The sequence below is a fragment of the Rhinopithecus roxellana genome, chromosome 6, assembly GCF_007565055.1.
Source record: "Rhinopithecus roxellana isolate Shanxi Qingling chromosome 6, ASM756505v1, whole genome shotgun sequence".
Classification (NCBI taxonomy): Eukaryota; Metazoa; Chordata; class Mammalia; order Primates; family Cercopithecidae; genus Rhinopithecus; species Rhinopithecus roxellana.
Window position 1 is genome coordinate 143,194,408 of NC_044554.1, and position 144,179 is coordinate 143,338,586.

Here is a 144,179-nt window from a genome sequence, read left to right on the forward strand (position 1 = left end):
TTAGTCTTGGGAGAGTGTAAGTGTCCAGGAAATTATCCATTTCTTCTAGATTTTCTAGTTGATTTGCGTAGAGGTGTTTATAGTATTCTCTGATGGTAGTTTGTATTTCTGTGGGGTCGGTGGTGATATCCCCTTTATCATTTTTTATTGCGTCTATTTGATTCCTCTCTCTTTTCTTCTTTATTAGTCTTGCTAGCGGTCTGTCAATTTTGTTGATCTTTTCAAAAAACCAACTCCTGGATTCATTGATTTTTTGGAGGGTTTTTGTGTCTCTATCTCCTTCAGTTCTGCTCTGATCTTAGTCATTTCTTGCCTTCTGCTAGCTTTTGAATGTGTTTGCTCTTGCCTCTCTAGTTCTTTTAATTGTGATGTTAGAGTGTCAATTTTAGATCTTTCCTGCTTTCTCTTGTGGGCATTTAGTGCTATAAATTTCCCTCTACACACTGCTTTAAATGTGTCCCAGAGATTCTGGTATGTTGTATCTTTGTTCTCATTGGTTTCAAAGAACATCTTTATTTCTGCTTTCATTTTGTTATGTACCCAGTAGTCATTCAGGAGCAGGTTGTTCAGTTTCCATGTAGTTGAGCGGTTTTGATTGAGTTTCTTAGTCCTGAGTTCTAGTTTGATTGCACTGTGGTCTGAGAGACAGTTTGTTATAATTTCTGTTCTTGTACATTTGCTGAGGAGTGCTTTACTTCCAATTATGTGGTCAATTTTGGAATAAGTGCGATGTGGTGCTGAGAAGAATGTATATTCTGTTGATTTGGGGTGGAGAGTTCTATAGATGTCTATTAGGTCTGCTTGGTGCAGAGATGAGTTCAATTCCTGGATATCCTTGTTAACATTCTGTCTCGTTGATCTGTCTAATGTTGACAGTGGAGTGTTGAAGTCTCCCATTATTATTGTATGGGAGTCTAAGTCTCTTTGTAAGTCTCTAAGGACTTGCTTTATGAATCTGGGTGCTCCTGTATTGGGTGCATATATATTTAGGAGAGTTAGCTCTTCCTGTTGAATTGATCTCTTTACCATTATGTAATGGCCTTCTTTGTCTCTTTTGATCTTTGATGGTTTAAAATCTGTTTTATCAGAGACTAGGATTGCAACCCCTGCTTTTTTTTTGTTCTCCATTTGCTTGGTAGATCTTCCTCCATCCCTTTATTTTGAGCCTATGTATGTCTCTGCATGTGAGATGGGTCTCCTGAATACAGCAGACTGATGGGTCTTGACTCTTTATCCAGTTTGCCAGTCTGTGTCTTTTAATTGGAGCATTTAGTCCATTAACATTTAAGGTTAATATTGTTATGTGTGAACTTGATCCTGCCATTATGATATTAACTGGTTATTTTGCTCGTTAGTTGATGCAGTTTATTCCTAGCCTCGATGGCCTTTACATTTTGGCATGTTTTTGCAATGGCTGGTACCGGTTGTTCCTTTCCATGTTTAGGGCTTCCTTCAGGGTCTCTTGTAAGGCAGGCCTGGTGGTGACAAAATCTCTAAGCATTTGCTTATCTGTAAAGGATTTTATTTCTCCTTCACTTATGAAACTTAGTTTGGCTGGATATGAAATTCTGGGTTTAAAATTCTTTTCTTTAAGAACATTGAATATTGGCCCCCACTCTCTTCTGGCTTGGAGAGTTTCTGCCAAGAGATCTGCTGTTAGTCTGATGGGCTTCCCTTTGTGGGTAACCCGACCTTTCTCTCTGGCTGCCCTTAAGATTTTTTCCTTCATTTCAACTTTGGTGAATCTGGCAATTATGTGTCTTGGAGTTGCTCTTCTGGAGGAGTATCTTTGTGGCGTTCTCTGTATTTCCTGAATTTGAATGTGGCCTGCCCTACTAGGTTGGGGAAGTTCTCCTGGATGATATCCTGAAGAGTGTTTTCCAACTTGGTTCCATTTTCCCCCTCACTTTCAGGCACCCCAATCAGACGTAGATTTGGTCTTTTTACATAATCCCATACTTCTTGCAGGCTTTGTTCATTTCTTTTTCTTCTTTTTTCTTTTGGTTTCTCTTCTCACTTCATTTCATTCATTTGATCCTCAATCGCTGATACTCTTTCTTCCAGTTGATCGAGTTGGTTACTGAAGCTTGTGCATTTGTCACGTATTTCTCGTGTCATGGTTTTCATCTCTGTCATTTCATTTATGACCTTCTCTGCATTAATTATTCTAGCTATCAATTCTTCCACTCTTTTTTCAAGATTTTTAGTTTCTTTGCGCTGGGTACGTAATTCCTCCTTTAGCTCTGAGAAGTTTGATGGACTGAAGCCTTCTTCTCTCATCTCGTCAAAGTCATTCTCTGACCAGCTTTGATCCGTTGCTGGCGATGGGCTGCGCTCCTTTGCAGGGGGAGATGCGCTCTTATTTTTTGAATTTCCAGCTTTTCTACCCTGCTTTTTCCCCATCTTTGTGGTTTTATCTGTCTCTGGTCTTTGATGATGGTGACGTACTGATGGGGTTTTGGTATAGGTGTCCTTCCTGTTTGATAGTTTTCCTTCTGACAGTCAGGACCCTCAGCTATAGTTCTGTTGGAGATTGCTTGAGGTCCACTCCAGACCCTGTTTGCCTGGGTATCAGCAGCAGAGGTTTCAGAAGATAGAATATTGCTGAACAGGGAGTGTACCTGTCTGATTCTTAACTTTGGAAGCTTTCTCTCAGGGGTGTACTCCACCCTGTGAGGTGTGGGGTGTCAGACTGCCCCTAGTGGGGGATGACTCCCAGTTAGGCTACTCAGGGGTCAGGGACCCACTTGAGCAGGCAGTCTGTCCGTTCTCAGATCTCAACCTCCGTGTTGGGAGATCCACTGCTCTCTTCAAAGCTGTCAGACAGAGTCGGTCGCGTCTGCACAGGCCTCTGCTGCTTCCCCTGTTGTTTTTTAGCTGTGCCCTGTCCCCAGAGGTGGAGTCTACAGAGACAGGCAGGTTTCCTTGAGCTGCTGTGAGCTCCACCCAGTTCGAGCTTCCCAGAGGCTTTGTTTACCTACTTAGGCCTCAGCAATGGCAGGCGCCCCTCCCCCAGCCTCGCTGCTGCCTTGTGGTTAGATCGCCACAGACTGCTGTGTTAGCAATGAGGGAGGCTCCGTGGGCATGGGACCCTCCCGGCCAGGTGTGGGATATATTCTCCTGGTGTGCCAGTTTGCTTAAAGCGCAGTATTGGGGTGGGAGTTACCCGATTTTCCAGGTGTTGTGTGTCTCAGTTCCCCTGGCTAGGAAAAGGGATTCCCTTCCCCCTTGCACTTCCCAGGTGAGGCGATGCCTCGCCCTGCTTCAGTTCTCGCTGGTCTGGCTGCAGCAGCTGACCAGCACCGATTGTCCGGCACTCCCCAGTGAGATGACCCCAGTACCTCAGTTGAAAATGCAGAAATCACTGGTCTTCTGTGTCGCTCGCGCTGGGAGTTGGAGACTGGAGCTGTTCCTATTCGGCCATCTTGCTCCACCCCCTGATCCTTTCAATGTACTGTTAAATTCAGTTCACTAGTATTTTTCTAAGGATTTGTGCTTCAAAGTTCATAAAGAATACTGAACTAATAATTTCTGATAGTGTCCTTATCTGGTCTTATTATTAGGGTAAGGCTGGCCTCATAAAATGGTTTCAAAGTGTTTATTCATCTGCAATTTTTTATAATAGTTTCAGAAGAATTGGTGTTAATTCTTTTTTAAATATTTGGTAGATACTGCACATGTACTGCCTAAATCTAATACAGAAGTTGAAATTATTTTAAAAAACATTTTTTCTTAGATGTTTGGTAGAATTCTACAGTGAAACCATCTGTTCCTAGACTTTCCTTTTTGGGTCATATTGCTTACTTATTCAGTGTCCTTACTTGTTATTGGTATGTTCAGATTTTCTATTTTGTCATGATTCAATCTTCATGGGTAGTACATTTCTAAATATTTATCCACTTCTTCTCAGTTATCCAATTTGTTGACATAATTGTTCATAGTAGTCACTTATGATCCTTTGTATTTCTGTGGTATCAGTTGTCTGTCTCCTTTTTCATTTTTGATTTTCTTTTATTTCTTTCATTCGTTTCTCTTTTTTAATCCATCTAAAGGTTTTTGAATTTTTTATTTTCAAAAAATCAACTGTTTTGTTGATGTTTCTATTGTTTTTCTAGTCTCTATTTCATTTACTTCTGCTCTGATCTTCATTATATCCTTCCTTCAGTTAACTTTGGGTTTAGTTTGTTCTTCTTCTTGTAGTTCCATGGGGTGTAAAATTAGAATATTTGAGATATTTATTTGTCTTCATGTAGGTATTTATTGCTACAAATATCATCTTAAAAATGCTTTCGATGCATACCATAGCTTTGGTATGTTGTATTTCCATTTTCATTCATTCAGAAATTTTTTTTATATTTTCCCTTTTGATCTTCTTTGACCAATTGATTGTTTGGTAGTGTGTTGTTTAAATTCCACATAATTGTACATTTTCCAGTTTTTCTCCTATTATTGATTTCTACTTTCAAACCACTGCAGTCAGGAAAGATACTTGATATAATTCAATTTTCTCAAATTTGTTAAGACTTGTTTTGTAGCCTAATGTATGATTTATCCTGGAGAATGTTCTGTGGGCACTTGAGAAGAATGTGTGTTTGCTCCTGTTAGATAGAATGTTCTGTTTATGTATATTAGGTCCATTTTGTCTAAAGTATAGTTCAAAACCCAATGTTTCCTTATTGATTTTCTATCTAGATGATGTGTCCATTGTTGAAAATGAAGTACTGAAGTCTTCTACTATTATTGTATTGCTGTTTATTTCTCCCTTCAGATCTGCTAATATACATGATATGGTTTGGCTATGTCCCCACCCAAATCTCATCTTGAATTCCCATGTATTGTGGGATGGACCTGGTGGGAGGTAATTGAATCATGGGGGCAATTCTTTCCTGGGCTGTACTCATGAGAGTGAGTAAGTCTCACAAGATCTGATGGTTTTATAAAGAGGAGTTCCCCTGTACAAGCTCTTTCTCTTTGCCTGCTGCCATCCACATAAGTCATGACTTGCTCCTCCTTGCCTTCTGCCATGATTGTGAGGCCTCTCCAGCCATACGGAACTGTAAGTCAATTAAACATCTTTATTTTGTAAATTGCCCAGTCTCAGGTACGTCTTTATCAGAAGCATGAGAACAAATACAATGTGCTTTATATATTTAGATGCTCCAGTGTTAGATGCATATATATTTACAATTGTTATATTCTCTTAAAGAATTGACCTCTTTATCATTACATAAAGATACTCATTGTCTCTTGTAACAGTTTTTTACTTAAATTCTATTTTGCCTGAATAAATATAGCTTCCCTCTTCTCCTTTGGTTTCCATTTGCAAGGAATCTTTTTCCATCTCTTCGCTTTCAGCCTATAGATGTCTTTAAAGGTGAGGTAAGTCTCCTTAATCAGTATATAAATGGGTGTTATTTGTTAAAATTCATTAGACCACTCTTTTATTGGTTAACTTAATCTATTTATATTTAAAGTAATTTTTGACAGGTAAGAACTATTTAAATCTATTGGCATTTTGTTGTTTTTGGAATGTTTTGCAGATTTTGTCCTATTCCTCTTCTCTATGTTCCTTTGTGATTTTATAATGTTGTATGGTGGTATGCTTTGATTCTTTATTCTTTGTCCTTTGTGTATCTACCATAGATATTTTTCTTTGTGATTATCATGAGACTTATATAACACTTTTTATAGTAGTACCAGTCTATTGTAAGCTGACAATAACTTTGATTGCATGAAACAACCCTACCCTTTATTCCCCACCCTACCACATTTTATGTTTTCTGATATCACAGTTTACATATTTCTATACTGTGTATCCATTAACAAATTATTGTGTCATTATTACTTTGAATGCTTTTGTCTTTTAACCTTTATACTTAAAAGTGATTTACTCACCATCTTTACAGCATAAGAACATTCTGAATGTGACTATATATGCATCTTTGCCAGTAACTTTTATGCTTTCATATGATTTCATGTTATCATAATTAGCAGCATTTTATTTCAGTGTGAAGAACTCGCTATAGATTTTTTTGTAAGGCAGTTCTAGTGGTGATACACTCCCTCACTTTTGTTTGTCTGGGAGAGTCTTTATCCTTCATTCATTTCCATAGGACAGCTTCGCTGGATAAAGTATTCTAGGTTGGCAGGGTTTGTTTTTGTTTTTGTTTCTGTTTCCTTTTAGCACTTTGAATATATTATCCCACACTCTTATGGCCTGCTAGGTTTCTGCTGAGAAATGTGCTGACACTGTTAGATTCTTTTGTATGTCACAAGGTTGTTTTTTTCTCTTTCTGCTTTTGAAATTCTCTTTTATTTTTGACAGATTATGTGTCATTGAAGACCTCTTTGGTTTGAAACTGCTTATAAATTTTTGAGCTTTATATTCCTGGATATCCATATTTCTTACCAAATATGGGATGTTTTGAGCCATTATTTCTTTACAGAAGGTTTCTGCCCCTTTCTCATTTTCTCTTCTCCTTCTGCTACTCTCATAATGTGCATATCATGCCACTTGCTGGTGTCCTACAAATCCCTGAGGCTTTCTTCACATTTTACTTTTTATTCCTTCAATTGGATAATTTCAAATGACTGTCTTTGAGTTCGCAAATTCTCTCCTCTGCTTGATCAAGTTTGCTATTGACACTTTCTATTGCATTTTTCATTTCATTCATTGTATTATTCAGTTCCAGAATTTGTTTGATTCTTCTTCATGATTTCTATGTCTTTATTGACCTTTTAGTTTTGTTCATGTATTGTTTTTCTGATTTGTTCAGTTTTCTATCTGTTCTCTTGTAGCCCACCAAATTTTCTTAAAAATAATTATTTTGAATTATTTGGTAATTCATAGACATCCATTTCTTTGGGATCAGTTATTAGAAAATTATTGTATGCCTTTGTTGATGTCATGCTTCCTTGACTTTTTCATGTTTCTTGTTCCTTGCATTGATGTCTGCTCATTTGATGGAGCAGTCACCTCTTCTAGACTTTACAGACTGGTTTTGGTGAAAAACACCTTCATGTGGAGGTGGGTGCAAGAATGTCATGTAGGTGGGGTGTGACAATTCCAGGTTTGCTGAAGGCACAGTATCTGTGCAGGTCTGTCAGCTGCAGTGAGCATCAGCAAAGGTTGCAGTGGTCTTTAACAGCCAAAGTTCTGGATGTCTGCAGTGGTGGCAACGACGGTTGGGATCCTTGATGATAAAGGATGTTGTGGTCCACTTGATCTCTTTTTCTCCCCCAGATGAAGTTGTGGCCAAGAGAATCACTCTGGGTGCCAAGGGTGGCTCATGGATGCTCATGGGGCAGTGGTATCAGTATCTGATGCATGGCCGCTATGGAGTGTCACAGAGTTGGGGTCTAGAATGTAGGCATGCATGTAGGAACTGCAGCTCCAGAGTCTGTGATAGTTGGTGGCATGGGTTTCCAGGGCCCCTGCAGCAGCACTGGTAATACTGTGTGAGGCTTGGGTGTTTATGGAACAGCTAGGGAGCCAGGGTCAATAAAACAGGCATGTGCAGAACTACAGCAACTCTGGAGTTCAGAATGTGGATGCTCCTGCTTTGGCAGTGACTTGCTGTCCTTGGCACATGTGCTCATAAAGCTGCCACAGAGCTGGTTTCCAGAGAGTGGGCATGCACAGAGCAACCACAGCCCAAGGGTCTTGGGTACAAATAAACCTACTATGGTAGTGGTTCTGGTGTCCCTAGGAATAGGTGCTCAGTGTGGCCATGGAGTTGGGATCTGTAGCATCCCAGCTCCATGGATCCTTGTCTGGATCCATTCTGGATATGCAAGCAGACTGCAGACTGTTGTTTCAAGATATGGAACAATATACCTATGCACATACCTGCTCTAGCAGTGGCTGTGGTGTCTATGATGCAAGAACTCAGGGAGAAGCCATGGAGCCAGGGTATAGAGCAACAGTAGCTCTAAGGTCTGGAGTGCCAGCTGGCCCACAGCAGCAGTGGCTTTGGTGTGTGAAACATGTACATGTGTGATGCAGCCATAGAGTTAGGTTCTGTAATGAGGGTATGCACACAATGGCCACAGCTCTAGGGTTCAGGGTATGCATGGGGTTGGTAGGGCAGTGATAGCCCCAATCCTAGAGTAGCAGAAAAGTGGCTCCTTCTTGGCTAGAGGATTGGGGAAGCAGCTCCCTCTCCTGGGAGGTGCATGGTGTGAATGGTTATTGGTTACCTTAGTGGCAAAAGCTGAGGCATCCTCTGTGCAGCAGGCCACTGTGATCCATGCAGAGAAACACTAAGGGAACCTCCATTGCCAAAGCTATGGGGAATCCATGGCTGTGGCAGGGACTACTGAGGTCTTTAATGGCAAAAGCTTCCAGGTCCTCTGAAGAGCAGGCCACTGGGGACTGCAGTGGCACCTGATGCATGGCTGACATTGGTAGTCCCTGCTTTTCTTTGTTACTAGCCATCTTCAGATGTCTCAGGTATACTGCTCTCTCCAGCAATCCTTTCTGTGCTGTTATTATCTGTTTTTTACTTCACTATGTTCCTGCAGGTTTTTATTTGTACTATTAAGCCCTTCCAGGGCTATTTTTATTTGTGAATAGCTGTCTGTTGTTTCTGTGGGGGAACAAAAGCTGGTATCTCCTACTCCACCATCTTCCTGATATCACTCTTATTACTTCTGTTTTGAAGGATGCAGCAAACTATGATGAGACAGAAATTAAAGAAATCAAACTAACAGGCTGATTTCATATCCTGACCTGGTACAGAGAGAGCTTAAAAATATTGTCAGAAAGAAAAATCAGGAATGTGGTATTACTAAAGTTTGCTGAACAAGTTAATTACTTGGAATTGCCGAGTAGATTTATAATCAGAAATGATTTTTTTTAAAGATTAAATATTTTCTTTACAGACTGAGAAGTAGACACTATGACATGTGGCCTGAATCTAGACCTCATAACAATCCAATAAATCCAAAACTGGGTTAAAGAAACCACATCTAACATTATTCCCTTCCTTTCCAAGCCTTCTGCCTCTGTGCTGCTCATGCTTGTCATCCTCTTAGATCAGACAGTAAGAGCTATACCCTGGCCCCCAGTCTCTTACTCTTCTCACCAGCCCATCTCTAGCCATCAGTACTCTTTTCAGAAAACACAAATGTTATCTGATCTTTCCCCTGCTCAACATCCTTCAATTATCAACTGGCCCAAAAATAATAGCATGTAAACTCTTGTGGTTGGGATTCTCTAGTGTGTGGTTCCTACTTTGCTTCCCAGCCTTACCTCTTGTTTACAATGTGCCCCCACTGCCACTAACAACTTCACCTCCAATATACTCTAACTGCAAGTGTCCAAACATTTCTTGCATCCTGCTGCTTCCATACAAAATAGAACAAACTTGATATTTTTAACGGGAAATTCGGGGTTTAGTCCATCATTCACCAACTTTGACTTGGTACAAGTCACTTTCCCTCTCTCTTCCTTGATTTCATCATCTATAAATAGGAAACTAGGAAGCATATATACTTTACAGAGCAACAGTCAAGGTCAAAGGAGAATGATGGTGAAAGCGCATTTGAAGTTGTAAATTAGCTTCTGGATGATAGTTATTATAAATATGGCCATTCTCCTTCCCAGTTAGATACTTAGCTCCTGTAGACAGGTAAATGCCTTGTCTTCATTTTGATATCCCAAATCTCACAATAATATCCCCTCAAAAAATGTGTGCTGAATAGAATGAAAACATTCTGTATTTTAGGTCCTAACAATTACAACATGCATCATTAAAGGTTTACAAGACACAGGGCTATGGAGGACAGAATTCTCACACCCTCACAAATGAATTTTAAAGAAGCCTACAGATGAAAGAATCCATCTCAATAATATGCATTCTGTTTTCAAAAAGTAATTAGGTCAAAGGAATTAGCACTATTATGATAGGTCTTATTATTACTACTTTTCTTATGCTATTTCTAATAATAATAATATTTACAAGGATCCTGGGAGCTACATAATAGGTAAAGTATAGAAAAAGTCAATGACTATTTTGTAGAAATTTTCACACCTTTAGCATTCATAAGATCCATGAAGTATTAGCTTTCATAATTCATAAGATCCATGAAAAAGTTTTCAAGATGCATTAGTTTTAAACTAAAGGGTAAAATAATGAAGGAAAATGGAGAGAAAAAAGAAGACAAAAAGAAGAAAGAAGTTGCCTTTGTTCATTCTTAACTGTATAATTGCATTTTATATTACAGTTACCCTTTCTTTCTTTACAGGTAGTACCGTCTGAGAAGGAAAGAATCAGATAACACAGATTTTGAAAGCTAAAAGTTTCCTTATGGGTTATCAATTCTGCTGTAGTTTGGATATGGTTTGTTTGTCTCCCCAAAATCTCTTGTTGAAATTTGATTTCCAGTGTGGTGGTGTTGGGAGGTGGGGCCTGGTAGGAGGTGTTTGGGTCATGAATAGATTAATGCCGTCCCTCAGGGGTGAATAAATTCTCACTTTCTTAGTTCTTAGAGAGTTCTTAGTTCTTAGTTCTCACTTCTTAGTTCTTGGAGAGTTGGTTGTTAAAAAGAGCATGGTACCTCCCTTCTTCTCTTGTTTCCTCTCTCACCGTGTGATTTCTTGTGCTCAGGCTCCCCTTCACCTTCCACAATGAGTGGAGGTAATCTGAGGCCTGTACCAGATGCAGATGCCGGTGCCATGTTTCTAATACAGTATGTAGAACTATAAGGAAAATAATCCTCTTTTCTTTATACATTAGCTTCAGGTATTCCTTTATAGCAACATAGAATAGACTAACATAAACTCTAAACTCATTTTTCAAATGAAGAAATCGAGGCATAAAGATGAACCAGTGGCTTAAAATCTGATAAGAGCAGATTAACTTTCTGCAAATTGATTTGACAGTTATCTTTAAATACGTATTCCTTCTAGAAAAGCAGACACTGCCACTTCTGTCTCATATAATGGTATCTTTATTTCCTAGAGAGTCTCTCCAATGTGACAGGAAGTGGTTTTCCTAAAGCTATGATTAACAGCCTCTATGCTTTGTGAGGCACCACAACTACAATGCAGGGAACAATACTCTAGTGCCCTCACAGAGTTTCTGAGCCTCCCACGGCTACTAATTTACTATGAGGGAGTAGGTTAGAACTCAAGAAGATTAGATTCTTCTTTATTATATCAGTATCCTTTTATTTTGTTAACCTAATGCCCCTAACATTTCCCACCATTATACTTCTTTCCTTCCTTTTATACCCAAAGTCCTTAAAATAAGTAGTGTATGCTTACCACCTCCTTTAACTTTCTCACTGTTTAATCTGCTTTTTGGCTGCTTTCCATATGCCAATATTCTGCATGTCAGGGACTTTCCTTTTAGATGAATTCAAATGTCTTTTCTTAATATTCTCCCTCTTGATTCCTTGGTCATATTACATAAGTTTAACTAATGCCCTTCTTGAAACACTTCCATAATTTGGCTTTTATCATCCTGAACAACAAACTTTCCAACCAACACTGACCACTCCTCTAATTATAACTTATCCTCTTGTCTCTTTTCTGTGGGTATTTCTAAAGCTTACTGGTCTTATTGCTGTCTTCTCTTGGCAAATTTATCTATGCTGATGGCTTCAATGACCATGTCAATGTTAATGATCCCCAAATCTTGGTCTTTATTCCTGATCGTTCATGAACATTTTAATCTTATAACTCCACCATTCTCTTAGATCTTTGCCATATGCTAACTTATGTCTAAAGCCAAAGTCATAGTCATACTGACTAAATTGTACTCCTCTCCAATATACCATTTTAAAAAACGAACACTAGAAATTTCTCTTTTTTTATACGTCAAACATATAGTCATCTTTACTCCTACTTTAAAATGTATTTGAAGAAAGGAGTATTCAACTGTATTATTTATTCTTTGTTTTCTTGGTAAATGCCTTCATTTCTATATCTGTTGTCATTACCTGCATCCATTCACCCACCCACCCATCCATCCATCCATCCATCCATCCATCCATCCATCCATCCACTCACCATCATGCCCTGGTTAGTCTTCCTCCAGATAAACCTACTCATAAGTGATCTGTACAAAAAACCTGCAGTGCCAACTTTCACTTGATTAAGTATATTAAGTATTCCTGAATATATTAAGCAGTTCCATCTGATATAACTGTTAGTTCTCATCTGCTTCTAACTTGAATTCTCTCTAAATTAAGCATCATGTGCCCAAGGCTGTGCTCTGTTACAAAAGGGTGGTATCGGTACAGCCTATAGCAGCTGCACTATGTCTTTTGTTTGTTCCTATTTGGGTTGAGAGCAGTTCCGTGGGGAATAAAGAAGGTGAAGAGAAACATCCCACTGCAGTGACAGTTTATTTACTAATGTCCTCGTGGCAATGTCATCCTCACTCTTATGAAGTATTAATTCAAAATCTCTAGTTGTCATTTCTAGATTTTGCCAAAGAGTTACTTCCCTTCATGCAGCACAGCTTCCAACAATATAGAGCCCTTGGCTGCTGTACTTGGAGAGGCTGGCTTCTGTGCCAAAGACATGTATCATTCTGTGTACTTTCTAGCTGCAGTCTCTTTAAAAGCCAACTGTGGGTAATCATCTCAGGGAATAGGCATCTATGTTGTAACCCTTGAAGAATGTTAGCAATCTTTCATTTTTCTACATAATTTTTAAGTCCTGTTGTTTCATAAGCTTATTTATTCTCTGTCTTCATTTGGCAAATATTGTTTGACAAATATTCTTGAGCTACTACCATTGGATACCAGGTATTTTGTTTGGTTCTGAGAATAAAATGTTAAATCTAATAGACCCAGACTGTGCCTTAATAGAGTGGGGAGGACAGATACTGGACAAACAATTACAAAGAAGTTTGAGGAGTATAATGAGGGAAGTACAGAGTTCTGTAGAAGCACGTGGTATTAGCATTACTATCTCAGTTCCACTACTTGTTGGCAGTGAGATCATAATAAAGTTGCTTAATCTCTCAAAGGCTCATTTCCTCATACCTAAAATTGTGGCCAATAATAGCAGCTGCTTCATAGATTATTTTTATTAGGATTAAAAATTTTTAAATGCATTTAACGCAGAATTTGGCACATAGTAAGTACCCAATAAATGTTAACTGCAATAACAAAATAATACTAATTTTACATTTCAAATCATTTTATTTCATTAATTTATACTTCTAAAACTTTAAATTCTGTTTTTTAAATTCCTGGCAGCTATATGTTTTCACTTCTGACTCAATGCTTTTAAAAGTTCTGTATGTTTGTCCATTAATTCAGTTCCTCAGGCATTATTTTATTTAACAAATATTTATTGGGTGCCCACTATATACCAGACCCTGTGTCAGGCACTGATAATAAAATGCTGAGCACAACAAATAGTATCCTTTCCCTGAGGAGCATACAGTCTACTGAAACAGAGGGGCATTAAATAAACCATCACAGGAAGAAGTACAGGATCACAAATGGTATTAACATAGGTGTAAGTACATTTAAAGAAAAAAAAATGATCTTTAGCAGGGCAAAGGCAAACGAGATTCAAGCTATAAAATTAGAACTAGTCCTAATATCATGAAAATATTATACTTTCTTCTAAAGCCCCAATCCCAAAATTATAAGCATTAATCTTAAAGCCTAGAATATGTGTTTCCAATAAGCTGCTACTTCTTTGCTCTATAAGGTAGCTGAAAAAATCATACTATTTATTACAATTTTGCAACAGGCTACATTATTCAATTAATGACAGTTTAAACATGGTCATATTATTTAAAATGATAGCTACACTAAAACTCTGTTAACATTAGAAATATACTACTCTATTTCAATCTAACAGTGCCAGCCACAACATACACGTTTGTTTTGCCAGTGAAAACAAGCAGACACATTAATGAATACACTGATGTTTTATTTAATTTGTTTCCAGGCCCTAGCTCAAAGTGCTTTAAAATGTGGACTCTGGAATCTACCCTAACTGTGAAACCTGCGGCTAGTTACTTAGAATTTCAGTGCTCAGTTTCTTTATTTAGTAAAGTGGGGTTAACAATAGTATCTACCTGAAGTGTTAGAAGAGAATGTGACATGTGCCAGGTGTGGTGCCTCATGCCTGTAATCCTAGCTCTTAGGGAGGGAGAGGTAGGAAGACAGCTGGAGCCCAGGAGTTTGAGACTTGCCTGGACAATATAGCAAGATCCCATTCTCCAGAATAAGGAAACAAAAAAGACAAAGAATAGAAGAGAATGTGACATGTATTGAGAACCGAGTAATATTAGGGATGAAATGGTAGCTATAGACACTAAGCTTAATTTCTTTTTTTTTTTTTTTTTTTTTTTTGAGACAGAGTTTTGCTCTTGTTGCCCAGGCTGGAGTGCAATGGCGCGACCTGGGCTCACCACAACCTCTGCCTCCTGGGTTCAAGCGAGTCTTCTGAGTCAACCTCCCGAGTAGCTGAAATTACAGGCATACGCCAGCATGCCTGGCTAATTTTGTATTTTTAGTAGAGATGGGGTTTCTCCTGTTGGTCAGGCTGGTCTTGAACTCCCAACCTCAGGTGATCCCCCATCTCGGCCTCCCAAAGTGCTGGAATTACAGGCGTGAGCCACCGCGCCTGGACTCTAAGCTTACATTTTTAAAAATGAAGGATTTGAGGATATGATTTAGGGTGATCAGTCTCCCTAATTTGCTGGGGACTGTAGGGTTTCACCTGAGGAAGAACTTCCAGTGAGTCTCATGAACCAATGATGAAATGTATGATGAATCAAGAATCATAATAAATTTAATTTGGGATACTTGAGGGTCATGAATTGTAGTCCTTGAATTTTGATTGATTAACAATATTTTAGTGTTTGTCATATCCCAGAAGCAGAAAGCCAGGGAATAATAAATGGTGCCTCAAGCACACCTGGACTAGTCTACTACTTCCTAAAATAGGCAGAACTTAGCACCTGTCCTTTAACAAAGGCTTGAATAACCACAGCATTTAGAGAGAAGAGTTAAAGGTAAGAGAGAGACCACTGGTCTTCAGATATGTCCTAAGAGCATCACAATAGGTATAGAATGAATAATAATGCTAAATTAAATTCTGGCATTCTTGCTTTTTTCTTATTCTTCTCATGGAAGGTATATATATTATCTTGATGTATTGTTTCCCTTATAAACCTTGAACCTTAATATGGTGTCTAGCAAATGTTTGGTTTTTAACAAAAAATTGTAGAGTTGAATATTCTTAAGGCTGAAGAGATTAACTTTTTATATTCATTTTTTTTTTTCACTTTACAGATCAGTGCCTGTTGCAAACGTATATATCAATTTAAAGAGAATTGGAAAGTTCCAAGGTTTGTTGTCACACAGTTGACTTTGCAGGTTAGTATTTATTTTATCAAACATCACTTACGTGCCCTTTACAAATCTAGCTTTGGGAAATTACCATGGTTAGTTTTCTTAGCTCATGCTTCATGATGTACATAGTTTTGCCAATTGTTGTAATGTCAATATGGGACATATAATATGCTAAATACAGTTCTGTATTTAGCAACTGTTCCCGTAAAGCATTCTCCAGCTGTCTGGGAGTCACAATCCATGGTCTTAAATAGATGTATCTGTCATCAGTTTCATTAGCTTTGGATTATATGTGTCATTGTTGGTTTTGGGTGTAAACTGGAATGTGCAAATATTTTTCTCATTTTATATATATATATATATATATATATATATATATATATATATATATATATTTTTTGGTGAGATGGAGTCTCACTCTGTTGCCCAGGCCGGAGTGCAGTGGCCAGATCTCAGCTCACTGCAAGCTCCGCCTCCCAGGTTTACGCCATTCTCCTGCCTCAGCCTCCCGAAATATATATTTTTAAAAGGCACATAATTCCCTAGATATTCGTTTTATTCCACAAATTCAGAATCCATAAATTTATTCCACAAATTCAGAATCTACAAATAATTTTGCATTTTAATTGTATGTTATATTCTCATTTATTTGATCTATTATTTATAATTATCATCTATTTCATTTATTACATCCATTATATTTTCATTTCTGATGCCAGAATCCACCTGTGACTATTAAAGATGTAGAGAGGTTTGTTTGCCCTACATCATTCCCTAGTTCCCGCTGAGCATGTACTTAATGGAAAGCTGCAGCAGAGGACTGGGGAAAGCCTTAAATTGTTGGGTAAATGGTAAAGGAGTCTATTTTCATCAAATTGAGAGGCTGAGTGATTAATGTACATGTAATCAACTTAATCGATTTGAGGCAGTTTGCACTGTAAGCACAGATAGGCTAATGACATACAAAAGTAAAAGGAGAAAATCTTTATTAAAAGATCCTACGACACAGAAATATATAAGAAGACATAGACTTTAACTCTCAGTTTCCTCATTCACAAGGGTAAAAGAGAAAACAGGACAGTTACTTCACTTTGTTTAGAACAATGACTCCCAAATTAGTATTCCCTAAGGAAAGTTAAGACAAGTGATCAGGACCTGGGTATCTCCCATCCCTGAGTCAAACAAAGCAGCTCCATGTTCACCTGTTTTCCATATTAGACCAGTTGGTAAATGCTTAACAGCGCTGGAGAATGAGAGATGGGAAGGTTTAGTTTGTAGTACCTGAGACTTCAGGGGTGTAAATGTACATACTATGTCCAATTTCAAGCTATCAACATGACATAACCAATCACAATGTTGGGAAGAGATGCGCACAGTTGACTCTCATGAGGTAAATACTTATCTGGATGACCCATTGGCCTCTTTAGTGCATCTGCTGTGCAAATTACAATTAATTACCAGTGATATGTTGATCACTCCAAGTATATCTCTGGCTTCTCTTTCTCTCCCTAGCCTTTAGAGTCATTTTCTAAATACCTATTGGATACCTTTATTTTCAGGTTCAGCAGACAATTTGTACTCAGTTTGTCCAAAACCAAATTCACTCCCCCATATATATACATATACTTCTGAATTCCCTCTCTCTTAATGGCATCATTATCTGCCCAATCATTGACAAAGAAACATGGGAGGTATCTTAGAAAACTTTACCTTCCATATCAGTTGAGCATCAAAGACTATTTATTTTACCCACAAAATACGCGTCAAATCAATCCTATTCTCTCGTTCTTCATCTGTACTCCTTTAGTTCAGACCTTCATTTTTGTATTATAATAACCTCCTTACTGGTTTTACCTTTTCCCCTTCATTTCCACATTTTTATGAGTTATTTTACCAAATATCGTTTGTATAACAAAACACTCATTGAAAACTACTCAATGAAAATCCATGGACCTCACAGACACTAAGATGTTTTGCCACAGTTTGCTTCCAGACTATTTTTTCATTTTCATCTGCCAATGAATCCCCTACAATAAAGATGATAAAAAATAATTTCTGCTCCTTCTCAACCACAAGCTTAAGACAGATATCACAAATTAATCACAGCCAAGTTTTCACATGGAATAAGGATATAGCTTCAGAAAGCTCATCATTCAACCATGGCTTTCAAGCAGCTACCTACACACTCACAGGAATTTGTTCATGAAAGGCAGCATACTTGGCACCCATTTATCCACTCTTCCACTTTTTATACCATAACAATACTTGTCATTCAAAGGACATACCATGTGGAATTATGCCATCATGCCTTTGAACATGCTATTCCCTTTACCTGAATTATCTTCCCCGTTCATATTTTTCAGGTATATTTACATTTCATCTTTCAAATTTTCTCTCAGGTGTCACTTTTTCTTTGACATTTCCAAGACATCATCCGACCCCCCAAACTCCAAGGAAGCTAAACCCTTATCCTCTGTGCATTGCAATTATCTGTATGCTGACTCCTCAACTAGATTGAGTTTTTGTAGAAAAGGGAAGTATCTAATTCGTCTTTGTTTTCTTAATATCTAACATATTTCCCAGGACACAGTATGTTCATAATAGGTGATTGTACAATTATTGAAATATACAAGAACACACACACAAACCTGCCTCTAGCCTATTCCTCACCCCAATTAATCTCCCTAGACTAATTAGTTTTAGATGTTTATAAAGTGTAGAACAAATATCAGATTCACCTTCAGGCCCCATGATGACTTTACTACTAGTTAAAGTAAGATGAGTAATTTGGTACTTCCCTTAAAAGATTGAACTGGTTAATTCCAAAGCATTCTGGCTCAAAGAGATGAGGATAATCCAATAAGTCAATAAGAATAACCTTACTTCATCAACAGGAACTAGATAGAAATATAACTCTAAAGCTCTATATCCTTTCTTTGTATGTCTTTTAAAAAGAAGCAAAAACATTGAGGTTATAAAATATAGAAAACATTTTTAAATCAGAAAGAAAGAAATTTGTACATTTCAGGAAGATTTTTCTACCACTATATATAATGCTATAACTAAATAGGATTTTCTTACAAACTTCTGAGAATTAGAAAAAAATCATTCCCTGAGTATTCTTTGGAATTGCCATTTCAATGGTGATGAGAAACATGTATTTGAAAGACAATATGAATAACAATATGCTTTGACTAATGTCTACTCTCAGTATTTGACTGGTATACTTGGAGGAAATCCATGAAATATTTGACCGTGAAATTGTCAACACTGCAAGAGGATTTTCCTTGCCTGATGTAAGGTTGCCAGATATTTAGTTTGAACCCAGATTTATGGATAAATAAGAATCTCCATCCAAACGATGAACAATTATTGTCCTTGATTTTCTATTCCACATCACCAGCAATGATCCTAGGTTCTTAAACATTCACCACAGAAATAACCTAAGTTTATATATGTTGCAGTATAGACTTTTTTCCTTCTTCCAAGGCTCATTTTTTTTTTATTCATTATTTTCTCATTTCTTAAATCAGAGATTCTTAGGATGAGTTTATGGTGTCCGTGAACCCTTAACACTACATATAAAACATGCAAAATATATGTATATTTTCCTTGGGAATAGTATACTTTTAATATTTTTTACAAAGGTATGTGCATCAAAAAACCCATGAAAGACTGCTACATTAAAAATTGCTTTCTGTTCAATATTCCCTCTTCAATAATATTTTTCTTTTATTATTTGCTATGTGTTCAATCTCTACGACTGTGAGAGCTTCATTTCCCATTTAGATGATATCCTGATTATGGACAACAGCTACCACACACAGAATCGCTCTTAAGCTCTAGATCTGTATTTCTAAATGCTACTGGACTGACCCCTTAACCTCATTATGTCATTCCAAAATAATGACTGAAGGCCAATTCATTGGATTTAGCACTGGAAAGACAAAGCAGTCTGTCTCAAAGATGTTTTTATCCTTTACTGAGCACATAGTATGCTCTAGGAATTGTGCTACAGATTTTACCTTAAAAATCGCATCCCATTTAATTCTCCCAACAAATCTGTGAGATTTACAGATAAGGAAACTGAGATTCAGAGAAATTATATAACCTGCTTAAAATTATGTAATAATTTAGTTGGGAAGACCAAATTCGAATTGATTTTGTCTGTCTCTAGGGTCCAAGTTTTTATCACTATGTATTTCTTTTAATAGTTCATGGTTGGAAGCAGGTCATTGCAATAACATTTACACTATGGTAAGCACAGGATCACCTACTACTGAAAAATCCTCTACAATTACCAGTGGCCTCAATAACCAAGTCCATAGTCTTTGTCATCCTGTAGGCTGGAAATTCATTTGTCCCTCTTGTCTTCTTAGGATAATTATTTTATTTTCATAACCCTGTTCAAATGAGTGTCACCTTCTAAGTAATTCACTGAGGCAAAATTAGTGAATGTGCCTCCCTGTTCTCCTATAACACTTATGCCCTTACCATAGGGCTTGAATGTAATAATTTGTTTACTGATCTTTCTCCATTCCCAGATAAATCTCTTGGGGAGAGGAGCTATGTTATGTTTCTCTAGCACCAATGATGATAGTGCATTGCCTAGAACATATGGCAGGGTATTCAGTAAGTGTTTGTATAGTGAATAGTATTCAAGCTTTATCTGTCTTTGATGTTGAGCATCTTTACAGGACAGAAAACCTCAATATAACATATCTTTGATATGGCCATTTTCTGTATACATAAATATCATTTAAGTAATATTACATAAATGCTCCACAAAATATGGATAGCTTTTACATTTTTATGTATACATTTTACATTGTTTTCTAGAAGTTTGACTTTCACTCTTCAACTGTTTGACCAACTGTACATATATAGAGGGGAAACTATTATATGGGGCTATGAATAAGATGATATTTTCTAACTTGCTTGCTTGGTAAAAGAACTTTTTGTGTAAGAAATGAGATTTCAGAAAAGTCATAATAATTTTTTAAAAAAAGAAAATACTTGGAAGAGGTATGAGAAAACCCATGACAGTCTGTTCAAGAAGAAGATGGTATTGGAGAGGGGTACCAACGTAATTCAATGGGAGAAACAACAGTCTTTTCAGCAAAAGTGCTGGGACAACTGGATATCCACATGAAAAATAATGAAGTTGTACCCTTACCTCACAAAATTTACAAAAATTAACACAAAGTGGATGAAATATCTAAATGTAATAACCAGAACTTTGACAAAACTCTTAAAGACAATATAGAGACAAATTTTTATAACCTCAGATTTGACAACGGTCTCTTAAATAGGACATAAAATTGGTGAAAGAACAAACGATGATTTTAAAAAATTAGACAAACTGGATAAACAATGATAAAAGTACAAGCAGTGATAAAAAGCATAAGCAATTATAGAAATTACATAAATTAGACTTTATCAAAATAAAAACTTCTGTTCATCAAAGAACACTGTCGATATAAAGAATTACTCTCGAGTATAAAAAAAACCCACACAATGGGAGAAAATATTTGCAAATCACGTATCTAAGAGTCTAGTATCCAGAATATATAAATAACTCCTACAACTCAACAATAAAATAACTGAATTTAAAAATGAGCTAAGAGTTTGAATAAACATACCTCCAAAGACAATAAAAAATGGCCAATAAACACAGGAAAACATGCTCATATTATGGAAATCAAAACCAGAATGAAATATCACTTTATCCCCACTAAGGTGGCTACAATAAAAAGAACAACAATAACAAATGCTGGCAAAGATGTAGAAAAATTTGGACTTTCATATGTTGCTCATGGGAATGTAAAAAGGTACAGCCACTTGGAAAACAGTTTGGCAGTTCTTCAAAAAGTTAAACATATAGTTATCATATAACACAGTAATTTTTCTAGATATACACTTAAGAGAAATGAAAACATATGTTCTCATAAAAACTTGTATACAAATATTCATAGCAGCATTATTCAAAATAGCCCAAAATAGAAACAACCCAATTGCCCATTAACTGATGAAAGGAATAGACAAATGTGGTATATCTGCACAATGAAATATTATTCAGGCGTAAAAAATGCTATAACATAGATGAACCTTGAAAACATTATGGTAAGTGAATGAAGCTAATCAAAAAAGACCATATATTGTATAAGCCCCCCACCCCTGCCTTTTTTTTGAGATGGAGTCTCCCTCTGTCACCCAGGCTGGAGTGCAGTGGTGCAATCTTGGCTCACTGCAACCTCTGTCTCCCAGGTTCAAGCGATTCCCCTGCTTCAGCCTCCTGAGTAGCTGGGATTACAGGTGCCCACCACCATGCCCTGCTAATGTTTGTATTTTTAGTAGAGGCAGGGTTTCTTCCTGACCTCAAGTGATCTGCCCACCTTGGTCTCCCAAAGTGCTGGGATTACAGGCATGAGCCTATTTATATAAAATTTCCAGAATATGCAAATCCACAGAAGCAGAAAATAGATCAACATTTTCTAATAGCTGGCAGAAGGAGGAATGGGTAGTGACTGCTAATGAGTATGGAGCAGCTTTTTGGGATGATGAAAATGTTCTGAAATTAGTACTGATAGCTTCATAATCTTGTGAATATACTAAAAACCACTGAACTGAACACTAAAATGATAAATGTTATGGTACATAAATTTTATTTCAGTTTTTAAAAAAGTACTTTTTTACATAGCATTGTTGTAAGACTAAATTAAAGAAAGTATATAAAGTGTACAGGACCTGTTTTCGATAAATACTAATTCTTATTATTTTTTTAAAGGATTGAATGGTAAAGATGGCTTTCATTCATTTGGGGGAAATAAAAATAATTACAGTTTATATGAGATATGGAAAGAGGATACAAGTCTGTTAAAATATTGTTTTCAAAATACTTCATATAGGGTTAAAGAATCAACAGGACCACTTTATCCACATTTTCCTGACTAGTGAAATTTGCGCTAATGTAGGTACACCAAGCTGTGCTTCTTCTAAGTATCACTACAATAACAAACCCCTAGGGATGGACACAGCCCTCCATCCAATAACTGTGTGAACTCCTTACCAAATTATTATTATGACTAATATGTTGGTTGCTATATCACATAATAGATATGAAAAAATACAATGTAATCACAATAACAAAAATGTCAAGAGTTTCATATCATCATTAATAGAGCTACTGGCTGTAGCAAAAATATTTTACATTATCAAAGCTAACCTATAATGTTTTCATAGGTACAATATGTAGTGGTGAACATTTAACTTTAAATAGCACAGCACATTGTAAAAGTCACTCTATGTCATAAGAAGTGTATATAAATAACTGTTTATGATTCTACATCCCTGAAAAATGTGCATGCTGCACTAAATGTTTAATGTGTCCTTGTCCAAAGGGGAATACAATATTAATTTTGTTTTGAGGACAAGTTGACTCCAGACAAAAATAGGTAACAGGTAGGTACAACAATTTTAGAAAATTCTGTTCCTGAGGTTGTGGGATTTTTAGGGAACTTAGCTTTCTCAAGAATATAATTTCAAAAGACACTCTGTAAATTCATCAAAGTTTAATGATGAAGAGACACAATAAATGTTATGAAGTTTAGTGGGGGATACTTTGGAAGTAAATGCCAAAGATTAAAATTTAGAGAAGACCAAAACCACAAAACAGTTCACAAAGTTTTAGCTGAATGAAAAATTGTAAAAAAATCACATCCAATTTCTTCAAACAATTTGTTTCTTCTGAGATTTCGGGTTTAATTTTGGTTATCCCATGACATGTAGTTCACAACACTGGGAAAAGAAGGGAAAAAAAGAAAAAATATATTTTATTTGCATAGTTCATATTTTTAATATTAATGTACATATCTAAGAATGTTTTCTTCATAGAGCTTTCATTCTACTTTTGTTTTATGTGTAATTAAAATGCAAGAGGATTTGACATCCCAAATACTTTTTTTTTTAAATTATACTTTATGTTCTAAGGTACATGTGCACAACGTGCAGTTTGTTACATATGTATACATGTGCCATGTTGGTGTGCTGCACCCATTAACTCGTCATTTACATTAGGTATATCTCCTAATGCTATCCCTCCCCTCTCACCCCACCCCACAACCCCGGTGTGTGATGTTCCCCTTCCTGTGTCCAAGTGTTCTAATTGTTCAATTCCCACCTATGAGTGAGACCATGGAAACCATCATTCTCAGCAAACTATCGCAAGAACAGAAAACTAAATTATTTTTAAATGTTTTTCTGTATATGGTCAGCAGAAAACACAAAATAAAGTGATCCTTCCACCTCAGTCTCCCAAGTAGCTGGGACTACAGGCACGCGCCACCACACCTAGCTATTTATTTTTCATAGAGATAGAGTCTCACTATGTTGCACATTCTCTACCTATCATTTCTTTATTAATTCTAACCTTAATGAAATAGTTCCTGATTTTTAGATTTACCTCCAATTTCCCCATCCCATCTTAAATACTACCACAAACTGTTCTGAAAACTCTTTTCTAAATACACATAAGTTTCCTTCTCAAGAACCCATAATTTCTCCTTGTTCATCAAATCAATTTTAAGTATCAATCCTAAGATACCCCATTAACTAACCTAACTTTGCTTATCTAGTTGTATTTTCCCCATTCCCTAACACATACCTTCCACTTCAATCAGACTAATTTTCTTCATTTCCTCAATGTCAGACTCATACTTCTCACTTTATCATGTTTAATTATAAAACCTACTCATCACTTACTTAAATTGTTCCCATACTACAAGATCCATCTTGTGAAGTACTTGTTTGTGCCATATGTTCTTCACAATAACTTATATCTTGTATTGTTTATGACATTTAATCAATAAGCCATGTTTCTCATGTAACTGAAGAATAGGCTGGTGAAATCTTAAGTGCTCAACCAATGTGCATTGAACTGAACTAAATGTATAAGTTAACTTGAATTTATATACTTCAATATTGTACTGTTGAGGTTAAACATCTTAAAAATTACTTTCATATTATTTTATATTATTTATTTGGTCACTTCCAAGTTTTCTCAGTGACAGAGCTCATGAGGTTGAGACCACAGTGAGCTGTAGCTGTGCCACTGCACTCCAACCCAGGTGACAGGGCAAGACCCTGTCTCAAAAATAAATAAAAATAAATGACAGATGAAAACTTTATTCCATCATATGATGTAATTTTATACATGTGGAAGTGAATGAATAAGCTTTCATGCACAGAGCACTGGAAATTTTGATGGAGTTTATTCTGTCCAATATATAAAATTATCTAGGAAAGTAACGAGTACTTAGTGTAATTCTCCTGTTTTCTGAGTTCACCTGTTGAGGAAAAACTGAAGGGTGTTTTCGTAGTCAAGGTTCAAGTGAATTTAAGTCCTGAGGGATGAAAACTAAAATATATATACACATAAATATTTTAGTAAACTTTCTTAGGAGATACACACACACACACCCCTCCTAAGAAAGTCTCAAGGAAAAAAATATTAGTGGGATGAGCCCTTTTAGGAGAAGCAGAATAAAAGACTGATTACAAATCGAAAAGCCAAAGAAGAAGCCACAGACAGAAATGGAGACAAGATCCAGAAGCCAGGCTGAAACAGGAGGGCAATGAATCAAGCCAGGAAATAACTGATAAGAAGCCCACTGGTGCCTTAATAGGGGCTGAATATGTGGGCTACTTTAAAGGTGAAAAAGTCTCTTGACTCCATAGATACAACAACACATATTTCTAAAAAGAAATTCATTGAAAAGGGGGGAGGAGAATTATTTTATTCCTTTAGAAAGTATAAGATCAAAGCACAGAGCAACATTTTTCCAAATCTGCTCAAATCTTGCCAGATATCGCATTGTGTCAGTCCACTTCCACTTACAGAATTAGTCATAGTGCTTCTAATTATGACCACTGCAATAAAAGTAAAAATACTAGTAAAATGTAAATTGAAGTGAAAACTATTCATTTATAGGAAAGGTATCATAAAACTCACAGACATTCTTAGAACTGGAGATTTATAAAATCTAGATACCAACTGAATAGGCAATTGTTTCTTCTGCATTATTTGCCCAGGAGAACCAATACTTCACAAACTGTGTTTAGACTATATTAGCTGAGCAAAATTAATGACAAGAGAATGCCATGAGACAATTTTGATGGTGGCTTTTCATATCATGAATACTCATCTTTCAAAAGAGGAAGCAATATTAAATATGCTTAATATGGTTTAATCCTCTCAAAGACTTCGTAAGGTATGAATGAAATTCGAACATGTGTGTCAGTTAGGTTTTAGTACAGGAAACTGAGTAAGTTTCAGGTATTTTAAGTAAACAGGGATTTAAAAGAGGGAATAAAATGCTTACTAAATCTTTGAAAAGGCTAGAGAGAGAGGCTCTAGGCTGGGAATTCAGAAATGTTTCCAGAACACTGTAGAACTGACTTATCAGAGAAAAAATGACCTTTGCCTCAATCAGAAAAGTGGGGACTCCAGAAGTCACTACAAAATTTATTGACTTCAAAATCACACCACTGTAGCTACAATTAAGAGATCAGGGAGCCACTACTGCTCACACCCCTACAGCCTCTCAAATCCTAGAACTCAGATGCTGGAACCCATCACAGAAAAAATCATGTTTCCACATCTCACTTATTAGCAGAAAACAATGGAAGCAGCAGGAAGATGACCTCCACTTGACTTTTGCCTCCAAATTTCAACAAGTGCATCTAATTGGATGAAACTTATTTACATTTGGAAGTTTAATGGCACAGGAATCTGGGAGAATGCAGTTGTTAGCTTTCCAGCTGCTGTAGTATAGAAATACACAGTATGAAAAAGTGCAAATGGTTGCCAGTTGGCCATATCCACCATACTGAGATTCAAAGGTTTTACAAATTTCTTATCCAAGGTCACAGAACTTGTGAGTGCTAGAGCAACAAACTTGAATTCAAAGATTTTGGCCACTTGCCCAGTGCTCTTTCCACTACATCAGTCTACAGCACTGATTACTCTCTGAAGACATTTGCCAAAGGAGACATATTTTCAAATCTTGTGCTAATTATATTTTTCACTGAAGCATTAATTCAGGCATCTGTGAACATCGTTACCTTTTAGTCTTATGTCAAACCTAGTTCTTCATCCAAACTCAGACTTAATCTTATTTTACAGTAATTACAGTTAAACCAACACTGCTAGGGTTTAATACCTTTGAGTATTTTTCTCAGCAGGCTTGCTGCTTAATCCATTTAATGTCAGAACAACACAAACCTTCTTATTAAAATGGGGGAAAGGACATTATTAGAGACTGCATTAGTGTTTTTTTCTTCTTTGGGGTAAAACCTACCAATACGGCAATATTTGCACCTTATCTTTTATTTTGTTTTCTGTTGACCATATACAGAAAAACATTAAAAAAGGAAAGATTTCAGATGTTAAATCCTCTTGAATTCTAATTACACATAAAAGAAAAGTAGAATGAAAGCTCTCTGAAGCAAATATTCCCAGATTTGTACTTTAATATTAAAATTAAAAACAGGAACTATGCAAATAAAATATTTGGACAAAATGAAAAAATATAATGCCTCAGTAATATCTCATTAATATTCAGTTAAATCATCACTTTCATTTCAAATGCACTTTAAAGTAATTTGGGGAACATATTTTAAAATGCACATACAATGACCTAAGTACAAAAATTCCTAACATATATCGTAAGAGAAAAATATAAATTACTACCTAACACTTCTGATTAGACTTAAGCAACAATACTATGTTAAAATTAAAAAGATGATTACATTCATATAAATAAAAGGTAGATATCATTATCATAGTTAGAAGAGATTTGATTGTGCTCTTTAAACAAGGAAATAATTATTGTCCCAAAGTTGTTAGATCAAGTGGATCTAGTAGTTTTGTGCTAAGAGCATATAGAAAAAAATATAATAGGCTGGGCGCGGTGGCTCACGCCTGTAATCCCAGCACTTTAGGAGGCCGAGGCGGGCGGATCACGAGGTCAGGAGATCGAGACCATCCCGGCTAACATGGTGAAACCCCGTCTCTACTAAAAATACAAAAAATTAGCCGGGCGTGGTGGTGCGCGCCTGTAAGTCCCAGATACTTGGAGGCTGAGGCAGAAGAATGGCGTGAACCTGGGAGGCGGAGCTTGCAGTGAGCCGAGATTCCGCCACTGCACTCCAGCCTGAGTGACAGACTGAGATTACATATCAAAAAACAAAACAAAACAAAAACAAACAAAAAGAAATGACCAAAGACCATAAGTTGTGAACTACAGAAGCTGAAGGCACCTTTATAATGATTTTAGATATACATAATTATATATATTATTTAATATATACATATGTTTGTGTGTGTGTGTACTTTTTTTAAACACTTGCTTTTTAAACAGACTTATGTTGGACATATATTTCAATGTCAAAGATAGTGCTTTTCATTATTCTTTAGGTAAAATAATGAGGTGTACATGACTCTAGTAAGAGCTAATTGGAAAATAATAACATTTGACACTCCTTCACTGTTTTTGTTTTCTTATTTTTTGACTATTAATTGAAAGGATGTGTAGAAAATATGAAAAATTAAGTGTCAATTTCATGGTGACAGATATTTACCATCTATTTTTTCTGAGCATAACATATAGTAATATAGAACTCAGAAATTATTGTCTTAAATCAATGCTATTGTTTATTACCAAATTAACCATTATTATTCTAGTCATCTACTGAGCAGTATAGTTTCCAAATAAAACTTAAATTGCCACTTAGAGACCTGACCCTAAAGATGTAATGACATAAAGTGCTCAGTTTTGAGAAGTGTATTTCATTTTGTGTACTGATGTATTTTCCTCATCTTGTTCAGCAGATACTAAAAGGTAAGAAAAGGGCTATTAAGTTACAGCTATTAAGTACTATTTATTATTATTGAAAAAATATCACCTTTAGCTCAACTGATAATGACATTTCTTTTAGAAGGACTGAGTGTTTGTGTGTCTAAAACCATGACCTACTTCATAATTGGCTAATACCTTCAGTATGAACAAACTTTAAGAATAAACTGTTGTATGTGAGGCTATTTCTTTTATTAATATTTCATGTAGGGCATGTTTATAAAGATTTGAGAAAATTCTATCAGAATGTCAACCTTTTTATATCCTAAAATAGGCAAATATTAATTAAAACAAAATGGTCTGGGGGATTGAATTACCCCATACTGACCTCCATTTTTCTCATCATCTTGTTAATGCAGTTCTTACTGAAATTAACATTTGTCTGAACTGTTCAAGAATAACTAAAAAAAATCAAAGTTTGCATTTTATATCATTCATTTGCTTTACATATACAATCAAAGCACTCTAGCAGGATACAGATTGGTGTTTTTAGTAATACAGGTGTATGTCAACTTTCTTTTATAGGGGAGATTTACTTCAAAGAATTATACAAAAAGCTGGCATAAATATGACCACTCACAAAATGTGTTTAAATAATAATACGGAAAAATGCAACACAAATATGTAATGAATATTTGAAAACCCTAGTTTCTGAAGAGTTTAGATAGTGATTGTTTACATTATAATCTACTTGGTATTTCTTTAAATACCAATGTATCCCAAAATAATTATTCGATTCACATGCTTTTCTCTGAAACGTATTTACTTTATGTAATTCTTTATTTAAAGACTCAGATCACCAGAATGAATTCAACCAAAAGCCAGGATTAAAAGAATGTAAGAGATTTGTCCAAGATCTGGGAATAAATTGAATCCTTCCTACTCATTTTCATCAGAAGCCCTTACTTCTGTGAAGGCAGATGGGAGCTCCATCTACATTCAGGCAGGAAGACCACTCAACTAAAGTTTCAAGTTTTACAAGGAAAATTCCTACAGCTTGCTTTAGGAGGGAAGGGTGGAGACCATTCTGTTTTACATGACACTCCACCCTCAGCTATATCCCCTTGATTAATTATGTAACCAGATCTCCTTCATCAACTTACCAATCAGGTAATGGCAGGTATTTCTGATGCTTGGTATGGGATCTGAGTGAGGAGAGTCCTAAGAATATTACTTATAGCAGCTGTTTTGCATAGCATTAATGTGAAAATATTTAACTTGCAGTACAAGTTAACAGTTGTTCCAGAAGTTTTTTTTAAAAAATCTATTATTTTAGCATGTAAGTCTTATAAGTCCTGTCTACTGATACATTAGAAAGTCTTAGAAAAGTCAGCGATTATATACAGGGAAGTGGATGCATAAGAACAAGCAAAAAGGTATTAGTAAGGCTTTAGAAACTATTACCATCTTAGTAAAATAACTGGTGAATACAGCAAAATGAATAATTCATGGTTAGTATAAATCAGCTAAATTACTGAAATGCACAACTAACTACACATATTCTTCAGCCCACAGAGGCTGTACAATGGAGATCTGTACACTGTATAACTTTGTTTTTAAACTGGAGAAGTGCAGAAACTTTGAATCTTTTTAAATTTATCTTCCATCTGTTTCCTGTAATATCAAGATTTAGAGCAAGGTCTAAAGCTTTATCTTACGTAAAAGCTAGGTGCCTAATATGTCTCCGTCCTGACCTCCCATGGAAACAGTTATCAGGCTTCAGATATTTTTTTCTCTCAATTTTTTAACCTGGAAGTAAATGGCTATTTATTTTTGCACATATTTTCTTTCTATTGTGCAATTTTTCAACACATGGCAAAGTTGAAAGAATACCACAAATGTTTGTATACCTTTCACAATTGTGTGTGTGTGTGTGTGTGTGTGTGTGTATATATATGAATGTTGCAGCATGTATTTCCTGAGAATAAGGATCTTCTGTTACATAACCACAATACCTCTATCACCTGTAAAATCCCGATTCCAGGACACAACCTAGATAAATCAAATAAAAATTTTTGTGGTGGAGCCAAGGATCAGTAATTTTTACAGTTCTCAAGTGACTACAATACACAACAAATGTTGAGAACCACTGTCCACATATTAATTAAATTTGTTAAACATTTTCAGTAAAGAATACATTTTGTTTCTTAATATGAATAAGAATGATAGCCTTTTAAAGTTTAGCAAATCTAAATTATATATTTTAGGTCAGCGTTTTACAATAAGTTACTTTTCCTTAAGTTGTTCTTATCAAGTTAATAATTTTCTGTTAAATAAATGTATTTTATCTTAATTTCAGTTTCTTCTATATCATGATTTAAAATGCAGAAAGTATGTATTGTTATGTAGATTCCAAATATATTTATCTCCAAAGTTAAATGGATTTTAGTTAAAAATGATATTTATACATATATATTTTAATAAAATGTTTAATAAATTAGACATGAATCTTAGCACGTGAAACACAAAGCTTTTTTTATAACTTTCCCCATAATCAAATTTCAAATTAGTGAGAATTAAAGGGCTGGAAAGAAAAAAAAATCGAAATCCAAACTTACTGCATGTTAACATTTTAATAATGTACTTTCATGTGTTAAAAACCTAAATGTTTCTTACAACAAAGCATTATCCACAAGTGAATTAAAAAAATTCTGACTAATAACAAATTATTCCTATATTGTAGTTTCTTTGTCAGAATTAAGATTAGCATTATCTATTAATTACTTCTCTGTGGCTTCTATGACACTGTTGTATCCAAGCAACTAAAGAAGACATTAAGCATTTAGATGTCTATGTCTGTTCTTCAGTGTTAAGAGTAAAAGCAAGCAATGTGTAAACTGATTATTTTTAATAAACGAATCAGAACAGTTCAAAGTGAGATAAGTTATACATTTTAGACTGGAGTAGAAGTCACAAGACCCAGATTCTAGGCTATGATTAGCACGGCCCTTGATCTCTCTGGGCCTGAAGTTTCTCACCTGTTAAATGAAGGATTTAGTTATGCCAAAGGTCCCAAACTTTCTCAGTTCACAGCATTCCTAGTGTCTCAGTCAGTTTTTCATGGTGTTGCAAGCTAAAAGAAACACCTAACAGTTCCATTTATTAAACAGTTAAATCCAAACTTATGTTTGTCTATCCTAACAACTTAGTAGCTATTTAAAAAATAATATACCTTAACATTTTTCATCTTAATGGGATGTGCACATCTGTTGGGCACTTTATAACTTCTCAAACCTTGGAATAAACTTGGCATCCACCACCCTCATTCCTGTTCTACAGTAATTTTCCCATAGTCCTTGTGTTTTATTACAGCAATTTACAAAAACACAGCCTCACAAAGATATGATGATGTTGTCAAAAGGAATAAAGTACAATTTAATGTGTAGAAGTTCTGAACTACCTCAACAAAGTGGTTTGCATGGTGTCCAACTGATGTCACTGTGTTGGCCTTGAAAATTTAAAATATTCCATGATAGTGTCCCTGTAAGTTTGTTGTGTACTGAGGCTCCTGGGGTGCCTCAGTACATAGTTTAGGAAGCATAGACTACCCTCTGTAAAATACTTCATATAGTTACAATGTGTGCTGTAAACTGTAAAAGCAGGGTATGAGTGAAATAGATAATTCTGAGGGCCTGAAGTAAGGAGCTGCAGAATTGAAGAGGAGATTAAAAAGTGATACATGTTCAGTCTGCATGAAATACCCCTTCCTCCCCAGGTCACCTATAAAATGCCTACCCATGCCTCAAAACTCAGTTCAAGCTCCCTCAGGGTAACCTCCCCTTACCAAGTCAAATCCACCTATTATACAATCTCAGAGTATTCATTTCACAGTACTTGTTCCGGTTGTAATTATACATTCATTTGTGTAACTATCTGATTAATTCTTGTCTCTCTCATTAGAATGGAAGCTCTAAGAGGAAAGAACATGTCTGATATCGCTACCATAACCCACAGCGTCTGGTATATTACAGGGGCTAAAATCTTGCTTAGTGAAATGAACTGTGATAGAATAGGTTGAGCATTCATTTTGATTATTTTCCTTTATTCAAGAACAGCTAATATTTATAACAGCATTCCTAAAATATTTTTCTCATACTATTTCGCAGGAGAAAGAAACCCATATACATACAGCTGCATCTGAAACCTCAGAAAGTAAGCTCAACCCAATTTATTAAAAGGATGCTCTTTGAATAAGGTAATCAAATGTTCACTGACTCTTATAGCCAAAGTAATTGTTATGAGAAAAATATCATGTAACTACAAAAAAAAAAAAAAAAAAAAAAAACTGCTCACAAAAAAATTTTTAAATCTTAGCAGATGGCCACAAACCATACTTTGAGAACCATGTTCCACAGTGCCAGTACAGGAAGTTTCTAGATAATGGCAGCTCATTTTTTTTTAAATGGCATTACACTATACAAGTTTTATTCACATACTAGCAAAACAAAGTAAGTTCAGTTACTATCAAAATGAATTCTGGGAATTTTATTGATATTCAATTTTAATCTTAATTATGCAAATATCTGTTACTTAACTAAGACTGTGTAACATAACACAGCATATGACTTCTGGATAATGAAAATAACCCTAAAGTTAAACATAAAAAATAAGGGTATGAACGTTAAAATAAGGTGGAAAATGACTGTACCAAATAGCCAACAACCTTAAAAAGGGTAGAATTTTTTTAAATCACTAAATTAAGATTGGTTCATTGCATTTAGTACATCTTTTTTATAAAGAGGAGTTATAAGCTACAGAATTAATATATTATGTTTTGATATAAAATTTTCACCCTTCAAATTCCTAGCTAGGAGGAAATTATTCTTTTACATTTACACGTTTTGAGTAAGCACAGATAAATGAAGAAATGAAAGAGAAGGGAAAATAGAGATGATTAATTTTGCCTCTGCAATTGCTAACTCATCTAACTATCCCAGTGTACACTGTCTTCTTTGGGAATTTGCTCCATCTTTTTCCTCAAACTGAAAGCTGGCTTACTGAGGCTATCGCTTTCCTATAAGCTCTCCCAAATACTGCCTAATTATTTTCTCTTATCACGCATTCAGGATATAGGGTGGATGTCCACCTACTTCCTTGTTGTCACTTCCCAGATCACTTTTACTTTATGCTCTTCTAAAAAAGATCATCAACCACAAAACGCAGTTGCTCTTTTGTAGCTCATGCTAGAATACCCTCTTTGTTCCATCTCCTTCATCTTTCTGATCCAAAATTAGTAGCCTACTACATCTCACCCACCGTCCTTCTTTCCTCCAGCTGTGGTAGAGAACTGCTCCTCCAACTTTATGCACATTTGAATCACCTGGGAGTTCTTGTGAACTTCGGGTTCTGATTTAATAAGGACACCCAAAGAGTCTGCATTTCTTAATAACTCTCATAAGAAGCTGTGGAGTACTCTGAACAGCAAAGTACCGGAAGTGCTGTTTCTGTTAGTATCTAAACTATTAGTCCTAATCTCCCATTTATGCTTTGGCACTCATTCCCTCCTGCTTTTGCTATCTTAATATCTATCATTCCTTAACTGTTCCCTCAGGTTCCCTACATAGTTTATCTCCACCCCTCTAAGCTGCTCAGTATCGCCCATTAAAGAACTAAACCAAAACAAAACTAGAAAACCCTCATTGAACCCTTCACTCCCCCTACATACCATCTGATGTGTCTCTCATCCACAGTTAAACTTGGAAGAATTGTCTGCTTTGAGGATGTCATTTCATCATCTCCAGCAATCCTGTACCCACTTCAGTGTTATTTGCAGGCCTATTACCCCACCAACACAGCATTCACGAAAATTATCAATGACTGCACACTGAGAAGAATGACATTTTCAGTTCTAATTTGAATTTCTCAACAGCATTCAATACGGTTAACTACTCCCAATATTTTTCCACATTGTCCTCCATGACACAACACATAATAGTCCCCTTATTATCTATTTTCCTGTCTATTGTAAAGACTTCCCCCACCCCAATAAAGGTCAAGGAAACCCCTAGTCTTCAAGTTTCAACTCAAATCTGGCCTTCTGAAGCCTCCCCAATTAGGAAAATATACAGTCCCATTGGTTGTCTACCAGTTAATTGTAATTCTTAGCCACAAGTCAGCTGAACCACCGTCTCTCAAACAGGCGAAGTTAAGCTCTATATTTGGCATATCTTGATATACTTTGTATAGTCTAGCTACAATGAGTTTGCCTATGCACGAAGATGGCTACCGGCGGGGGGGCGTCGTTACGTCCTACGTCATCACGTGCCGGGATGAGGGTGGGGCCCTCAAGGAAGATGGAATGGAATCCAGATGGGCGGGGGCAAGCAGGACAGGGCGGGGCTACGCGGGATCTGGGCGGGGCGGGGCCGGTGAGGAGTCCGGGGTGCTTGTGCTATTCAGCCGGTGCGCGCGGCGGCGGGAGGCAGTGGCTGGGCAGTCCCCTCGACGCTCTGTTCCGAGAGCGTGCCCCGGACCGCCAGCTCAGACCAGGGGCAGCCGTGTAGCCGAACGGAAGCTAAGAGCAGCTGGGACTGGTGGCTGGCCCCCGAGCTCCGCAGGCGGGAAGCACCCAGGATTTGGGAAGTCCCGGGGGCAACGCAGCGGCGCCTCCCTCACCCGAGGGGCCGCGGCGACGGTCACGGAGCGCGGCGCCACCGTGAGCGACCCAGGCCAGGATTCTAAATAGACGGCCCAGGCTCCTCCTCTGCCCGCGCCGCCTCCGCCGGTGTAGACGGCACCTGCGCCGCCTCGCTCGCGGGTCTCCGCCCCTTGCCCCCCCTTACGGGGCCAGGCCCGGGCAGCTCACCTGGACTGGCGCGGGCTGCGGGAGCCTGCGGTAGCCGAGGCGCGGAGGCGCGGCGCCCACGCCACTGTCCGGAGAGGACGCAGGTGGAACGGGCGCGGCTTCGCGGAACCCGGCGCCTGCCGCCGCCGTCGTCCCTGCCGACACCGGGTCCCGGGGACCCGGCCGCCAGTGCCCGGGGAGTAGCCGCCGCCGTCGGCTGGGCACCATGAACAGCAGCAGCGCCAACATCACCTACGCCAGTCGCAAGCGGCGGAAGCCGGTGCAGAAAACGTGAGTGTCCCGAGCGCGTCCTCATCGCGGGGGCTGGGCGCACAGGCACGCGGGTGCGGGAGGCAGCCCCACCCCGCCCCCAAATCCCTGCGATCCTGGGGATTAGGTTCATTCCCGGCACTGCCAGTGGAATCGAGATTTGGAGGCCGGTCGGGAGACCGAGGACTTGAATTCTCGCGTTTTCAATGATTGCATTTTAAAAATTGTCCTTCCACCCATCCTCTTCCCCCTCACCGGTGCATACACACCCTCTCACATTTGTAAATTTGTTCTCTCTGATTTGGTCCTGATTTGTTGACAGCTCTGATCTGCCTTGGGCTAATGGATTAGTTAGTATAAACCTGTCTTGAAATCTCCTTCCACTTTTAATATCCGCATGGGTTAGGTTAGAGGACAGTCTTAATTCTCATTCTTGGTAGCTAAACACATGCTGACTTTTACGAAGGGGCTGAGTGCCTCTAAAGGTACTTTTTGGTCCCCACCTACTGGCTTTCTGTTGCGCTCTTATTTACTTATTTGGCAGCAATTTTGTAGCGCTCATCGTGACCATATCGGTAAAGTGGATAGACGTGGTAGCAGGTAGGAGTGGATGCAACGGACAGGATACGGTGGAGGATTTGTATTCTTCAGACGTCTTTTTCGGAAGCTTGCTTATCACTTTTGGGGTGGCTGTAGAGTCTGTATCATAAAAGATTTAGAACTGCATTTGAGAGAGGTTTTCATTCTTAACATTTACCTCTAATTCTTTTCCCCTTCAAAGTTTTGTTCTAATTGAGTGAGTACAAACTTGCTTTTGTCGTTGTCGGTTGATTTTGGTGGAATATTTGTGTGAGATGGCAAATACTTTATTTTCTTGTGTGTCAGAAAAAAGTATCCGTGCTGGAAACTTTTCCTGTTGTGTGGTGGTTGTATTCATGTGTTTGTTCCAATTTTTTTATTTCTAGTTTTATCTCTGAGTTACTTTACCTGCATGTTTTTCAAGTTTTCGTAAACAATTTTAAGAACTCTTAAACGTCCTCTCAGACCAAATCAGAAGTGTGCGTTTTGCTTAGACTCCAACCACCACTAATGGGAACCAGAAAAATAACACTTTAAGATTTACATTTAAAACCAGTTATTGGTTTAAAGTTTCATTCTAAAATTTTAGTTTCCTTTCAGAATTTCAGTTATCATAGTTCTTCAGAACTAGACTTATGAATTGGCATTAACAGAGAATAATCTATAAATAGACTGATTAAAATATGGAAGTTTTATGGTACAGTGTGTTTTAAGGGAATGTTGTCAAACCAGCAGTTTTCTACCTTGGCAGTTTGAGACATCGGTTTATAATACTTTTAATTTTGTAGAATGGTTTCTTATATTAAAGTATGTTTGTCTTATTTGGCATTGTCCTTCATGGTTAGTAGGAAGCATCCCAAATGTCTGTTCTATGTGTTTATTAATGCAATGATATACTTAGCATCATATATAATAGGGATGTCATAGGTTTTACGTGTATAGTGAGAAAACAGGAAGATGTCCCTGATGTGTTTTTAAGATACTGGATTTCAGTTAGGGTGTTATAAAAGGACCTGGGTGGCTTTGTAAACAAAAACAAATGCCATAATTTTGTATTCATTATACAGTTTAACATTTATGGATTTTAGTTATTTTGCGTAAAATGTACTTTTTATTAGATTATCCTAATACACTTTCTTAGTCTTTAATATGCTTGTGTTAATTTCTTATAACAAAAGTATTTTTCCCATTCACCCACATTTTATTTTGTTAGCATAGATGTTTATCAGATCTCTACCGAGCACCATATATTGCTTCTAATCATACAAATGCCTTAAATATCACCAGCTTCCTCTGTAAGAAAAGGCTAGTGCTGGTATTTTCTTTATCAAGTGAAAGTGTTTATATAAATTATTTTTACCTGAATGAAAAATTGTTAATTTTATAATGCAGTAAATCAAAGTTTATTTTAGAAATGAAGTCATTAAACCTGATATTAAATTTGAGTTTTAAAATTAAACTACTAGTCTGTGACCTAATGAGCCCTAAAACCTGCCAACATTGGGGAAAATAGATCTTGTTGAGCTGAAAATGCTATCCAGACCTACTTAACTTTGACTTCTTAAATGAGAGCCATTTTATGTTATTTACAGATAAAATGTGCTGTAGCATAATTATAGGACTGTTTAAAAAGACAACTATTTAAATATAAATTTTATGGAATATATATATTCCATAAAATTTTGGACTAAAGTAGTTGACAATTGTAACCTGAGGCTCTTTCAATCTTGAGATGAATTTATTAAGAAAAATCAACCCCCCCTAGTGGCGGCTCTCACATTGAAAATTATCTTTATTAGTAGGAAATACATTTTAAATGTGTTCAATTTAATCCCACTGAAGTATCTTGAACTTTCAATAAATGTTTCCTTTCTTTTTGGAGTAATGAAAGTTGGGAAATTAAAGGCTCTGAAGCAACTTTACATCTAATTCATGTTCCTACTTTAAAGAAGAAAATATCGAAGATGACCTTCATTATAGAATCTACTCTAACTTTCCTTAGACTGTTGCCCCATACTTAGTAACCCTATTCAGAAAAAGAGAACAAATCCTGTGTTTATTCTCTTTGGAAATGAAAGTGTTTGTTTATTTTGTCTCATGAAGATAGTCAAAAAGGCAATTATAGAATTAAATAGAATGTTTTTCCCTAGTGATAATTTTGGATATATTTTTGTATTTTTAAGGTTTTAATAATAAAGAATAAGTTGTAATGGATTTCAGCTTACGTATACATAGAAAGTTAGCACTGTATGTTGGCAAATAATAGGTGTTGAGAAAAGGGGATCTACACTTTAAAATGATACCAGCTGTAGTGGTGATTAAGCCATCATGAAGTGTCAGAACTAAAAGTCACTTCTGAGCCTTAGCTGATCCTTCTTTAAAATGCATACTGATAAAAACTTTTACTTCTATTAACATATTAATAATAATATATAAAAACATTTTCTGTCTTGCTATTCATTCTTTTTAAATGTCATGAATTTCATACATGTACTGAATTGTATTACTTACATAATATTCATTAAATGTTTTATATAAATTTATGGTGCCGTTTTTAAAATAGCATCTAAAATAAAAGAATGGGTCTTTTCAACCCGGGGGGCGGAGCTTGCAGTGAGCTGAGATCGGCCACTGCACTCCAGCCTGGGCGACAGAGCCAGACTCCGTCTGAAAAAAAAAAAAAAAAAAAAAGAATGGGTCTTTTCATTTACATAATTATTTATCCATCATTTTTCTTTCAAATAGCTTGATTTAGATGGCATATACATAGTAGTTATGGACACTTGCTTGTTAGGACTATGAAATGAAGTAAGTGAAAGTGTTTGGTTATAGGTGACACTAAATGGCAAAAAGAGGAAGCAGGTATAAATTGAAAGCACTGGATCTAAACTAAAAAATGAGGTCTAGTTTCTTCACTGTTATAGATCTGGGCAAGTTTCTCAACCAATAAAGCAGGACAGTCAGCACCTGTACTGCTACTCTCACAACTAAAACAGAACAAAAAATATATAAAAACTCTGAAGACTGCTAAAGATATAAATGAAACAGAAACATAAATTATATTCTTTTAGCTTACATTATCACAGAACAATCAATTCTCCCGTGAAACAGTAAGAGGCAGTATATGATTATGTTCTCAATTACGGCTACAGCTGAAATGTGCTACTTCACTGGTGAATAAATTTACATAGTACGTGCTTACTCATATATTTAATTAAGACAGTTACTTAGAAGTAAATACCATACAAATCTTTTACAATAGTACCTTTCTACTTCCACGCTTCTTTTAAAACTGATATTTTGCTAGTGGCTTAATATAACAAAAAATGACTGTTTATTAGCACTTATTCTGATAAAAGCGTGCCCAATTCTTTACATCATTTTCTTCATTTTTGTAATAGTACCAAAGAAAGGTAGTAGGATTTAAGTTTATACATAGGGAACTGAGATTCAAATTCAGAGTTGCTCAGGTAATGAAAAAGAGTTTGGATATTGGATCCCAGGTCTTTTGGCTTCAAAGCTTGTGTTCTTACTGACTTGCGTTCGTACTATCCAGGTGAACAGATTCAGTGATGCATGCAGTACAGCCATATCCTAGAGATTTTCACTGTTTCTGCTCGGATAGTGTTACAGCTGAAATAAATTATTTGTCATTTCCCATACATGATTTGTACTTGCCTATCTCCATACTTGTGTTTTACGTCCTTTCATATTAGAGTCTTTTCTCCTGTCTTAAGGATTTGCTACCTGCTTCCCTTCCCCTTTGAAACGTTGTTTGTTTTTAAAGATGGCATAATACTCTGTTGTGCTAATATTCTGTAATTTATTTAACTGTTTTTGTTTTGGGAGAAAATTTTATGCTCAACCATTTAATACTTTAATATTTCAGAGAATACCCTTGGGACATGTAAATTTTTATGCGAATTCATTTTTTTAGGAAAAAATTCCTGTAACGGAATTTTGGTATAGTAAAGTATGTGTTGTTTTAAGGTTGAACCAAAGTGTACACTCCAAGAGATAGTGTCAGATTAAGAAAAATTTGCTAATTACAATCCCATCATCAATCTGGGGATGTGACTATATCTTTGCATTTTTGCTTAAAAAATATTATTGTCAATTTCATAGGCAAAAGTGTGGTTGGTAATTAAAGTTATATGTTGGGATCGTGGTTGTGTATAGGAGAAGCACTTGTATTAGCAGATTTTCTACTTAGGTTGTCCTTTACATATTCGTTTGTTTTGTCTTACATTTTTCAGTCGTCTTTTAGTTTGTTCTTCTTACTTCTTTCTATTGAAATATTGTTTTAAAATGTATTCCTATTAAATAACACTGGCAGACTTCAGAAGTCAATTATATATGTGGCACATCTTAAGTATAGCATAGTAGGCCTTATCTTTTGACGTCTTACTGTGGTAGTTAGGGATTTTAGCCCTCTCTTGTCTCTCCTTAACCTTTTTCACCATCCCCCATCCTCCCAATATATTTTATCACAATTTTAGGTTATATACACATTAGCGTTGTATTATTTTTGACTGTATGGTGTTTACTGTTGAGCTAAGTAATATACTGTGATTACATTTTCCTTCCTGTTCTATACTATTATTGATTTCTTTTCTACCATCTTCCTGTTTATTTGCGTCTGGGTTTAGCTGTCTCTTAGGTTCATTGGAGACAGAGTTTGTGTTTCTGGCTCCTGCTTTTCTTGTTTTGGTGTGATTTTCTGGAAGAGAAGGGTAATTGCAGAAAGCTAGGTATTCTACCGTCACGGAAACAGAAGTGTCTTGCCTGTATTTAAGACCTGATTCAGATGCCACATCTCCATGAACTCCTTTACAGCACCTGTGTTACTGAGCAATATATTATGCTTGATTTTGCCATGTTATAAAATATATTTCCTCCTAGTAGGAAAAAGAGTGTCTTTAAAGATAAGACTATCATTTGTCTTTGAAGCAACGAGAGCTTCCCAGTATAGTACCGTGCACATAGTACATATTTGAGATGCGCTAATTTAACAATTATCTACCACTTAAAATTTTTTTGTAATGTTTTAGTGATTCTGGTAAGGTAGATACATTTTATGTGGGTTTAAGGGGAAATAAAAACGTGTATTTGCATAGAAGAAGGGGGAAGGGAAACAATGAGTTTTTCAGGATTATGGAACTTATATGGTTTCTAGGCCATATTTCATTTTCCTGATTTTCCCTGCTAATGTCTTGTGCTAGAAACTATGCTGTTTATATTTCATCATCTCTCCTCAGGTATAGCAAACAAAAGGGAAAGGAAAGAACTCATCACAATTATAGGGCAGCAGCAGGAGGGTGGCAGAAGACTTCTGACTCATTAAAAGTGGCTTCCAGCCAGAATTCTCAGAAGTTTTTGTAGATGTTTTTGACGCATATAGGGAAATAAAATATCCAGCTGTGTTCAGCCTAATAGTGAAGTTGGGATCTATTTGTGCTATGTGTCCCCTCCATTACGTTAAGTACATAGTTTATGATTGTAAATATTTGAAATTTATATTCAGAGATAAATATGGATGCACTGAAGCTGGGGGAAGGAAATGAAGAATGAATGGGGTTAAGAGTTGGGCTTTACTGGGTGTAAGTAGTATGGTAGGGGGATTTTATTGAGGAACACTTCAGATTTCCTAGCTGTTGGATGGAGAGTAACACCATAGTTAGTGCTGAGAAATGGGTGCCCAACTCCTGGGGAATGTGAATGGAAGGGCAGTCAGGTACAGGTACTGGAAATAAAGATAAACAAGTTATGGGTAAGTAGACCAAAGCAGTAAGAGTAGATTAAATCACGCTGAGGAAAAATCCGATAGAGCAAACTCAGTACTGTAAGAGGTAATCTCTTGTTAAAAAAATGTCACTTTAATCTCATAGGATTACTGAAACCATATCTTTGCATGTCATTTTGAGGTTTTATAACGAATATTATATAAAGTTATATATATACACATATATACATAAATATACAGTTATATTTATGATTAAACTTGGTTAATTTTTTCAGCATTACTTCAAACACTGGCTACAAATGATGAACCTTATAGACATTTTTGATGGAGATCTTAAAAGACTTTCAAGATAGCATTCAAACTGTCATTGGGCATACTGTTGGGCCTGTTACCACCAGCAGTTAAGGCTTGCAGGACTTCTAAACAGAAGTGTGGCATGCAGTCAGCTAGATTCTTGATTTCATAACAATTTTGATTACAGATTGGGACAAGATTTTTGAGGTAAAGGTTTCAAAAAATAATAAGTTGCTCCTTTGCCTGACCAACATCATATGGTCTATTTCAGGAGGTATTTGAACTCCAGAGCTCCCAAATCCAATCTTACAGGGATGTTTATTTATATTTCAAACAGCCTTTTCCTTAAATAATGGTTAGCAGTGTCCTTTGGTATTGATTCGAAGACAATACAAAAGTAAAAATATTAGCATAATCCAAGTCAAGTGTAGTTAATGTAAGATTACTCTCTATTTTTAATTGTTCTGTATATCTTCAAGATGTATGGATAGATATTAAATATTTTCACAAAATCTGTACATTTCTCACAAAATCAGTGAAAAAGTGGGTCAAATGAATTACCTTTGTTAGCTTTAACAATCTGACATTTTAAAAGCTTCAAATCCAGTACATTTGAATTGTTAAGTTCAGTGGGTACTTCTCAGCCCTGACCTTAATTCCTCTGTGTATTTGACTTTCTTCTATGACCTCCAAAATATTCTACCCTGGTTCTTTTCCTGTCTATCATTTCTCCTCTGTGTCTACACCTCTTCCATAGCCCTATACCTAAATGTTGGTATTGCTGAGGTCTATCCTCAAGCCACTTTTTTCCTTTTCTGGTACAGCTCTCATTAGGAAATGTAGTTGTTTTTCCAAGCTACAAGTCGCAGAACCATTTGCAACCTCTCCTCACTCAATGGTTTCCTCTTCCTTGCTTCCTATACCGAGTTAGTTTAGTTCAGTGAACATTTGAGTCTGGCTTAAATCTCTCTTCAAGCCAGTCCTTTCCTAACCTCACTGTCACTACCTTAGGTCAGGTTGTGATCATTTCTTTTCTTGGCACTTTTGGTCAGCAAACATTAATTGAGAATCCACTCTGTGTCAAACATTATGCTAGGCATTAAGGATACAAAAATGATTCAAGCTTATGTAGAAATAAGGGTGTTAGGCAAACAAGTATAAGCAATTAGGTTACTTGACAATGGAAATTTGCTCTCATATTAAATACTTTATGAGACACATAGTAATACATTAGAAGTGTAGACAATTTTGCATTATGAAAAGCAAGCCTCAGAAGCTAGTGTGAGGTTGAATATTGTAAGGAGCCAGCACAAGATAGGCAGCACATGAAGGGATACCCACATGAAGGGATACCTTTATGTTACTATTGGTTTTCCCTATATCGTAGCATCTTGCCTTGTTTCAGTGTTTGTGTTACTTTCTTCTCTCCAGTGTTTCATAATCATTACTGGAAAGCTACCAAGAGTGCAGGACTGGATTGTATACAGATTTTCTATTTATGTGAAGTTGTTTGTATGGAATATTCCTTAATGGAAGCATTGTATAAGGCATTTGTATAAGAAGTCAAATGGGGCAGAGTTGCTAATCCGTTGTGAGGTTGGTCAGGGAGGACTTCGTGAAAGTGATGTACTTGAGCGGGGACTTGAACCGGGTGGAACATAACAAGGAGGTTGTATGAAAGCACCAAACCACATGTTGTAACTGTAAGTAATTTCTTAGCTCTGGGGTAGAATAGACAAAAATGGCTTTGACTAGATTAAATGAAGCCAGAGGGGTAGATGAAGCTAGAAAGATCATGAAGGATTTTGCGTGCCAAGCTAAGGAACATGGACAGTTCAGAGCTACTGAAGGATTTTAATCAGAGGAGTGACATAGTCAGATTTATGTTTTAGAAAGAAGTTCCTGGCATCCCAGAATCCTAACTTCAGCGAACCCTGCCCTGCTTTCTGTATTCTCTATCACCAGAGTCAGCTTGGCAAAACACAGGCTGATCTTGTAAATCCCAGCTCAACACTTAAGAACAGATGCCTAAGTCCAATTTTCTACTGTTACTTTGCTATCTCCTCTATCTTGAACATTTTTGCATCAGACACCCACATGGCTCACTTCGTTTTACTCATGTCTGTGCTGAAACATCTCATCAGAGAGACATTCCTAGGCTATCCAAACCAGCATCACTTCTGTCACCCCTGAGTTTCTTACCTTGCTTTATTTTTCTTCTTAGCACTCACCCGCCCTAAAAGTTATATGTTTATTTGTTTATTTCTGCATCCTCCACCTAGGATGTAAGCTCCATAACAACAGGAACTTTTGTATATTTTGTTCACCTCTAAGTGTTTTGTTCTGGGCACTTGATAGGTGTTCAATATTTGTTGAAAGAATGTGGCCCCAACCACCTTTCTTCATTTCTCTCTTTCTCCCTGTGCTTCTCCCTTCAGATGGGGGAATTCTCACAGTTCACCAATGCTTAGTTATGCCTCCTCCTGAAATCCTGTCCCTCCCTCAAGACCCATCTCAGATACCACCTTTTCTGTAAAATCTTTTTTCAAGCAGTTGCTGCTTCTGCTTAGCTCCCATAGCACTTGTTGAATATTTAGAAGAAAAGTGTTTACCTGGGCTGTCCAGGATGTGATAGATATAAATAAATACTTGATAGTGGTTATTAATTAACCAGTAGAGAATTGCACAATGAGGTAGACAAGCATTATAGGCAAAGTTTGAAATTCAGTTGGTTAAGTGGAGAAATGCAGTAATTAGGTGTGACTTGAAAATTGTTTATAAATGCAGTATCATTAGGGGAAAATAGCTAGGGGAACCATCACCAATTTCTATTATATACACAGTTGTACAAACAATCTGGAGATGGTATCTGTCAATACATACATACACACACACACATCATTTTACCGATGTATTACCTTTTTTGTAGAAATATTTACTTTTCATCTTCTTTCTGCCTAAAGTGTTACTTCTCCACATACATCATTGAAAAGAAATTATCTAGAAATGTTTCGATTGGGTCATATTAATAGCACTATGCCCAGGCCAATTTCTCCTTTCTAAAAGCTAATATAATTCCATTTGAATTGTCAGAAATGTCTTTGTCATAAGAAAATGCTGGATAATAACTTTTCTGGCTAACAGGAAGGTATAGAGATATAAGGTATAAATTACTTTGGTTTTCCAATTCAGCATGGGTATCTGATGATCCTTAAATTCACTTTAAGTGATTAATGTCTGCTGTGAAATCCTGGCTAGGGTCTTTGTGTGAAGTTGTTCCACTTCCCATTTCTGAACTCATATTCCTCTTTGACCCATGAGTGTCTTTCTTCTCAGATGAATATCATGCTAAATTGTTTAGGGTTTCATTGAATTTTCTAATTGAGACACAAGCTATGAAAGCTAATAATTAAATAGAATTATTATCTGCATGTAAAAGCAAAAATTGCCAGTAATCACCATTAACCTCTAATATTTGCCAACAAGAAATGTAAATAGCAAAAGTCAATTTTATTCTTTTAATATTTGAGGACCACATTAGATGGCTAGAGGACCATCTGCAGGTGCCAGAGGGGCTTTGGGCCATTATCTCTAATGAGTTGAAAGTAAATAAATACAGGAAGCTGGTGATATGAAGATAAATACTTTATTTAGGGTTGTCCCTATTTATTGACAACATCAATGATGCTGAGATGCTTCCTGTGGAAGATAGCAAAAGGAGTATGGTTTTCATATAATTCATCACAAATATCTCTTTTTTTCCCACCAAACAATGGCTAATGCATTTGAGAGGGGGAAAAAAATCCCAGTAGATCTGTTAATTGGGAATCACTATACTACAAATCCATGAAGTATAAGCAAACATTTTCCTATGATGCGTTCATAAGCTTTTTAATGAAATATTAGGAAGAATTTAACCCATTCCCTTGTTTTTCTTAAGATGTGAAAGGAAGATTTTAGAAAGACTTATGTAAACTTTAAGTAGACTTTAAAAGTTTGTTGTGTTAGAGAAATATTTGAGATGTTATAATGCAATACAAATTTTTGCTTTATTTTTTTTAAAGGATTTTTTATGGTATTTTGTTTGTTTTTCAGAGTAAAGCCAATCCCGGCTGAAGGAATCAAGTCAAATCCTTCCAAGCGGCATAGAGACCGACTTAATACAGAGTTGGACCGTTTGGCTAGCCTGCTGCCTTTCCCACAAGATGTAATTAATAAGTTGGACAAACTTTCAGTTCTTAGGCTCAGTGTCAGTTACCTGAGAGCCAAGAGCTTCTTTGATGGTAAGACAGAAGATTTAATTTGTCTGTGATAACTTATAAAAAATACTTGTATTAAATATAGCTGTTTCTGTGTTAATAACTATAAAAATTAGCTATATTTGGAAAATTTATTGCTGTATAGTAAAACTTCAGTGGCAAAGCCAGATTTAGAAGTCTTTTTTTTTTTTTTTTTTTTTTTGAGACAGAGTCTCACTCTGTTGCCCAGGCTGGAGTGCAGTGGTGTGATCTCAGCTCGCTGCATACTCTGCCTTCCAGGTTCACACACATTCTCCTGCCTCAGCCTCCCAAGTAGCTGGGACTACAGGTGCCCGCCACCATGCCCAGCTATTTTTTTGTATTTTTAGTAGAGATGGGGTTTCACCGTGTTAGCCAGGATGGTCTCGATCTCCTGACCTTGTGATCTGCCCGCCTTGGCCTCCCAAAGTGCTGGAATTACAGGTGTGAGCCACCGCGCCCGGCTACCAGATTTATGAGTCTTAAAATCACTTTTCCAGTTCTATTCACCCAACAGATGCAGCCACTGAAATAATGCATGGTATCATTCTTTGAAAATCATGTATTTAGAAGTTACACTCAAATTGATTATGTCCAATTCCAGTTTCCCTTCTACTTCAATATTTAAAAGTCTGTCTTTTAAAAATAGAAATAAAAAAAGGATAAAACACCATCTTGCTAGATTTTCTGTGTTTTCATAGATATCTCATTTTATTTATCCCTCCAAAGTTATGTGTATTTCTAATCTTTTTTTTTTTTTTTTTTTTTTTTTTTTTTTTCTGAGGTAGACTTTCACTCTTGTTGCCCAGGCTGGAGTGCAATGGCACGATCTTGGCTCACTGCAACCTCCAACTCCCGGGTTCAAGCGATTCTCCTGCCTCAGCCTCCCGAGTAGCTGGGATTATAGGCACCCACCACCACGCCCGGCTAATTTTAAGTATTTTTGTTAGAGACGGGGGTTCGCTCTGTTGGCCAGGCTGCTCTCAAACTCCTGACCTCAGGTGATCTGCCCATCTCAGCCTCCCAAAGTGCTGGGATTACAGGCGTGAGCCACTGCGCCTGGCCTATTTCTAATCTTTTACATTAATTGTAGACTGACTGCAAGATATATAATTAAAACATGTTTTTCACTAGAAAGAATATTTGAAAGAGTCAATAGAATTTCATTCATTATCTATTGTGTCACTGAAAACTGTCATTAACCAAACCACGTAGCATCCCTATAGCTCAGTTTCCTCAGCAGTAAAGGTTAGGATTTTGAGCTAGGTGGCTGGATGATACTTGTTACCTTTAAATTGCAATGGAAGTTTTTGTTTGCAAATGATGTTTCAGTGTATTTTCTCATGTAAAATTTATTTATGATTTCTCTTTGTCTAGAAGGCAGAAATAGATTTTTTTAAGGAAATGGTCTTTTTAAAATGTTGTATAATTTTACTAACCATAGCAAGTTAATGGTAAAATCTCAGTGGGCTATGTCAGTTAGTGCTTCTCATACATTAGTGTGCTTACAAATCACATAGGAATCTTGTTAAGATGCAGATTCTTGTTCAGTAGCTTTAGGTGTGTCCCTAGATTTTGCTTGTCTAACAAGCTTCGAGATTATGCTGATCCTGCTAGTCTAGGTCACTAGGAAGTGCCTAGACAACACGTTTATTGATATTCAAATTGGTAATTTGTGTTTAGAATACTGCAGCAGTTAATTTCCCTTTAGATTTATGTTTACATAATGTGATGTGTTTAGTCTGAGCATCTTTTTATTTATTTGCTTGCTTGCTTGCTTGCCTGTCTGTGTGTTCTTTCTTTTGGACAAAAGCTATTTAGTTTAACAGTTGTGGTCTGGGCAATATACAGATTTGAGGATAGTGATTTCAGGAAAGATTATGTATTTCAAAGTTTCATAGTACACAAATTTTCTCTGACCTATATAAAAAGCGTTTGAATTTTCAGTTGCCTCTATACCAAACCCTTCATCTTGGGAGAAGAGTTACGAAGTATTCAGTGATGTGTCTGTAAGTATGTGTTTATTAGCTGTAGTCATTTAGCTGGTATAGTTGGAACTAGAACTCAGGTTTCTAGATTCCTTATGTTGTTTTTCCTGACCAAATAATACCTATATTTTTCTCTGGCAACTGTTGCATAGCAAAGCACTAAGGATTTTTTCCTAGATCTGTGGTTCTTAAAAGTGTGGTACCCAGATAGGCAGCAACAGCATCACTTGGGAACTTGCTAGAAATGCTAATTATTGGGTCCAACCGTAGACCTATGTAATCTAAGGTGGTAGGACCCTTGGTGGTAGGGCTAGATGCATGTTGAAGTTTAGGAGCCACTGCTGTAGATTGTAACTTCATGCCTCCTCCCAGCTTCACAGAATGCTGTCCTAATCCCTAGCATTTACTCACATGCTGTGCTTAGTGCTTGATCATGTGTTGGCGTTCTATGATGTATAAGACGTGGTTGCCACCCTTAGAGACTCTGGAGTCTAGAAGCCAAGGAGGCATTGTTCTCTGACTCTGATAAAGGTTTATTGACTTGAGTCATTTTACCTTTCCATTTCTTGTTCCTTTATAATGGGGAATCAAATTATATATGTTAAAAAGAAGAAAAAGTGTAGGTTTTTCTTCTGTTTAGAAGTAGTATGTGTGTATCTAGGCAGATACATACAAATGTATATATGAACAAACATACATAAACAGATATATTTCTATATTTAATGTCTATATTATGTATGTGTGTTCATGTATATATACACACAGACACATACATGATTGGATACGTGTCCTATTATTCAATGCCTCCAGTAAAGGAGATCTCAGAGTCTATCTTATAAAGAATGCTGTAGTTTCTTTAACACAGGGTTCATCATGGAATTGTTAAAAACTTTTTCTCAGTTCTTCATTAATGAGTTTGTCTATTTTTTATTCTGGTTGAGTGTATTTGACAGTAGGATCTTATCCTATTTGCATGATTCCTTCATCAACTACATTATCTTTAACGTTAATTTCTTTTCAAACTGCATTGTGCGTAAGAATTACCTAGAAAGTTTTGTAAAATGCAAATTCGAAGGCATGCCCCTGCTGATAACAAATAAGTTCTATGTAAAACCCAAGAATCAGTATTTTAACAAGCATGTTAGGGAGTCTGAGGCAGTGATTTAGCCTAGCCTTGAGTATGCCCTAAACAAGTTAATTTTTTTTTTCTTTACCTTCAAAATGACAAATGCAAACATACAAAATTTAAAGAAGTCTGTAAATATTTTTGCTTGGGTTTTAGTGGTGTACATTCAGCCTAAGCAGTTTCTTAGATTGTTTGATACAGAAACATACAGTTAGATGGAAAATGAAAATAATCAAGTTTTTTTTTAATGCCCAAATTTCCTCCAGACTACCAGTGGTCTGGAAAGGCAATTTAACATTTCAGAGCACACGGAGAATGAAATTATAAGGGTAACCCTTATGAACTGAAAAAATGGTAGATGCAAACGAAGAGACTTGAAACAGGCTAACAATGATTAGGATTTTTGTGTGCAGTTGGACCCACTCTCCCACTATTAGGGAAACAGTATAGCGAAACGAAGGGAAGCTCAAAGTGAATAACAGGATGCAAACAGGGGGTGTGTAAATTCCTGCGGAAAGAACAATATAAACGAGTAATCATACAATCTGGTTAGAAAGGAAACTCAAGTTTTACTGTAACAATAGATATTTTTCCAAGAAAATACATCTATTTATTGCAAGTTTAAATAATCCAACTTGGATGGATCTTCTTAAAGTTTGGAACCATGACTGTACTGCTGCTGCTGTCTGAAAAGCAACACTGAAGTTTTAAGTACTATATTAGTATTTATCCATTTCTAATTAATTAAAACATTTTGAAATATTTAAAAATACTTGAACAAGGCTTAGTAATTTTTCAGTTATTATAAAGTTGAAAATAGTTTCTTTGACATGATTTAAGCATTACATTTAAATATATTATCTCTGAGATGGAGGGTATTTTAAAAATTTAAGTAACTTAATGATTATAATATTAATAGAGACTAGGATTTGGGTGGTTACAATCTAATCTTTGAAACTGGTTGATGTGAAGAGAAAGGATTGTTTCCTCCCATGTCATGTCTCTCAAAATTGTTAAACAGTGTACACTGGGCTTGTTGACCAATCTAATCAGCATCGTAATGTTTCATTCTTAATTTCAACATATATTTAATACAGTTTTTAATGAGATTTCCTTACTATTTTTTTGAAATGCCCATTATTATGTAAATATTTTGTTCAAATTATTCTGTTTTTATACAGCTACCCCAAAATTAAGAATCTGAGAATGACTACTGTCTCTTTTCTGTTTACATGCAAACACCTAATGAGCCTGACAAAATGGAGCTTAGGGATCTGAGTTTCTGGTTTCAAAGTCTTGCATTTGCAGCTGTTATAGGAAATAGTATTCTTCTAGTTATTTTTAAAACAAGGTAATGTTAGGGAAAATCTAAGTCTTGAATCTTTATACATGCTTAAAATAATCACCATTTTATAAAATGTAGAATTATTTACATGTTAAAATATTTTACACTCATTAAGCCTAAAAATGCTGTGGGAAGAGAAGATGATAGTTATATTATGTGATGATCTAACATTTATTTGACCCCATTGTTTATCATGGATCTTTCTTGACTTTATTTTAAATTAAAAATTACAAGTGCTCTGTTCTTGGTCTTCCTTTTGCAGATGCTTTAACAGTTCATTCCCAGTTCATTAGGTTTTCGAAAGAGAGCTATTGTGTTTATTCATCTTCAGCTTGTGCATTTCTCCGAATTTCAGTTGTTTTGGTATCTCTCTAGACCGGAACATTATTCTTGAAAAACAAGAATATGTACATGTGTATATGCAAAGGATAAGCTTGAACAAGCAGTAAAAATGAATGTTTTATAAAATCTAATAGATTTGTATGTCTGCTTTTTCATTCATGAGAATTCTATAATTTCATCTGCTTTGCTATAATTTTAAAATTCACGTATGTCAAGTAATTTACCAAAGTTTCAGTATCATAGTGGCATAGCACATGTTATTTCTTAATTCTAGGACTATCCGAAGTAGGTTTGCTTGCATAACAGTTTAGCACATTTGAAATCACCAAATAAATTATTTGTTGAATTTGATTTACCCATGACATTATCCATCTTACATGGTGATTTAACTGTTGTCTTTTTTCCTAATTCACATTTTAAAACATTAAACTCTTAATTACAATATTCATGATAACTTTCATAGCTAAAACTATTTAAATCTAGGTTATTTTACAATTTTAATTTATGGACTTTATACAATAATTATAAATACAAATAATAATAGCGCATTCTTATTGAATGAATATATAAATCCTGGCTCTATTTAATATTGTGACCTCTTTGGTTCAGGAATTTAATCTCTCTTTTCCTCAGATATCCCAATTTAAAGTGTAAGATTTTTTGGATTATATTAATAAACCTAATATGATAGAACTTTATATACGATACTTTTATCTCTGCTTTTGTTTGCTTTGACAAGTATTTTGAAGAACACAGTGACAAATATCTGAGATTCAAACAATCTAAACTCATTGCATCATTTATTATGTATTTTGCTGCTTTCCTGTCTCTTAAATTTACTGATTTAATGGGTTTCTCTTTGATCATTACCTAGTCCTGCATGACTCTAGAATCCTTGCTTATTTGGCCATGAACAGGTCTAGTTAGTCATGAATTTTTTTCTTTTTAGGGAGACTACCATTGGGCTAACATTAAAATCACCAACTTTCAGCAATTTTCCTTTTTTAGAAAATTTTCAAATACAACATTTAAATTTCTGTAGTTAAATCTTAGGATATTTCGTGAGGGTTTGTGCTCTGGTTAATGGAAACGTACACCTTCATGTTATAGTGTTTTAGAAAATATATTCACATATAATATTAATTGCATTAAAGTCTGTGAAGAAATTTTTAGTTAGTAATATTTATGGATTATTTTTAAATCTTGCTCTTTGACAGCCTTTTGACTTTTTGATCAATGAATTTTAATGAGTAACTCAAATTTGTTTATTTGCTCATGGCTGGATATTTAGATTTTAGAGTCATTATATCGTCAGAATAACATTTTAAGCCATGAAAGTGAATAAAATATTCCAGAGAAGAGCATGTAGAATAAGAGAAAAAGTACCAAAGATAAGATGTTTTAAGGATGAGCAGGGGTGGTAAAAAGTGAAATCTGTGGAGTACGAAAGTATGCTAAGGTGATAATGAGTTGACTTCAAGATGCCTTCATTTGATGTGTTCTTAAATTGGAGAGCCAGAGAGAAAACTGTACATGAAAGTGTAAACATGAAATGAAATGAAAGTGTGTACAGAAAAATAATAACACTAGAGAAGGTGATTTCTTTTCCTTGTTTGTCCATAGAGGCCAAAGAGCCATTCAGTTGTTAGCAGTGGGAGATTAAGAGGAAGACAAATGTCTGAGCTCCGTGGCTCATGCCTGTAATCTGAGCATTTTGAGAAGCCGAAGCAGGAGGACTGCTTGAATCCAGGAGTTCAAAAGCAGCCAGGACAACATAGTGAGACCTTGTCTCTACAAAAAATAAAAAATTAGCTGGGCTTGGTGGTGCACTTCTGTATCCCAGTTACTCGTGACGCTGAGGTGGGAAGATCTCTTGAGCTCAGGATGTCAAGGCTGCAATAAGCCGTGATCATGCCACTGAACTTCAGGAGTGAGAGTGTCTCACACACACCCACAAAAGACAGAGACAAGTAGTCTAATGGGATTGGTTGACATAAAGAACCTTAATGAATTGTACATACTGAATTCTTCATGTATTTTCCAGCCTGAAATTTTCCCACACAATTGTCATTTTTACAGAACGTTCTGTTGTCAGTTGGATTTTTTTATCATGTCTAGTTTCTGTGTTATGGAGACATTTCATCTCTTTATCTCAGCATGGTAGAGGGAGATTGTGTTTTGTGATGAAAGCACTGACAGACAGGAGCTGTGGATGCTAGTTCAATTAACTAATCTTGTGTTTTTTGATAGATTTTTAACCTCACTGTTCCACAGGGTCTTCATCTTCTCAGCATGTTTGATAATGATGCTTGCTTGCCCTGATGTGTTAGGTTTGTAGTAAATTAATCCTAAAAATGAGAGATCTGTGAAAAAAATTTATAATTAAAATTGTTACTCTTATGGAAATCATAGTTATTTCCTGCAGAATCCTGATATTTCACTTGTTTTAATGGAGAATTTTCTTTTCCTTTTTTTAATATGCATAAGAGCCTTTACAGACCTGGTATTAATATCAATTGAGAATCCCTTTGTTTACTTAACTTCATATTTTTGATTTAGAGATGGAAATTTGTTAATAAACTGTTTTTCCCCCTTTTGATATAATACATAATAATTTACTTCCATATACTGTTTTCTTTTATCGAAAGTGGCACATACTCAAATCTAGATGCTTGGAAAAGCTTGCTTTGGTGAGGATACAAAAGTTGGGAATTGTATGCTACTTGCTATATTGGGGTACATGTCAAATTTTGTGTTATTGCGCTATGTCTTAGTCTTAGGTGCTTCAGTTTTTGTGTTTGTAAAACTTGTTATTTCCCGAAGACATTCACAATAATAACTGTGCTTAACAGCATAGAATGATAATTTTAAGAAGTATGAGGGAATTCAATCCAGAACATATGTGAGTTATTTTCTAAATCCTGAGGTTCTAAGTCTCTGTTTCTCAAAGAGTGGCACCTCATTCTCAGCATCACTGGGGAACTTGTTACCTGTGCAAACTGTAGAGCCCTATCCTAGACCTAATGAATCAGAAATTCTAGAGGTGTGGCCAAGCATTATATTCGAAGCCTTCCAGGTGATTCTAATGTCTGTGAAAGTTTAAGAATCACTGTTCTCATTGAGTGTTTACATTATGTTACTAAAAATGCAATTTGAATACTACTCTTGTATATATGAAAAGCTAAGTGCAACTCATTCCCCACTGAAAAGATCAATTAACTGCTCTTGTTGCTTCCATTAATGCAGAGATTTGTCATATAGTTATAGAGGAATTGTATAAAACTGAGTGCGGACCAATGAGTAACTGGAAGAATGTATACTCTTCGGAAGTCAATTTTCACATAAGAATTTGGATAGAACAAGCTTTTAAGGACTTTTTGAGATGGAAAATGGTATTTCCTAGATTTGCTAAAAAAGACAGTAACACTAGTTTCTCAACCTGCAATCAATCATAAATATGTAAACTAACATTTGCATTTAAAAAAACTGAATATTCGTCCATTCTACAATGGTGATTAGAAATTTGTAGGCAGAAAAGCAGTAGTCTGTCAGTATAATTAGAAGGTACTAGACTATGTAGACCTAATCTCTGTTTCCTAGGAATTTAGAATATAACATAGTTTTCTTTAGTTTCTTCCCTCCTTCCCTCAAAAGAATGCTTCTTTTACAAAAGAAGCAGTGTATTGGAGTGAAACATGTATGTTTTACCAGTAGGTATGTAGAAGAAGCTCCTTTTAGGTACACTTAATATATTATTTGGAAATATCCATCATACCAGACTAAACTAAACTGGGAATGTTTTTCTTAAATTTAAGAAATACTGCATTACTTAACCCTTTCTAATTTATAAAAGTTTATGTGGTTGGTTGAATTTTATAAGTCATAGCGTTGCTCTCCTTAATGTTTATGTCAATATGGGAATGGAATTGAATTTTCCCTGCCAAAGTAGTAAAGAGGATGGTAAATATTATGAAATATATTGAATTTATAGCAGTAGTTAGGGACTAAAAGTCTTGCTTTCCCTGGCAAGACTTCTATCCTGTCATCTTTCTATTTAAATGCAAACTATAGTAACAAAATACAAAATACAGTTTACCACTATTCAGTATTCCTCATGAATTTTTTTTTTCCTTGACCAATTCAAAGCATGTGATATGAAGGGATTTGGCTTTTAGGGAGCCGTGGAAATCTGAGCTTAGATGTCTAAGGAAGGAAAGTACCATATTAAGAAACATGGATATGGTTAAATGCATGTGGGAATAAAACTTGAGTCATCTGCAGTATGGCCATTTGATAATGCTGTGATGTATTTGCACTCTAAATTCCATCATTTTTTAGATTAATTTCTTATTTGTATTGTATGACTCTTCATAGATTTTTCAGTGAGGAAATAGTGGAAATATTTTGGTGGTTTACTATCTTAACATTCTACTGAATGTTCAGAGTTTGATTCTCCCACTTTGGAAAGTGGTACATATCCTCACTGATGGGGAGGATTTTAACAAATGCCCATTATGGTACAGCAGCTACTTCCCAGCTGGTGACTTATTTTCAGTTACTACATTTTGTTTCTATAGACTGTCATAAATTTAATTCCGGTGGCATAATGTTTAAAGTGTCATTATGCATATAATTTATGTAACAATTTACAGTTTTGAAGTATAGTTGACCTGTGAACAATGTATTAATAATAACATGAGCAGCCGATTAATGTGTATTTTGTGTATGTATTATATACTGTATTCTTAAAGTAGGCTAGAGAAAATAAAATGTTGTTAAGAAAATCATAAGGAAGAGAAAATATATTTACTATTCATTAAGTGGAATGGATCATCATACAGGTCTTCATCCTCGTTGTCTTCGTGTTGAGTAGGCTGAGGAGGGATTGGTCTTGCTGGCTTGGGAGTGGCAGAAGCATGTCAGTGGACTTGCGTAATTCAAACCCATGTTGTTCAAGGGTCAGCTGTACTTTCAAATGTGTTGTATAGTTATCATAGCAATCCTATTAGATACTTATTACTGCTCTCCACTTAAAGCTGGTAAAATACTCAATTACCTCCTCGGGGCACTTTAATTATAAGTTTCTCATCATGGTTTGAGGGTGTATAAACTCAGAATAGACTTCGTTACCTCTGTCCTTGATTGTCAGTGATTGATCCCAGGTATTACCCTGGTATTCTACATATTATTTTAGTCCTCACAAGAATTTGTCTCAAGAGGTAGCATTGTCCTCATTTAAAGATGAGGAAACTAAAGGTCAAAGATGGTTAGCATAGTGGGCAGTGGTTAATAATAGCTCACACACTGAGGTCTGGCTACCTGAGTTTTTGTCTAAGCTCTGCCACTTAAATCTCTGACCCTGGGAACATTTTCTCAACCTCCCTAAGTCTCAGCTTCCTAATATATTGAAAGAACAATGTCAGTCTCATAGAACTATTATGAAGATTAAATAGGATATAATACGTGGAAAGTGCTAGGTGTACAGCGTGTGCCCAGTGTCACATATGATTACTAAGTAAAGTCACTCCGATGGTAGGAAGCAGCTCTTGAGATAGTGTCTCATGTCACTTTCTTACTCATTGCTTGCTTTCTAATCACCGCAAGAATTATATACCTGAAAATGAGTAGTGTTGATAGAGCTTCTAGTAATTTTAATAAGTTAGAGGTAGTAGGCATGAGAGCAAGAAATAGAAGAAAAACTTCATGCAGGGGTAGAAATTACATAGTTTAGGCTGAGAGACCATGGCATAAAATTAGTTTCCTAAAAAAGCACAGCAATGTTTTTTAAATGATTTTAAAAGTCCACCCTTCTCGGACTCATCTTTGCACAATATTTACTTAAATGATTTACCAATGATTAACCTTAAACACAAGAGCAACAGAAATATTTACATATTTGTTTTTGGTAGAAACCTCCAGTAATCATTCCCACAAATGAACTTGTCACTTTTCCTACTTATGTAGTAGTTACACATATTAAATATCATCTTTCCAGCATTTGGAATTATAAGCATTGTTGTTTAGAAAGAATGTATTCTTTTTATTTTTTTTCTCTACTTCAAGTTCCTGTAATACTTTAATTAAACCCTATTCTGGTATTTAGTATTTTTTGACATTGTTTTCTAGTTATTTCCACAGCTTATATGCCCTACTTAAAGACATGGTCTGACTCTAGTGTCTGATTACATTGGCTAATACCCCCAGTACAAGCCCAAGAACAAATTATAAATTACTCTGAGATGAATGGTCTCTCTCATTGCTTAGTCATCTTCTCAGTGATCAAGTAGTTATCTCTTAATATTTATGTTTTTCTACTGCCAATGACTCTAGGTGGAAGTAATACCAATTGTGTTGATTAAATATTAATTTTAAGAGATTTCCAGCGATAATTTAGATATATATAATCTGACACTGTTATTGTCCATTTTTAGGCTTATTTCATAATATAAGGGTTTGGTTTTGTTGTTCTCTTTTTAAAAGCAAGTATTACTGATGCTTGGTATAACTCTTAAATTGTGCTTCATACCAGAGCTTTTCGAAAAGTAGCAGAATATAGTTGACTCTGACATTGTATGGTTTTGTGCATTCAAGCAAATGTGGCCATTAGTAAGCAAGCAACAACATAACTTACAGAATAGAAAGGGAGAAAAGGCCATTCTCTCTTCTACCATTCTCTCTCTGTACAGATTAAACATTTCCTTTGGTCTTGATGAACTGTTAGGTCAGTTTGCCTCAAACTGTTTTTTGGCCTAAGGAAATCTGTTCTCTGGCCTTTTGAAGTTATATTCAGAGACTGTGCTTTTGGCTGTTTCTTGAAAAGAGATATGTTTTAACTTCTGCAAAGGCAAGAACTTGGCATGAGATTCTGGTGTGACACGTTCACTGATGATTTACCAGAAAATACACTGCAAATACACATGAAAGACTGCAGACAGGTTTTTTATGTGGTACTCTGCTCAAACTGAGAGAAAGTCTAGTTATTAGTAAATCTCCAGTTTTTTCACTGAGCTGAATTATTTAGTCACATAAACATGTAGTGAGGTATGTCTTAAGAGGACTGCCAGAGTCACTTTTATTTAATGGTTTCTCTTATTCAAATATCACAGGTTAAAAAAAGGTCAGAAAGTAGAAAGTATCTAAAAGATTATACTTTATAACCGAGGAATCCATAAGCTCTGAGAAATATTTCTAGTAATTAAAGCTACTGTTTGTTGAACTACTATTGATCTGCTGTGTGTCAGAAACTTTACATATATTCTCATTACTCTTCACAACAGCCCTGCAAGATGTGCTTAAAAAAATTTTTTTAATTACCACCTCACATATTAGGAGACAGGCTCAAATAACTCCCACTTTTAGTAAATGTCAGAGGTAAGATTTGAGCCCAATTCTAACAGTTACCAATGTCCACATGCTCTTAAGTGAGATAATATTTGAAAGTGATTGGCAAAATGTTTAAGTAAGTGGTAGCTATTATTATTTCTACTCAGCTGTGCTTCCTCCCATACTATAAATATATATATACCACACACACACACACACACACACACACACACACACACACACACAGAGAGAGAGAGAAAAAAAAAAGAAGAAATAGCATTATAACATGCCACGTCCAATAGTAAGCATTCTATCATACCATCGGACTTTCCTTCACATATATAATCCACAAGCAGTTAGAAGATATAATAGAGAAGCCACTTGACAAGATGTAATACCTAGGAGTAAATATAAAAATGCCTGTGCACATCTTTTTTGTAGACAACTTTAAAACACTCTAGCAGGACAAAATATAGACTTGAACAAGTGGAAAAAAATGTGTGTTCTTGTATAGAATGATTCAAGATTATAAAGATGTTAATTCTCCATGAGTTAATTTATAAATTTAACATGAACCTATTAAATAATAGTAATTAACAGTTTTTACCCAAATGCTGGACAAGAAGATTCCAAACATTGGAAATACGTCTCAGTAGGTGCATAGTTGCTTTTGTTCTCCTCACCACCACCAGTTCCCTGATACTTAGATAAATATATAAAAAGTTGGAATCATTTTTATAGGTTACATTATGGAGAACTTTAATCTCCTAAGAAAGGAGGTGGGAATGGAGAGGAGTGTTTATAACACTGTTTTGAGTTCTTTGAAACTCCTCAGTTTTGTGACAAAAGTCATATCGTGAACTCATCAACAATTTTTAACAATCTGTCAGCTGACAACTTGACTAAGTCCTTCAGTTTTGTTACTAGCATAGAATAAGGAACTACCCACTGGCAAGAGGATTACTTAGCTAGTATTTATTATTTACCTTGTGTTACCCAATTACTAAAAATACCAGTAGATGCCAGTATTTCAAGTTGTCTTTGTTTGGTGTTCAGAAGTTTTCTATTATAGCTCTTTACTCTTGCTTACTTTTAAAATCATTATTTTTCCCTTTTTTCCATAGTTGCATTAAAATCCTCCCCTGCTGAAAGAAATGGAGGCCAGGAGAATTGTAGAGCAGCAAATTTCAGAGAAGACCTGAACTTACAAGAAGGAGAATTCTTATTACAGGTAAATTTTTGTAAATATAGTTTCTTACACTAAGGACAGTTGTAAATGGAAAATGAATAAGTGTTTTAATAATTCCCAGTTTATTTGGGATTCACTCAATGTTTTTTGTCACTTTCATCTGAACTGCAATAGTGAATGATGCTTAATACATGAAAAAATGGAATTTTAGTCATGCACCGTATAATGACGTTTCAATTAACAACAGACCACATATACGACAGTGATCCCGTAAGGTTACACCGTATTTTTTACTGTAATTTTTCTAGTTTAGATACAAAAATGCTTGCCATGTGTTAAAATTGCCTACAGTATTCCGTATAGTAACATGCTGTACAGGTCTGTAACCTTGGAACAATAAGTTACACTGTATAACCATCTATGTTTGTGTAAGTACATTCTATGATGTTCGCATGATGATGAAAATCACCTAACCACATATGTCCCTGTTAAGTAATGCATGACTATATATGAAGAAGATTAGTTAGAGGACTGGTCCACCCCTTCTGTTGTATTAATATTTCTTCAAACAGAAAGAACTCCTAGAGTATTTTAAAGGTTCTAATTTAAGATGTTGAATTTATATATACTTTTTATGGAATGTATCTCTATTAAAATTGTTAAATGTGGCCAGGCACAGTGGCTCATGCCTGTAATCCCAGCACTTTGGGAGGCCAAGGCAGGCGCATCACGAGGTCAGCAGATCAAGACCATCCTGGCTAACATGGTGAAACCCCGTCTCCACTAAAAACACACACAAAAAAAATTAGCTGGGTGTGGTGGCTGGTGCCTGTAGTCCTAGCTACGTAGGAGGCTGAGGCAGGAGAATGGCATGAACCCGGGAGGCGGAGCTTGCAGTGAGCCAAGATTGTGCCACTGCGCTCCAGCCTGGGCGACAGAGCCAGACTCCGTCTAAAAAAAAAAATTGTTAAATGCATTTCTCAGTTTAACATACTTCTTAACCCAGATTTCATGTCAATATATTATAATTTACATTTTATTTTAGCAACTGTTTGTGACTTATTCACATACTAAAGATTTTCTCAACAACTGTAGTCCCTATTTTTATGCTTCAGAATTTAGTTTCTAATTTGCCTGTGAAAGCATTTTGAATCTTTTTTACTCTTTTTTTTTAGAATTGATGCCATGATTCTCACTTAAAATTCTCAGATAATTTTTTTTTGAAAAAAGATAGAATAAAGATGTGTGCCATGTGTGCTATCACAACTATGTGATCATTTTCAGTTTCACCCACTGAACTGACTAGAAAAACTAACTTCACCATTGTTACAAAAAGTAACCCTAAGTTTTAGTAACTCCACTAGTTCATTTGTTGAATGTTGATGTGCCTAATAATATAGCATTTTTTATTACAATTGCGTAATCACATTCAAATTCCTGTTAGCAAAAATTTACTTATGTTAAACAAAGTAAATCTATTAAAACATGAGTCCTCCCCCAGCCCCAACTGAGGATCTTCATGTATATATAAACCCAAACATAAAGACTCTGTATTCAGGTCATAGGAAAGCATTTTAATAATTGCTGCTTAAGATGATTAAACACACCTCTTGGGTTGTCTACTAAGGCCATAATGAAATCCTGTATTTCAGGTGAAATAGACAAATATGGACTGATCACCATAACACTTGGCAAGTTGGTTTAAATTAGGGACCAATAATTTTTATTTTTTTCCCAAAACGTTTAGACAAATTGTGTACATACCCTTTGTCAGGGAAACAGAATAACGATAATAGGAATGCAAAGCTGTAAAGCTGTAATTATATGGAATATATATATTTTAAATTATCTGCAAATTGGTAGCCCTTAAGAAGTTAAAATAAACTTACCTGTTTATATTGAATACCATTTGTAGATTGCTCTCTAATAGGAAGACTCACATACTATATGATTTTCTTAGGATTGTGCTTATATGTTATCTTTTTATGAAGAAGATGACTAAAAACATTACAGATATGTGAAAATGGCTGTTTGATTATATACAATTGCATAATGACATCTGACTTTATATTGCAACCTACAGGTATCAGCCAATTACCCGTACAATGTGAAAGATGTTACCAGAGGTTCTGTATAACATATGGCCTAAAACTTTTGAGGAGAATTATTTTCCTTTGCTTAACAAAGGCATATAAAGAAAATGTTACAAAAATTTTTATTGAAATGCTGGAGCAGTGGCTCACGCCTGTGATTCCAGCACTTTGGGAGGCCGAGGCAGGTGGATCACGAGGTCAGGAGTTCAAGACTAGTCTGGCCATCTCTACTAAAAAGACGAAAAATTAGCTGGGCATGGTGGCGGGTGCTTGTAATCCCAGCTACCCAGGAGGCTGAGGCCCGGGAGAATCACTTGAAGCCAGGAGGCAGAAGTTGCAGTGAGCAGAGATCACACCACTGCACTCCAGCCCAGGTGACAGTGCGAGACTCCATCTCAAAAAAAAAAATTTTTATTAAAAATTTAAGACGTCTTTCTAGGTTAGCTTCAATTTATTACTATTTTACAAGGAATAAAAATGAAACAATGCTAATAACTGTGTCTTTATTTACTTCACGTTTATTTCATAAGTTTAAAATAAATTATATCTCTTGCTATTTAATACTGTACTTGTTAAAATCTTGCAGCTTTTTCAGTGACAGCAGTTGAAATTTTATATAACAGTATTAATTGCAGTTTCTCTTAAATAGTAAGTGAGCTCAACATAATTTTCAGATAGGTCGAGTGAATCTTTGTGGCTAAGACTAAAAGAATGATGATCTCTTTTATTTAATTAGTATATTAATTCCTTCTGTTAATTTATTAAGACAAATCAATACAAGTAATAACCTTGTTCCTCCTGGTACTTGAGATCATTTGAGATATATAAAAATTGATACGCATCTATCCTTTCTAGATTTTTATTTCTAACAATTAACATTTGTCTAAAGAGATATGATAACTGTACTTCAATTATCCTTCTGTCTTCCGGCATATACACCAATGAGTTTATTGGAATGTGACTAAATTTGTTTCACTGTTTGAAAACGTATGATGTTCTACAAAATAATATGAATGTGATTAATGGATAATCTTCCCGAGAAGCAGATATTTTCAGAATAAATCAGTGCAATGACGAATATATGGTGTTACTGTCAAGAGAATTTAAGAATATCCAATTTTGAGTGTGTTAATCATTAAATATTCAAGTTCTTATGGGTAGAATCACCATTGTTTATCCTAAGGGAATTGCCGGGTATTACATATAATAATTGTAGTCAAAAATCTGAGAGCCTGCTTGTGGTTAAAGGGACATGGATGGAGTTGGAGGCCATTATCCTTAGCAAGCTAACACAGGAACAGAAAACGAAATACTGCATGTTCTCACTTATAAGTGAGAGCTAAATGATGAGAACACATGGACATACAGAGGGGAACAACACACACTGGGGCCATTTAGAGGCTGCAGGGTGGGAGGAGGGATAGAGGATCAGGAAATATAACTGATGAGTACTAGGCTTAATACCTGGGTGATGAAATAATCTGTACAACAAAACCTCATGACACAAGTTTACCTATGTAAAAAACCTGCACTTGTGCCCCTGAACTTAAAAGTAAAAAAAAAAAACAGAACAAAACAGTCAGAACCATGCACCAATTTGGGATCGATAACACATAAAGGCAGCATATCATGTTATTTAAGTGAGTATGCTTTGGAACCAGACTGAGTTTATCTCCTGGATCAGCCATTTTCTGGCTCTGTGACTTTGGGCAAGTTACTTTTAAAGGTATAGTCCTTGACTTCAGTTTCTTCTATTGTAAAACTGGAACATGGCACTTACCTCATTGGGTTTTTGGGAGAAATAAACCACTCAAATACATAAAAATGTTTAGAAAAAGGAATACTAAATAATAGTTGTTATCTTTGTAGTCCCGTTCTCAGATAATATAGATCAAGAATCTTGAATGTGGAAAGTAATTGGAGTGAAAAGAGAGATAGCCACTGTATTTCATTTATTTCATCTGATAATGAAGATATTGACTAGACTAGATGTGAGCATCATAAGCACAAGGGCAAAGCCTTGTTAACTCTTAAATCCCAGTACTTAGCATACATATTTCCCCTCGGGCATGTAATAGTTTATTATGTGTGGAATAAATGAATCACTGTTATTTGTATAGCTCTTTATAGTTCTCAAAGCATGGTGATGTAAATATTTATTTGCTTATTTCTACAACCATATAGCATTGTACCTTATTACACTGAGTGCTAGCTCTGTGCCAAGCATTGAGTTAGGTGGGATATTGTCATTATGTCTACCTGATGAAGTGCCAGTTTTTGAAGTAACACTGAAGCCTAAAAAGGAGTAAATACCTTTACCAAAGCCACACAGCCCCACAGCTAGTAATAGACAGAGACAGGAGTCCAGACCAAATCTGTCTGACTACACAGTACAATTCTTAAACTAAACCACACTATATTTCTCCTTACATGAAAAAGAGGGTGTTAGAAGACATTAGCTATGGTCACATAGTAAAGAATAGATCAAATACCAAATTGAACTCAAGGAGAAAACAGTGAGGGCTTGTAGAATTAAAATATATGATAATAATAAAGTGATCTATGATACTATTGTTATCCAAGAGGAGAATAAAGGTATTAGTTGATATTGGACTTGAATTATCCATTAATAGAAAAAGAGATTATAAATTCCAAACTAAAGAGTATGGGCTAATAATAATGGACCCAAAGCAGGCAAAACAGAGAGAAAAAGAAACATTATACATACGGATGTGCTGTGACCAAATAGAAATAACACATACAAAATGATAAATTTAAGTATATGTTCATAATGACATTAAATTTTAGTGGACTAAATTCACTGTATGCTTGCTTTGCATACGTATTATATTTTAATTACATATATATTATATATATATTGTGTTTTCCTATAAAAGTCTTAAAATGTTCTATGACTTAAAATGTTCGTGTCAGTGCTTGAAATGTCTTTGTACAAGAAGAGTTTTAGTGTTCCCACTTTAAGAGTCTAATCAACATCTTTGCCTCCAGTTACCCCCTAAAAAAAGCAGTGTGATAGACTATAGTGAATGATGTCTAAATAGTTTGTTCTTTAAAAAATATGTACAATATATTTAAAAGAGAAAATCTGAAACATGAGGAAGAAGATGAATTCCATATTCTACCAAAGTTATTCTGATTGAGCATTAAATTTAGCTATTTTTCCGTAGACAAATCAAAAAGTATGAATAGGTATTTCTTAGTCCAGGAGTGTATGTTATGGCTGTGTTTGTGAAATGTAATTATTTTAACTATTTTGAAGAGAAGATTTTTCAGAGATAAAAGTAATAACCTTTATGTGACGGTCAATATTAAGTCATATTACTAACTTTAGAACTTCCTTTCCTTGTAGGCTCTGAATGGCTTTGTATTAGTTGTCACTACAGATGCTTTGGTCTTTTATGCTTCTTCTACTATACAAGATTATCTAGGGTTTCAGCAGGTAAGTATATATTACTTATATCATTTATATTACTGTATCATTTACTTTTCATGTATGTTATACTTTCGGACACAGTTGACCATTTGTATGTATAAAGTATCAATATATGCTGTAGAATACATTATGTATTTGTAGCTAATAGTTTTTTCTAATATTAGTAATTTACTGCACTATTCCTTTAATTCTTTATGTGATTCATGGTTATTGTGTTTCTTCTTTTGCTTATCAAGAATCTCATATATAAGAAACTTTCAGGCACATAGGGTCTAGGGGAGAAGATACAAAATTATTTGGCATCAAATAACTTATGGATAGCAGAGTATATATGACAACTATGAAATGAATGAGGTGCTGTATAAAAAGTACAAGTAAAATCCTATGATTTATACCTTTAATTCTGATTTATGTGGATTATGGAAGATATCCTGAATCAAATGGTATATAAGCTGACCTAAATATTGTGTAGCAGGTGGGTGGACGAGAGAACATAGGAATATAGAAGTACTGTAAGCACTAGACTGGAAGTCATTGAAGGAAACTAACGTGTCTGGCTTGTTTAATGTTATTGAATGAATGATGAATAGATGGAATTATAAATACTTGACATATTTGAAGGACAATAACATCTTTTATGGTTTAAGAACAGATTGTAACATTTGAATGCTTGCTATTCTTGTATATCTGGTTCTCAAATTGCAGTGTGCACAAGAATCACCTGAAGACCTTGATAAAACTTGGTCATCTCTGAGACCCATTGTCAGATGTTCTGAATCAGTAGTTCACAGTGGGGCCCTTGAATTTGCACTTCTATCAAGCTCACAAGGCTGTTGGTCTTAATAACAGTTATATAGACTAGAGCTTCAACTATATTGTATGTCCAGTGGAGACCACTGAAGGCTTTTGTTAAAGGGGATGTGCATTTCAACTTGTGTTTCAGATGCAACTTCTGGAAATTATATAATGGCATCAAGATGATTTAATATGAGAAGATTAGGTTCCTAGGAAGATTTAAGTGTAGATGACTAAAATAGTGGAATCTAGCTACTACCACAAAGTCTAAACTGATTTCTTGCATTCTAAAGAAAATATATTAATGTCCATAGAAAAGCCTGTTTGAAGCCAAATGAATTATATAACTGTCTTAATCATGATTTGATATTGTGATTTATATCAGTAAGAAAATCAAAGACATCAGCCATTTTCCAATCCATTTTTTTTCTCCCATATACACATGGATTTTTTTCCTAAAACAACATTCATATCTGACACAAGTGGTAGATTAAGACACCATTTTTAAAACTGCAAGTTGTGACTCGCTCATGGGTATGCAGTCAAGACAGTGAATCACCATCAAACTGTTTTTTAGTTGTTTAGGATGGAATAAAATAATATAGAATACACAGTATTATCTCATGTAATAATGGTAAGTGTTTTGTGAAACTTTTCCATGTATATGTCTGTGCACACACCTGTGACAGATAGAAATGTATTTTTTATCACAACTTGCAGTTAAAAAAAAGGAAAACTCTGGTTTAAGCGCTAAGGGCTCAGCACTGTAGTAAATGGTGAGAGGCAAGAGGAGGAAAGTGGGTTTGATATGGTAAAGGCACAATCCCTTGCTCTTGTGGAGTCTACTTGGAGTGAAAATTTATACGAAGAACACTTTAGAGAACAGTGAAGGAAATACCTAGAGAATACCATTAAGCTTAGAGAAGTCAGAGGCCTGGGTGGTTAGGAAAAGCTGTGTGGAAGAGATAAGAATCTAAAAATTAACAAATGGATATGAAACATAAACAGATTTTAATATGTTGCATTTAAGGAATGGGGAGGTGACTTATTTGAGCAAGAGCATTCACGTTGGGAACTGATGACAAGTAACTTTTGGCTTATCTGTTGTAGTGCCAGTCTGTCTAGCTTTTTCTATCTTAGATGACTAGGGAACTTTAGGAATCATCCAATTCGTATTCATCACCACTAGCAAGCACCCACTAATCTAAATAGGCTTTAAAATTAATTTAGTAAGCCATATTTTTTAAATCAGTGCTTTTGTTGTATTCCTTGTATCTTTTTTCTTTAGTCTGATGTCATACATCAGAGTGTGTATGAACTTATCCATACCGAAGACCGAGCTGAATTTCAGCGTCAGCTACACTGGGCGTTAAATCCTTCTCAGTGTACAGAGTCTGGACAAGGACTTGATGGTAAGAATTGATGGTACAAAAGATTGTGTTGGTAGTTTTTAAATATGATCTGTGAAAGGAGGCTGGGAACCTGGAAGGTCATAGAACTCCGTGATAGGGAAGTAGTGGAAAGATATAAATCTGCAGTCATAGGCCACAGTGAGCCTGCTGAGCTAAGGAATATTTTGGCAAATGAGAGCCATTAATGAGTTTCAGGCAACAGAGTATTGCCATACTCAGTAATGTATTTTATAAAAATAAGTAGTACCATCATGAAAGATGGAAGGAAGATACACAAGGTTGATACCTGAGTGCATATAAATTGTTATGTTTAAAATGCACCAAAGAAAAAAGTAAGCTAGCATATGCAAGTATAAAAATGCTTTTCTCAATGCAAAAAATGTTTTTGGAAATTTCTTAAAGTGTTAAGAAAACAAAAATGCATTAGAAAATGTGAAAATTATTGACAGTGATAGCTCAATAAAAATGACACAAGTTCTATCTGATAAAAGTGATATTCAATAAACTTTTAGTTTCTTGTCATTAGCTCTTCTGAAAATGATTTTTTTTGTGTTCAGAATACAGACTCCAGTTTAGAAACTAATACAGATTTTACCTACTCAGATGCTTAATTTTACAGCAAAATGGAAAGTAAATTTTGTTTTGCCTTTATTTCTACAGAAGTCCCTGGTCTCCCCCAGCCATTAGTCTGTTATAACACAGACCAGATTCCTCCAGAAAACTCTCCTTTTTTGGAGAGGTGCTTCATATGTCGTCTAAGGTGTCTGCTGGATAATTCATCTGGTTTTCTGGTAAGGTACAAAATCTTATGATACTGGCTCTTACTGTGGTTAAAATAAAAGCTTGAGGCAAATTTAATTTAGCAATATTTAATTCATCAAGGAACTGTTCCCAAATCAGGCAGCCCTCGGAACCAGAGAGGTTCGGAGGGCTCACATAAAAACATGGGCTGGAGCATTTGTGAACGGAAAATGCAAGTGAGGTACAGAAATAGCTTGACTGATTACAGCTTGGGGTTTGCCTTATTTGAAGATGATCTGATTAGTTGATCACCTGTGACTGACTGAGACTCAGCTATTTGGTTACAAAAGTTCACTTTTACTGTTAGGCTTTCCGTTAGTTTATATAGTAAATGAAGTTGCAATTCCTTGGTAAGGACTTAAGGAGCAGAGGCATCTTCAGCCCAAATTTGGTTTAACATTAAGTTATAGACGAAAAAGTCAAGTGAAGCCAATTTTCTTTGGTTATCTTTGATTTCAGCTTTAAAAATCTACCAAATAATTTGATAAAGCAAGGTAGCATTTTAAAATAATTATTTCTGATTTTGACTATCCTCTATAACTCAGAAAACTGTTCTTTAGAATATAGTAACAAAGATTGAGTGAAATAACATGAAGCCTTGTATTTTGACTATTTTAGGATTTTTTTTTTTTTTTTTTTGAGACGAAGTCTCGCTCAGTCGCCCGGGCTGGAGTGCAGTGGCAGGATCTTAGCTCACTGCAAGCTCCACCTCCCGGGTTTATGCCATTCTCCTGCCTCAGCCTCCCGAGTAGCTGGGACTACAGGCGCCCGCCACCTCGCCTGGCTAGTTTTTTGTATTTTTTAGTAGAGACGGGGTTTCACCATGTTAGCCAGGATGGTCTCGATCTCCTGACCTCGTGATCCGCCCGTCTCGGCCTCCCAAAGTGCTGGGATTACAGGCTTGAGCCACCACGCCCGGCCTATTTTAGGATTTTTAAGATATGAGAGAATTATGTAGCCCTTTTTTAATAGGAGAATTTAATGCCTGCTAGACAGAAAAATAATGGCCTTTCCATATGTCTCAAATAACTGCCACATAGAAAAATGATTGTATATTCACAATTGTTTTGTTTTTTTTTTTTTTTTGAGACGGATTCTTGCTCTGTCTCCCAGGCTGGAGTGCAGTGGCCGGATCTCAGCTCACTGCAAGCTCCTCCTCCCGGGTTTACGCCATTCTCTCGCCTCAGCCTCCCGAGTAGCTGGGACTACAGGTGCCCGCCACATCGCCCGGCTAAGTTTTTGTATTTCTTTAGTAGAGACGGGGTTTCACCGTGTTAGCCAGGATGGTCTCGATCTCCTGACCTCGTGATCCGCCCGTCTCGGCCTCCCAAAGTGCTGGGATTACAGGCTTGAGCCACCGCGCCCGGCCAATTGTATAATCATCATCTGATAGGAGACGCTGTTTCTTGTTGCAAAGTCTGAACACCTGCGTAGGAGTTGACTGTAGGGAGCAGCTTAGGATTCCTCAGAGTGGACTTGTCTGTCTCTCATTGTATCCTTAGTTTGTGTCACCAAGTACAGGAGAAGAGAATACAGAGAATATTGTATACTTTTTGTGAATAACAAGGAATTCGAAACAGGTAATCAAATCTTAAATTAAGCATTACAAAGCAATGATTTTTGTTTATGTGTTTATTTCTGAAGAGGATTTTGCTGACCCAGAATTAGAATTGTGCTTTGAGGTAGTTTTCTCAGTATTATTGCTCATGAACAATTAGTATGTAGAGTCATGTGCTGCATAATGATGCTTTGGTCAGTAACAGACCACGTATATGGTGGTAGTCCCATGAGATCATAATGGAGCCGGAAAATCCCTATCACCTAACGATGTCATAGCATTACTCACATGTTGATGGTGATGCTTATGGAAGCAAACCTGTGTTGCCAGTCATATAAAAAGTATAGCACATACAATTATGTATGATACATAATACTTGAAAGTAATAAATCACTATGTATTTATGTATTTACTGTTAATCATTATTTTACTTTATTTCTTAATTTATTATACTTTTAATGTTTTATTTTAATCATTATTTTAGAATAAGGTTAACTGTAAAGCAGGCTCAGGCATGTCCTTCAGGAAATATTCCAAAAGAGGATCACAGGAGATGACAGCTCCGTGCATGTTATTGCTCCTGCAGACCTTCCAGTGGGACAAGATGTAGAGGTGGACGATAGGAACATTAATGATCCTCACCCGGTGCAGACCTAAGCTAATGTGTGGATTTGTGTCTTAGTTTTTAACACAAAAGTTTAAAATGTAAAAAAAAAATTTAAAAAAAATAGGAGAAAGCTTATAGTTATAAGGATGTAAAGAAAGAAAATATTTTTGTATAGCTGTACACTGTGTTTAAGTGTATTAAGTGTTTTGTGATTACAAAAGAGTCAACAGTTAAAAATGTAAAAGTTTATAAAGTAAAAAAGTTACAGTAAGTTGTGCTGGGATTACAGGCATGAGCCATTGCGCCTGGCCTAAAGGAAAATATTTTTTATTAATTCAGCGTAGCCTAAGTGTATATATAGTGTTTATAAACTCTATAGTAATGTACAGTAATGTCTCAGGCCTTCACATTCACTCACCTCTCACTCACTGATGTTTTTAAACCAGAGCAACTTTCAGTCCTGCCTGCCTTATTTACAATAAGTACTCTTATACAGGTATACCATTTTTTTATACTTTATTTTTACTGTGTATTTTCTATGTTTAGATACACAAATACTTACTGTGTTACAATTACTTAAAGTATTCAGTATGATAGCATGCTGTACAGGTTTGTAGCCTAGAAACAAAAGGCTATACTGTATAACTTAGATGCATAGTAAGGTATACCGTCTAGGTTTGTGTACCTACCCTCTGATGTTCACAGGATGATGAACTTGCCTAAGGATACATTTCACAGAACATGCCCCTTTTGTTAAGTGACATGTGACTGTATGTCTGAGGTGGAATATCTATGTGCAGGAGGATCTTTTCCTCCTTGCGCTGCTATTATTTTGATGTCAGAACCATCCCTTGGACTGGTTGATACTGTTTTAACCAATTAAATATATCATGTTCATGTTTAAGTTGCCTTTGTTTTCCCTGTCTTCTAAATTTATTCCATATCTTTCCTCAGTAGAGCTCTGCGTTCTTTATATGTTTTCATGATGATTCATTTTAGTGTTTTAATAAAATTATATTTTGTCTCTATAGAAAAGATTACTATGAACTATGCAATATGCTATGAGCTGCAATATAGTTCATGTATGCTTGAAAATGAATGTTTAGGGCTTTATCACCATTCAGGATATATTGATTGCCTTGTGTGCAAGGAGCTGTGCGAGGTGAAAATGATAGGGTAATGGCAAACTTGGAAAATTATATAGGTATTGATGTTATGACCATTAGGAACAAGGAGTGGTTCACTTATCCCTTTAGAATATTTCTCATATTACTCTTTGGGATAGTTTTAATGGGCGTCCCATGGAGACAGGAATGAAAGAAACTAACAGTTCTCAGCTTCAGGAATATTTATGGAATTATCAAGAACCCTAGAAGCAGCCATAATGGAGCCTTTTTAAAAGAAACTTTTATATTTTTAATTTTAATGAACTTTTTTTGTTGTTGTTTTTTTAAGGCAATGAATTTCCAAGGGAGGTTAAAGTATCTTCATGGACAGAAAAAGAAAGGGAAAGATGGATCAATACTTCCACCTCAGTTGGCTTTGTTTGCAATAGCTACTCCACTTCAGCCACCATCCATACTTGAAATCCGGACCAAAAATTTTATCTATAGAACCAAACACAAACTAGACTTCACACCTATTGCTTGTGATGCCAAGTAAGTGAGACTTTTTCACTTTTATTTTGTCAGATGTACATTATGTTTCAGTAAGTCTCTCTTAGCATGTAAAACATACATTGTGGACTGTATGTAATGTTTATTATTAGATTGGCTATTAGCTTTTATTCTTTCAGTGTAGGCTTTTACAGTAAAAATAATTTCATGAGGCTCACAAATCATCTTTTTAATTTTTTGCAAGACTTGTCTCAGATGATGATGTTCTTATATATTAGCAAGGTTTGTTCTTCTGATGACATTTATGTTGGTTTGTTTTATGTTTTTAAATGGTACAAATGTTATTTGATTTCTAGCCCCAGAAGTTTCAGTAACTTTCAGAAAATTATGAGCAAGAGTCTGATATTAAGCATTTATATCGTATCAAAACATATCAGTGCTTTTCTCCTTTCTATTGTGGGAATGCAGAGAGGTAATTTGAAAAACCTTCTTCCCTAAAAATAGATTATAAAAACATTCCAGATTTTTATTAAAGATTTTCTGTTACCCATACATCTGCTCTATTAGATTCATTTTTAGCATACTAATTTCCATGGTTTTATTCAGGAAAAGAAAATAGGCTGAAACTGAAATTTGCAATCATAAGCAAGGAAGAGCAGTTTACATAGATGTGTTTAATTTCGTATCTACTTACTGATGTGAAATTCTAAATGTGAACTAAAACATATTGCAGAAACTAGCGTAAAACCAATGAATTTATCTTGGTTATTTCGTTTATGTTAAATCATAATTCATTCTTATTTTACCTTTTTTAATTTTAAACAGAGGAAGAATTCTTTTAGGATATACTGAAGCAGAGCTGAGCGTGAGAGGATCAGGGTATCAGTTTATTCATGCTGCTGATATGCTTTATTGTGCTGAGTCCCATATCCGGAGTAAGTTGTAGTTCCTTATGAACATGAAGAAAAAAAAGGCATATACTGTAGTACATGTTTCACATTCTTACGTAATGTAACGTGTTTAAGTAAACTACATGGATAAACTTCTACTTAGTAATTTATCATCATGATTAACCAGGGTTACACTCTTTGTTCATTAACTTGTCTACACCTGCCTCATAGAAATACTGTTGTTTAGTTATTTAAAAATAACCATTTGGCCCATGAAGTTTTGCTTGGGAATTTTTAAATTACAATTCATAAATCTATGTTAATATTGTAACAATAATGTTAATAACTCTACTTTAAAATTATAAAGTATTAGCCTGTAGGAAAATATTCCCTATTTAAAAATAATTTTTTAATCTTTTTTTTTCCCCAATTTATGCTCTCTCTCTACTTTCCTGTGTTACTAAAATTATCTGGTACATAATCTTCCCTTTAACATTTAAAATAATAAATTTAGTCTGAAATGGAAAAAAAAACTCTGAAAAACCATTTCCATGCCTTTTTGTGTGTGTGTTTAAAATGTATTGTCTTTGGGGATAAAAGAAATACATCCAGAACTATGTCACAAGAGCTTTGTTTTAGGAATATTCTTTAATATATTGATTTGGGGTTTGATAATTTAATTTTTAAATTTTATTTTAGTGATTAAGACTGGAGAAAGCGGCTTGATAGTTTTCCGGCTTCTTACAAAAAGCAATCGATGGTTGTGGATCCAGTCTAATGCACGCCTGCTTTATAAAAATGGAAGACCAGATTTTATCATTGCGATTCAGAGACCACTAACGTAAGCAAAAGAATGTTTCCTGTTTTTGTTAACAGTTTTGTTTTCATAAGTCCTCTTACGCGAAAGCATAAAAATAATTCAGGCAGAATTTAGTCTGTAAATAAAAACTGAAAAGTTTAAGTAATTTGTCTAGAAAGAAGAGCACAGGTGAGAGACATTGAGAAGATAGAATTGACAAATTTTATTGAGCAGCTACATGTGCAGAGCTATAGAAAGAATAGTAGAAGAAAACACTAGGGTTTTATCCTGGGCATATGAAGTACATATGAAAAGGTAGTGTCATTGGTAAAATAAAAGAAAAATATAACAATGCTTTATTTAGAATATGTTCTCTAAACCCAGCAGTGATTTCAAGAGTTTCTTACGTATGTTACAAATGAGTCCTTTATCAAATATTTGTATTGCAAATGTTTCCTCACACCCTGGAGAACTGATTTTTGTCTGTGGCTTGAGGTAAGGATTGATTCCCCCCAGCCCTTACATGTGTACCCAATTGACCAGTCACATTGAAAAGATGATTTACTGAGAAGGTCATCTTTTCCCCACTGCACTGTATTTTGATCAGGGGATTTTGTCTTTGGTTCTCTGTCTGGATTGTGTTGTTCTATTAATAGCTCCATTGGTGTAGTTGTCTATTTTGTCTAGCACTACACAGTTGTAGTTATTCTATCTTTATTATAAATTTCTATGTCTGAGTGTGTCTTCATTTTGTTTGTTTCGCCTTTTTTGTTCTGCTTGAAGATTGCCTTGGTTCTTCTTTGCCCTTTATAAATCCATATACCTTTTAGAAAACAGTTGTCTGAAAATCTGTTGAGATTTTGAGTGAGATTACCTTGAAACTGTAGATCATTTGGGGAGAATTAACGTCTTTTTCATACTGAATCTTTGAACCCATGAACATGGTGAATGTGTGTGTGTATATAAGTACCCATGGAAGTACATGAGTATGTGTGTACAGATGTATATGAGTGCGTGGGTATGTGTGTACCTCTACAAATTTGTCCTTCTTCCTTGATCAATGTTTCTAGAAGGCACCTTTTTTAAATTAGACTTTATTAGTCTTTATTAGGATCCAACTTTTGGTTTATTGATTTTTTTCTATTTTATACATTTGTTTTCAATTTTAATTATGTCTGCTCATTATTATTTTCTTCCTTCTACTTTCTTTGGGTATAATTTACAATTTTATCCAACTTTTAAAAAATATATACTTAAACATATATATCAGTTTCCCTTTAAGTACAACTTTACAACCCTCATCTTTTGCCATCTTATTTTTATTTAATTGAAAATACTGGCTAATTTTCTTTTTATTTTATTTTTATTCACGAATTATTTTGAAATACAGTGTTACTGTACTTTTTGGTGTTTGGGGATTTTTCTAGTTGCCTTTTTGTGATTGACTTAGCTTAGTTCCACTATAGTCAGAAAACGTTCTCTGAATGAATTTCAGTTTTTTTGAAATTTGTGGTGGCTTATTTTATGATCTAATACATGGTCTACATTGGTAAAATATCCCATGTAATCTTGTGAAGAATACATGTTCTGTCATTTGGGAGTATGTTGTTCTTTTTGTATATCAGAAGTCTAGTTTGTTAATTGTGTTCATATTTCTATATATTTGTTGATACTTTGTGTGCTTCTGTTACTAAGACACGTTGTTTTCATTTATTTATTACTAATGGGGGGCATCTTTTTACATCTTTCTAGGACATTTTTCTTTTATAAATTACGTTTGTATCATTTACCTGTTTTTCTGTTGAGTTGTTTGCCTCTCTCTTAGACACTATTGGAGCTCTTTATTATGGATATGAAATTTTATATATATGTATATTGAATTATAAATACATTATATATGTTACAAATATTTTATTTAAGAATTCTATTGCAAAAATACAAATACTTTAATATTAAACAACTTTCATATTACTAATTATGCCAATCTTTGTCTTTATAGCTTCTGGGTTTTACTAGAGAGGTTTGTTGTTTCAGATTCTTAAGTTTCTAATTCCTAATTTTTTTTATTTTGTTGTTGTTTCTTTTTTTTTTTTTTTTTTTTTTTTTTGAGACAGGATCTTACTCTATCACCTAGGCTGGAATGCAGTGGCACAAATGTGGCTCACTGCAGCCTTAACCTCCCGGCTCAGGCAGTCCTCCTGCCTCAGCCTCCCGAGTAGATGAGACTGTAGGCATGTGCCACCACGCCTAGCTAATTTTTATTTTTTTGTAGAGGTGGGAGTGTCACCATGTTTCCCAGGTTAGTCTCAAAATCCTGGGCTCAAGCAGTCCGCACACATGAGCCTCCCAAAGTGCTGTCATTACAGGCATGCACCACCATGCCTGGCCCCTAAATTCTCATCGTCTGTTTTCATGTGTAGATCTTTATTCCACACAATTTTGTTTTTGTTTTTGTTTTTCCATGGTGTCAGGTAGGGATGTAATGGGACCATGGAATTAACTAAGTTATTTTAAAAAAATTAAATCATTTAAATATGCTTGTCTGAAAAACAATTTTATAGCACCAGTCATGAGAATAATTGAGGTGAAAATAAAATATGCCCCCTTTTGAATTCAATCATAATGTATTTTGCTTGATGTTTGTCTTTCTTTAATTTTATTTTAAATGTTTGATAGAATTGTCTCTAAGACTTTTTTGTACACAACTTTAGAGATGAGGAAGGAAACGAGCATTTACGAAAACGAAATATGACGTTGCCTTTTATGTTTACCACTGGAGAAGCTTTGTTGTATGAGGCAACCAACCCTTTTCCTGCCATAATGGATCCCTTACCACTAAGGACTAAAAATGGCACTAGCGAAGAAGACTCTGCTACCAAATCAACTCTGAACAAGGATTCTGTCAATCCTAGTTCCCTCCTGGCTGCCATGATGCAACAAGATGAGTCTATTTATCTCTGTCCTGCTTCAAGTACTTCAGGTACTGCACCTTTTGAAAACAATTTCTTTAACGAGTCTATGAATGAATGCAGAAATTGGCAAGATAATACTGCACCGATGGGAAATGATACTATCCTGAAACATGAGCAAATTGACCAGCCTCAGGATGTGAACTCATTTGCTGGAGGTCACCTAGGGCTCTTTCAGGATAGTAAAAACAGTGACTTGTACAGCATTATGAAAAACCTAGGCATTGATTTTGAAGACATCAAACACATGCAGAATGAAAAATTTTTCAGAAATGATTTTTCCGGTGAGGTTGACTTCAGAGACATTGACTTAACAGATGAAATTCTGACATATATCCAAGATTCTTTAAATAAGTCTCCCTTCATACCTTCAGATTATCAACAGCAACAGTCCCTGGCTCTGAACTCAAGCTGTATGGTACAGGAACACCTACAGTTAGAACAGCAACAGCAACAACAGCATCACCAAAAGCAAGCAGTAGTGGAGCCACAGCAACAACTGTGTCAGAAAATGAAGCATATGCAAGTTAATGGCATGTTTGCAAATTGGAGCTCTAACCAATTCATGCCTTTCAGTTGTCCACAGCAAGACCCACAACAATATAATGTCTTTTCAGACTTACATGGGATCAATCAAGAGTTCCCCTACAAATCTGAAATGGATCCTATGCCTTATACACAGAACTTTATTTCCTGTAATCAGCCTGTATTACCACAACATTCCAAATGTACAGAGCTGGACTATCCTATGGGGAGTTATGAACCATCCCCATACCCCACTACTTCTAGTTTAGAAGATTTTGTCACTTGTTTACAAGTTCCTGAAAACCAAAAGCATGGATTAAATCCACAGTCAGCCATAGTAACTCCTCAGACATGTTATGCTGGGGCCATGTCGATGTATCAGTGCCAGCCAGAACCTCAGCACACCCATGTGGGTCAGATGCAGTACAACCCAGTACTGCCAGGCCAGCAGGCATTTTTAAACAAGGTAAGGGTGTTATCAAACTGAAAAAACCTTTCAGTGATTCTTTTTACCTTATAGACGTGTTACACATTTTTTATGTCAGCTGATTTTAATCTGTTTTCTATAGCGTTCATGGAGACAACATTTTTCATTATATCTGTGACTACCTTTTTTTTTTTTTTTTACAAGCCTGTACTTTTTCCAGTATGTTACTAATATATCATTCACCTGATTCATGAGGGAGAAAGATATGAAGGACTGAAGCAACATGAATGTGTCCTTAATATAAGATGACCTAAATTACCAGTGAAATTAGTTTTTAGAAATATTATGTTTAAAATAGATAATTTGGTTTATTCTTTCTGGATTCTTTAAAAATATGGCAATTTAAAAATTCAAACTTTAAAAAGTATTGCAATTTTTAAGAATAATTTCTTCAAAGCTCTATTTTTTTTATGTGTGTTTGAAATTGAGTTAAACTCAAATGTAAGTGTGCTTTCTTACAATGCCTTTGAAACTCGAGATTAATTATATCCCTGGAATTCAGTCCTAGGCACCTCCATGTTCTCCAGCTATTCCTCCACATTACCTCCCCTATCCTCATTTTATCCTTTAAGGTAGAATGGCTTTCTTTTGTGCCTTTCTTAAAAGAGGTAACTCAGCTGGCTTTCTGTCATGGAAATCAAGCTTGATAGTGTATTTTTGTTGTTTAAATGTGTCATCAGAATCTATCTGGCGTGAGCACACTTTAAAAATGATCACTGAAAAAAAAAGTTAACATAATGTTAATAGCTGCTGTCTCTGGCCACTCAGGAATATATCATGTTTGCATTTATGCTTTTCCATTAGAAAATATTTAGTTCATTTTAAAGTATATTTAAGTTTAGCTTTAAAGAATATCTTGACTAAAATTAAGCTCCTTGGCCCCTGTTTACTCTGTATTAGAGTATAATAATTAAAAGTATGACCTGAAGCTTTATCTTTAATTGTATTTTCTGGCTTTTTTCATACATTTTGCTTGTGTAATCGTTTATGAGCTTTTTAATAGAAAATGATGGTGAAGATTTTTTCTTATTCTCATTCCTTACATCTTTCAATTGTATTAAAATTGAATACTATTTAGTTAGTCTATCTCAGAAAATTGCTATGAAAGTATATTTTACTCTTGAGTAAAGCAAATTGTACAGAAGTTAATTCTGTAAAATTACATTTTGAATAAGGAGTTGCGTGAGTAGCACGTAAGTTCTTTGCAGTGTTTTCCCCTCACTACTTTTTATTGTTTCTTTGTGAATAACCAAATAATTCTGTAGACCTACGTATGCTCCAGAGTAGATGTTATTGACTAAGACACTCAATATTGAGCCACTGAGTAGTTGAGCACTTGAAATATGGCTAGTCCAAATTGAGATGTGCTGTGTGAAATACACATTGTATTTTTGAAGACTTGGCTTGAAAAAAGAATGTAAAATATCTCATCTTTTATTGTTGATTTCATGTTGAAATGATTAGTTTCTCAGCAGCCACATTAAAAAAGTAAAAAGAAACAGGTAAAATTAACTTTAGTAATGTATTTTATTTAATCTACTGTGGCCAAAAATTTAAGTTCTGTATGTGACTCACATTATATTTCTATTGGATGACACTGCTCTGTACAGTATGTTTAAAGAGAATGGCTGACATGAATTGTGTTATGAGTAATGAGAAAAAATCATTTAAAACTCACCATTATCCGGACAGGTAACACTTTTTATTTAAAGAATTTACAGTATTGCCATTCATTGAAGAGACAGGTTATATGACTTTTACTATAGATTTTATATATGTTTTGGAGGATCTGTGAAGTAATTAACATTTTGGTTACTGAAGCCTGTTATGTAGGCTTTACAAAGGTAGATTTTATTTGAAGCAATTAAGGCTATGATTTTAATCTGTTTTAAAGTTTCCAGAACTTCCACTAACTAAAATATAAAGGCTCTATAATCTATAAAACTCTACAGAGCTGTGCATCTTCATGTCGTTCCTTTTTATTTTTCTTTTTTCTACTAGCAGTTATAAAAAACAAGATTCATTGCAGTGTAAGAAAACAAGAAAGGGCATTTTCTTTTGGTAACTTGATTCTGTAATTAGAACTATGCTTTCAGTAGTATTAATTAAAAGTATGAATAAGAAATCAGTTATGAAAATCATACCTGTGGTGTAATATTTTAGGAATATTTAGAAACATTTAGAAAATCAGAAGCTGCCTTTTTTGGAAAAGTTTTGCATTCCAATGTAAGATTCCTGAATATAATCAGTTCATTGACACCTATAACTTGAAACCTGGTCAAAGCAAACCTACTTATGACAGAGAATATTTAACTGTAATTCCTGACTGGTGCTCTTTGACCCATCAATTCCTGCCTGACCCAAAGGCAATCTGAAATGAGACAGCTGTATCACTCATCTGTACCATGTTCAAAATTTCCTGTCAGATTAATGGAAAAACAGGTTATAAATGCAACTAATACATAATATGTCCTCAGTATGTCTTCACTGTGTGAAAGATTTAAATTTGGCAGCAGTAAAGGAACTTAAAGTTTACAACTCTCAGGGGTAAGATTTTAAAAATACATGTTAATGTATTATTTAGTGGCTTAAGATACTTGGAAGATCTATTCCAATAAGTTGCATCACCATTTTTGTTTTCAGTTTCAGAATGGAGTTTTAAATGAAACATATCCAGCTGAATTAAATAACATAAATAACACTCAGGCTACCACACATCTTCAGCCACTTCATCATCCGTCAGAAGCCAGACCTTTTCCTGATTTGACATCCAGTGGATTCCTGTAATTCCAAGCCCAATTTTGACCCTGGTTTTTGGATTAAATTAGTTTGTGAAGGATTATGGAATAATAAAACTGTCACTGTTGGACGTCAGCAAGTTCACATGGAGGCACTGATGCATGCTATTCACAATTATTCCAAACCAAATTTTAATTTTTGCTTTTAGAAAAGGAAGTTTAAAAATGGTATCAAAATAGTACCTATACTATAGTCATTAAGATAGAAAGTGTACTGCCACAGAGTAGTGAGATACCATCTACATTTCACATTATTCTGAGCACCACAAAATATGCAAAACTTTATCAGGGAAACTAAGACTTTTTTAAATTAGAAAACATTCTCTATTTGAATTATTTCTGTCAGAATAAAAATAAAATACTTTGAGTTTTGAACTACTGGATTCTTATTAGTTCCCCAAATACAAAGTTACAGAACTAAACTAGTTTTTCCTATCATGTTAACCTCTGCTTTTATCTCGGATGTTAAAATAAATGGTTTGGTGCTTTTTATAAAAAGATGATCTCAGTGCTTTCCTCCTCCACTGTTCATCTAAGTGCCTCACATTTTTTTCTACCTGTAACACTGTAGGATGTATATTTTATATAAAGTATTCTTTTTCTTTTTTAAATTAATACCTTTCTGCACACAAATATTATTTGTATTTCCTAAATCCAACCATTTTCATTAATTCAGGCACGTTTTAACTCTTCTACTCACCCATTTTCTTTAGGTAAAGGGCAAATAATGATTGAAAAAATAATTATTACATAATTTAGTTGTTTCTAGACTATAAATGTTGCTATGTGCCTTATGTTGAAAAAATTTAAAAGTAAAATGTCTTTCCAAATTATTCTTAATTATTATAAAAATATTAAGACAATCGCACTTAAGTTTCTCAACAGTGTTTTCAGAAGAAATATACCACTCTTTACCTTTATTGAAGACTCCATGATGATAGTTGAATGTTGCAATGTGAAAACTCTGCTGTTAACTGCAACCATGTTTATTAAATTGCAGGAAGCTTTATTTCTAACTTTTTAATTATATTAAGCAAAGCACCCATTTCAATGTGTATAAATTATCTTTAAAAACTGTTTTAGACCTATAAACCTTGATAATATATTGTGTTGACTTTATAAATTTCGCTTCTTAGAACAGTGGAAACTATTTGTTTTTCTCATATTTGAGGAGTGTTAAGATTGCAGATAGCAATGTTTGGTGCAAAGTATTGTAATGAGTGAATTGAATGGTGCATTGTATAGATATAATGAACAAAATTATTTGTAAGATATTTGCAGTTTTTCATTTTAAAAAGTCCATACCTTATATATGCACTTAAATAATTTGTTGGAGCTTTTCATACTTTATCAGTGTGTCTTTGTAAGAAGTAAAGTAATGAATCCAAATGCTTAAAGTTGGTATTAAGAAAAAGACAACCACACAGTTCATTTACCTTCAAACATTAGGTTGTTTTTAATGATATATTGATCTTCTTTACCAGTAGGCAAATTAATCACTCTACCAACTTTACTGTCCTGAAATGGCTTAAAAGAAAACATGACACCATCTTTTCTTCTTTTTTTCTTCTTCTTTTTTTTTTTTTTTTGAGACAGAGTCTCACTCTGCCGCCCAGACTGGAGTGCAGTGGCACATTCTTGGCTCACTGCAACCTCTACCTCCTGGGTTCAAGCGATTCTCTTGCCTTAGCCTACCAAGTTGCTGGGATTACAGGTATGTGCCACCATGCCCAGCTAATTTTTGTATTTTTAGTAGAAACGGGTTTCACCATGTTGGCCAGGCTGGTCTCAAACTCCTGACCTCAGGTGAGCCTCCCACCTTGGCCTCCCAAAATGTTGGGATTACAGGCATGAGCCACCACACTCAGCTATTCTTTCCTTTAGCTATGAGAGCTGAAGAACTTAGACACATTTTACATGTATTATTTTAAAATCTGATGGAATCCCAAACTGAGATGTATTAAAATACAATTTTCGGCCAGGTGCAGTGGCTCACGCCTGTAATCCCAGCACTTTGGGAGGAGGGCGAAGAGGGTGGATCACGAGGTCAAGAGATCGAGACCATCCTGACCAACATGGTGAAACTCTGTCTCTGCTAAAAATACAAAAATTAGCTGAGCATGGTGGCGTGAGCCTGTAGTCGTAGCTACTGGGGAGTCTGAGGCAGGAAAATAGCCTGAACCCGGGAGACAGAGGTTGCAGAGCTGAGATCACACCACTGCACTCCAGCCTGGCAATAGACCGAGACTCCATCTCAAAAAAAAAAAAAAAAGTTATTTCTTTTACTTTTTTTAGTAAATTAATGTATATAAAAGTGTCTTCGTACAAAATATCTCTCAGTTCTGTGTATTTTCAGTCAAAACTTTGAACCTGTAGAATCAATTTAAGTTTTGAAAATTTGTCTGAAACATTTCATAATTTGTTTCCAGCATGAGGTATTCTTTTAAGGATTTAGACCAGTGGTCTAGATTAATACTCTATTTTTACATCTAAACCTTTTATTATAAGTCTTACATAAACCATTTTTGTTACTCTCTTCCACATGTTACTGGATAAACTGTTTAGTAGAAAAATAGGCTTTTTAATCGTGAATATGATGACAATCAGTTATACAGTTATAAAATTAAAAGTTTTAAAAGCAATATTGTATATTTTTATCTATATAAAATAACTAAAATGTATCTAAGAATAATAAAATCACATTAAACCAAATACCCGTTTGTCTGTATTAAGTGCCAAACAAAGGATGCTTAGTGCACCGCTACATTGAGAGATTTATTTCTAGATGATGTGCACATTTAAGGATGTGGATGTGTCTCATTGAGTCTTTTCCTATACCAGGTTTTTCTTATAATACCTGAAGACTTACCAGTATTCTAGTGTATTATGAAGATTTCAATCATTACTATGCACAAACTAGTGGTTTTCGATGTTACTAAATTTTAGGTAAATGCTTTCATGGCTTTTTTCTTCAAAGTGTTACTGCTTACATATATCATGCATAGATTTTTGCTTAAAGTATGATTTATGATGTCCTTATTATCAAAGTTGTATACAATAAATAATAAAATAACAAACATGGATAACATGGCTTAATGTAAATTCTTCTCTCTGGTCCATGTAAAGGAGATTATCATTTATACTATAGTATTATAACTATGTTAGATGAGGGCAATCTACAATGCTTAGTGATATGTTAAGTCAATTCATAAACTTCTTAGACAATTTTGCCCCCAATGTTTGACCTTTATCTGTATATAAAAAACACTCTCAGTAGCTTCATAAATTAAATTACTTCTGAAATGAACTTTTTTTAAGCCCTGTGTTATCAGTGTAGTACTGTATTTTAGATTAAAATCCAAAATCCCATTTTAATAATATTTTACGAATATTTCTGAAGAAATTTGAAATAACCCTTGTTAGCTGTATTTTTTGCTTAGTTTAGAAAAACCATTGCCCAAACTTAGTATATCTGTTTAATAAGTATAAATGATATAGAAGCCTTTGGCCTTAAATTAATGACTGTTGAACATTCATGAAAAATTCTGCAATTAGAATTGATCGAAGAAAAATTTCTGAGAAGTTTTCATTCTCGTGACAGTTATTTTTCTATTAGATTTATATCTCTTCTTTACAATGTGGTATTTTTCTCCACTAGCATATCATAAGTTAGCATCATACTTAATTCTGAACATTTTAGACTAACTCTGAGTCTTTAAGAATTACCTAAAATATTTAGTTTTAACTCTTTGATCTGAAAAAATTCAAGTAAAAATCCAGATAACCTGAGTGCATCTCTGCTTACACTTAGGTGATTTCTGTCACCATGAACGACTCTAGATTGTCCAATTTCACCAGCTCTACCAAACACCGACTCAGGGACATTGGCCACTGACAGGACTGGATGACATCTGTCTAATGTCTTTCACTGTCTGCAGATGACTTTCCGTTTTTACTAAGAAAATTGAGGGTATCATCCTAAGTTTGTCTGTACCTTCACCTCAGCAATTGCTCTATCCTTGGTCTCACCTCAGCGATTCCTCTATCCTTGGACTTACCTACAGTATGTGAGGAGGAGAGGTTCCTGAACTCCAGGGTTAGCCCCCGTCCTTTCTCATTCTCATGCACACAGCTTTGACAACTCCCTTCTGAGAGGCTCTCCTTTTCTGTAGGATTCCCTGTGAATGGGTCCTCCTCCATCCTGGAAAAAAATTACTTGAACCTGCACTTCCTTCTCTATTAAATTACTTCTTTACCTTCTTCCTTTGTAACAGTTTTGATCTCCTGAAATCTGGTTTTGTTTTCCATCCTTCCATTATACTGCTGTGTTCGTTCACTAAACTTCTTACAATAGCCTCATTTTCTATGGCCCTGCAACCAAATTGATTGCACTTTCAATGAACTTTTTTCTTCTCTTCCATGACATTAGTTGTCCTATAAGCTCCTGTTATCTCTTCTCTTTCCTTTGTTAACCACTCATTCCTCCTCCCACCTGGCAGCAGGCTTCATTTTGACCATTTGTGGCTCTTTCTGTATGTACTATCTAAGAAGTGGTAATTCAATGCCTTACCTCTGATTGACATTTGTGGAGCAATTCTTTCCCTTAGAGAGCAGCATAGCATAGCTAAGCTAAACACATAGACGCTGGAGTCAGACTACTAGGTATAAATCCTGGCTTTGCCACAAATAAGATATGTCACTGGGAAGGTTTCTTACTTTCTCTGAGCCTAAGATTCCTTTTCTGTGAAATAAGACTAACAGTACCTGTCTCACTGGATTGCTGGAGGATTCAGTGATTTATATAAAATACTTAGCTGCCAGTAGCCAAAACTGGAATAATTTGAGCAACTAAATAAATGATGATAGCATTAGATTACAGCACAAAGAATATCCAGGAATCCATACTGATATAAATAAAATGGTTGAAAAATAAATGGGGGAGAAGGAGCACATCTTTCCTATAGAAGAATACCAAATAATATTGGTAGCTACTATGTCCTCTGATGCGTGATCTTAGTTCTCCTCCCCTGGAAATACGAGCTAGACTTAATGACTTGCTTTTAAGGAATAGAGTACAGAAAGAGAAGAAAATAACTTTACATTGTTGAACTCTGGCAAGCACTACCTTAACCAAGTGATCAAGGTTAACCACCAATGAAAAGTCATGTTGATACAACATGATTTACCTGATATGATGCTTTGAGAAGTGTAGGTCTCAAAGCTTCCTGATATTCTTAAAAACATATAGCCTTGGTCTAATTATGAGAAAACATCAAACCCAGATTCAGGGACATGCCACAAAATTTCTGAGAGGATTTTTTTTAAAGTGTCACTGTCACAGAAAAAGACTGAATAATTGTCACAGAGCAGAGGAGGCTAAGGAGGCATGATGACTGAATTTAATGTGAGATCTTGGATGGCGTCCTTCATAGAAAAAGGGCATTACTGAGAATCTGCAGAACTCTTTAGTTAATAGTACCGCATCATTGTTAATTTTTTAGTTTTGACCAATGTGCCATGGTTAGATAAAACATTAGAGGTACCTAGCTGAAGAGAATAAAGAAACTCTATAACCTTTTGACTTTTCTGTAAATCTAAAATTATTCCACAATAATTTTTTAATTGCTTTTGTATAAAAATAGTTTTTTATTGCCACATGACAAGTATCTTTATATCTCTCATTACTATTTTCCTATATCTTCACAACCTCTTAGTTGGAGGTAAAACTCTACATTGCCATCAGTCCTCATTACTGATTTGATGAATATCTTTTTATTTTTTAATTTAAGTTCTGGAGTACATGTGCAGAACGTGCAGGTTTGTTACATAGGTATACACGTGCCATGGTTGTGTGCTGCACCCATCAACCTGTGATCTACATTAGATATTTCTCCTAATGGTATCCCTCCCCTAGCCCCCCACTGGTGTGTGATGTTCCCCTCCCTGTGTCCGTGTGTTCTTGTTGTTCAACTCCCACTTATGAGTGAGAACATGCAGTGTTTGGTTTTCTGTTCCTGTGTTAGTTTGCTGAGAATGATGGTTTCCAGCTTCATCCATGTCCCTGCAAAGAACATTAACTCATCCTTTTTTATGGCTGCATAGTATTCCATGCTGCCAGTTTTCCCAACACCATTTAGTAAATCGGGAATCCTTTCCCCATTGCTTATTTTTGTCAGGTTTGTCAAAGATCGGATGGTTGTAGACGTGTGGTGTTACTTCTGAGGTCTCTGTTCTGTTCCATTGGTCTGTATATCTGTTTTGGTACCAGTACCATGCTGTTTTGGTTACTGTATCCTTGTAGTATACCACATTCTCTTTATCCAGTCTGTCGTTGATGGACATTTGGGTTGGTTCCAAGTCTTTGCTATTGTGAATAGTGCTGCAGTAAACATATGTGTGCATATGTCTTTATAGTAGAATGATTTATAATCCTTTGGGTATATACCCAGTAATGGGATTGCTGGGTCAAATGGTATTCCTAGTTCTAGATCCTTGAGGAATTGCCATGCTGTCTTCCACAATGGTTGAACTAATTTACACTCCCACCAACAGTGTAAAAGCATTCCTATTTCTCCACATCCTCTCCAGCATCTGTTGTTTCCTGACTTTTTAATGATTGCCATTCTAACTGGCATGAGATGGTATCTCATTGTGGTTTTGATTTGCATTTCTCTAATGACCAGTGATGATGAGCTTTTTTTCATATGTTTGTTGACAGCATAAATGTCTTCTTTTCAGAAGTGTCTGTTCATATCCTTCGCCCATTTTTTGATGGGGTTTTTTTTTTTTTCTTGTAAATTTGTTTAAGTTCTTTGTAGATTCTGGATATTAGCCCTTTGTCAGATGGATAGATTGCAAAAGTTTTCTCCCATTCTGTACGATGCCTGTTCACTCTGATGATAGTTTCTTTTGCTGTGTAGATGTAGAAGCTCTTTAATTATATCCCATTTGTCAATTCTGGCTTTTGTTACCATTGCTTTTGGTGTTTTAGTCATGAAATCTTTGCCCATGCCTATGTCCTGAATGGTATTGCCTAAGTTTTCTTCTAGGGTTTTTATAGTTTTAGGTCTTACATTTATGTCTTTAATCCGTCTTGAGTTTTTTGTATAAGGTATAAGGAAGGGATCCACTTTCAGTTTTCTGCATATGGCTAGCCAGTTTTCCCAACACCATTTATTAAATAGGGAATCGTTTCCCCATTGCTTATTTTTGTCAGGTTTGTCAAAGATTGGATAGTTGTAGATGTGTGGTGTTACTTCTGAGGCCTCTATTCTGTTCCATTGGTGTATATATCTGTTTTGGTACCAGTACCATGCTGTTTTGGTTACTGTAGCCTTGTAGTATAGTTTGAAGTCAGGTAGCATGATGCCTCCAGTTTTGTGGTTTTTGCTTAGGACTGTCTTGGCTATGTGGGCTCGTTTTTGGTTCCATAGGAAATTTAAAGTAGTTTTTTTCTAATTCTGTGAAGAAATTCACTGGTAGCTTGATGGAGATAACACTTAATCTATAAATTACTTTGGGCAGTATGGCCATTTTCATGATATTGATTATTCCTATCCATGAGCATGGAATGTTTTTCCATTTGTTTGTGTCCTCTCTTATTTCCTTGTGCAGTGGTTTGTAGTTCTCCTTGAAGAGGTTCTTCACATCCCTTGTAAGTTGTGTTCCTAGGTATTTTATTCTCTTTGAAGCAGTTGTGAATGGGAGTTCGCTCATGATTTGGCTCTCTGTTTGTCTGTTATTGGTGTATAGGAATGCTTGTGATTTTTGCACATTGATTTTGTGTCCTGAGACTTTGCTGAAGTTGCTTATCAGCTTAAGGAGATTTTGGGTGAGATGATGGGGTTTTCTAAATATATAATCATGTCGTCTGCAAACAGGGACAGTTTGACTTCCTCTCTTCCTATTTGAATACGCTTTAGTTCTTTATCTTGCCCAATTGCCCTGGACAGAACTTCCAATACTATGTTGAATAGGAGTGTTGAGAGAGGGCATCCTTGTCTAGGCCTGAAATTTTCTTTTTTTATTGTGTCTCAGCCAGCTTTTGATATCAGGATGATGCTGGCCTCATAAAATGAGTTAGGAAGGAGTCCCTCTTTTTCTATTGTTTGGACTCATTTCAAAAGGAATGGTACCAGCTCCTCTTTGTACCTATGGTAGAATTCAGCTGTGAATCCATCCAGTCCTGGACTTTTTTTGGTTGGTAGGCTATTAATTACTGCCTCAATTTCAGAACTTGTTATTGGTCTATTCAGGGATTCAACTTCTTCTTGGTTTAGTCTTGGGAGGGTGTACATATCCAGAAATTTATCTGTTTCTTCTAGATTTTCTATTTTATTTGTGTAGAGGTGTTTATAGTATTCTCTGATGGTAGTTTGTGTTTCTTTGGGATCAGTGGTGATATCCCCTTTATCATTTTTTATTGTGTCTATTTGATTTTTTTCTCTTCTTTATTATTCTGGCTAGTGGTCTATCTATTTTGTTGATCTTTTCAAAAAACCATCTCCTAGCTTCATTGATTTTTAGAAGAGTTTTTCAGGTCTGTATCTCCTTCAGTTCTGCTCTGATCTTAGTTATTTCTTGTCTTCTGCTAGCTTTTTAATTTGTTTGCTCTTGCTTCTCTAGTTCTTTTAATTGTGACGTTAGAGTGTCAATTTTAGATCTTTCCTGCTTTCTCTTGTAGGAACTTAGTGCTATAAATTTCCCTCTACACACTGCTTTAGCTGTGTCCTAGTTATTCTGGTACGTTGTGTCTTTGTTCTCATTGGTTTCAAAGAACTTCTTTATTTCTGCCTTAATTTCATTATTTACCCAGTAGTCATTCAGGAGCAGGTTGTTCAGTTTCCAGGTAGTTGTGCTGTTTTGATGTGTGAGTTTCTTAATCTGGAGTTCTAATTTGATTGCACTGTGATCTGAGAGACTGTTTGTTATGATTTCCATTCTTTTGCATTTTCTGAGGAGTGTTTTACTTCCAATTATGTGGTCAATTTTAGAATAAGTGTGATATGGTGCTGAGAAGAATGTATATTCTGTTGATTTGGGGTGGAGAGTTTTGTAGGTGTCTATTAGGTTCACTTGGTCCAGAGCTGAGTTCAAGTCCTGAATATCCTTGTTAATTTTCTGTCTCGTTGATCTAACATTGACAATGGGGTGTTAGTCTCCCACTATTATTGTGTGGGAATCTAGGTCTCTTTGTAGGTCTCTTGCTTTATTAACCTGGGTGCTCCTGTATTGGGTGCATATCTATTTAGGATAGTTAGTTCTTCTTGTTGCATTGATCCCATAGATGCCCTTGTCTCTCTTGATTGTTGGTGGTTTGAAGTCTGTTTCATCAGACTAGGATTGCAACTCCTGCTTTTTTTGCTTTCCATTTGTTTTGTAAATATTACTCCATCCCTTTATTTTGAGCCCATATGTGTCTTTGCATGTGAGATGGGTCTCCTGAATACAGCACACTGATGGTTCTTGACTCTTTATCCAATTTGCCAGCCTGTGTCTTTTAATTGGGGCATTTAGCCCATTTACATTTAAGGTTAATATTGTTATGTCTGAATTTGATCCTGTCATTATGTTGCTAGCTGGTTATTTTGCTCGTTACTTAATGCAATTTCTTCACAGTGTCAATGGTCTTTACAATTTGGTACATTTTTGCAGTGGCTGGTACCAGCTGTTCCTTTCCATTTTTAGTGCTTCCTTTAGGAGTTCTTGTAAGGCAGGCCTGGTGGTGACAAAATCTCTCAGCATTTCCTTGTCTGTAAAGGATTTTATTTCTCCTTTGCTTATGAAGCTTAGTTTGGCTGGATATGAAATTCTGTGTTGAAAATTATTTTCTTCAAGAATGTTGAGTATTGGCCCCCACTCTCTTCTGGCTTGTAGGGTTTCTGTTGAGAGATCCATTGTTGGTCTGATGGCCTTCCCTTTGTGGTTATTCCGACCTTTCTCTCTGGCTGCCCTTAACATTTTTTCCTTCATTTCAACTTTGGTGAATCTGATGATTATGTGTCTTGAGGTTGCTTGTCTTGGGGAGTATGTTCATGGTGTTCTCTGTATTTCCTGAATTTGAATATTGGCCTTTCTTGCTAGGTTGAGGAAGTTCTCCTGGATAATATCCTGAAGAGTGTTTTCCAACTTGGTTCCATTCTCCCTGTCACTTTCAGGTACACCAATCAAATGTAGATTTGGTCTTTTCACGTATTTCTTGGAGGCTTTATTCATTCCTTTTCATTCTTTTTTCTCTTGTCTTCGTGCTTTATTTCATTAAGTTTATCTTCAATCTCTGATATCCTTACTTCTGCTTGATCAATTCAGCTATTGATACTTTTGTATGCTTCATGAAGTTTTCGTGTTGTTTTTCATCTCCATCAGGTCGTTTATATTCTTCTCTAAACTGGTTATTCTAGTTAGCAATTTGTCTTTTTTCAAGGTTCTTAGTTTCCTTGCATTGGGTTAGAACATGCTCCTTTAGCTCAGAGGAGTTTGTTATTACCCACCTTCTGAAGCTTACTTCTGTCAATTCGTCAAACTCATTCTCCATCCAGTTTTGTTCCCTTTCTGGCAAGGAGTTGTGACCCTTTGGAATAGAAGAGGTGTTCTGGTTTTTGGAATTTTCAGCCTTTTTGCACTGGTTTCTCCCCATCTTCATGGATTTATCTACCTTTGGTCTTTGATGTTGGTGGCCTTCGGATGGGGTTTCTTTGCGTACATCCTTTTTGATGACGTTGATGCTCTTCCTTTCTGTTTGTTAGTTTTCTTTCCAACAGTCAGACCCCTTTGCTAGAGGTTGGTTGGAGTTTGCTGGAAGTCCGCTCCATACCCTGTTTGCCTGAGTATCACCAGCAGAGGCTGCAGAACAGCAAAGATTGCTGCCTGTTCCTTCCTCTGGAAGCTTCACCCCAGAGGGGTACCCACCAGATGCCAGCCAGAGCTCTCCTGTGTGAGGTGTCTGTTGACCCCTGCTGGAAGGTGTCTCCCCGTCAGGAGGCACGGGGGTCAGTGACCCACTTGAGGAGGCAGTCTGTAGCTTAGCAGAGCTCAAGTGCTGTGCTGGGAGAGCTGCTGCTCTCTTCAGAGCTGGCAGGCAGGAATGTTTAAGTCTGTTGAAGCTGCACCCACAGCCACCCCTTCCCCCAGGTGCTCTGTCCCAGGGAGATGGGGGTTTTGGAGATGGGGGTTTTATCTATAAGCCCCTGACTGGGGCTGCTGCCTTTCTTTCAGAGATGCCTTGCCCAGAGAGGAGGAATCTAGAGAGGCAGTCTGGCTACAGTGGCTTTGCTGAGCTGTGGAGGGCTCTACCCAGTTGGAACTTCCCCATGGCTTTCTTTACACTGTGAGGGGAAAACCACCTACTCAAGCCTCAGTAATGGTGGACACCCCTTCCCTAACCAAGCTTGAGCATCCTGGGTCGACTTCAGATTGCTGTGCTGGCAGCAAGAATTTCAAGCCAGTGGATCTTAGCTTGCTGGGTTCTGTGGGGGTGGGATCCGCTGAGCTAGACCACTTGGCTCCCTGGCTTCAGCCCCCTTTCCAGGGGAGTGAATGGTTCTGTCTTGCTGATGTTCCAGGTGCCACTGGGGGATGAAAAAAAAAAAATCTCCTGCAGCTAGCTCAGTGTCTGCCCTAAAGGCCGCTCAGTTTTGTGCTTGAAACCCAGGGCCCTAGTGGTGTAGACACCCAGGGGAATCTCCAGATCTGTGGGTTGTGAAGACCATGGGAAAAGTGTAGTCTCTGGGCTGGAGTGCACTGTTCCTCATGGCACAGTCCCACACAGCTTCCCTTGGTGAGGGGAGGGAGTTCCTGGACCCCTTGCATTTTCTGGGTGAGGTGATGCCCCACCTTGTTTTGGCTCGCCTTCCATGGACTACACCCACTTTTTAACCTCCTAAAATGTTCCTTTCTTCTTTTATCTCCTAACATCATCCTTATCGATGGCCCTTCTTGCTTTTTTCTCATAGCTTCTACACATCAACTATAATAACCTATTTTTCTGTTCCAGCTAAGTACAGCCACACCTCAGACTTCGAGCATTTGTAACTGCCTTACCTCTGTCAACTTAGTATCTCCTTTTCCAATCTTTTCTTCCTTATTCAACTAGGTCTGCACCCCTCTTGTTCTCTTTGAGTATACATTTTTTTTTTTCATAGTCTAGCAACCTGGACCTCAGTTTTAGGATTTCAGAAATATTTTTGTTTATATTCTGAATTTTCTCACTTATTAGTAACTGCTGATCCAGTCCATGGCCCTGGCCAAAAATACTGTGTTTTCCTGATATGCAGTCTTGCTAGTCACAAAACAGAAATAACTGGCTCCACCACAGAGTCTTATCCTGTCAGTGGCAGAGACTGACAGTTGCCTACAGAGATATCTTCCCTTCCTTAGTAAGAGAGCCCTGACTTTTCACTGGTTACATTGAGGAAATAAAAGACCACATTTTCCAGCCTCCTTTGTAGATAGGCATAACTAACATAACTTCTGCCCAAATATATGAAAGCAAAAATATTGTATAATACTTCCAGGAAGGCTGCTTAAAGGGACTTAATACAACTAAAATGAGCAATTTCTGCTTTTCCTCTTTGTAACCAACACATATGTATCTAGAGAGCCACCAGCCACTTTGAACCGTGATGACAGAAGCCATCAACTAGGATGGTGAAGAAAAAATAGAATGAGCCAGGTTTCTCATGACTTGGAACTACCAGACAGTCAATCCCTGGTCTGCCTACTACCTCTGTGCTTCCTGTACATAAGAGATAAACACAGCCTCTGCCGCACCACCACCCCTAAGTATTTTCATCTTCTCACTCTAGAATGACATTATCTCCAACTTGACTGAAAACAGTCTGAAATACTCTTCAGTTTTCTACTTTATGCCTTTTGTGTTCCTTTCTATCAACTATCTCCTCAGATTTTCCTTACCTCTTTTTGTTGCATCTTCTACCATTAAATACATGAGTTTCTTTCTCTTTTTTTTCCTAAAATATGTTCTTATTATGGTTTTCTTCTTCTATAATGGCAAAATATCTCCAGTTTTTTTTTTCTGTTTTTTAATTGATATATAATAGATGCAAACATTTTCAAGGTTCATGTAATAATTCGATGCATTCATATAATCAAATCAGGATAATTGAGACATCCATCATCTCAAATATGTATCTACTCTTTATGCTAGGAACATTCAAATTGTTCTCTTCTTGCTATTTTGAAATGTATAATAGTGTTAACTATATTCACCCTACTGATCTATCAAACACCAGGTCTTCCAACCCTCTTCTAAAAGCGAAATACAACTACCACTAGATTTTTCTTTCTTTTTTAAGTTGCTATACATTTGAAAGAGCAGCTGGCTAAGACACTTTCTTTACTTCCTTACTTCTTTACCAACCTCTGTTTCTTAAACCTTCACAGTCTGAATTTATTCCCAATTTTCTAGGTACAAATGGTCTATTAAGTCAAGAAATCTTCATTCCTTGAGACTTTCTTACTTTGGCTTCTATAACATTGTACTCTCCTTTTTCCTGATTTCTGATTTACTTTTGACCCTCTTTCTATAATTCTTGAAAATCATTAGTATAATCTTAAAATGCAATTATTAGAGTAAGGAGACCTGCCCCAGACTACACCATGACCCTGACTGCGCTTCTGACTCTCACCTGAAAAGCAAAACTGCCTCCGTTAGGTGAACTGCCCTTCTCTTCTAATCTCCTAGTAGACCTTTAAGATATCAAAACTTTCTAGATAAAGTTGGCCCCAGTAGCTCTCCTATGCTGTTGAGTTTAGGCTTAAAATCCCATCCTAGGCACAGCCAGTCCTGCCTCCAGTTCTCACCCCCACCTACAACCCCACCACCACCATCTTGGGCAGATCCTCAGACCCTGGGGGTCAGTTTCTGACACTAGTCCCTCCATCTCCAGCAAAATTTCTCAAGGGGTAAGATGGACCGAACTCTATGGGTGATATCTAAAGTATACAGTCAAGCATGAAACAACTCATATGTTAAAAAGAACAACCAATATTGTGGAGAAACAACTTGATACATATAAGAATCTTATAATTCACACATTGTAAGAACCAGTGATTAATATACTGAAAAAGAGAAGAGTGATCTGTGATATGATTACATCCTTCAAATAACTGATATTCTAGCATGGAAAGTGAAGATTCTCATTTGGGGCCCAGAAATTAAACCAGGATCATTGATAAAAGTTAACAGACCTTTACCTTAATGTAAAGAAAACTATCATTGAGAGATGACTGGAGATGAAATAACCTGCTTTATAATGTAATGATCTTATTTCTAGAAATGATCACTTAGAATTAATAAGAAAATAATTCAAAATTCTAATGTGTGTTATACTTTATCACTACTAAGTATCCTTCTACTTCTGAGAATATACAGTTGCATTAACTTGCATCTTAGATGTGATCTTTGAGATAATGTATTTTATGCCCCCAACATTATGTTTGAAAAATACAAGGCTTAGAGACTGTTTTGTGCAAGGATCATTGTCTGTGATAAAATTATCTCATTAATTCTTAGCTTGGGTCTTAGTATTCATTCCACAGCACAAGAAGTTGGCTTTATTCTTAAGGAAAACAACATATTCACACAATTTTATTTTTAGCCTTGATAAGTAAAATATTTGTTTTCCTTTTGTGCAGAATTATGGTTTCACCCTCCTTTCAGGTAAAGCTGGGCGTCCCAATGCTTGTGAGATGTCTACAAATTTATCTTCAACTCTATTTTCCCACAGTCCTATATGGTTACTTAATATTTTTTACTAAAAGGTTAATGTCCTTTAAACATTTTTAAACTACATATTTCCTGACATCTTACAGTATCGAAATCTAACTTGGGGACTTCGGCGTAAAGATTAGACACTGTGACTAAAATTTGTGTTTCAGAATTACGTTAGCTTAAATTCTTTTTTCAAGTGTTAATTTCTACTGTCTTTGAAGACATTTGTATTCCTCCTTATGGAATCGACTGATATGTAGAAAATTCAGACTATCTTTGAATAGGAAGATTCACTGCAAATAGAAGAGAATAGAAAATCTTACCTTACTGTGAAGAGCTGTGGAGATTTTACCCTACTTTGAAGATAGCAAGTTAGCCAGTCACAGTTTGATGGATGCTGGCAAAATGACATGAGACTCTGGTATCAGAGGCAGGAGAAGTTTATTACTCACAGCAATAGGATTTGTGTTGATTCCCCACAAGGCAACACAAAGAGAGCCAGGTGGCATCTACACATGCAATTCCAGGAGAGGAACCCTGAGGTTAGGGTTTTGTAATGGGCAGAATGCATACCTGATCCTTTGCTCTAAAGAGGGATACCATCTCTGTCTTTTAAGGCTGCTTACTATACAGATATCCTTGAAAAGTTTGCTCAGATAAAAAGCAGTCCCACTGCTCACAGGATGTGCAGAAACACAAGAGATTCATGGGGAATTGTCTCCATCTCTAATCATGGCTGGCTCTGCCTGCTCTTTCAACCTAGATTGCCGGCCTATCCTGCTCTCTTGACTGCATCCCAGTCTAGGCTGCAGAGGCAACTGTTATTTGAGATAAATAGCATGGCACATCTGATAAAATTCTCTATTCTCAAATTACACCACTCTTACTCCCCATGGAAAAACCTTTGAAACCCTGACTTGAACACTTTGCCCCAAGTCTTTATAAAAGGGAATATGCTGTGATATTTAAGATTTGGGGAAGGATATGCTGGGTTTGAATTCAGGCTCTGCTCCCTTGCTAGATATGTGATTAGGGAGTTTAATTAACTGTTCTGTGCCTTTATTTCTTCTTCTGTAAAAAGAAGATAACAAAATGGCCCTACTTTATAGAATCTTTATGGGAGCCAAATAAGATAATGCATTCAACTTGCTCAGCACAATGACTGGTACATGATAATTGGTGCTAAAGAATTGTGAACTCCTATTATTCGGCAAGTCTGTATTAGAGTGAAGCCAAACTGGTATAATGAAATACCAAAAAATGCATTCTTTAAACATTAGGTGTTTATTTGTTTAATGTAGGTGGCTCTGCTCCACAAAGCAAACTCAGGTGATGAGGCAACTCTTTCATTGTCAATATGGTTCCAACACTGCCTTTTCTAATCAGGAGGAAGGAATGGGAGGGATATGTGCAGGCCACGGAGCTGTGAGAGAACAAGTAAGAAGTTGGTACATATCACTTCTGCTGTACCCATGAACATAGTCCCGTGGTTGTACATAGCTACAACTGTAGGCCTGACTACCATCTGTTTATGGGAAAAAAAGGAAACAGACTTTGGTGGAGAATTTAAAGGGCCCTCAAAACTAAATAGCACCCCTCTTTTTTATTTGAATTTTGAAGCTTTTCAGAAATAACTTGACAAAGCATAAACAGATAAAGAAGGGGGAGAAAAAAGTAATCATTCTTTTAAAAGCATGTCATCATTATTAAACATGTCACCACAACTTAGCCTGAGAGCCAAAGGAGGATGGCCCACCCCATTCCCCCCGCTCCAATCTAAACCTAAGAACAGACTATTCTGGGATACTCTAACTGGGAAGAGCCAACCTACGTTCCATGTCAATGACTCCTACAATTCTAGATAGACAAAAATGGAAAAAGGACCAAGTTCTTCATGACCGGTACTATTGATAAATTTACTTCACATATTTGAGGAGTGTGGACAGTGGCTGCCGCCCACTTTGCCCTTCTACCATGGGGAGAATTAAGTGATGATGAGAAGGGATATTTCCCTAGACCCCTTCATGGGAGTTGTGAAGGGGAGGCTCGTTTACTCAGCCCGCAGCTCTGAACGTTTCACAGAAGGGGGAGCACGCAGATCAGCAGGTGCAGGAGCAGGGGTGAACGAATGCTGGAACCGGCCAGTTGCTCCTTTCCGGCAGAAGCAGGTTCTGTGCAGGCCCTGCAGCAGTGTCTAAGTGTGTTACAATGCTCTTTTAGCTCTGCCATCTGGGAGGGGACATCCGTGACCCCAGGACCCCAGAGGGCATGTGTCACAATCCGTGCTCTTTTAGAATTTGCCATCCGTGGACAGCTAAGCGTTAACCAGCTCAGTGGAGGATCAGAGTGGCAGCCTTTTACACCCTGCCCTCTTGGTGCCCATGTTCTTGTCTGATATCCAGGAATAATCAGGTCACACAAATGAATTGAAGGGCGGTGTATATGGAGGATTTTAGTGAGTGGAGGAAGTGGCTCTCAGTGGGCAGGGGAGCTAAAATGGGAATGGAGTGGAAAGATAATCTTCCCCGGGAGTTCCACCACCCCGGCCAAACCCTTCTCTAAAGTCCCTCCGTCAAGCCGTTTATCTGACATGCAGCTGCTGCTTCTCTTCTTTCCTTTTCTGCTGCTCCTCTCTGCTCTCCTGCCAGTGGAGCTTGGGGATTTTATGGGTACAGGGTAGGGGGTGGGGCAGGCCATGGTGGTTTTGGAAAAGGCAACATTCGGGTGGGAAAACAAGGATGTGAAGTTCTCATTTAGGGCTGTGGGTTCAGGCTTGAGGAACCCTTGCCAGGGACCCCACCCTTTTCTACTTAGTATTTCTCTGCCTCCTGTCCTTTTTAATGAGTCAAAAGGCTAAGAAAATTCATCCTTCATGGAAACCTCATAATAGTAAAAATATTTTTCTATCAAAAACATCACCTCTGCCACCACCACCATCATCATCATAATTATAAGGCAAATTTATAGTTTTACCCATTGAGTAAAAACTTTTCCTAAGGGTTCTTTACACTGCCCATTATTCTATTGGTGCAGAAGTAAGTCAGCGTTCAGACTTAAAATATACTTGTCCTTTCTGGCAAAATTCTGTATAATTTAATTTGCTTACTTCTTGTTTACACTTCCAGGAAGCACAGAATTCAGGTTTTTTACTTACATGCAACAGCTTCCTTCTGCCTTTATTTCAGGCAAAAGTATGTGTGTTTCTGCCTTACTGCTATTCCTACTTCATTTGTTACATCCCTCTTGATATCACATCCTTTTTTTAAAGTTTTAATGTAAGCTGCCACGTATTCTTTTATGGTAGGATTTAAATTATTCAAATAAGGATGCAGAAAGTAAATACAATGACGTAGAATATTGGAAGTGAACTATGCTATTCATGAGTACCGTTAGATAAAATGTTGGCAAATAAAACTTTGCAGTTTTTACAGGAGATGAATTGGCTCAGTGTAGAAGTAGTGCCTCGGTAAAGGGATGATGGCTATGAATAGTGGTTTCAATCCTGTCTTTCCAGAGGCTGTCACTTAACTTATGGTTATTTGCAATGGCTATGAAATTCTTTGCTTTTTGCCCTCTTTCATGTTCCCAGACACGATTGTCTTAAATCATCTGTTATTTCCTATCCTACATATTATCTGTTTTCCTTGCTGGACCAGAGTAAACCAAAGTGGCCCCAATTGGAAATTCTTGAGAGAGTTCACTGGGTGAATCCACGTGAAGTATCCTCTTAATACCTTTATAAAAATAAATAGGTGAGACTGTGGGGAGCTTGTAAGTCCTTCCTTTCATAGGTGGGGTCATATTAAAACTGAGTCATTAATACCAATTCTCACAGGATGATGAGAAAACCCAAGTTATACACTTAGAGCTGAGGAAACGAAGACCAAAGAAGTAAAGTAGCCTGTTCATGTCACACAGGTAGTGGCCGAGACAGATCTATGCTTTGCACCTGCTAATTAAGAGCTTTTCCAGAGAGTAGACCTAAAAGCATCATGTGTGTGCTTTGCTCTGTTTTTCTGCCAGTTGCTTAATTCAGGTTATTTCATTTACTCACTATATCCACATAGGGTTAATACAAGTACCCTAGTCTTACACATGATTAAGTTATAAATTTTTTTTTAAAAGAAATCTTATGTTTAAAAGGCAGTTTTTCAAAAGAGCCATGAAGATGACTAAGATAGCTGAGGTAGACAGAAGACGTACTTAGCATGTGTGATTAAGTTAAGGACATCAAGATGGGGAGGTGCTAATATAATCACAAGGGTCCTTCTAAGAGGAGGGTGGAGGAGGGGATGTGATAACAGAAGAAGAGGTCAGAGAGAGAGATTCGAAGATGCTATGATGATGGCCTTGAAGATAAAGGGTCACAAGCCAAGGAATGCAGGCTGCCCCTAAAAGCTACAAAAGGCAAGGAAACTAAAAATTCTCCCTTAGTGCCACCGGAAAGAACACAGCTCTATCAGCACCTTGATTTTAGTACTGTTAAGATAATACATTTGTGTTTTTTAAGCCACTAAGTTGTGGTAAGTTGTTACAGCAGCAATGGGACACTAATACAATAGTTACAGATCTTAATGAAGCCAAGAGATGCATTTACTCCTCCATTGCTAGAGAAAAATAGGAGAGCTGTTTTCTATACTTCTCCCTGGCTTTGATAACTTCTGCAGGGAAGGACAGGAAGGTTTGGCAGCACTTCCTGTCCCTCCTCTCCACTCTCAGATGCCTTGGGACCTACAAAAGAACCTCCACTTGACGAGGCTGACAGTCATGCCTTCTGGGCCCCAGCCTTGCCTTGGCATTGCAAAGAAATGTGGAAGAATAGCCAACTGACAGTTTCATTGCAGCCTTGCCTTGAACAGATGTTTAGCTCATGTCAGAAGCCAGGAAATGCATTGCGTACAGCCCCACATGTGTTTCTGCAAAAGGGTCCTGATAAATGTCTGGTCTTTGCAAATAATCCTACAAATTGGCCTGATTCCTGGAAGAAAAATGGCTGTATTACAGTGGGTGAGACATTATATAAACAATGTCAGTTACACATCTTTAAGTGTTAGTTCTGCATTTAAAATTAACAAAGCTATTTTGGGGACACTTTTTACAGCTATATATCTTAAGATGTTTGTATATAAAAAAAAAAAACAAGTTTTTATCTATATCATCATATTATTATCCAGTAAGGTATAAGAAAAGACTATTAAAAGAGAAAAGTGACCCAAAACTGTCACAAAAGCTCTTCTTTCCTGGATATAGTGCAGCATATATTTGTTCAGAACTTTATTGCACAGAAATTTTATATCCATTATCAGAACTGATTCTGACTAGTACACTAGAAGGTGAGTTGTTATGAAAAAGGGTGACTCCAATAGTATTAAATACCACACAGCTAATAACTAATGATATCTTTTTTTTTTTTTTAATGGAGTTTTGCTCTTGTTGCTCAGGCTGGGGTGCAAGGGTGCAATCTCAGCTAACCAAAACCTCCACCTCTCGAGTTCAAGCAATTCTCCTGCCTCAGCCTCCCAAGTAGCTAGGATTACTCAAGTCATCTGATTTCCAAGTTCAAACGTTTAAAAATATCTCATAGTGAGCATTTTTTTCATCCGTCTGTTGGCTGCATAAATGTCTTCTTTTGAGAACTGTCTGTTCATATCCTTTGCCCACTTTTTGATGGGGTTGCTTTTTTTTTATAAATTTGTTTGAGTTCTTTGTAAATTCTGGATATTAGCCCTTTGTCAGATGAGTAGATTGCAAAAACTTTCTCCCATTCTGTAGGTTGCCTGTTCACTCTGATGGTAGTTTCTTTTGCTGTGCAGAAGCTCTTTAGTTTAATTAGATCCCATTTGTCAATTTTGGCTTTTGTTGTCATTGCTTTTGTTGTTTTAGACATGAAGTCCTTGCCCATGCCTATGTCCTGAGTGGTATTGCTTAGGTTTTCTTCTAGGATTTTTATGGTTTTAGGTCTAATATTTAAGTCTTTAATCCATCTTGAATTAATTTTTGTATAATGTGTAAGGAAGGGATCCAGTTTCAGCTTTCTACCTATGGCTAGCCAGTTTTCCCAGCACCATTTATTAAATAGGGAATCCTTTCCCCATTGCTTGTTTTTGTCAGGTTTGTCAAAGATCAGATGGTTGTAGATGTGTAATATTATTTCTGAGGACTCTGTTCTGTTCCATTGGTCTATAGCTCTGTTTTGGTACTGGTACCATGCTGTTTTGGTTACTGTAGCCTTGTAGTATAGTTTGAAGTCAGGTAGCGTGATGCCTCCAGCTTTGTTCTTTTGGCTTAGGATTGACTTGGCAATGTGGGCTCTTTTTTGGTTCCATATGAACTTTAAAGTAGTTTTTTCCAATTCTGTGAAGAAAGTCATTGGTAGCTTGATAGGGATGACATTGAATCTATAAATTACCTTGGGCAGTATGGCCATTTTCATGATATCAATTATTCCTATCCATGAGCATTGAATGTTCTTCCATTTGTTTGTGTCTTCTTTTATTTCATTGAGCAGTGGTTTGTAGTTCTCCTTGAAGAGGTCCTTCACATCCCTTGTAAGTTGGATTTCTAGGTATTTCATTCTCTTTGAAGAAAAATGCTTATCATCACTGGTCATCAGAGAAATGCAAATCAAAACCACAATGAGATACCATCTCACACCAGTTAGAATGGCAATCATTAAAAAATCAGGAAACAACAGGTGCTGGAGAGGATGTGGAGAAATAGGAACACTTTTACACTGTTGGTGGGACTGTAAACTAGTTCAATGATTGTAGAAGACAGTGTGGCGATTCCTAAAGGATCTAGAACTAGAAATACCTTTTGACCCAGGGATCCCATTGCTGGGTATATATCCAAAGGATTACAAATCATGCTGCTATAAAGACACATGCACATGTATGTTTACTGTGGCACTATTCACAATAGCAAGGACTTGGAACCAACCCAAATGTCCATAAATGATAGACTGGATTAACAAAATGTGACACATATACACCATGGAATACTATGCAGCCATAAAAAAGGATGCGTTCATGTCCTTTGTAGGGACATGGATGAAGCTGGAAGCTATCGTTCTCAGCAAACTATTGCAAGGACAAGAAAACAAACACTGCATGTTCTCACTCATAGGTGGGAATTGAACAATGAGAACACTTGGACATAGGAAGGGGAACATCACACACTGGGGCCTGTTGTGGGGTGGGGGTAGAGGGGAGGGATAGTATTAGGAAATATACCTAATGTAAATGACGAGTTAATGGGTACAGCACACCAACATGGCACATGTATACATATGTAACAAACCTGCACATTGTGCACATGTACCCTAGAACTTAAAGTATAATAAAAAAAAAATCTCATGGTGGTCTTTGAGAGGATACAATAAGTATTGAACCACTGGTTTAACTACATTCTTCAAGGATATACAATTTCCCTTAGTTTCTATATTCAACTATGGGCTAATCCGAAGAAATAAGGCAGGATTACTGTTGTAGAATCTATTGAGGAGTTATTATTCTCATGGTTGAGGAAATTGAGGCTAGAATGTGAGATAATTAATGCTTATTCTGCCTCAAGTGCCTCTCATTTGTATAGTAAATTAATATAACCAGATTTTAGAATGATTTGGCCATTTGGCTGACCAGTCTTTCAGGATGTTTCTCTCCTTGATTCAAGTGAGATATGAAATTAAATGTCTCTCAATGGACATTTGTGCCATATATTATAGGATATTCAAGATGACTGTTTTTTCCAGAATTCCGTATTTTCTGGAAAAGTATGTGTGCCTCTGCCACTTACAAAATTTACTTTTACATTTGTGTACGTATTGAAGAAAAAGCTTAAATTGCAAATTGGATATTTAAAAAGTTATGAGAATATTTCAGTTTTAAATGAAAGTAACACAAGACTTGGATTATAGACTCCCATATTTTCCTTCAATTTGCAAACTACAGCATTTAAAAATTCATTTCAAAAGTCAAATTACCCAATGAATTTTATAGTATAGAAAGGAAATTTCACTTCTGAGTATCATCCATATGCCTAACTTTTAATAGATAGTAGATTTTTACCAGCCGTTTGGAATTTTGAGAAGGCCATACTTCCATTGTAAACTTGTTTGAAGTGTAGATATATCAGAATATTCTATTCTGGACCGGGGCATGCAAGAACATTGAGTTAATGTCTACTGTTCCTGTAACATTTTTCACTATGACATTTTCTTGGTGATTTTAATCTCGATAGCACATTGAGTTGATATCTTCAGAAACATTCTACAAAATGTTTTTCAGTGTGTGTTTTATAGAATATCAATCACACAAGATGTTAACATGCAGATTTCATTATCAAATAAGTTTGGGAAACACTGGGCAAATAAAAGTTAATCAGGTTCCTTTACTACAGGTCTCTAATGTATTAATATGTGTTGTAATTTTCCAAAATATGGAACTTGGTATGCAATATTTTTCAAACTCATTTGACACTGAAACCATTTGCAGAGCTTATCACATGGTGCTAGCATTCCAAGGAAAATACTTAAATAAAACCTGACTTATGATAAAAGATCTCAGGCTCTTTTCTTGTATGGTCCCTGTGGCCCAGAGTTCTTATTTAAGGTAGTCCTTGGAATACAAATAATGCATCTGTCCACGTTAAACTTATCTGACATTTCTCTGCCTAAGCAGACAGATTTATAAAAATTTCCTATACTCTTCTACCCCGTCCCCCAATCTAGCTTTTCACTATGTGGAAGAGTTTAATGTTATCTCCACACCTGAAGTATATAATCTTTATAAGTGATATGGTCATTTCTCCATATCACTTATAAAGGTAAGTGATATGGTTATTTCTCCATATCACTTATAAAGATATTCTTAAATTTTCTTTCACTCAAACTTGACTATCAGATAACTCTTTGTGGTTCAGCCCTATCATTTGGGTCATCTGCAGAAAGTGTTTCACTGAGGTTTGTTGTGTTGTTTTTATCTTAGTTTCCTTATAAGACATATTACTCTATTTACTCTAGGGTACATAGTTAAACCTCTTAGAAAAGATCCATATGCCTTTTATTTAAGTGTTAGAACTAAGAAAACAGCCTATTTTTCCCTAACAAATTGTAAATGATTCCCTTTTTATTTTGAACACCAGGAAGCTCAAAACCAGATCAGGAGACAACTAGAATAATGGATTATGTCCTTACAAGTCTGCACAATTTTTTTATTATTTCACCTCTCACTAGCTTGTGTTAACCTGCTACTCTCCATTTTTTCTGCTGTTATTTTGCATTTAGATCTTCTGTTCATGCTACATACAATTTTTTAAATATATTCTTGTTCTAATCAAATTCAAGTCCTTCTCCACCCCTTCTGCCCCCAACACACACACACACTTGTTGAGAATGATTTTGAAAAAAAGAACAAACCAAAAAATGTCAAGAAAGGAAGAAAAATCATTCTGGTCACAACCCTGACTGCTAGAAGCTGTGATACTAGATATAACTGATGCTGAGAGAGCATTTAACATTCATAGTCAATTTGGAATTCCTGTCAATAAAGTTCATAGTAGCTGATTCTTTTTCTGATTTTATAATGGTGGCAATATACCCATTAAAGGATCTAGAGCCTCCAATTCTCCTTAATTGCTTTAGTTAAAAATCCATGAGTATTTAAAGCTTGACACAAGCCATCAATACAGTTATGAATGGTACAAGCTGACTTTATGAGGCAATCATAGCATATCCTCACCACTTAAAGGGAATGCCCCTTTCATCTCTATGTAGAGCAAGGGCTTTCATCCTCAGCACTATTTGTGCTAGAGAAGTCTTCTGTGTAGAGAAGTCTGTCCTGTGCATTGTAGGATGTTCAGCAGCATTCCTGACTTCTACACCTATAGATATCAGTAACACGCCCACCTTCAGGTGTAATAATCAAAAAATGTCTCCAGACATTGTTGAATGCTCCCTTGGAATTGAGAGGAAATCACCCTTAGTTGAGAGCCACTACTAGAAGAAGGAGCACTTCCAAAAGGATAGAGTTTGCTGTGTTGGAGAAAGTCCAGGAAATGGACTGAAGTGGTAGTTTTCTGAGAAGTCCTGTGTCACATCTGTGTCTTTCTCTTTTCCAACTGCCCCCATGAAATTAGTAAATGGCTGCTTACTCTGTAGAGTTGATCACCTGGCAGAACATGGCAGTTAGAAGGAAGCCACTTATTCATGCTGAGTCCAGAGAAGAGAGGCCTTTGATGCAATAAATTATATGCAGTGAATAAGAGTTTATAGTATGTTGATGACCAAACAGTGGTAGGATTGGTAATATTATGTAATCAAAAATTGTTCATCTTTTTTGTTTCAGCTTACAGAAATAATATGTGTCCACTGTACAAAGTCAAGCTTTAATAAACGTTCAAAAAAATCTACAAAAGCAGCACTTGCTAGTGCGAAAATTTCAGAGTAAAGGAATGCGTGAAATAAAAAGCAAGGCCAGGCATAGCAGCTCACACCTGTAATCCCAGCACTTTGGGAGGCCGAGGCAGATGGATCACTTGAGGTCAGGAGTTTGAGACCAGCCTAGTCAACATGGTGAAACCCTGTCTCTACTAAAAATACAAAAAATTAGCCCAGTGTGATGGCACATGCTTGTAATCCCAGCTACTTGGGAGGCTGAGGCGGGAGGTTCGGTTGAACCCAGGAGACAGATGTTGCAGTGAGCCGGGATTGTACCACTGCTCCAGAGTGAGACTCCATCTCAAAAATAAATAAATAAATAAAGCGAAAGTACCATCTCCCTAAGCCAGGCTTCAAAGGTAGCCATTTTTAATGACCTATGACTGATGTATTAATATATACTTTCATATGCTATTTGTAAGCAATCATTTCAATGCAGTGTGTGTGTGTGTGTGCATGCGTGTGTGTGTAGCTTTTTCACTGTTAAGGTGTTGATTGCATGACTGTATATGTAATTCAGTTGTTTTACAAGAATATGGATAGTGATTTAATGTATTCCTACAACACAAATTATCCAATCTCTTCCCCATTAATGATAATTTAGGCTGTTTACATTTTTTTACTATTTGACAATGCAGAAATAATTATCTTTGTGCATCTTTGTGCACTTTTGGAGACATTTTGGTTCATTAAATTCTTAGTATTGGCATATCAGCAACAAAGGATTTGTACATTTAAAATGTCCAAAAAGTAACTGCCAATTGGTCTCCAGACAGTTTAGATTGTAACAAAGCAAACTCCCACTACAGTGCTTAAAAATTCATCAAGTAGTGATGATTGCTCTATAATTTTTACCATTATGATAGAAGACTGAGATCTTTTTTAAACATATTTTACAAATTAAATAATAATTACAGTCTCAGAGAGGTTATTATTTGCCCAAGTTCATAGGAATAATGAGTAGCAGAGCTGAATCACAATCCTGGGCTGTTTCACTCCCAAGTATGCGCTTTTCTTTTCCCCAGTGATTCCCAAGCCAGCAGATCATTGGAAACACACACAGAGCTTTAAAAAACACAGCTTTGCTCCAGCAGAGATCCATCTGCATTTTTTAAGTTCCTCGGTTGACTCAGATATCAGCTCTATCTCTAATTAGATATAAGAAAATGTTATAAAGTTAACATACTCAGTAAAGCATGCTGACCGGCTGGAAATTTAACCTGCATGTATCTCTTCTGTGGGTGCCCTTCACAGAGGGGCAGGAGGAGTGACCCCTGTGGCTCTTTAGCCAGGTATGGAAGAGAAACTTTCTCCTTCTAGGAGGTGGAAGGGCTAGTCTTTTCTATGTCTAAGGTCCAACCTCTTCCTAATGGGACAGTGGGAATGGAGTAACCTCATCATGGAGTGAATCCATCAGTGGAAGGCTGCCCTGGCCAGGCAGAAAGCTGAACATATGTGGGACTGCAATGGCAGTGAACCAGTGTGAGCAGAGCCTGACATGAGGAGTAGCACGGGGTCTGCAGTAGCCACCAGTTTGGAAGCCAACCCTAGGCCTCCAACCTCACCATCTGCCAGAGGCAAGGCTTGAGCCTTCCGAATTATTGAATGACCAGAGAGAGAAAGTAACCTGGACTTTCTGCCATCTGATGGTTGGCAGCTGGGCCCAGTTCTAATTTGACTTGGGAAATAAAGAAATGTGGCATTATTCACAACTTTAGATCATAGAGCAGTTTATACTGGCTACCTATACAATAGTAAACATGTATTTTTCCTATACCCTAGTATAGGAAACTATATTAAGTTCAGTAAGTTTATAGTAAGTAAATATAGTAAGTTTAGTAAATATAGTAAGTTTATAGTAAAAATAACTTTTATTTTTCTACTTTAATTATTCCATCTTTTTCAAAGGAAAAGTAACTTTCAAGGTCCCTCCAGTACTTTATAGGAACAGAGGTGTGGTGGAATCTGTGATTTGGCTTGCCAGTGTGATCTTGCAGTCTCTCACTCTTTTCTATTTTGCATGTGTTTGTAAATTTTGGACAACCAAATATTTTATTTAAAATATTAGGTTATATATATAACGGAACATTTTTATATCCTCACATGTAGGCTAATCCCCAAATATATATGTTTTTCCAGCTCTGGGGTATAATTATTGAGGTATAATTAACAAATAAAAATTGTATATATTTAAGGAGTACAATATGAGGTTTTCATATATGTGTGCAATGTGAAATAATTACAGCATTCAAGTTAATGCAGTCTCTTGAGTGCACCAAGAAAAGCAAAAGTACTATCTCCCCAAATCACTTGCCAGAGGTAGTTTTTGAAATAAGTTGAATTGTAGATCACGTTTTATCTTTGTGAGTTGTCCTATAAGATACTCCCACACCCAGCCTGTCTATATTCAGATAGTGTTTACTAGAATGTAGTTGGACGACCTCTACTTCAACACTCGAGTGAGGTGGCTAGGAGCAGTGGGCATGGCCCAGGAGTTACCCCTTGGCACTCCCAGGCAGAGCCCACTTCTGCAGACCGTGCTGGTTCCGAATAATGGGTTAATTTATACACAATGTTCAGGCAAACATTGAGGCAGAGAATACCAATGTCAAAGAATAGGCCCAAGTGCCAACCAAGGGGCACACCCCTTCAGTAGGCTCAGTTTCGAGATTGGAGGTAGAATTGCATAAGAATTCAGTCACTGTTTATTAACATAGCTCTGTGCAACTCTGGCATCTGCTGGCCAGAGACCCTCTGGTTTTTACGTTTACCCTCAGCAGGACAACCCAGACTGTATGGATTGTGTTACACTAGAAAAAAAACCTTGTATTCTCTACAATGTGAGAAAAGAAGTTAGAGATCTTCTCATCTTCACTCCTTCTTTATACAAATGACAGTACTGAAGCTCAAGAGGTAAACCAACTTTCCCAATCCAGCATTGCTAGTCATAAACAAATCCCCACATATTTTGATAAGAATAAAATCCATTTTATTCGCAATCTCAAATATTAGGGCTTTATTACCATGGAATGAAAACCATTTCGGTACTTCTTGATCTTGAATATGTGTGGGAATCCTTGAAGGATCTTGTCACAATGCAGACTCTGATTCTGTAGGTCTGGGTAGGGCTTGAGATTCTGCACTGTTAACAAGCTCCCAGGTGGTGACCCAACTACTAGCCTACGCTTTTGAATATTGAGCATTTATAGGCAATGCCTTGCCTAGTGTGGGTGGACTTGAGCCTCTGGCAAGAAAATATGTAGGACTTTCCACTGTGAATAAATTTCCTGGTATAGTGAAGAGTTCCCATCAGAGAATTCTTTTGCTATGCCTAAGAATAGCAAAAGAATAGAATTTCAGGTGAGTGCTTTCTTCAGAAATAAAACTAAGAAGATGGATCATTTAAATGTCTTATATTTCTGTAAATGCACAAATCATATTTCTAAGGGTCCTTGGCAGAGGAACCTTATCATAGTTAAGAAAGTTTACATCTGCATCTCCCACTCAGTTTGAGCATGTTTTACTTCCTCTTAAATAATAATCAACATTGCAAAATTGCAACTAGGCAACCAGCAAAATGTTCACAGGGAACACAACTGCTAGCTTTCTCTCATAACAAGCTCCCTTCCCTAACCCATGTCATTCCCTGCATGAGCTTATTCGTGGGTTTCTCAGCCTTGGCACTATTGACGTTTGGAGTCATTGTTGCAGCGGCTGTCCTGTGCACAGAAGGTTGTTTAGGAGCATCTCTGGACTCTCCCCACTAGATGCTGGTAGCACTCAACCCCCAGTTGTGACAACCACAAATGTCTACAAATATTGTCAAATGTCCCCTAGGAGACAAAATTTCCCTTGGCTGAGAATCACTCCTCTACAAAAATAATTTATACTATGTTGGAAAGGACAAGGAGCTGAAAACATCAATTTATATCATTTCAGATCAGAAACAGAGCTTTACTGCATATGGGGGCCACACATTGAGACAGAGTCTCACAGTCACCCAGGCAGTGGCATGATCAAGGCGGACTGCAGCCTCAACCTTGTCTCTACAAAAAATAAAAAGTTAGCTGGGTATGGTGGTGTGTACTCCTGTAGTCCCAGTTACTCAGGAGACTGAAGTGGAAAGATTCCTTGGGCCCAGGAGGTCAAGGCTGCAGTGGAGTTGTGATTGTGCCACTGCACTCCTCCAGCCTGAGTGACAGAGGAGATACCTTGTCTCAAAAAAAAAAAAAAAAAAAAAAAAAAAAAAAAGTTGTTTCCTATTCCTTACTCATGGCTTCTCAGCCATGTAGCTAAATTCTGGAACAGCTCATGTGCACAGTCAAAGTCAGCTTACAGTATACTCCACATTACTTTTGAGAGAGAATGTTTTACTAACATTTAACTGACAAAAAGAAAGAGCAAATTAATCAATCAGGTATTGGCCTAAATGCTGAACAAAAATGATGTACTAAAGTAACCACTTGTTCTTAGATCTGTTATCTCGCTCTTAAGGGAACTCTGAAGTAAAACACATATTAAGTACTTCAAAATTCACTTCCTGTTCACAGATTCTCTAACATTGTCAAGATGTGACAGCCTGAAAACATGTCATGCAGACACTAGTTATTTACTGTACTAATACTAATAACTGGAGGCCCTGGCACAGGGCCGGAGTGAAAGGACCTTTTCTACCCTCTTTTTTACTGAAAGGGAGGAAAAGGCATTCTCTCGGGTCTAAGCTGGAGGTGGCATCTATCACCTGCCAATGAACAAGATCTGCTGCTATACAGCTGCCAACACCCCTTCCGTTCACACCCAGCTGATATTTATCGTATATCTACCATGTGCCAGATACTAATCTAGGCACTGCCACGTAATTTATTTTATTTTTAGAATAACTCAGTACATTTGGGCACAAATGGGGAATCTAAGGAAAAGGATTTGACTAATAATGCCAAACCTATTTTATAGCCCTTGGCACTTAAAAAATTTTTTAAGAGTATTTGAATGAATTGTAAGTATTCATTATGTTTATTACATTTATTACTTACTTCCTTGCTTGATTTCTTTATGCAATAGATGTACTTGAAGAGTTTGGAAGCAAATTGCAGTTTTGTAAGTTGACTCACTTTTGAAATGTTTTAGTGTGGCTCCATGATATTTATGACTCATGAAGCAAATTTGCCTCTGATAAACAAAACAACCTTTGATAAAATGACTAACCTCTCTATCTGATTTTTAATTCTGAATTTTAACTTAGTGATTTCCTTATAGATGAACATATATAATATTTTCTCAAGTCATCAATATAATCTAAGCCAACAGTAGTTTGCATTTTGACAGCAATGAAGTAAACTTAGATACTTGGTGTAGGAATCAATATCAACACCAATAGTTCAACCAATCAAATGAAATGTACAGCTGTATGTCTTGAATGACATCAATGTTTGTATTAGTTCCCTATGGCTACTGTGACAAATTACCAAAACTGAATGGTTTAAAACTATGAGAATTGTTTCTCTTATAGTTCTGGAAGTCAGAAATCCAAAGTCAGTCTCCCTGGGCAACCATCAAGGTGCTGGCAGGGCTGGTTCCTTCTGGGACATGGGGAGAATCAATTTTCTTGCCTCTGTCAGCTTCTCAGGCCATCTGCATTCTGTGGCCCTTGACCTCATTCTCATGTCATCCCAATCTCTTGCCTCTATCTGCTGTTATTCGCTCTGATCTCCTGCCTCCCTCCTATAAAGACACTTGTGATTACATTGGCCCAACCCAATAACCCAGAATAATCTCTCACCTCAAGATCTGTAACTTAATCACATGTACAAAGTCTCTTTTACAAAGCAAGGTACCCATATTCACTGGTTCTGGGAATTAGGACTTGGCTGTCTTTAAGAGGCTATTATTCATCCTATCACAACACTGAAACAAACCTCAAACTAAACTTAGTAAAGGATTGGTAGAGAGCCAACTAATTGCCTAAATCAGTTTAAGTAATTAAGAAATAGATCTGGAAAAAATGCAGCGACTGATGAATTTTAATCCAATGTGCCAATACAAATCTGGGACTTTCCATTTTTACAAGAAACGCAGCAGTGAGATGAAAATAATCCTTAAAACATCATTGAAAGGTCCTGTAATTATAACTTGCTCCCTGGAAACTAAAGGAAAACTAAAAGAAGTATCCAGAAAACCCCAAACTTGGCTGTACTTATCATAGACATTGTTAAGTAATAATACCATACAACATTCACTTTGGATTATTATCTAGAAAAATTGATTAGCTTGACTGAGGCCATTATTTTTTCCCAGACCCCATTTATAAGCAATGCTATCTATTGATGAAAAGCTGTGTGAAAGCAGAGTGTGGCGTGGATCTCTTCTCCATAAGCAACCTGCTCTAACCACCCTGAGTGAGCCTGATTAGATGCATTCTTTGCTAAGCAAAGGGCACTTCGTTTATTTATTTATTTACTTATTTTATTATTATGTTTTAGCACAACTTGCACAGTAATATTCAAGGAAAAATGATTGAAACCAAGCATCTTTGTCTTACTATGGAATGAAGTTAAACAGACATAGTTATGCATCTATCGTGCTTTAAGCATGGGTAACAATAAAATACTTCAGTTAGATTGTAACAGTACATGCACTGCAAAGTGCACTATTTATTTATTTATTTATTTATTTATTTATTTGACAGGGTCTCATTCTGTCACACAGGCTGGAGTGCAGTGGCACTATCTCCGCTCACTGTAACCTCCACCTCCTGGGTTCAAGTGATTCTCATGTCTCAGTCTCCCAAGTAGCAAGGATTACGGGTGTGCAGCAACACGCCTGGCTCATTTTTGTATTTTTAGTAGCGATGGGGTTTTGCCATGTTCCCAGGCTGGTCTCAAACTCCTGGTCTCATGTGATCCACCCACCTTGGCCTCCCAAAGTGCTGGGATTACAGGTGTGAGCCACCGTGCCCGGCTGCAAAGTGCACTTTAAATACAGTTCTATTTATCTTCCAACAGGTATAAAAACCATTATAAACTATATAATGAATTGGCTGTACCAGTTTATTCATTAAATATTTAAACAGTTATTAAGATGGGAATTATATACTTTGAAGGAAACATAATAACGGATTTTATCCTTGAGGCTGAAAAGCACTTGGTTGGGCTTTTGGTCTCCTCTTCTTGAACAGATTTGTGACTGTTTTCAACCACTACAGTTCAGCAGAAATTATGCAAAATAATTGTCCAAAGTAGGGACAGAACAGACCAGGAAACTGGAAAGACTATGGATGTCAGCTGGAGTAGACATTCACTCCCAGAGCCCCAAGCTGCCAGGTGGAAAGCCCAACTATCCTGAGGCTCAGAAAGTATAAGGAGGAGGCCAGGCCATGTGGAGAGCCCAGGTGTAAGGTGTTAAAGTTGCCAGTCTCAGCTGCAGCCAGGCTTCAAGTCATTCCAGCCCAGGCAAGATCTATAAATGAAGAAGCCTCCAGATAATTCCTGCCCAGTACAATCAAGTCAGCTGGAACTGCTACACTGCCCAGTAGAGATAAACCACACCTGCCTTGTAATGTCCAAGTTTCTGACCCACAGAATCTGTGAGCATGATGAAATGGTGGTGTTTTATGCCACTAGGTTTTGAGATGATTTGTTACACAGGAAAGATAATCAGAAGAGTCTTCAAGGCTGACTACAAATTTAATGTAATATAATGTCAATGAAACTTTTTGTGTTAACATGGAATTGTGACTGAAGCCACAAAGCTGACAAAGTGAAGTATTACAAGTGTATCAACTCTCAATAGAGCTGCCCAACAGAGGGCCAGGCCAAGCAATGGCACAATGGGTCATTGTGCAATCATACCAGCCCCGAATGTGTTTGACAGGATACTTATTTTGCAAATCTGCATTTATCATTAAGTATAAAGAGGTGCTTGCCTCACGTTCAATGGTCAACAACCTAAGGTGACTTAAAAAAAATACTGATGTCAAGTCCCTCCCCAGATGGATTGAATCAGAGCTACTTAGGGTGGAGCCAAAAGGCTTGTTTGTTTTTTAAAGCTTCCCAGGTAATTCTAATGTGTGTGTAGTCAGGTATGAGAACGATTGGAAGCAAAAGCAGCTGAGGGAAGCTTTCCAAGGAGTAGGCTCAGTAGTATGAACTGCAAATACCTGAGAAGGGAAAAGTTCAGCCTTGTGCTGGAAAGTGGTTTAGCATGCTGGAGCTGGTTTTCTGTTTGGTAGCCCTACAACTTTGGCCCAATTACTTGGCCTCTGGGACTCAGATTCCTCCTCTTTAAAATGGCGCTAATGATAGCACCTACCCTCTGTGAGGAGGATGCCATGAGGACAAAAAGAGATCATACCCACCAGTCGAGAACCCTGTTCCTCGTAAGGTAAGTGCTCAATAAATGAGCTGCTATTATACAAGGTTATGCTGGAAATTTACGATTAAATACTGCCGTATAATGAAGTTCTTTTTAGTTTTTCAAATACTTCGTACTTCGTGAATGTACCTTATTTCAGCTATAGTTAGTACCCAAACAACTTTGCTAGAGTAACCCACTTTTTATCAGATTTTTCTTGATACCAGGAAAAGTTGTGCTTTGCCAGAGCAACCAGTTTTTCATTTTTTATTTTTTCTTAATTTGGATGCAATGAATCTTGTGGTTAATTCATCTCTCTGCTTTGGCATTAGAAAACTGACCCAAATCTCATAACTGAATAAAACTGGCTGTATTGTTCTCTCCTTGTTTTTTCCATTCCTCCTTAAAATCTCAGCTTTGATTTTATACTTTTATGCAACATGTACATCTTTTTGGAAGGTAGGATGGAACCAAGGTCAATTATCTGTATTAGGAGAGTTTTTCTATGATGAGGTCCAGACTAACAGGCAACTGGTTAATTGAAAAATGTGGTTAAAGCAGGGAGTCCTTAAAACATGTATACACACCTTAAATTTTTTTAACTTAAAACATACAAATGTGCATCTTTTAATTAATCTTTTGGTATACAGGTTGTTACAAGTCCTTGTCTTTAGATATGGATCTACTGCTAGAACTTGTCACCGTTTTTCTTGTATCTCCCACACCTGAAATTCATCAACTACTGTACCCACTTTTTAAATAGAATGAGAACTGAGACACTTTTAAAGAAAACAGTGCAGAATCTTCCTAGAATGTTAATATTTTCCTCCCGATTCTTTAACAATTTTCTTGCCCACATCGAATTTAAAAACATTTTTAATTACTTCCATTGTCAAAATATTTTAATACTTTTAACCAAATTTTCATAGGAACAGTAAATTTCTTGTTGCATTTCATTTGTAATACTTTTATTCTGAGGTTTGGGACAAATAAATTGAATCCCAGGACACAACTGGTGGAAACAAAAGAGCTTGAGGCTACTGTCCATTAGCCTATTTGTTGTGAATGTCCGTGTTCTGCCACTTCGGTCTGTATGTTTTGGACAGAGTGGGGAGTTTTGTAGAAATGGTTGATATAGAAAAATAGCTAAATGAATAGGCCCATATAAAAATACATAGCTAAACTTAGCAATGAGAACTTTCAGAGGTATCCAAATATACAAGTATGTAGAGGAACACAAGTGGATGACCATGGATTAGTATGTCTGTGTAGATGGCTATGTGAGCATGTGCCCATGCTTTCCCATAGATGATGGTTTTTATTCTCTTCCTTATAATATTTCTCTTGCAAAGATCTGGCAGTACCTTTCATCTGATTGCCATTTCCAGAATGAATGTAACTTTAGTTTTTATATTGGTTCCATGTGGTTCAAAGCTTGTTTCCTAAACTGATGTTTACTGTTCTTTAATATTTCTGGGAATATTTTAGATGTTTGTCCAAATCTAAAAAAAAAAAAATTATGACACAGCAAGCTTGGGAGAGCACACACATTTTATTGGTAAGAAACATTCTTTCCCTTCATGACTCTTTTAAAATTTCCTGGTTATTGTGCCTCAATTTATAGAGGAAACATTCTTGACTTGGGAGATTCGCTTCATAAACTAATGAATCTCCCGAATCTGGCAGATTTAACACTGAGCAATGAAAACTACTAAATATTAAAGGAAGAGTGAAAGTTCTACCTCATCTGCAGTCAACTGCAATAGGTAGCAACTTTGTCACCTGAGGCTTTCTAGAACACTCAGAGAAAAGGAGATTTGTTCCTCCCAGGGTGGTAAGGAAGGGTCCTAGTGATGGGTGTAAAATTCTTTTCAGGTGCACAATAAAAAGCATTTAAGGCAAAAGCTTTTATCTGATTACCACTAAGTAAATCAGGGATTTCCGTAGAAACTTATGTTTCAGGTATATCTTAAGCATGATATTTGGACCAAGGTCCTGCACTTGCAGCTCATTGGAGTACAAATTTTCCTGTTTAAATAAGGTAATTTAAAAGAAAGTAACTTTCCCAAGATTGCCAAATAATGCAGCACAGAGAAACCTGATTGGGGTCCTTCCCTTCTCTTTATCAAATATTAAGGCACATTTATTCTTTAGATCCCTTTATGGGTCAACCTCTGCCTATCTTAATGATTACACAAGCTGAAGCTGAAAAAACTTGTAGAAATATATTAATAACTTATTTAACCATATTAAGTTCAATTACAAAGTTCAGCTGGTCTCTCAGCTCTGGGTGTGACCACAGATCACAGAGTTCTGAGAACGGCTGGGAAGCATGTCTAACAGAGTGTGCTTTTCTATTAATCACACAGCTCTTAGTTCTGGGGTTTTATGATAAATCCTAAGGTTTCTCCCAAACTACTTTCTTCTAATGCAGCTTTTGGTATATGAATATTCTATGGGTGGTATATTTTCATTAATAATGTCTATTAAGTTAGAATATATGTCCCTAAATACTTCAAACATGTGGAGAAATGTTAAATCTTTAGGCAAATTACATACAAAATAGTCAATCATCTTTATTGTTTTTCCCCCAGAGACCATTTAATAAGATATTAAATGGCCAATTTTAAATATTGTGTTAAGGCAAAGCTGATTATAGTTCACAAAAGGAATGTCAGCAAGATGAGTAAACATTATTTGGGTCACAGCCTAGTAGTCATGGATTGAAGAGTGATAGTGACCTAATCTTAAAGTCTTAGAATTTAAAGCATGAAAACACTTAACAGCATTACTCTCTCAAGTGTGGTTCTTGCCTCCCAAGAAGTACACAGGAGAATCTACTGGAATACAGGGAGTTAATACCAGAACTTAGAAATTTAAATTTACCTTGTATATGAAGAGGAAACAAGACAAACTTTAGTTGATTCACTCTACTGCACCAGTGCTATGGTTCACAGTGAATCCCTGAAGTCACAAGACATAGACTGCTTGTGAGGTGCTCCAAGGACAGGAAGGGAGCGTTACAGCCCAGAGTAGGAGAGGTAGAAGTGTCTGTAGTCATTCATTACCTCTAAAATTTAGAGACCTATTGCAGTTTATGAAAAATTTTTATTTCAATATTCTTCTAGATGTCACAATAATTTTTTTCTTGATTTTACTAATAAACTTCATTGCTTTTGTTTATATTCTAATAATTTTATTTACTTAGTTCTTTAAGTCTGAAAACAAAATAGTTTGAGTCTGTACTTTATCATGTTTTATTGAAATGTTCCAAAATGTCATTACAACTTGCAGTTTAAATGGTATATTGGAGCTTCATCAACCTTTAAAATAAATGTCATATCTTGAGTTTGAGCTTCTCTTCTGCATCTCTAAAATATATTTTAGAGAATTTAAAATATCACTGTCCCATCTTCCAAAGTCTGAACAACTTTGCAATGGACGGACCATCTCATTAAATTAGATCATTTAAAGAAAAATCCAATTTGGTGTGTGTATTTAAAATACTCCACCTTTGAGACAAACCTGGAAAACATATATATATATATAGAACTGTTGAAAAGGTATGCAAATAGTCCACAACTTCAGAGTGTCCTGGAGGTGAGTCCTCATCTCATGACACTTACAGAATGAGCTGCTCTCAGACATATTCTGTGTACTTATTAAAAAGAATGCTGTCTATATCTTTCATTACAGCTCTACTGTCAAAAGACTATAAATGTCGTCAGTTGTTCATTGTCAAGGTACAGTGTCCAGAACTACTTTCTTGAGTAAAGTCATAGCCTTCAGTTGGCAAAAAATGGTAAACATTACTCCTATGTTGTCTATTTTACTAGTTGCGTACAATAATCAATTGATTGGTGTTTGTCACATCCAAGGCAGAATCTGCAATAATGGACTCATATTTGATGTTGGTTTATATCGCTTAATGAGACAGCCAAGTGTAAAGGGGTTCCTGGAAAAACTCCAACCAGCCTGTGCACTGGAATCTGTGCCCGTTGGGGTGGAGCCACAGAAGTTTGTGCTATTTGCAGCAGGGAGGAGCTTGGCCCCTCCTCTTCCTGGGAGGAACCTGGGATTCAATCTGCGAGGCAGGAAGGATATACTGGCAGGAAGGATATGCCAGCAGGACTCTAGTTCTGCAGGGTCCCTGTTTCCCTTTTTTTTCCTTTTTGTCCAATAAATTGCATTTTCTCAACTTTCAAAGTATCTGCAAGCCTCATACTTCATGGCAATGTGACAAGGACCCTGTTTTTAGCTGAATTAGGTTAGAAAGTCCTACAACATTATTTTGTTCATGTTTTCCAATGTTCTCAGTTCTCAGTAGTAGTTGTGTATATAAATTACCACTCTTTTTTGAATCCTGACTTTTTACTGGCAGTCTTGCAAAAATAGATCCAAATCAGCAATTCGTTTAATGATTACATGATTTCCATGAGATTTTCCTTTAGGAAAACCATATTTTTATCATGCCCTTTGAAGAGCAACCATTTTTATATAAAAATAACTACAAAGCTCATTCTTTAGTACTTGAAGATAATACCAAATGCTCTGTCTCTTCTATTTATTATTCAAGATGCTTGTCTGATGGATTTTTATTTTATTTATGTGTAATCCAAGCAAACATGGTGTTCTTTATCATCTGTCCTACCAAGACTTCTGAGGTCCCTTGGTGTATAGAAAGCCCATAACTGTCTGTTTTATAAACTACTTTTACCCGTAAACTTGTAACAGCTTCAGAGAGGTTAAGAACTATTTTTTTTTTTTTTTACAATAGATGTATCTAAAAGAAAACTGAGTAGATTAAAATATTTAATATAAATGTTCTTCTAAACTTTACATTTTAATTAAAGTTTCCACACAGTGAGCCCCTTTTAACACTGAACATATTCTGCTTTTCATTAAATGGTAAAGTCTAATAGAACTTCAGAGATCAGATAAATCCTAAAAATCCCTTAGGCAGAGCCAAATTAAAGCAAAATTTTGCAGAAAGTGATTCCTCCCCACCCCACCAAAACATCCATCCCTCCTCCTTCTATATCCCCCAAGGTATACTTAATCCAAATCCCACACATATTTAATTTCAATTTTATGGTGCGATTGCTCATAAAATTTAGCTCAGTAGAGGTCAAAGCCTCTCCCTTCTTTTGTCAAAGTGTGTTAACTTTGTATTACTCGCAGCAGAATAGCTCCCTTTTCCATAGACCTTCTATATCTTTAGTGAATTAACCTGCCGTGTAGTTCAAATCACGTATCTCTATATTGCCACAGCAAACAATGAATGTTTAGAGATCAAGTCAAATCAACTTAAATAGAAATAAATGAGAATAGCTATACAGCATGATTACAAATGAATGTTTTGCTTTGGATCATTTATTACCGTCTTATCAGAAAATAGACCAAAGACCAAAGTTCTTATTTCAGTGGGAAGAAATTTGATGATTCAGTAAGTTGCTCTCTACAGAATCAATAGAAAGCAGATGTCTTATTCACGTACCCCTAACAATCTTGCAGTAAGTGCTGGTGCCTAGAAACCCTGTTTGTAAGATCATATATAGCGTGTCTGCATCTAAAGGTGGATTTGTGTTACTGGAAATCATACATGAGGGATTGCTGCCTTACCCCCATTTGAACACTAGGTAAGTGGGATGCATTTTGTCTATCATAACTTTTTAGAGACAGAGTCTTGTTACGTTGCCCAAGCTGGCTCAAGCAATACTCCTGCTTTAGCCTCCCAAGAGGCTGAGACTACAGGTAAATGCCACTGTGCCCAACTTGTTTATTGTAACTTTGAGTCAAAATAAATTTGCCCTGATTTATGCACAGCTTTAATGTTACTACACCTAGCTTCTGTAACAAAGATGCAACGTTAAGCTATTCTTATGCTTCCATGGAATATCTTACCTTGGTCAAATTAATTTCTTCCCAACTTAACCACTAAGAAAACAAGAAAAAATAGAGGGCCAAGATAAGAATGATATATGAAATAGACTGTTTTAATCATGAAGTGGACAGAGTGAGCCCTACTGATTTTCTAGATTAAGGCCTCATCTTTGTTACTGTGAGCAATCATTTTGGGAAATTGCCATCTAAAGTACATGGATGAAAGCAGTATTTTATTACTTACATTAACTTATATTTCTTATTAAAAATTAATCCATGTCAATTATAGAAAAATAAGGATATTACAGGTAAGAAAATACACAGTAATCTGTAATCCCACCAGTAGGAAATAACCATAATTAGTTAGTCTTCTGATACACAGGCTTCTAGACATTACAAATTCCTGAACCTAAGGGCTTTGTGCTGCTGTTTCCTCTGCTTAAGATGTTCCTCAGATCCGCATGTGGCTTCTTAATTCAGACCTCAATTCAAATGTCACCTCTGAGGATACGCCTTCCCTGACCAGTCCAGGCGAAGCAAGCCCCAGCCCATCTTCCCATTCATTTTCTAGCACATTACCCTATTGTATATTCTCTATTTCCCTTAGCAGTACCTGCATTTCATTTGTTTGTGTTCGTAGTATGTTTCTCTCCACTTCTGCCACCTGTTATCTCCAGGACCTACAACAGCATCAGGCACATTTTTTTCAGGAAATATTTGTTGGCCTGCTGACTGAAACTGACCATACCCATGAACATTTTATTTTGTCAGTAAATATTTTCCCAGAACATCTTTTGGTGGGTATATCCAGTTGCTACATGCGTATAGGTATATGATGTCATAAATTATTCTTATGAGTCTACAATTACAGGACATTTTGGTGGTTTCCAGTTTTTACTATGCTAATTTTATAGCAACAAACATTTTAATAGCTACATGGGTATGCACATCCAGGATTATTTCCTTAGAAAAATTCCTAGAAGTAGGATGGCTGTATTAAAGGGTATATACTTCTTAAGGCCTCTGACAATATGCATTAAATTATGCTGCAAAAATTTGAAACCCATTAAAACTCCTACTGATGTAGGACAGTGATCAGTTCTCACATCTTTGCCAATCCCTGAGTATTATCATTTAAAAATCCTTGCCAGTGTTACTTTTAATGTGAAAACTGAGTTGAAATGGCAAATATTGCATGTGCCTGCTTGTGTCAGGCTAGCATTGAGGGAAAGTGATGAAAAGTATGTCTCAAATTGTTCTTCAGGGCCTTCATGATGACATGCCTTTAACTGAGCACCCTCTCACTGGCAACTAGACCTCTTCTTGTTATATATCTTTCTTTGTTCTAAAACTGAAACTGATTTGGCTCCAAATGAGCTGCTTTAAACTGTAAATATTATGCAATTCATTTAAGTCCAGTAATGTTCTAAATTTAGATCTCATTATTTTTTGTTAACATCTAAAAATTATGTTAGGAGAAATACGTCTTAGGCCAGAAACTAATTTGATTTGGCTAGGGTACAGTCAGCCCTCTGCATCTGTGGGTTCTGTGTTCATGGATTCAACTAACCACAGATACAAAATATTTGGAAAATAAAGTGGATGGTGGTGTCTGTCCCGAATATGTGCATTTTTCCTTGTCATTATGCCTTAAACAATGTGGTATAACAATTATTTACATGGCATTTACATTGTATTCAGTATTATAAGTAGTCTAGAGATGACTTAAAGAATACAGGAGGGGATGTGTAGGTTATATGCAGACACCATGCTGTTTATTTGAAAGACTTGAGCATCCTGGATTTTGATATCCTTGGAGGGTGGGGTTTTAGGACCAATCCCCCAGAGAAACTGCGGGAATTATTGTTAAATATGTAAAACTCTTCAAAAAATTGCAAAAACACTTCATAAGAATTGCAAAAACAAAATGGGATAGATTGAGAGCCCTTCCTGTGTATATAGGGTGTTCACACATTCTTTTGCTCGGTAATTCATTGACTTGATTAAAAAAAAAAAAAGCCAGCCGGCACCATGGCTCATGCCTGTAATCCCAGCACTTTGGGAGGCCAAGGCGGGCAGATCACCTGAAGTCAGGAGTTCGAGACCAGCCTGGCCAATATGGTGAAACCCCGTCTCTACAAAAATTAGCCAGGCATGATAGTGGGTGCCTGTTACCCAGCTATTCGGGAGGCTGAGGTGGGAGAATTGCTTGAACCTGGGAAGCAGAGGTTGCAGTGAGCCGAGATCGGGCCATTGCCCTCCAGCCTGGGTGACAGAGCAAGACTCCATCTCAAAAAAATAAGAGCTGAGCATTGACTCATGGTAAAATGCATTGTGATATGAAGAATACCAAGAAATATCACAATTGATTCCTGAACCCAAATATACTGTTTAACTCTGAAAAATAAATCCCAGGCAGAAAAAAAAAGTTTCATGGTAAGAATACTGAGTGATCTCAAGGTAGCTCATGACAGACCGAATGTTTGTTTCTTGGAACAAAGTAAGCACAGAGGGTTTGGAGGATATCATGGTACCCAGCAGAAGTGGAACTAGAATCTGAGCTGGGTGTGGAAATCAGTGTTGTCATCAAAACATCAGGTAGAAATATTAAAGAGTTTCTTGAACATAGTTTCATGTGTAAGAAGCAATATTCAGGAGATGGATGGTGGAGGGCCAAGTGTGGGTACCACTGACATGCTGAGTGCAGGTAGATCCTAGAAAACCTTTGCTACTAGTGCGCAAGTTCATTGAGAAGGTTGTTCAGATGGTCACAGTAATACTGTTTGTGTTATAATTTCATATATTTAGGAGGCAATATTTCAATAAGAGTGAAAAGCTCATCCATTCTTTTTTAGATAGCTGGTGGGCAATCAAAATCTGAACAGACCCAATTGGCTTCAGAAATAGTCAACATTTATTTAGATTTAAGACCTTCCATCATGGATTCCAAACAGGTTTTTCTATTTTTGTCCCTTCAGGTGTCCTGTGTTCCAACCAATCCAGGTGACTTACTGGTTGTTCCTTTCCCACTGTTACCTTTGTTTTCTCAGTCTTAAAAGTGTAAATCTTACCAAATACTTAATGCCACCTTCAAAATACAATTCAGTCAGGTTTCAGCCAAATGCTGCCTTCCCTTTTAAGTGTCTTTTCTGTCCTCTGCTAGATCAATTCCCTCCTTTCCTTGTGGTAATACTTAACACATTCTGCCCTAAATGATAGTTTCTGCTGTTCTTAACATCAGTCCTCATTTGAATTTGAAACTTCCTGAGGACAGATAACATGCCCTACATTTTAAAAATGTTTCAATTTCCCCTTTTAAACTATCGTATACTTGTTACAAAAATTATAAGTATAAAGCCGATTGTCCATTTTTCCACCAAGACAGCTATTTCTATTGTGAAATGTTTAATTTCAACATTTTTCATGCATATTTTTGTCATTGTGCTTTTGCCAAATATAAGCTTCTGTACAATAAGAGCGAATATTAAATGCTGATATGAACCAGATACTACTTAAGTTCATTCATGTGTTAATTAAATGTCTTCACTGGAACCATATGAGATGGTTAGCATTTTTATCCCCCTTTACAGATGTAAGAAATGGCCCAGAGAGGTTATGTCATTTGTCCAAGGACATGCAGCTAGTATGTGGGGATTTGTAAAATGGCAGGCTGGTCCCAAAGATACCACTGCTTTCTAAGATTCAAATATCTTTTTCAGTGGAAACCAAATGTTCTATCATGTTGGTATATGGTAATTTACTTAACCATTTTCTGATCTTAACATTTAATTTGTCATTTAAAATGGCACTGTCATTATCATTTTAATGCCCCAAACTTTCTGAAAGATAAAGTACTAATCCAAGTGAATTACTGGGTCCAAAGATGTTATTTGAAGGCCTATGATGCAATCACCAAATTGTTTTCCAAAAGAGTTTTAAAAATTGTGGTTCCTAGAGTATTCATGAGCAAGTATTATAGTGAACACATATCACTAACTTTGAACATTTTTTAAATTTTTTACGGTTGTTAATTTCATAGGTAAACTTACTGTCATAATATTAATTGATAAAATAAAAAAACTTAGACAAATTGCATTGAACAGAGTTTAATGTAGCAAAGAATTATTCATGAATTGGGAAGCCCCCAACCAGAATAGGTTCAGAGAGGCTCTAGCATAGCCATGTGAAGAAGATTTATGGACAGAAAAAGGAATGTGACACACAGAAAGTGGAAGTGAGATACAGAAATAGACACTTGGTTAAAACCCGGTGTTTGCCTTGTTTGAACACAGTTTGAATAGTTGCCACCTTTGGCCACTTTGTTTCACTTAGTGAATTATAACTAAGTGATAGTTCACTACGTATAGAAAAACCTTAGGCTGAACTAAGAATATGTAAGGACACAGCTTTAGGATAAACTTAATTTAACAATATCTCTTCCATTTCTAGTGGAGATAGATAATGTACAAATTGCCTTTTTGTGTCTGTCTTTTGCAACAGTTCATTCCAACTCTAAAAGAACAAGTGCTTGTGTACTCTTGTGTTTAAAAAATTTCAGTGTTTTAATATGGTCAGTGTCAATATCTGTGATCCGCATAAGCCTTTGAGATCCTCTCTGGATCTCATGCATGACAATTACACATGGTTTTTATGGGACACAAGCTCAGTATTCCAATTAAATAGCTTACAGATAGACTTTTAGAAATGCCATTCATAAACAGTGGATCTGTTGTTTGTGTACAAAATGGGATGTTACATTAGAACTATTCTCTTATTAAATTTCAGCAGAGGCCCCTAAAAGCATTAAGTGCCAAGAAACCTAAGATTTGAAATGGAGGAGTAATACTATCTATTCAGGACATCCTAAATTGTGCAACTGATAGTCCATATCCAGATGATATAACATATTCTTGCATGAAAATAAAGGTAATAGGTATTCATTTGAAGCAAGTAGTAAATGTGTTATGTATTTCTCCAAGGGGAATGGGAAAGGAGTCTTTTTACTCATCTCAAATCAAGTGAGGGGACTTTGAAAGAAGACTTGGAGAACTTGTCATGCTTCTGCTGGTGTGTGGAGTTAGGGGGCAGTCTAAAAATAGTCGGACAGCAGCATTTTGAGAAGGCAAACTGAAGAGAAAAAGGGCAGTCCTTCAACAACAGTGAATACAAGATCCATGCTTTCCATAGGCTGGATAGAGAGCTGGCTACAAACGCTCTTGAAAAGGAAAAGGGCTTCTGGCTGTGACCACAGCAAACATTCATTACCAAAGCTGAGGGGGCTCTAGGCAAAGGCATTGGGAGGTCTGAGAGGTCAAGTAGGTATAGAATCTAAGGAACTCTCAGAAATGTCCTGCAAGAGAGAGTCAGCTTTGTCATCTACCATGACTAGAGAGTACCAGTTCCTGTTAACTGTGCCAATCAAATAAGACTCCCCTTCATTTAATGCTTCTTCCTGTCCTCCTTTGGCCACCAGAAAATGCAGCTAGGAAGTAAAAGAGGAGGTGGTCCCAGGGAGAGAAGGAGCTAACCTCTCCTTCTTTCCCCAATGTAAGATCCCCTGCCTGAGGAAAAATATAAGTTGTAAGTTGGATGACAGCTTTGGGTTTTAATTTTACACTGGACAAAGCTTTTTAATACCTGAAAAAGGAGACTACTTATTTAATACCTGCATAAGCTATAAGATCTACCCCAAGATTCTCTCTGAAAGTGGGAGGATGGAGTCTACAGTATATATTCAAAGGGACAGAAGTAAAATGAAAAAGAAGATAAAAAGTCGTCTTCCTCTAGGACATAGGGAAGGCATCTTGCTCACGTATTCAAGTAGAATTGCTGAAGACATGCTAACTCCTGCTAAATTTATTTCAACTTTCTTGTCCAGATTTTCAATATGACCCTGAACCTCTTTTCAGCATTGCTTCTCTTGAGACACGTGCTTATCTCTTTTTTCAACCAAATAGAACTCTTTGCTACCCCTACCCCCAACCTCTCCCACTCTTTTGTACACCTGTGTATATATATGATTTCCTCTTTTTAGGATTTTCCTATTTCTGCTAGTTGAAGTCTCTTGTGACTTTCAAGGTTCACTTCAAAAGCTCTTTTATAAAGCTTGTTAAGGGAGAAACAGCTGGGATGGCAAATCCTAAAATCCTTTATGAGCTGCCAGCGGCAGATGACACCACCTCTGCAGGATTTATTTTCATGGGATTCACTGAAAAAAAGAAAAGATAGGCTCCTGATTTCTAGATAGAGATTAGTAACAAATCCTAAGCTCCCTCCTGCTCTAGCACAGAGATGGGGCCATTTGTACTTTACCCACTAAACTTATCCCTTTATTACAATACCAGGTTTAAGAAGTGCCCCATTTCCAAAGGGCCCCAAATGGATGCTGCTTCAGAACATTGGACACTCCCATAAAAGTTCCAGTCAAATGGAAGAGAGCACCACAAAGAGGAAATTTTTAACTCCTCCATCTTCCCATGGAGAGAATCTCCATTCATTGTTATAGCATCTTAAATATGCATATTTGAGGATTTAATTTTCTCCATTCTATACTCATTATATTCTTCTGTCTTTGGATAGGTGATTTTATTCAGATTTCGGTGTTGGTTGTGATCATGGGATAGTTAGCTCTCCTGTAGAGATTAAAAAGTGACACTAGCAAAGCCTTCTCCTGACCTACTACAGTTTAGTCCATTTTGTTTTACTATAAAAGAACACCTGAGACTGGGTAATTTATAAAGAAAAGAGGTTTATTTGGTTCGTGATTCTGCAGGGCAAGCAGATGCATGACCCCAGCATCTGCTTGGCTTCTGGTGCGGCCTCAGGAAGCTTTTATTCATGGCAGAAGGTGAAGGGGGAGCAGATATGTCACAGGGGAGAGAGGAAGCAAGAGAGAGAGAGCGATGGAAGTGCCAGATTCTTTTTAACAACCAGCTCTCATGTGAACTAATAGAGTGAGAAACTCTCATTACCATGAAGAGGGCAACAAGCCACTCATTAGGGATTTGCCCCCATGAGCCAAACACCTCCTGCGAGGCCCCACCTCCAACATGGGGGATCACATTTCAACATGAGATTTGGAGGGGACAGACATCCAAACTGTATTAACTACCTGGAGCACAGAAATGTTTTAACTCTGATAGCACTTATATTATTTTTCCTTATAGAATTGTTATGGCTATGTGCCTACATGTGAAGACCATGAGGACATAAATTCTACAAAGACAGGGTCTGTCTTGACTGTCTTACTAATATTTGTATCTGTAGAAGGCAGCACATAGGAGATATTCACTAAGTATCAATGTTCATATAATTAAAATGTTGCTATATTACAATTCCTCTTGAATATAACTTGGGATAAAATATGACTTTCTTGAACTACATTCCACAGGTTCATTTATTGGTGTCTCAGGGACCCTTCTCTATAAAATAATCTCCTTTTAAGACTCTTGATATATGGACCCTTAAAAAGTTACAGTAGGACTCAGTGCATCAAGTTGCTTATCACTTCATTACATATAGTTCTTAGAAAGTCTGTTATCCATTGTGCAAGTTCTTGTGAAAGTGCATGGGCCAACTTTGTTCTACAACTCTTATGCCAAGTTCAAAACCACAATATCTTAGCAGCTTTATATTTCTTCCAAAACACCATAAGTTATTACACTATATTATGCATTGCATACTTGCCAAAGCATTTCAGCCAGACTATTTTGTTACATAAGCACAAAAGCATCCAACACTAATAAACTCCTATTTTTCTTTCTACTTTTATGTAAATGCAAAGAACCAACTCATGTTTCTTATGCCTTTCGGGTAAAAATTAAACAATCACTAACACTTAAAAAGTATTGTTCTAAATCCAAATTGTGAGATATATTCCTCAACTGACTAAATTTTTTTCTTATAGGTATAGTTTACTTGGTATTACAAAAGTTTTGTAACAATTTTTCTTGGCAATACATCTAAAATGATTGACTTTATGGATCCTCTACAATGACCATTGGTTTTTCTTTTTGCTTGCTTGTTTTTCTTAATGCAGTTTATTTGAGTGAGTGTCTTGCTTTTTATTTTGTTTGCCCAGTGTATTCATTTTCATGCTACTGCTCATAAAGTTATACCCAAAACTGGGCAATTCACAGAAGAGAGGTTTAATGGACTCATAGTTCCATGTGGCTGGGGAGGCCTCACAATTATGTCAGAGAAGAGAAGAGAACTTGTGCAGGGAAACTCCCCTTTATAAAACCATCAGATCTTGTGAGACTTATTCACTATCATGAGAACAGCACAAGAAAGAACTGCCTCCATGATTCAATTACATCCCACCAGGTCCCTCCCACATGTGGGAACTGTGGGAGCTACAATTCAAGATGAGATTTGGGTGGGAACACAGACAAACTATATCATTCCTCCCCTGACCCCTCCCAAATCTCATGTCCTCACATTTCAAAACCAATCATGCCTTCCCAACAGTCCCCCAAAGTCTCAACTCATTTCAACATTAACTCAAAAGTCCAAGTCCAAAGTCTCATCTGAGACAAGGCAAGTCCCTTCTGCCTATGAGCCAGTAAAATCAAAAGCAAGTTAGTTACTTCCTAGATGAAATGGGGATACAGGCATTGGATAAATACATCCATTCCAAATGAGAGAAATTGGCCAAAATGAGGGGGCTAAAAAACCCCATGCAAGTCTGAAATCCAGCAGGGCAGTCAAATTTTAAAGCTCCAAAATGATTTCCTTTGACTCCATGTCTCACTTCCAGGTCATGCTGATGCAAGAGGTAGGTTCCCATGGTCTTGGGCAGCTCTATCCCTGTGGCTTTGCAGGGTACAGTCTCCCTCCTGGCTGCTTTCACAGGCTGGCATTGAGTATCTGTGACTTTTCCAGGTGCACAGGACAAGCTGTCCATGGATCCACCATTCTGGGGTGTGAAGGATAGTGGCCCTCTTCTCACAGCTCCACTAGGTAGGGATACACATACTCCAGTGGGGACTGTGTGTAGGGGCACCCATCCCACATTTCCCTTCTGCACTGACCTAGAAGAGGTTGTTCATGAGGGCCCTACCCCTGCAGCAAACTTCTTCTGCCTGGACATCCAGACATTTCCACACATTTTCTGAAATCTAGATGGAGGTTCCCACACCTAAATTCTTGACTTCAATGCACCCACAGGCTCAACACCATATGGAAGCTGCCAAGGCTTGGGGCTTGCACCCTCTGAAGTCACAACCTGAGCTATACTTTGGCCCCTTGTAGTCATGGCTGGAGTGGCTGGGATGCAGGGCACCAAGTCCCCAGGCTGCACACAGCATGAGGACACTGGCCTCACCCAGGAAACCATTTTTTCCTCATAGGCCTCTGGGCCTGTGATGTGAGGGGCTGCCACAAAGGTTTCTGACATGCTGACATGCCCTGGAGACATTTTCCCCATTGTCTTGGCGATTAACATTCAACTTCTTGTTACTTATGCAAATTTCTGCAGCCAGCTTGAATTTCTCCTCAGAAAATGGGATTTTCTTTTCTATCACATTGTCAGGCTGCAAATTTTCCAAACTTTATGCTCTGTTTCCCTTTTAAAACTAAATGCCTTTAATAGCACCCAAGTCACCTCTTGAATGCTTTGTTGCTTAGAAATTGCTTCCACCAGATACCCTAAATCATTTCTCTCAAGTTCAAAGTTCCACAGATCTCTAGGGCAGGGGAAAAATGCCCGTAAAACATAACAAGAGTCACCTTTGCTCCAGTTCCCAACAAGTTCCTCATCTCCATCTGAGACCACCTCAGCCTGGATGCCTTTGTCCGTAACATTATTAGCATTTTGGTCAAAGTCATTCAACAAGTCTCTAGGGAGTTTCAAACATTCCCACATTTTCCTGTCTTCTTGTGAGTCCTCCAACTGTTAGTTCCAACTTCTGCCTGTTACCCAGTTCCAAAGTCACTTCCATATTTTCTGGTATCTTTTCAGCAGCATCTCACTCTACTGGTACCAATTTACTATATTAGTATGTTTTCATGCTGCTGATAAAGACATACCCAATTTACTGTATTAGTACATTTTCACATTGCTGATAAAGACATACCCAAGACTGGGTAATTAACAAAAGAAAGTTTTAATTGACTCACAGTTCCATGTGGCTTGGGAGGCCTCACAATCATGGCAAAAGGTGAGAGGCATGTCTCACATGGCAGCAGACAAGAGAAGAGAACTTGTGCAGGGAAACTCCTCTTTATAAAACCATCAGATCTTGTGAGACTTATTCACTATCATGAGAATAGCATGGGAAAGACCTGCTCCCATGATTCAGTTACTTCCCACCGGGTCCCTCCCACAACATGTGGGAACTGTAGGAGCTACAATTCAAGATGAGATTTGGGTGAGGACACAGCCAAACCATATCACCCAGATAAAAGTTTAAACCTATGTGTCTGAATTTTAAAAGTTGAAATGCACGCACATATACATATTGAACAATAATAATTCAGGAATTTTTCTGAAGCATCTAAAGAAAGATAATGAACGTTTTTCTATCAATAAATGTAGCTTTATAAGCAGTGGCCCAAATCTTGCCTAAAGATTCTATATAAATTTCTCTAAGGTTTTTATACTTTATAAGTCCATTGTATCCACATCTTTATAACTAAGCACTAGTTTCTTTTTTAAGATTTACACATCAGTCTGAAAATTAGGCTTACCACAAGAAAATAACCAAGTGCTAAGGAACTACTAACAGCAAGAGAGTTAACAATAGCAGAAGCTATTAACTGAGAGACAAGAAGATGACAGTATTAAGGAAAGAAAAGCCATTCAGAGGAATGGATCTGCAGCACATCAAGAGTTATTTTTCATTTCCCCAAATCTCAAAGACATTTGCAGTCTTGCAAAAAAAATGTAATTTCTGTGAATAAATATGGCAATTGAAATATGTAAAGTGATCTGGCTCAAGTTTTCCCATGAAATGATGGAAACATTCTCCAAGATTCTTCAGAGCCATATTAAGTAACAGATGTTCTTTTCTGTGCCCTAGTAAGTAGCAGCCATCACCAGCATGACCATTTTGAAATATGACATTTTAAGAGTGACTACTTTGCAGAGGGTCTAAGGCTAACGGCAAGGTCAATATGACACCAAAAGAACTAGTGAAAAATGAATTTGGCTAATCTGCTCCTTCCTCTGTAGGACACAAACCTCCAATTTGACTGGTATGTTTTCTACTTGCACATGATCAGAAAGAGTTGAGGAGCCAACCTGGGAGCCCGGGTGGTCATTATGGAATAATAAGGTCTGAGTTTTAATGTCTGGGCTGACCCTGCCCATGCCCATTGTATCTCATACAATCACCGTGATGAAACTGACCAAAATTCAGGGTTATAATTCTTCTGGAAAAATTCCATTGCTGAAGGTACCTCCTTAGTTAACTGTTTTTCTATGTTATGGGTATACCTACAGATTAGCTGGGAGTATCCTATTGCCTCACTTCATTGCAAAATTCACTATGGCTTCCAAGTTGTTTGTGTTTCCTCCCCTCTGGAGGAAAGAGGTGAAAACAGTGGAGAGTTTAAAGTGACACACACATCCTAGTGCCAAATGATGGGCTGGAGTCTGAATAAACAAGAGAAAATAAATCAAATACTGTTCCTGCATTATTTTAACTTGTATTCTAGCATGAGAGACTGGATTTAAGCAAGTAAATACATAAACACATACTTATAAGTTAGGACAAGTGCTGTAAAGGAGGAGAGCAAGGTGTCATGAGAGGATAGTATTAAGAGATTCACTTTAATTTTTTATTTTTATTAACTTTTTTTTGAGATGGAGTCTCACTCTGTCACCCAGTCTGGAGTGCAGTGGCGTGATCTCAGCTCACTGCAACCTCTGCCTCCTGAGTTCAAGTGATTCTCCTGCCTCAGCCTCCTAAGTAGCTAGGACTACAGGCACACGCCACCACACCCAGATAATTTTTGTATTTTTGGTAGAGATGGGGTTTCGCCATGCTGGCCAGACTGGTCTAGAACTCCCAGCCTCAAGTGATCCACCCCACTCAGTCTCCCAAAGTGCTGGGATTACAGGCATGAGCCACCACATCTGGCCAAGAGACTCATTTTAAATTGGATAGTCAGGAATGGCGTTTCTGAGGAGAAAAGGAAAACTAGAAAAATGAGAAAAACAAAACAAAGCCAGCCATAAAAACATGTCAGGTTAACAAAAAGGTCTGGAAACAGAAACAAGCTTGGCCTATGGTGGAAACACAAGGAAACATAGTCTCAGGAGATGGTAGGCAAAGTGTTGGGTAGAATAACATGAATTAACGAGGTGAATAGGGCAAATCATGACAGACCTTGAAGGCCACAGGAAAGAATTTCTTTTTTCCTGCATAAAACTGCAAACCATGGAGAGCATGGGATAGGCAAGATAAAATTTATGTTTTTTAAGAAAATACTCTGGCTTGAGTGGTATAGAGTGGAGGCAGCGAGATGGAGCAAAAGCTGGAAGATGTCTGTGCGTGTGAATGTGTGTGCATGCATATGTGGATGTGACATGTATTTTCTGTATTCAGGATGTTAAAACACTCCCCAAGCCCTTAAACCAAACATTTTTGTGTTTGAACATTATAAATGTCAAATAATAATGTCAAAAGGTACTTAGAGGAAAGTGGGACAAAAGAACTTTAGGGGTTAGGCTCCAGGGACTTCTCCATTCACCAAGAAGTATAGTTTTCTCATTACCAGGGTACCCGACTTTTACACATTATTTGAACTTGTCTGTCGTATTCTTAATATACTTAGATATCCAATTCTCTTTTCTTTTGAGACGGAGTTTTGCTCTTGTTGCCCAGGCTGGAGTGCAGTGGCACAATCTCAGCTCACTGCAACCTCTGCCTCCTGAGCTTGAGCAGTTCTCCTGCCTCAGCCTCCCAAGTAGCTGGGATTACAGGCGTGTGCCACCATGCCTGGCTAATTTTGTATTTTTAGTAGAGATGAGATTTCACTGTGTTGGTCAGGCTGGTCTTGAACTCCTGACCTCGAGTGATTCAACCGCCTCAGCCTCCCAAAGTGTTGGGATTACAGACGTGAGCCACCACATCCAGCCTAGATATCCAATTCTTCATTTCCTCTCAATATGTTTTCCGTAGAGGAATGCACATGGCATGTAGGTCAGTCATATTTTCCTCTCTATTGGTTTGGTGCTTGGGGCAACATTTGGCATTCTTGCTTTTCCTGGGTAAACCAGGTCGCATCGCTGTTTCATCCCATTACTTGCTGCTGGGTAATCCTGTCAATAATATGTGTAGGAATATTTTTGGAAAGGCAGTTGTTCAAAGTATGGTTTTTATCCCTGTTGTGGCATCCATTGAGAGACTTTCCAGAACTTCACATTCTTGGGTGGCCAGAACTGCTAGAAGTAGTTTATATTTCGGATGTTATCTCTAGTGTTGCTTAAGACTTTAGAGTATTAAGAAGAATACTGACAAAAGAAACAATGCTTTGTAATATCTGACTGTATATGTAACTGAGTGTGTATGTATATATTTTATATTTATAATGATATACAGTTGACCCTTGAACAATAGGGGTGGGAGACCTAGGGGGACCAACCCTCTAAGCAGTCAAAAATCCACATATAACTATTTTTTGTTTGTTTATTTTAAGGACAGTGTCTCGTTCTGTCACCCAGGCTAGAGTGCATTGGTGCCATCTTGGCTTGCTGCAACCTCAGTTCCTGGGCTCAAGCCATCCTCCCACTTTAGCCCCTCAAGTACCTGGGACCAGACATGTACCACCATGCCTGGCTAATTTTTGTTTTTTGTAGAGAGGGCGTTTCACCATGTTGCCCAGACTGGTCTTGAACTCTTGAGCTCAAGTGATCCTTCCAAGTCAGCCTCCCAAAGTGCTGAGATTACAGGAATGAGCCACCATGCCTGGCCCCACATATCAATTTTGACTTCTCAAAACCTTAACTACCAATAGCCTACTGTTGACTTCTTACCAATAATGTAAATAGTCAATTGACACATATTTTGTATGTTATATGTATTATAAACTGTATTCTTACAATAAAGTAAGCTAGAGAAAAGAAAACATTAAGAATATAAGGAGGAGAAAATATATTTACTATTCACTAAATGGAAGTGGATCATCATAAAGGTCTTCATGCTCACTGTCTTCATGTTGAATAGGGTGAGGAGCAAGAAGAGGAGGGGTTGGTCTTACTGTCTCCGGAGTGGCAAAGATGGAAGAAAACCTACCTATAAGTGGACTCACACAGTTCTAACCATGTTGGTTAAGAGTCAACTCTGTGTGTGTGTGTGTGTGTGTGTGTGTGTGTGTGTATTTGTGTATGTGTTTACATATTGTGGGGAGGGCAGGGTAGAAGTTGGAGAGTGTGTGTGTTTGTGTATGTGTGTATATATATGTATGCATTCATGAATGGAAAGAAAACTAGTTACTTTGAGATCTTAAAAAAAAAAAAAAAAAAACCCTTTTTTTCCCACATATTCGTTCACTCTCTAAGCCCCCTGAAAGAACGTATTGTTTTCAAAATCCACCTGCAGGTGTCCAAAACCCAAATTTTGAAGCTGCAAAAAGAGAAACTGAAAAATAGAACTCCTTGTGTCTCTTTGAACCTTGTATCTTGAGGGTAACTGACACGCATTTCACAACACGTGACTTTCAAAGATGATGAACGACAGGGAGGCTCGGTGTCAGACTCTAGATTGTCTTCTAGATCTCTTAGATTTGGGAGAAGACGAGAATAAACAAATCTTTTAACATAAAATCTTCCCATTTAATTAGAAGGATATATGGAATCGTCTTAAGGAAAAAGGAAACATTTTCAACTTCCAATTCCTTTCTGGACATATCTTTTTAGGAGGAAGTTCCAGTGATAAGATCAAAATATCACTTTTACCCCAGAGGACAGTAATATCACTTTCCCCATGAAAAACTAGTCCAGTCCATTTAAAGACAGGATTTTAGGATTTATTATTCATGATCGTGCTTTTAAAAATCTAAGTATGAGTTTTATAACTCTAAATTAAAAATTGTCTCTACGGTTTTATTTTTAAGAGTTCTGCACATAAGCTGAGCAGATCCTTTGAGTCAAAGCCTAAAATCTTAGAGTTCAGGCATCTTCCATTTGAACACTGGCATAGGCACATATTTGCTATAGGACTGGCCAGACTGTCAAATCTCTGTCTGTGTCCTCGATCTTTAAATGGGGATAAAAATAGCAATAACCTCAGAGAAATTGTAGAAGGATTAATCAAATTACCTCATGCATAACACGTAGCACAATTCCTTATACATTACAATCACTTAATAAGTGTGAGTATAATAACAACTAAAGTAACAAATTATGTTGAAATTAGTTAACTCAGTACAGGCAGAGCCTAAAATGTTGACGTGACTTTCAAGTGTCTTGAGTTCTTCTTAAGGAGAATGTAATCCTGCTGCGATGAGACTGAGCCATAGACAGGCAGAGCTTTTGCTACTCCATTAGAGCCCACCTCAGTATCCTATAGTAATCGAAGAGACAGTACAATACCCACAAACAGCAACTGAAAGCAATTTAAATCTCCAGTGAGGTGTCCTGAAAAATGTCAGAGGAACATTCTACTTCTGATGCAGAGAAATACTTCTTAAAATCTTCTTTCCCTGAGACTCCTATAATTGTCTCACTAGAAAAGCAGTTGCCTTCCCTTTCCTCAGTTTGACCCAAGCTCACTCTTAGTGCAGCCCACATTGGCTTCTGTCCTCTTTCTCTCTGCACAGAAACAGCTCTTCTGTTTCCATTTACTGACCCTCTGCCCTTTCCAGTCCAAAGCAATCAAGTCACAGTGGACTAATTTGAACTCTTTTTCTTCCTTTCATCTATTATGTAACATCTATACAACAAAACTTGAGAAACATAGAAACGAGCTTGAACCTAGGTGCCTAAATCAACATCCATCTCAGCAGGTAGAGTAGATGGTGAGATTGTGATGACCATACTTTTTTTCCTGAAGCATACATACTACTATTTAAAGCATGGATCATTTTCTCCTAAGACAGACCTTAAACAAAGCATGAGCCTTTAAAGAAAGTATCAATGTATGTATAAATGAAGTCATCTCACTAGAATCGCTCAGTTTGAAGAATAGATTCAATGATCGAGAGCCAATATTAAATCTATAATATGAAATGAGCAGAAAAAACTATGACTCCAAATTATCACCTTCCCAGAAACCGACCTCTCACCAACTGCTCAGAAAAGAAGAAAGCAAATATAAAAGAAGTATGACCATTTTGTTATTTTGCTCTTACATGGAATTGAAATTAAGCTATATGGAAAATTCACTAAATTCTACCTATCTTTTTAAAAGGGAAATGCTAAGCAGTTCTGAAAGAGTGCACCCAGCTTTGTTTCCAAAGGGTGCTGCTAATGGAGTTTCACACACCCTTCCTGTCGCCCCAGGTGCTAAATACGTGGAAGTTGGGAATATCTAAACACTTGGAGATCCTGAAGATTCTCCCTGAGGTGGCTATAAAAAGACTGTGCCTGGCTTCTGCGAATGTAGTGGCAGACACTTTCATTTTATTTTACTTTATTTTATCATGAGAGGAAGTTTACTGCGTTACCACCCCCTTACACCTCAACTTCTCTTTTTTAAAAATATGTGTAACTTTTTTCTACTTCTGTCTCTCAAGAACAGGTTTTTAGTGGTTCAGCAATTTCTCCCACTTTTACCTGACTGTGGGCAACCTCAGCAACAGAGGCTCCTGGAAATATCCTCCACCTATTTTTCTCAGATGTGAGAACGGTTAACTGGAGTTAGGAGGGGGAAGTGGTTGGTGCAGAAAGCTGCCAAAAGGGTGATGGAAAGTTCTTTACTGATGTAAAAAGAATAATAATTCATATTTATCTTTTGACCAAGACAAAATAGGAACAGGGGTGCCTTTGCTTGCTTTCACCTCAAGCAGGAAGTGAGAGTCCTATTAGCCTCTGGGTGCTGGGAAGCCAATTATTTGGGGTTATTTTTCTTCCCGCCCATTTCTTTACCTTACTCATAGGCTTAATATTGACCTCTGTCTTTATGACTGAATCTGTTTTTCAAATGGAGCAATTCTCAATTTGTCAGATGATTTATTTTTTACATATACATGAATGTTTTGTTGAAATCAGACTTTCAGCAGTATCAGTCATGGGGGAGCTTAGCTGTGAACCCAGAGGTGAGAGTAAAGTCTTAGAACAAAGAGGAATTCGAAATTATGGAACATTTTTAACTTCTTTACTCAGTGGTAAAGAATGGAACATCTTTTACATCAGAAACTACTGAAGTTGTGGGCAAAATTACAAGCGATGATTATGCAAGATAGGTTAGTTTTTGGCCATTTTAGGCTTTTCTTGATTTTATGGAGGAGTATGAAAGGAGTGAGCTGGTGAGAGAATTCAGTAGGTGCTGAAGCAATGAGAACTGACAGCTGATATACAGGGAAAGAGCTCCATTTCAGTCACATTGAATTTTAGGTGCCTTTAAGAGGAGATAATCAGGAAGAATTTGCAACAGTTCTTTAAACCCCGGTGGATATCAGAGCTAATCATGTATCCGTGGGAGTTGTCAGGGTAAATTTGGTGGCTGATGCCAAGAACCTCACTTAAGGAGGTCAGGTGGCATGAGAAGAAATGATGAGTGAGAACACACGCTGAGAAAGAACAGTAATTAGGGGAGTTTGAAAATGCAGAGCCGTAGAGGTAAAGGACACCAAGTATATCTGCTGTGGTCCTTAGGGGACTTAGACCCTTAGAAGCACTAGCTTCATCTTGTTTGCTTGCCAACTTCTGAGACGGTAAGTCCGGATTTTAGTATTTGACCCACTCTGCCTTCTCCAGATCATGCTCCCTGATATTCCCTCTCTGAATTTGCTGAAAGAAAAACATTTCCACTCAAATATCACTTGAACATGATTTATGAGTAAAATAAATAATATTTTACTATAAAACATACAGAGGTGAGTCTCATAACGAAATTCACGGTGGCCACAAGCTATCTTCTTTTTTTTTATTTTTAAATTTTTAAAAATATTTTCAGGCCAAGTGTGGTGGCTTATGCCTGTGATCCCAATACTTTGGGAGGCTGAGACAAGAAGATCACTTCAACTCAGGAATTTGAGACCAGCCTGGGCAACATAGCAAGACTTCATCTCCACTTAAAAAAAAAAAAAAAAAAAAGTCAAATGTGGCACATGCCTTTGGTCCCAGCTACTTGGGGGTGCTGAGGTAGGAAATCTCTTGAGCCTGGGAAATAACGGCTGCAGTGAGCTATAATCGTGCCATTGCACTCTAGCCTGGGTGGCACAGTGAGACCCTGTTTCAAAAAAATATAATGTCTTTATAAAAATTGAATATATTTAAGGTATACAGCAGGATGTTGTAATATAGTTAAATGACTGCTATCATTAGTTAATTAACATACCCATCTTCTCACATAGTTACCTTGTGTATGTGTGTGATGAGAATACTTGAGATATACTCTCTGAGCAAATTTCATGTATATAATATACGATTACTAACTATGGTCGCTATGCTATACATTAGATCTCTAGAATGTATTCACCCTACATACCCAAAACTTTATACACTTTGGTACCTTCCCTTTCTTCTCTCCCAGCCCCTGCCCCTAATAACCACCATTCTACTCTCTGCTACTGTGAATTCAGCTGTTTTAGATTCCACATCTAAGCTATCTTCTTTATTAGCCATTGCTAAAGAGTCACTGATAAGCCTGCTTCCTGTCTGTTGGGTGCAACTAAAAAGTAGACCCTTGATCTGGCATTGTGGTGGTGAAGTGACTTACAGGTCTAGAGGCTTCCACCCCAAGCCATCCTACAGCAGCTGTTCTGAAGTTGACTTTTATAGCTTCTACAGAACTGGAAGCTTGCCATTGAAAGTGGCACCTAGCCATTTATTCACCAGTAATTCTAAGCAAATGAATCAACTTTGAAGCAGGAACATAATAAATCAGTAATGGATAGGATTTTAAGCAACAGGCAAACTTCTAAGAGGGGCTGGCACATTTTAAAAAGAGATTAATGTCATCTGCAAACAGAGACAATTTGACTTCCTCTCTTCCTACTTGAATACCCTTTATTTCTTTCTCTTGCCTGATTGCCCTGGCCAGAACTTCCAATGCTATGTTAACTAGGAGGTGGTGAGAGGGCATCCCTGTCTTGTGCCAGTTTTCAAAGGGGAATGTTTCCAGTTTTTGTCCATTCAGTATGATATTGGCTGTGGGTTTGTCATAAATAGCTCTTATTATTTTGAGATACGTTCCATCAAGACCTACCCTATTGAGAGTTTTTACCATGAAGGGCTGTTGAATTTTATTGAAGGCCTTTTCTGTATCTATTGAGATAATCGTGGTTTTTGTCATTGGTTCTGTTTATGTGATGGATTACATTTATTGATGTACATATGTTGAGCCAGCCTTGCATCCCAGGAATGAAGCCGACTTGATTGTGGTGGATATACTTTTTGGTGTGCTGCTGGATTCATGTTCTTTGCAAGGACGTGGATGAAACTGGAAACCATTGTTCTCAGCAAAGTAAAACAAGAACAGAAAACTAAACACCGCATGTTCTCACTTATAAGTGGGAGCTGAACAATGAGAATACATGGACACAGGGAGGGGAACATCACACACTGGGGCCTGTTGGGGGCTGGGGGGCTAGGCGAGGGATAGCATTAGGAGAAATACCTAAGTAGATGACATATAGGTATTAGGGTTGATCGGTGCAGCAAACCACCATGGCACATGTATACATACCAATGTATACCTATATAACAAACCTGCACGTTCTGCACATGTACCCCAGAACTTTAAGTATAATTTTAAAAAAGGGTAGTAAGATGATAGATTTAAACCCAAATATATTCGTTATTACATGAAATGTCAACAAAGTAAGTACTCTAATTAAAAGTCAAAGATTGCCAGATTGGATAAAAGAAAAATAAAATACCTGTGTGACTTTCAAGAGATATTCCTTATATAGAAGAATATAGAAAAGTAAAAGAATTGAAAACATATAACACGCAACCAATATGAAACAAAATAGAATTTAAGGCAAAGAATATTATTAGAGATAAAAAGGGATGGCTGGGTGAAGTGGTTCACACCTATAATCACAGCACAGCACTTTGGGATGCCAAGGCAGAAGGATTGCTTGAGTCCAGGAGTTTGAGACAAGCCTGGGCAACACAGTGAGACCTCATATCTAAAAATAAAAAATAAAAATAAATTTTAATAAAAATAGATTAATAGCAGAGCAGACTTGAGAGACAAATGGATCTTGCAATAAGCAACAGCAGTATTAAGATGTATGTTCAGGATCTCATTGGATAGAAAGAGGATTAGGAAAATTCCATTGTTTTAATAATGTTTCTTAGTAGACCTTTTTAGAAAGAAGGGCAGTGTGAAAATAACATCCTAAGAGCTCATAATGGCAAATGCCAAGGTTGTGTGTGTGTGTGTTTATGCATGCCTGTGTAATATTATGAGATGATACAAGGGAGAAGGGTGATTCATGGAAAGAGTGGACGAGGGTTTCGAAAGCTACAGAGTGAGAAAAGGCCTGATGAGTATTTATTTAGGAATTATGATGTCACTGGCGACCTTAGCAGGAATAGAATCTGTAAAATGCTAGGGGCAAAACTGGGTTACAGGAAGGTGAAGAGTAGACAGACACTTCCTTTTCCAACAGTATTGGCAGAGTAAATATCCTGAAAATCTATCCTGCTACAAAACACCTAAAAGTAGTAGATACCAAATGAAAAACACATTTAAATGCATGCCTGTGTTGGAAAGAGTAAGGGAAACCATCGGAGTTACCAGAGACTAAAGGTTCTGGGAAGGACCAATTCAGAGAATTGTAAGCAGTGAAATCATCGGTGAATTCCAGGGGCCTGGGGCTTCAGTCGTGACATAGATCAGCTCAGGTCTGCACAATGGGAGAGTTAGATTCAAGTTCTGGAACCCATAATGAACTACATCTTCAGTGAAATTGCGAATTTGGAAAAAATAAAAATTAAAAACAGTCTGCCCTGAATGAAGAAACAAATAAGATGGTGAATTTTTTGAGCATCTTATGAGAATTTATAAGTCAGAGCTAGTCCTCAAATGGCCCTAGGTTAGGGTCTGTGATGGTTAATTTTGTGTGTTAATTTGACTGGACTGAGGGATACTTAGCTGGTAAAGCGGCAGGGCGCAGTGGCTCACGCCTGTAATCCCAGCACTTTGGGAGGCCGAGGCGGGTGGATCACGAGGTCAGGAGATAGAGATCACAGTGAAAACCCATCTCCACTAAAAAAAAAAATTACAAAAAGTTAGCTGGCCGTGGTGGTGGGCACCTGTAGTTGCAGCTACTAGGGAGGCTGAGGCAGGAGAATGGAATGAACCCGGGAGGCAGAGCTTGCAGTGAGCTGAGTTTGTGCCACTGCACTCCAGCCTGGGCAACAGCGGGAGACTCCATCTCAAAAAAAAAAAAAAAAAAAAAAAAAAAAAAAGCTGGTAAAGCATTATTTGTGGGTGCATCTGGAAGAAATTGGCATTTGAATCAGTGGACTGAGTAAGGAAAATCTGCCTTCGGTGTGGATGGGCACCATCCCATCAACTGAGGACCAGAATAGAATGAAAATGCAAAGGAAAAGCAAATTTGTTCTCCTTCTTCAAGCTGAGACACCCTTCTTCTCCTGCTCTTGGACATTAGAACTCCAGGTTCTCCAGCCATTGGACTCAGGCACTTGCACCAGCAGTTCCTGGGTTCTCAGGCTTTTGACCTTGGACTCAGAGTCATACCATCAGCTTTTCCGGTTCTCCGTCTTGCAGATGTCCTTCTCAGCCTTCATAATTGTGTAAGCCAATTCTCCTAATAAATCCTCTCTTATTTATCTATCCATCCATCCACCCATCCATCCTATTAATCTCTGTACAATTCTGACTAATACAGGATTCCCTGTCTCACTGACTGCGTTGTCTGAAAAAAGACTCCCGCCACCCTAGGTACGAAGCTTCCTTAACTGCCTGACAGAAACAAATAATAATTTTCTCTGGATGAATCAACTGTCAACCTCAAAGAACTTCCATGTATAAAGTCCCAACATTATCCCAGAATCTAAAATTACAAAATAAAAGGAAAGAAGAAATAGGAGTCAATTTCAGTAGAAACAACAAACGACAGAATCAGCCCTAGATATTGAACTAGTTACATTTGTACTGCAAGACTGATGTTTAAAGTTAAAGAAAAAGAATATTTAAAGTTGAAAAAAAGTCACATACATGAATGAGGAAGAAGTGACTATAAAGATGACTACACATTTCTAATAAAAAATATGACATTCAGAAATGAAAATTACAGTAATTAAAATTAAAAATTCAATAGGTATACTGCTTAGCCTATTAGACATGACTGAAGATAGAATGACTAACCTAGACTATAAAGCTGAAGTAATTGGCTCCAACAGAGCACAGAGAAACAGAGGGAGTAGAAAAGCAGTAGAGAGACATAAAAAATATTTGTAAACTATAACGTATATCCAAATCAGAATTCCACAAAGAAATATCAGAGAAATGGAAGAGAGATAATTTTAGAGGGAAAATGTCTGAGAAATTCCAGAATTCCAGATGACATGAATCCTCAGATTTATGAAGCAAAGCAAATCCCAATCTTAACTGTAGAACGCCAGTGAAAAATAACTTTAAAAAATTCAGAGAGAAAAACATTGCCTCCAAAGAAATATTTACAGTGATAGTTGAATTCTAAACAACAGTGGAAACCAGCAAACTGTGAGATCATATTAAATCCATGAAAAAATGCTTATAGTTACATATCTAGAATTGTAAAATTGTATAATGTCACTTTTAGATTAAAAAAGATCAACAGAGTCCTCAGAAACATCTTTTCCCTACAGGAGATTCTAAAATACATATTTCAGAAATAAGGAAAATGCTTTCAGAAAAACTGAGTTCAAGAAGAAAGGATGAGCAAAAATAAAGTGATAAATGTGAGTAAAATCTAAACAAATGTTAAATATAATCATACTCATAATAATAATGAAGTCTAATTTTAGAGTGTATTAATTTTTTATTGCCATGTAACAAAGTACCACAAATTTAGTGGCTTAAAACAACACAAATTTATTGACCTTAAGTTTCCATGTGTCATAAGTGTGGGCACAGGTTAATTGGGTTCCCTGATCTGGTCTCACAGCCTGTGTATCAGCAGACTGTGTTCTCATCTGGGTGGCCACTGAGGAAGAATCCACTTCCAAGCTCATTCAGGCTGTTAGCAGAATTAATTTACTTTAAGCTCTACGCTGAGGGCCCAGACTTTTTGCTAGCTGTCAGCTGGAGGCAGGCCACCCCATTCCATAGACCTCCTCACAGTATGACAGCTGTTTTCTTCAAGCCACCAAAGAGGATTTCTCTCCAGGATGTATATGTTAAGTAATTATTGAAGTGGCATCCTATCACCTTTATCATATAAAATAACTTAAGGGAGTGATGTCTCATTGTCTTTGGCATATTCCATTGATTAGAAGCAGGGCACAGGTTCTGTCTGCACTTAAGCAGAGAAAATTGTGCAAGGGCATGACTCATAGGGGGTCACTTTAGGGCGTGTTCACCACAGAGAAGTTGGAGAAACAAAAACAAGACTAAGTCAGAAAGGTCATGCTCAGAGCTAAAGCATGCTGAAGTCCTTGTAGGAAGTACAGATAAATACAGATTAATTATAAACTGTATTAAGCCTGAAAGGAAAGTACAAAATAAGATGGTAGGAATTAATCAAAATACATCAGGAATCTTAAAGACACAAAACATTTTTAAATAAAAGGGTAAAAAAAAAATTATTGTGGCTATATTATTATCGGATAAAATGGACCTTCAAGTAAAAAAGCATAATTTGAGTTAGAGAATGACTACAAAATGACATAGTAATTCTAAAGTACCATCTGCCAAATTTCACGATTCAAAATTGTATATAGTAAATATTAGCAGCAGAGATTCATGAGTCATCCTGTGTGATTTTGAGACAGTGCTTGGCATTTGAGAAATCAAAAACGTATCTTCTCACACAAAAAAAGAAAAATATAAAAAATGTTAAGACCACAACATACCTGAACTAATTGCTGTATGTAGTATAAAGCATGAAACAATTAGAGACAACAAAATTAAGCACATGTGAAACTAACTGACCATATAAGTATGTAAGAGCCATGTAATAAACTCTAAAACTAGTGTTAGCCAATATGCAAGAAATATTTGATAATATATGGGCCACATTCTCTAATCACAATAAAATTTAAAATCAGTGATGAAAAGGTTATGAAAAAGCTCATATATTTAGAAATTTAAAAACAAACTTCTAAATACATCAAAATAGCAATCAAAATGGATATTAGAAAATGTTAGAACTAAATTATGAAAAATCCTATATATTGAAAT

General features: G+C 36.6%; 1 protein-coding gene and 1 long non-coding RNA gene across 3 annotated transcripts; one reads left to right on the plus strand and one right to left on the minus strand.

Moving 5' to 3' along the window:
- Positions 1 to 22,887: 22,887 nt before the first annotated feature.
- Positions 22,888 to 35,307, minus strand: LOC115898339. 2 transcript variants are annotated; one of them, XR_004058056.1, is made up of 4 exons: positions 34,333 to 34,468; positions 33,913 to 34,071; positions 31,226 to 31,333; positions 22,890 to 23,130 (listed from the first exon to the last, which is right to left on the minus strand). It is a non-coding gene; the product is annotated as an uncharacterized LOC115898339 (long non-coding RNA). The 2 variants fall into 2 exon arrangements; XR_004058055.1 differs by lacking the exons at positions 31,226 to 31,333; positions 33,913 to 34,071; positions 34,333 to 34,468 and adding an exon at positions 35,053 to 35,307 and having other exon boundaries at positions 22,888 to 23,130.
- AHR (aryl hydrocarbon receptor) lies at positions 35,191 to 83,397 on the plus strand. Its single transcript, XM_010378420.2, has 11 exons — positions 35,191 to 35,322; positions 46,013 to 46,200; positions 59,443 to 59,549; positions 64,971 to 65,060; positions 67,138 to 67,261; positions 67,922 to 68,052; positions 71,683 to 71,885; positions 72,669 to 72,778; positions 73,433 to 73,574; positions 76,244 to 77,492; positions 80,157 to 83,397. The coding sequence occupies exons 1-11, from the start codon at positions 35,258 to 35,260 to the stop codon at positions 80,298 to 80,300; spliced, it is 2,553 nt and encodes an 850-aa protein (XP_010376722.2). The 5' UTR covers positions 35,191 to 35,257; the 3' UTR covers positions 80,301 to 83,397.
- Positions 83,398 to 144,179: the final 60,782 nt, after the last annotated feature.

Coding starts and splice junctions, on each gene's coding strand:
- AHR (XM_010378420.2), top strand. CDS start 35,258: ATGAACAGCAGCAGCGCCAACATCACCTACGCCAGTCGCAAGCGGCGG. Junction 59,550..64,970: donor AAGGAGAATTCTTATTACAG/GTAAATTTTTGT, acceptor CTTTCCTTGTAG/GCTCTGAATGGCTTTGTATT. Junction 68,053..71,682: donor ATAATTCATCTGGTTTTCTG/GTAAGGTACAAA, acceptor TGTTTTTTTAAG/GCAATGAATTTCCAAGGGAG.